The 130,626-nt window shown below is 38.0% G+C and overlaps 7 protein-coding genes across 13 annotated transcripts in view; 6 read left to right on the top strand and 1 right to left on the bottom strand.

Annotated features, from left to right (window-relative positions):
• LOC109099905 (myosin light chain 4-like) overlaps window positions 1–5,786 on the top strand; it is a 117,903-nt gene extending 112,117 nt beyond the window's left edge. The window contains exons 2-7 of the mRNA XM_042767174.1: window positions 2,818–2,845; window positions 2,927–3,076; window positions 3,822–3,995; window positions 4,203–4,280; window positions 4,372–4,413; window positions 4,797–5,786. Of these exons, the coding sequence (XP_042623108.1) occupies window positions 2,818–2,845; window positions 2,927–3,076; window positions 3,822–3,995; window positions 4,203–4,280; window positions 4,372–4,400 (459 nt within the window). The 3' untranslated portion in view covers window positions 4,401–4,413; window positions 4,797–5,786. The remainder of the gene's footprint in view (window positions 1–2,817; window positions 2,846–2,926; window positions 3,077–3,821; window positions 3,996–4,202; window positions 4,281–4,371; window positions 4,414–4,796) is intronic.
• A 3,352-nt stretch (window positions 5,787–9,138) lies between these two features.
• LOC122146952 (mucin-17-like) lies at window positions 9,139–50,222 on the top strand. Of its 3 annotated transcripts, none has more exons than XM_042767171.1 (7): window positions 9,139–9,660; window positions 9,759–9,884; window positions 12,838–12,950; window positions 45,653–45,860; window positions 46,083–46,165; window positions 46,252–49,069; window positions 49,475–50,222. In XM_042767171.1, the coding sequence occupies exons 1-7, from the start codon at window positions 9,243–9,245 to the stop codon at window positions 50,218–50,220; spliced, it is 4,512 nt and encodes a 1,503-aa protein (XP_042623105.1). In that variant the 5' UTR covers window positions 9,139–9,242; the 3' UTR covers window positions 50,221–50,222. The 3 variants fall into 3 exon arrangements, with proteins under 3 accessions (XP_042623105.1, XP_042623103.1, XP_042623102.1); XM_042767169.1 differs by having other exon boundaries at window positions 46,252–49,414; XM_042767168.1 differs by having other exon boundaries at window positions 46,252–50,222.
• LOC122146951 (mucin-19-like) lies at window positions 50,222–59,432 on the top strand. Its single transcript, XM_042767167.1, has 2 exons — window positions 50,222–52,186; window positions 54,302–59,432. Exons 1-2 carry the CDS (start codon window positions 50,300–50,302, stop codon window positions 57,488–57,490), a joined length of 5,076 nt encoding a protein of 1,691 aa, XP_042623101.1. The 5' UTR covers window positions 50,222–50,299; the 3' UTR covers window positions 57,491–59,432.
• Window positions 59,433–60,245: 813 nt separating this feature from the next.
• Window positions 60,246–68,949, top strand: LOC122146950 (mucin-19-like). Its single transcript, XM_042767166.1, has one exon. It carries the CDS (start codon window positions 60,826–60,828, stop codon window positions 68,557–68,559), a length of 7,734 nt encoding a protein of 2,577 aa, XP_042623100.1. The 5' UTR covers window positions 60,246–60,825; the 3' UTR covers window positions 68,560–68,949.
• On the top strand, window positions 68,578–73,654 carry LOC122146953. 2 transcript variants are annotated; one of them, XM_042767173.1, is made up of 4 exons: window positions 68,578–69,368; window positions 69,597–70,396; window positions 72,508–72,602; window positions 73,348–73,654. In XM_042767173.1, the coding sequence occupies exons 1-2, from the start codon at window positions 68,578–68,580 to the stop codon at window positions 69,772–69,774; spliced, it is 969 nt and encodes a 322-aa protein (XP_042623107.1). In that variant the 3' UTR covers window positions 69,775–70,396; window positions 72,508–72,602; window positions 73,348–73,654. The 2 variants fall into 2 exon arrangements, with proteins under 2 accessions (XP_042623107.1, XP_042623106.1); XM_042767172.1 differs by having other exon boundaries at window positions 68,578–70,396; window positions 73,348–73,653.
• Window positions 73,655–80,976: 7,322 nt separating this feature from the next.
• On the top strand, window positions 80,977–122,516 carry mapta (microtubule-associated protein tau a). Of its 2 annotated transcripts, XM_042767165.1 has the most exons (14): window positions 80,977–81,130; window positions 95,113–95,319; window positions 105,041–105,109; window positions 105,873–105,893; window positions 108,958–108,992; window positions 110,147–110,216; window positions 110,335–110,594; window positions 111,017–111,109; window positions 111,857–111,949; window positions 112,678–112,770; window positions 117,795–117,876; window positions 118,003–118,109; window positions 118,563–118,707; window positions 119,930–120,065. In XM_042767165.1, the coding sequence occupies exons 2-14, from the start codon at window positions 95,133–95,135 to the stop codon at window positions 119,932–119,934; spliced, it is 1,260 nt and encodes a 419-aa protein (XP_042623099.1). In that variant the 5' UTR covers window positions 80,977–81,130; window positions 95,113–95,132; the 3' UTR covers window positions 119,935–120,065. The 2 variants fall into 2 exon arrangements, with proteins under 2 accessions (XP_042623099.1, XP_042623098.1); XM_042767164.1 differs by lacking the exon at window positions 118,563–118,707 and having other exon boundaries at window positions 119,930–122,516.
• A 6,577-nt stretch (window positions 122,517–129,093) lies between these two features.
• Window positions 129,094–130,626, bottom strand: part of kansl1a (KAT8 regulatory NSL complex subunit 1a) — a 21,554-nt gene continuing 20,021 nt past the window's right edge. For all 3 annotated transcript variants that reach the window (XM_042767161.1, XM_042767163.1, XM_042767162.1), the window contains exon 14: window positions 129,094–130,369. In XM_042767161.1, the coding sequence (XP_042623095.1) occupies window positions 130,217–130,369 (153 nt within the window). In that variant the 3' untranslated portion in view covers window positions 129,094–130,216. The remainder of the gene's footprint in view (window positions 130,370–130,626) is intronic.

The raw sequence follows: 130,626 nt of genomic DNA, 5'->3' as shown, positions 1-130,626 counted from the left end.
ACTGGTAGATTTACACATACTGACTGAGATTACATTCAATCTTTTCGTTCACTACTGCTCTGTACATCATAAACAAAGAAAAAATTTTAAATAAATATAAAGAAAAAGTAGTGGGAGTAACAGATTTTCACATTAAGAAATCAAAGCCTCAAATGAAGTATAAAAAAATCTCCTTTGGGACTTTTCATTCCTTTTAACGTCTCCAAATACATTACAAATTCCTCTTTAAACAACACTAATCATGGGGGAGTTTTGAAAAAACTTACATTTATGAATGTAAAATTTAATTCCAGAATATTAATATTAACAAAATAAAAGACATATTAAAGGATTTAGTCTAGATTTAGACTGTTTTAACTGATATAGCAATGCCGGAAGTTAATATTGACAAAATAAAAGACATATTAAAGGATTTAGGCTAATAAAGTAAGTGTGAGTGGCTTATTAAAATAAAAACAAACAACACTTTTTTTTTTTTTTTCGACAAGCACTTTTGTTTAGACAAAAAAAAAATCGTATGGACTAACCTCATTTTAAAGTAAAAAACATTGGTCTAATGTTTAAACAGGTAGAACGTTTTCACCAATTAAGAAATGGTGTATATTTATTAAAAACGTTACTTTGTTTAATGTATTTTAACATACATTTAAATCCATTTCGTGCTGGGTGTCTTCTCTATCGTTAGAGGGGCAGGACTGTAGGCGTGGCTTGATCGAAGCTCGACTAAGTTCATTCTGAGTTTGACAGCTGCGCGTGAGGTTGATTCGACGGATAAGCTCTGCTGTGTGGTGTTATTTCTTTTGTTTAACTTTCCATCAGTAACAAAGTCTCGATTTTTTAAATTGTAGTTAGTGGTAGAGTACAACATAGTTTTGACAAGTATCTTGTGCTGGTGTTTTAACGACTGTGTCTGATGCATTTTTCTTTTAGATCAGCGTAAATACATACCTCTTTTTTCTTTTGTTTTAACTTTTCATCAGGCGTGACAAAACGCTAACTTTCCTGATTTGTAACATTGAAAAAACTACCGTTTGCTTTTACGTTCGCTTCTTTTTTGTTTTAGTTTGAGGTAAGATACAAATGCTATAAAACTCTGTAACCTAGTTTTCTTTTCTTTTCTAACTGCTAACAAACTCTAACACCTTTTTAAATTGTAATGTTACAAGCTTTGACTCTAACATATTGTTTAACGCACGTTTCGGATGCTTTTTTGTTTGTTTTGTTTTAGATAAATAACCAGTAACCTAGTTTTTCTTTTCTAACTGGTAGCAAACTCTAAATAGTTTTTTAAATTGTAATGTTACAAGCTTTGACTCTCACATATTGTTTAAACGCACGTATCTGATGCTTTTTTGTTTGTTTGGTTGGTTGTTTTAGATAAATAACCAGTAATCAAGTTTTCTTTTTTTGTTTGGTTGGTTGTTTTAGATAAATATTAAATTGTAATGTTACAAACTTTGACTCACGTGTTGTTTTATTTTAGATAGATAGATAATCAGTAACTTAGTTTTTCGTTTTTTATTTAATTTGTAACAACTTTAACACCTTTTTTAAATTGTTTTAACAACTCTTAAATACCTTGAACCTTTTTTTACTCCTTTTTCCGGGGACAAAAAAACGATCATTACACTGTTTCTATTTCGTCTATGTTTATAACCTTTTTCTTGAAATGCATTGTGTATGTAAACCTTAATAAAAACTTCCCTTATACCATTTTCACATTTTCACATTTTAAAGTTTAAAGCACATAGTTTTGAACAGTTTTCAATGGCCCCACACACAAAAACACTTTTCCCTCCCCATCAAATTCCTTCTTAGGTTCATAAGTTCATATCTAGGTCACAGGGGTGTACAGGGAGGGGAGGGGTGGGGGGTCCAAACAGGTGTACAAAACAGATGTCTTTTATGACCCTCATCAATCAAATTTTTGACCACAAGCCGCCCTTAATCCTCTCTTTCATGGCCTGATTCCAATAGATGTTCTTTACATGGATCTACACACACCTGCTACTGAGCTATGAGGTCGTTCCACTCAGCACTGCTTTTACACACTTCCTAAGTTAGACTCCCCAGGGAGACAGATATGGATGGTATGATCTCATAAACAGACTGAGGGGAGATTATTCGTGGTGCCAGGAAAAATGATGGCAGAACAACTGCCAGACTGTTATTTAACATATGCCACTAACATCTGTGCACTAAAGAACATGGTAGAAGATCATGAATGATCAAAAAATGCAAGAATATATTTCAAGTGCGAGTCAGCACTATATGACCATGATTGAATTTATATATTTACCTGTTAGATCTCTATATAAACAAACACTAACAATTTTAGACAAGAAACCAAAATGGTTTTTTAATGTGTAAATAATCTTGCTCCAGAAATTATATGCCAATTAATATCAAAACAGAATAGTAAGGGGATTACTACAAGAGGTGCAACTAATCAGAACTGCACAGTAGAGAAAAACTAAATATGCACAATCCACATTTTCAGTTCAAGGTACACTGCTTTGGAAAAGCCTGCCAGCTGAACTTAAAAAAATGCAAACAGAGTTTGTTGTTTTACTGTTGTTAATAAAAAAATAATAATAATAAAAAAGCCTAACCAGGGACTGGGGTTGCAAATTAGCCTTTGGCTAGAAGCCTGTATGTGGCGCATTGGCTTCTTGAAATTGGAGCAATTTTATATTGCATTGTCCCTGTTAAATAAACTAATAAATAAATAAAATAAAATGACTATATATTAGTGCAAATTCCAAATCATAAACATCTACAAAAACCTAAAAAACAATCTCTTGTTCTGGGTTTCAGGGTAATCTCAGTGCTGAACAGCTTGAAGGTAAGGAACAGCCTGAAAAGATAATTTGATCAACTTAATTTTAAATGAACTAACTTTTTATGTAATTTGGCATTTATACAGAGTTCAAAGAAGCTTTCCTGTTGTTCGCCGGAACTCCCTCAGGGGAGATGAAGATTTCACTAGCTCAGTGTGGAGATGTGATGAGAGCTTTGGGTCAGAACCCAACCAATGCTGAAGTTTTAAATGTTCTTGGAAAACCAAAGCCTGAAGGTAGTCTTACAACTGGGGGAAGAAAAAAAAAAACAGCTGCATGACTTTTAGTAGAGACTCCAAAATGTCAAATGGGTGTATCAAACAAAGGAGACGTGCAAAATTTGCAGCGTTGGGTGGCTCCAGTAACATGGTTGAGAATAACTTGTCTATAAAATGACTCAAGCTATTGCTTTCCTGCGTCCCGTGGGATCCTTCAGGAGCAAACCAAGGGAAAGACTTAACACATATGTCACAGAGATCACTGGGGTGTTAATTTTCACAAATGTCAAAGATGTCACTAGCAGTCAAGATCCCTGTGACATCTGAAAGTCATTCTCTGAATACTGAGATCCAGTTAATCCTCATCATGATGGCTCACTAAGTCAAAGTGTTGTTCCAACCACAGGAATGCATTAGGACACATCAACACAACATAGCATAAGCAAAAATGCTCATGGTGACAAAGGACACTAAATATAACATTTACTTTTTGCAATTGTGCTATGAAAGCTTAAAGGGATAGTTCACCCTCATCCTCATGTTGTTCCAAACCTGTTTGATTTTTTTTATTTTTTGTTTTTGAAATTGAGACCCTTTGTGGAAAAAAGTCTCAGCCCCCATTCAAATAAAGTCAGTGGAGGATGTTTGGATTTTTAATTTCCGGGTGAACTGTCCCTCTAAAGAATGTATATCTCAGATTGTGAAAAAAAGAAAAAAAATTCAAGAATTTACTAATTGCTGTATTTAAATTTGTGTCATTCAGAGATGCAATCCAAACTGGTCGACTTTGAGACATTCCTGCCTATGTTTCAACAAGTTTCAAAGTCTACTGCAATGGGCACATTTGAAGATTTTGTGGAAGGCCTAAGGGTCTTTGACAAAGAAGGCAATGGAACAGTCATGGGGGCTGAACTCCGCCATGTGCTTGCTACTTTGGGTATGAAATTATAGAGGGAAAATGTGCCAAAAACAATATATATATATACGTATATATGACTACTGGTTGTGATCAAATTTTAAAAACATTGAGACCTTAAAATGTATAATCTTGTAAATAAAATAAATCAATAATAATAATAATAATAATAATAATAAAACAACAATAATAAAGTGATTTTCATTTTGCTCATTGGCTCAATTCCAGGTGAGAGACTGTGTGAGGGTGAAGTGGATCAGTTGCTGGCAGGGCAGGAGGACACAAATGGTTGTATTAACTATGAAGGTAAGAACAGTTACTCAAGACTTCCCTCTGTTGATCAAATTAATGACATGAAGTTTCTCATTGAAATTAATTTTGGCATTCTTTATCCAAGCTTTTATAAAACATGTCATGGCTGGCTGAGTGATCTCTTCTGGTAAGTTTATCTAAACCAGAGATTACCAACCTTTCTTTTTTTTTGGTTGGCCAAAATCCCTATTATTTGTTTTAAGTAACACTAACCTTTCAATAAACATAATGACTTCACAAAAATGTGGAAATAATTAAGCAACTGATTTTTTGTTCAGTTTTGGTTGTGGAAATAATTAAGCAACTGATTTTTATATATATATATATATTATTATAATATATATATTTCATTATGGCAGTTCATGACCTCACAAATTCTTTCATGACTGCAAACCCCTTGTTGGGAAGTCCTGATCTGAAATATAATATGTTTTGCTAGTACATTTTAAACTTTAATTTACATTGTATGTTATATTCTTGCATTCATTTACATCTTTTCTGTTGGTCTAGGTACAGTAGCAGCCTCACATGCATATCAGCAGTGCTTAACTGAAGGTTGTGTGTGAGAGTTCATCAATGAATCATAAACAATGAAACTTTTTTTTTTTAAATATTATATAACATTAAAATCACTCTTCTTCAGCCTCCACTTTGAAGCTGTTTTATATTAAGCAAATTATAAGTGCAACAAGACGTCAAAATGCAGTAGTCTGCTAAAAAAATTTAGTCTGTCCCAAGAGAGAGTCAACACAGCTGTCACCAGATAAAACTTTGGCTTGGATTGGCACTGAGTGCACTGAGTTTGCTCTAATCCCCCATTGTCAAAAACTTTTCCCAGGCACATATGATAAACCCATTTGTCATTGGACTTCTCTCAAAGGACTTTACTAGGAAAAACCTTTTTCTGTAGCCAAGTGTTACATGATTTGAAAAGGTGCAACACTGAGGTGTTAATTTTCATATCACACTGAACAAATGGGTCAAGTGCCCAGTCAAGTAATAATTGGAGAGATGTGTCAAGTACAATGTTATTTGTGTGCATGTTGTGGGGAAATATGATACAAAATATCAAGTTAATTTATTACACAAGAGCATTAAATCGGCAAAACCATAAAAAGACATTACGATTTAGGCAAGACCAGGACAGCTTTTTGTATATGACTGGGCTGTAACAATAAAACTATTGAAAATCTATATGAAAGCAGTTAACTCCCCAAAATTCTGACATAATATGGGGTATGTTGTCACAATGGGAACCTGACTGTTTTAAATGAACATAAAAACAATCAACAATCACCGCAAATTTGTAAAAGATGAAACGTCAAACTATGGTTTTATTCAACAAAGATTTTAAAAACATAAACATAAAACAAAAAATAACTGTGGTGAAAAGCTGAAAATGAAATTCATGGAAGATGAAGTTTTCCATCAGTACAGCCAGGAGAGCTCTCAGCAGAGTTCAACATACACACACAATATTTATATGTTTACTCATATAAAGAGAACACAAAGAAGTACTTTCTTATTGGCTCACTTATGTTTTTTTCTGTTCATTCTTATCTCTTAATATTTTGTATGGCTATTTGATGACCCTTTCATTTGACTCTTATGGTACACTTAATCAAATACATAATCCTTCACAAGTACATTCAGTTCTTATTTTTCTTCCCCCTTCTTAAACAATGCTGAATCGGCATAAGATTAAATGTTACAACTTTTATGTATAGGCAATATAGGGGTGAGAACCAGAAAGGTGTAAGTGACATTTTGGGTGAAATGGAGATTTATATATATCATATGAAAGCTCTTGATGAGCTCTTTCTACTGCCAAAAGGACACAAGTGAATTCATAATCATTTTGGAGTTATTCATTAGAAACCAAAAGACTTAACATTAGAAACCAAAAAACTAAGTCAGTTGGTACCACAAGGGTGTAACTGCACTTATGCTGTTTTGGCATTGAGAAATGTATGGAGGGTAAAGTCTGTGCATAGCACATGAGTAGAAATGACTGACACAACAAGTAAGCCTCCATCCCTCTGGCTCTGTCTGGCTCCTCCTTCCCTACAGCTCCATCTTGGATCTCTGCTGCTCCGGCTCCACCGCGGTCTTCCGGATCCCTGCCTCAGCCTCAATTATCTGAGACACCAACTTTTTATGTGATATTTTATTTGATCACAATAGATTTTTATTTGTTTTAAACTCATTAATGTAATGCTTTGGTCATATTGTCACCAGATGTGCCCATGTTTTTATACACAAAATGGAATTAAAGATTGGTGCCAAAAAGGCAAAGTGAATTAAAAATAAATAAATAAAATAAAATTAAAAATTGAATCGAAATCAGTACACAAAGTCACTATTTAATTCAAAATTAAGTCAAATTTTACTATTGTAAATTTTTGTTTTGGCTGTCCTGTAAGGTTGGTGAAATGTCACTTATGCCCTTCTGATTCCATGTTGTCGAAAAAAATCACTGGGATTACAATTATGTTGAACATTCATTTCCATAAGTCAAAAATGAAATGTATACACATAAACATTCAGCTATAGACATACATGTAGCCTATACACACGTCCAAACAAACAAACAAACAAACATATAAATGTATTTTAAGGAAATCCTTGTTCATTAAACAATGGTGTGTCATATTCGTCGTTATTTTATTTTTAATTAATTAAAATGAATCAATAAAATGTATCTAGACAACATTGAGCATTTACAGAAAAGTCTAGCTGGATATTTCTGCAAGAACTATGTCCTGTGATGCAAAAGAACTGGAAGTAGCCTGAAATTAAATGACAAATAATTAGCCTATATTATTATCCTATGATAAACGTGCTGCTTTCATGGCTATAAGCAGGTCTACAATAATCTCATGTTATAGGCTAACAGAAAATTTAAGCCATTCATTTTTTTATTAAAGACTGTAGGCTATTATATGAAAACAGATTGCACTAGATTAAAAAAAGAAGAAGAAGAAAAAAGAAGATTTAACACACTTTCTAACACCGGCGTTGCATCACGGCAATCCAGAGTCGGCGTCAGAGCAGATCTACTGGAGGGGCATTGGATCATCGGCGGGGGGGCACTGTCGTTTGATAAATATTTTTTTGACGCATTGGCAACATCATAGTAGCATGGAAATCCAGACCTAAATCTGAAAGATCTATATAGAATCTATATAGGTTTTTATCTAAAAGAGGAACAGAAGACAGCGCTGAAATTTGCTGTTTGCGGACCGGATACGGCTCCAATGATCTAAATAGAATGACATTCTACCCTAGAATGTTAGCTCCAATGATCTATCTATATAGAATGTTACTATATATATAATTTTTTTTTTTTTTTTTTTTTTTTTTTTTACCTGTCTTGATTCCTAATACACAAAAGATGACGATTGTTAGGTTAAACGTTCAGAATACGATTCCATATAAGGTTAGTATAGCCTAGTTCAGCACGTCAGCAAAATGTAACCTATTCTCGCGTTCTACGAGTTCAGTAGCCTACATTTTTGGGAAAATGTACATTTTTGGGAAACGCGCGAGGAATTGCGGCTAACGTTCATAACCTTGCATGTAGAGAGCGCTTTTAAGAGCTAAGACAGGCTAGGCTACATCGATATCGGGAAACCCGGCCCAGAACAGATAGCCTAAACAACAGAACAGGACAGAAAATAATAATATAAATATAATATAGGCTAAATAAAAAAAACATAAAATAGGCCTTCAATGAATAGCTATATATTTTTATACTTAAATAATTAACAAATTACGACGACAAAAAAAAAAAAAACAAAAAAAAAAAAAAACACTGAATCAGTTTGAAGCTTTGAAAAACCGGCAAAAAAAGTCCCCATCAGACAAAGTTTTTTCGTATAGATGTTTCTGAAAACTTAAGGCTTTTTTCTTCATAAAACGAGTTGGACATCATCATACAAATGTCTGCGTATGGACCAATTAAATCAGAAGACTAAAATTCGCCTGCAGAGAATAAGGATGTCAGAACAATAATGAGCCACTCACACAAGGTATAAGGTTTAACTGATTTTTTAGTTTTTGATTTGCGTAGAATGCAAATTTTGTAGAACTTGAGAAATAGATAAAAGATAAAATAAAATACAGGAAATGGAAAAAATAAAATACAGAAAATACAAAGTGTGCTTCAACAAATAAAATAATTTCTTTAAACACCTTTTTTTCTTAGGGTTTCAAGGACTTTAAATACTCTAAAGGACTCATTTTCTAAACAAAATAAATAAAGGACAAAAATAAATGTATATTCTGCTATTACTTTATGCTAATACTTGTTTTTTTAACCTGGGTTACACTCCTCGCAGCAGTTTATGCACGCACCAAGCAGAAATGACATAAGCCCATATATCTTTACAGACAGCCAAGTATAAAACACAAATGCAGTTAGAACCCACAAACATTCATCAACAATTCACCTGCTTTTTTTAAATTAGCTGCTAACAACTGTCTATAATATAGACGGACAAACTGTTCTTCAACTTGAAATGGATTTTGCGCGCGCGCTGCAAATCAAATGTAACAAGTTTACTCGGCGACCAATAAGCATTCACCATGACGAAGCCTAGTAACGTGCCATGAACAACCAAAATTATGCATTTTCCCCATTCTTTTTATTTTATTTAATTTAAGTTACAGTTTGAACATTTAATATTAAAATAATAACTAAAAGGGATTTTTTGTTTTTGGGTCACGCCATGGCCTGTAGGAGGGGCATCAATGACCGCTAGGGGGGGCACGGCCCTCGAATGCCCCACCACAGCGCCGGCACTGCGGCAATCGCTGATTGGTCAGCGCAGTGCATAAATATGACCTCACGTGAGCAGGTAAATGTTTGGCCTGATTTTTCGGGTCGCTTAGGCCAGAGATTTTTGAGGCTCGATTTAGTTTTCCTCCAAAGGTTATCTGGGTTCGTGACATGTCATGTTCGGCCCTGAAATAACGTGGAACATGAGATTTATGATGTTATTGATAGCATTATGGATAAATTGGGAATTTGTAACATTTACATTAGCCCATTTTATCGACGAAGATGCAAAAATTGATGCAAATCGAGCCCACGAGTCGCTCAAAGCACAGCAGTCTCCGGCAGACTTGGAGAGGTTGTATTTGAGAGCCCATGATGCGCATGACGATGTTTGTAAAGCATATCTCAACACTACATCGTCTTCAAGTGATCCAGCAGAGGACTCAATGATCGAAAACCCTTTCAAGTGCCTTGCATGTGTGGACCACGGCTTGAATGATAAATGGCGAAATGCGGGCCGAAATAGACCGAATCCCACGCAAAATGATGAATTTGAGGATTTTCCCAGAGAACCTGTGACTTGGCGATACTTGAGTAAGTTAAGCTGTTTACAATACTTAAATAATTTGGTCATTAAATTTTTTTTTGTTTTTGACTAACTTCTCATAAAACCCATTTATTCGTTCATCAAGGACATCAGCAGAATTTGGATGGAGTCGTGGTGTCTGACGTCTATCAGCCATTGTTTCATTGTGAGAATGATGTCCTTTGGATGAAGTTTGCCATCACCCGGCACTCGAATCCGCGATTGATTATCAGTAAGTAATCGTGAATATTTGCTCTGTGAAAGGAAATCGATTTGAGATTCATTCGACAAGACTACACAGATACACCACAGATACAAAGTAGCTAGACGTTTTGTTTGTTACATTTCAAATGCTTTATAAAACGTTTAAATTTGTCAGGAGTTAAATGGTTTGTTTGGTTTGCACGTTAAGTTAATTAGACTAATTGGGGACCATGCAACGAAAAGAGTTTAGAGGATATAATGCGACACTGTAGAGTTTGTTTTTCATAAATTCGGAATAACAATTAAGGCACTAAAATATTGGGTTTATTATATAATTTATATTTAAAAATATAATAGCCTACCTACTCCAAATTTATGAAATGTTTATTATCAAAAACTCGAATACTGTGTTGTTTGATTGTGGGTCAGCATGGAAGTTTTTATTATTAATAATTTATAAGGGTGACTATTTTTAAGCTGCTGTTTTTTTTTTTCCATCTAAATGACTGCAAGAAATTAACTCGCGTCATAATTAATCCTATAGCAATTTTATTTATTTTTTTTAACCCAGGCTTCCATGGGTATCCTTCAAAAATTTGACACTAATCAAAAACCTGTTATTAGGGACTCCAAAGACCAAATAATAAACATTCAAATTGCATAATTGGGGCACTTTAAGTGTACAAAATATTTAGTGGATGCACGTGGTGTGTTGGTCTTTACGTTTTTCATATGGCTATCATGAGAATCACACAATAAATTGAAGAACATAATTCAAACTTACAACTGTCTATAAAATATATGAAGATGATTTATTACAAAACAAGTACATTTAATCTCTGGAAGCCAGGCTAAATGATTTAACACTGTTATTGCATTCCTGACATTGGTCAGGCCCTCAGTCACCTCTCAAATACCAAATATAGACATTGCATGTAACATAAATACCAGAATAAAAACACTAGTTTTTAGAGAACTATGATTGCATATTCATAAGAATAGGGGATTGGAAACCCACCCCTTCAATACTAAACGTGACTACCAACTGGAAGAAATCAGTCTTTCACTCCGAATAATGTGTTCTGTCATTATTTTTTTTTTGTCATTTTGATTCTTTCCTCATACACAAATATAAAGTTATAGTTATAAAGTTATATGAATATTTAATGAGGAAAGTGCCGTTCAGTTTATGATTGGTGGTTGGTTTGTTGCTAAACAATTGGTCAGTGCTTTCTAATAGACCTTACAGGGCTCTAGACTAACTTTTATTTTAGTTATTTTTTAAACTAGAAGCACTGTAGGTTATTACTGAAAATTTTACGAGCACAAGCTGAAAATTTAGGGGCACAATTTAAATCGGCCTGCAACTCAATTATTCATTTAACCATTTGAACTATTATTGACAGTTTTGTTCGACAAGTTTGTTTTTCTAATAAGTTTGCTTTTAGTTAGTTATTTGATCCATATGACGTCATTGGCACAAGATGACAGTGCCCATAACCTTTTGGCTTCACTTTTTTCCTGGGATGCACAATATTATCAGAATATTATTGGAATCGGCAGATAAATGTTTAAAATGTATGAATCGGATATAAAAAAAAATATGCTGATGCCTTGCTAATAAGATCTGTAACTCGCATGTGCTCAAAGTGTGTTAGCGATAAGATCACATCAGCAGTGTGGTCATTCTTGAAGTGAACTTTTGCCTGAACGGTAATTAGATTCACTGTTTTGGAGCTCTGTATTTTAATTTGAGAATACAAGCACATAATGACTCATCTGATTTGTGAGTCAACAGTCACTAGTGAGGCCTTTTATTTATACAGGGGGTGCTGTTGGCCTGTTTGTGATGACAGTATAATACACAAACAACATTAAGATACTTGTTTATTAAAAGCAGTAATTCATGCCTTAATCACGAATCCATTTTAATTAAAATTTCAGATGCTTACAGTGCCCTCCATAAATATTGGAACAGTATTGACAAAATTGCTTTGTCCGCTGTGAAGTCAAGACATACTCTTCCAATACTTACACAGGGCACTGTATATCTTACATGAAAATAAATCAAAAATGTGATGCTTGTAAATTTAAATAATTTTATATATACAGATATATTCCTTGTGTAATATATATTTCTTAAATGGATTATGAAAACTTTAATACAAGGATTTTTAGAATTTTTACAACTTTTGCTTTAGACCAGGGGTGCCAAAACTCAGTCCTTGAGGGCCAATGTCCAGCAGAGTTTAGCTCCAACCTGCCTCAACACACCTGCCTGGAGGTTTCTAGTATGCCTGGTAAGAGCTTGATTAGCTGGTTCAGGTGTGTCTAACTGGGAATGGATCTAAACTCTGCAGTACACCGGCCCTCCAGGACTGAGTTCGGGCTCCCCTGCTTTAGACCATCTATAAATGTTAAATAAAATGACAAAATTAAAAATAATTTGTTTTATAATCTCTACACAGAAAAGAAATTGAATTTTCTGCAGATGATACCAGGGCTGTAAAGGGTAGACTCTTTAGCCACTTTAAGGCAAGCCTTTAAGGTTAACAAAAAAGCATAGCGCAGTGGTATGCATTAAAGGATGCATTACGTCCATTTTTTTTTATGGATGTCAATGATGTCAATTTTGGTATGTTTATATAAATATAGTGGGGCTAATCTAGGTTCGGGTCATTCCCGAGCTCTGAGCCCTTTCCTGGACAGCACGCCAAATATGCATTACCATACTTCAGCTAATTATATGCAAGCATGAACTCATGAAATAAAGGTTCATAATGTTGTGGTTCACCTCAGAGCTGGTTGGTTCAGTTTATGGCTTATAATGGTTCAAATAAGTCATTTTTAAAAAAATCCCATATAAGAAAAATTAATGGGTGTGATATAGTAGATATCAAATGTGGCATTTGGTTTATCAACACCTTAGTTTTTTTATTTTTTATTTTCTTTAAACGAAATTTTCACATTATTTTTTGCAGAGACCAACTGGACTGATTCACTGTCACAAAAGCAGTGTCAGTGTATCAAAAGGAATAATGGGCCATCAATGCTGCTGAGGACCTATTTCAAAGACTGCTATGCTCTAAAATGGGTAAGATATTCTCTTAGCAGTACCCTAAATCTCATGCTACAAATTTTAATTATTTTTTATTATTTTTTCTGCCTTTGCTATGCTCATTTCTGGACTTTTTAATTGAATTATATAGATCTCTCCTGTTCAGTTTCTGCAAAATCTTCGAAAGGATTTAACCTAGTGTTCTCACAATAACAAAATTAGGGCTTTGATGCAATACTTGACTAAAACATCACAATGCCAATACTGATTTGAGACCACGACAAAGGCCTAAAACAACAGGAAAAGTAACTGAATAGGATGACGCAACATAGAACTTATAATTCTTTGTTTGCAAAAATCAGATGACCAAAAATCAGTCTATTATACAGCCAAGCCTACAGGTATTGTAGATCTTTGCAACAAGTTAGCTAAAAGAATAAAGCCAAATAAGTTATTGCCCTCAATTGCCTCATCAAAAAGGCAGATATTGAAAAAAAGTCACAAAACAAATCACACTTGTTTTACTTAAAGCCTATTTGAACTCATGAACTGGGGTGAGAGATGACCAAAATCTTATTTCACAATAGGAGTAATTTTTATTTATCATTTTATATATATATATATATATATTTTAATATATATATATATATATATATATATATATATATATATATATATATATATATATATATATATATATATATATATATATATATATATATATATATAGTTATTAGGGCTGGCTGATTCTCCAGATTTTATCGATTAATTCAAATGTATTGTTTTGCCATGATTTTATTTTTTTAGAAGTCGAGGAATCGTGATTTTGAATAGAAATATTACCAAATGTTAGAATTAGACACTTTGACAATATGCCGGTGATCAAGTGTGCTTTATCAATTCTTCCACATGTACAGTACATACAGAGAATTGAAATTGCGTTACTCTCTGACCCTTGGTGCATACAGAACACTAACATTCAGTGGTGAATGGGGGAAAATGGGGAAAATGGGGGGGCAAGGTCGGGAGTTCAGCTTCCTGACAGCCTGATGAATGAAGCTGTCCTTCAGTCTGCGGATCCTGACCTGGAGACTCCGCAGTCTCCAGGCCATGAATGTCTGTGAAGACATCAGTGAGTTCCATTGCACAGTCTCTCAGTACATGCCCAGGAATGTTGTCAGGACCCGGAGCTTTGCGTGCGTTGATCCTGCTGAGGGATCTCCTCACGCTGTCCGGGGTCAGCGTCATCACCTGGTCACTGGGAGGAGGTGGAGTCTTCTGTGCAGTGGTGCTGATTTGTTCCTCAAAGCGAGAGAAGGTGTTCAGCTCATTCAGCAGGGAGATGGTGCTGTCACAGGTCCGTGGTGGGGGCTTGTAGTCCGTAATGGTCTGTATCCCTTGCCACAGGCTCAGAGTGTCTCTGCTGTCGCTGAATCGATGGGCTATCCTCCTGGAGTACTGTCTCTTAGCCTCTCTGATGCCACGGGATAAGTTGGCCCTAGCTGTCCTTAGGCCTACCTCATCTCCAGCTCTGAAGGCAGCGTTCCGCGTCTTCAGGAGTCTGTAGACCTCCCCTGTCATCCACGGCATCTGGTTGGCCCGGACAGTGATGGTCTTTGTGACAGTTACATGATCAATACACTTGATGTAGGCAGTGACAGTCTCGGGGTATTCTTGGAGGTCTGTGGTGGTGTTGTATGTGGCAGCCTGCTTAAACATTCCAGTCAGTGGTGTCAAAACAGTCTTGAAGAGCCTCTGATGACCCTGATGACCCGGCATCACTTGTATTTGTTTGTAGACTGGTTTGGTGACTTTAACAAAGTCTGTATGGAGGCATTAGCATGACAGTGATGTGGTCTGAGGCACTGAGGTGGGGGAGGAGGAGGGCCTTGTAAGCTCCTCTCTGGGTGGTGTAAACAAAGTCCAAAGTGTTTTTACCTTTTGTTGGAAAATTAATGTGTTGGTGTGTTTTTGGGAACACACTCTTGAAGTCTGCGTGGTTGAAATCCCCAGCCAAGATGAGAAAAGCATCAGGGTGGGCTGTCTGCTGTGCACTGATGTGCTGGTACAGTTCATTCAGTGCCTCACTCCTGTTGTGGCTGTTGGAGCTGGGAGGAATGTATACAGCAACAAGCAGTATGGCTGTATATTCCCCGGTAGATAGAATGGCCAGCACTTAATCAAACTCCACCAGGGGTGAGCAGTGTTTGCAGACCACAACAGCATTGCGGCGCCATGCATCATTGATGTAAACACAAAGCCTGCCGCCATGTGATTTATTTCCTGCGACGAGCACTCTTGTCTGAGCTGATTGACGCAATCAGTGGATTAGGTGAAACATGCAAGAAGATGGGAGTGATATGTGTATATGTATATATATGATGAATGGATAGATACCTGTAGAACTTACAGAGAAGACTAATTTACACAATGCATTTCTTATTGTAGTTTTTTGTCCTATTGCTTTGTAATTAGTTTCTTGTTCTTATTTCATCACTGAGTGTTTATCTCCAGTGAGCTTGTTTTATTTTATTTTTTTGTATTAGTTTGACATTTCTGACGAAGATTATGAAAATTCTATGGTATCAAAGATTTTAATATCATAACCTTATTAAAAGAAAAAACTATATTATGACATCATTACCATGATATAAAAATACTCATATCATGATATAAGAATAAGAGATTGTTTTTAAAGAAAACTTATAGTTAATAAAAGTCTACTGGTGTTATACATCCAGTCATTTGGAATTTGAATTACCTTGACTTGTGATTTTCTAAAAGAATTTGCATCGTATTTCTGAACACATATGTATAAGACACGTTTGTATAATATGTAGTTATAGTTTATCTTTTCTGCATAGATATTAACAAATGATTTGTTTAACATTTACATGTTGACAACTTCATGTGTGCTGCACTTAAAATATAATTTTTTAACTAAAGGGTTAATAAAGAAAAAGTAACAATATTGTTGTTAATGTTGACTTGTTAAAAGACGCAAAAAAAAAAAAAAGTTGGTCAAACATTCTGGAAAAATCAAGATTAATTTTTTTTTTAAATCACCCAGCCCATATATATATATCACAATATAGTTATTTTTGTTTATTTTTATTAAAAATAAAGGCAAATAAAAAAACAATAGGACAAATACAATAAAATCAAATATACAAATGAAGTACTCAATGCTTCAGTTTTTTTTAGTACAGGTAGAATTGAACTACTGCAGAAATTGAATAAAGTAATAAAAAAAAGCATTGTCTTCAATGCATGGACTAAATGTACACTGATTATTTACTTTAGCTACTAAAGTAATCTAGTGAAGAACAGTGAGTGATTTTCTCATTATACAGATGGTAGACAACCAAAATGGGTAATGCCGCCGCGCGTACCGCCGCCGCAGGGCCGCGGCGTTAACTGCAAATCAGTCGCGTGTTAAAATCATTCGCGAAACTACCGCCAGTTGGCGCAAAGGGACGGATTGCGAACTGAATGTAATTGTAAAATGAAAGGAAGACGTAAAACAACAATAACATTATAATATACATTATAACATCCTTAAAAGCCATTAAAAATAGGATAGTCTTAGGCTACAGTCTACTCATCAAAATAAAAAAAAACCTTTACACAAAGGCTCTTATGCATGCTATTGTTTTTAAACAGTCATTATATATATATATATATATATATATATATATATATATACAGATTAAAATGTTTTCATTTCGGTTCATTCTTGGTTTAAAAATAATAATAATAATCTCCAGGTTCCATTTGCAGAGCGAAATGAGAACGGTCCAGCATTTACAAATAATTCTTATTAACTCCTGTTATTATTCTTGATTTTTCAAACTGCTAATACTTTGCATTTTTGAATTATGCCTTTACTGTGTGACCAATAATTGTGAATTGTGACTTTGATCGCGCTGGTGCCTCACGCGCACAGATTCATTGGAAACAGCAGTCGCTCACCGAGCCATGCGGCGGGGGCAGCGGGCCACTTTGGCATAATTTTGCTAATTATGATTTGTTTTTTTTGTTTTTCGTCGATACTGAAACACGTGTGAAATCCAAAGCCTATTTTACCTAATGAATAAGAGTTTAGCTTCAAATGGGCAACATGTTTGGATTTGTCCCGAATGAGAGAGATAAGCCCAACATAATGTATCGCTTTAAATTATTTTTAATTATTATTTTTTTGTTGTTGTTTATAAGCCTATATTATTATATAGCCTGCTGCAATTATATTTTATCCATTAGAATTATATATTTGTAATTCTTGTTCTGTTCTGATAATTTTTTTAAATTTAAAGGATTTGTTGTAAAGTGAAGGGAACTAAAAATGTCCTGTTGGTACATTAGCCTATAGCATTATTAGGCCTGCCGTTATTATTTCTGAATGTAATAAAATGCAACTCTCACAAATGTTATTTATTTTTTAGCGTGTTTTCGTGTATGTTTTTATCCAGCTTTATTTTTCCATTGCATCTAAAAATGACTTTGTGCATCACATTTACTTCGTGAACAAACAAATATAACTTCAGATCTGCCTCCTGCGATGCTCAGCTGTGGACGATTTTCAAAATGTTTGATATAAAGGTTGCTGTCACATTTTATACAGGAATTGTTCATTTAAAAAAAAAAAAAATCTAATTATATTGTTAGTTTTATGCTAACATGCACTCAAGTCTTCGGATACTATACAAGATAGCCTACAAGTTCATTTAGGCTAGCATGCACTGTGGCATTTTACCGTTTCAACTTATAAACTCCTTGAGATTTTAAAGTCAGTTTAATAGTATTGAAATTCAAGTTGAATCTCGAAAAAAAATTTTTTTATTAAATTATTTCTATGAATTAATAAGTTAGCATGACTTTTTCCATCATAGCATTTTTTTTACGAGCTGTATTAGTTTTCTGAAACCAAGCACCCACTTTTTTCTTTTTTAAATCTATGAATCGCTCTCATATCTCCTACAACCTACAAATAAGGGCTAATAGAGGTTCTTTCTTTAATTATTTATTTATAATGTTTATTCTTGAAGAAAATAAGTATTTATTCTTTAACCAAAATAAGGGATCCAAATATTTGTAATGTACAATAATATAGGCCTATATCTGCCTGCAGTTAAAAAAGTTATATTTGTTTTGATTCGTCCATTTATGTTACAATTAGCCTATTCTAAAAATAAAAATAAATAATGTCATAAAAAATGCCATCGGTCTGAATAAATATTACCATTATAGAATTGGGGTAGTAATTTAGGAGGTTAAAATACAGTGAAATTACAAATGGCATGGGATTTTAAAGCATGACAACTGAAGGTCTATGAAACATTTGATGCATTTTTTTAAACAATGGCACTTAAAGTTTTAAAATATTACTATTTCAACCATATAGCCTATGAATAAATAAATAAAATGCATACTTTTCAGTGAAAGAACACTGAGAGTGTAGGTTGCTTCTGGTGTTTGGATTTGTACTTCAATATAATGAGCTCCAAGTTTAAGGATAGCCTACACTAGTTGTATTTTTGTTTTGTTTTACTCTCTATTTAACAGCATTAACTTACAATGAAATACGTCTTCCTTCAGGCAGACTGAATGTTTTCCTGTCTTGCTAAATGTTGGGTTAGTTTGCGTGAGTCCCGCACGCTGTGAAGCGGGAGCAGCTTACGGAGGATTCCGCTTGGTCTTAAAGCCTTCCGCAAACGCCTACGTTCACAAATAACAATGATTTTGGTAAAAATAATGATTAATTATCAATTGATAATTTGTTATTATTTTGGTCTAGTGAAAATAATAATATGGGCTGCGGGAAAATAATGAATAAAAAGAGAAGGGCTGCTGTGAGTGCAGGCATGTGAGTTTTGTTATTATTTTGGTGTAGTGAAAATGTTCCTCACAGCCAACAAACAGACCGAGTTCAGTTCAGCTGGGGGGGGCTGGGGTAGTTCTGTATAGCTTGTGGGGGTCGAGATAAAGGTGTGTGAATCTTTTGCTCTTTCATATGGACAGTCTTATGAGGGTTTCAAACTTGCAGAACAGGTTTTAGGACAACTTTAAAGAAAGGTTTGAGCACTTTAAATGTTGACTACTGTATAGCGCAATAACGTTTATTAGTTATTATAACTTAATTTCAGAGGAAGTTGCCTTAACTTAATAAAAAAAACTGTTTTATTAGGGCTGGGCGATAGGCCTATGGCCTAAAAAAAATCCCCGATTTTTTTTCACAAAAAAATCCGATTTACAATTTAAATCGATTTTTTTTTTTTGCCTCCCTATACTTGAAATCAATATTCAAATGACAAAGAAATTGTTCAAAACAAGTTTTAATATAAAAATATATTATTTTTTAATACTAGCCCATCATGCCATCCACTCGGCGTTAAGAGCTGTTCAGATTAAAACTGCCAGCTCCACAGTGAGTCAGTGTCATGGACGGAGGACAGACCAAGTGTAGGCCTAAATCAGTTTTCTAGTCTATATTTTCATCTCGTAGCTGGTTTAGGTTATGTATTTATTTTTATTTCTTATATCAATTATTTGTAAATATAGCAGACACTGTCTAACCGTGTCTACACCGGACGGTCTTGTTCATATAGGGCGAAACATCTCTCTCACTTGGCAGTACAGTAGGCCTATGTGAGCGGAGTGGAGCAGCAACAATTTCCCTCCGCGCTCCGAGCATTTAATAATCACTAAGCTCCTCGGTTCATTGATACCAGAAACACTGCTCCGCCTTCACTCCGTGGCTAAAGTTGAAATGTTATGTTCATAATAGCTTATAAAAATAAAATAAAATATAAATAAATAAATAAAATTACAGGAGAGTTTCAAAGGGGATTAGGCTATTGTGTGCAAACTTTTTGTCCTACCAAACGCCAAACTAATAAAATTGTCAGCATTAAAAGGTATAATTGCAGCTTTCTGCTGTGCAAATTTTGTTTGTGATGAAAATAACAGTTTACATTTTCGTCAGTTATTTTATCTACAGATCGATGCATTTGTTACAGATTTCTGCTCATTCAAAATCAGATACAGTTGAAGTAGCCTACTGTAAGATTACATTTGTTTGAATGCATTATTGCGACAGCGATTGCGTGTGAATGTGCTGTATCTGTTTAAATCATGCTTTAACCCGAAAATAATCAGTAAAAGGAAGACAAACTCCTTGAGAACTAGCCTGTAACGCTCAACTATTGCCGTCATTAGTCTTCTGATCGGAGAGATTATGTGTATCAAGATATAGCTAAATGTTTATCATGTGAATTCTTGCTAAATATGCAGTTATATTACGGGCTGTTGGCATGAATTGTATTCGTGATGGAGCGGTGCTGGAGCGAGTGAAAACCACGACGCTCCTGACTTTTTAAAAAATCCGCTCCTCTTCAGTCAGAATTACTCCGCTCCGCTCATACTCTGCTCGGCAGCGTGTCTCAGACGCGCGGGGGAGGGTTGAACCCAATCATTCTCAAAACATAAAATATTTATTTTATTTCAATTTTTGTTTTTGTGTTTGAGGAAAAATCAGTGTTAAGGCATCTCTCCATTACAGACCGTTCTGAAGGAAGAATTTATGCAAACGCGTATAAAATTCTTTAAAAGCTTTAACAGAGATGTCTAGAGGGTATTTAATAGGTCTGCCCCCACGTAAGATTTTTCTAGTTACTAGTCGTTCATTTGTCATTATTCAACTAATCGCAAGTTTATATTAAATTTACAACTATAATCCAGCCTTAATATATTCCACGCTCAAGAACATGCATTAAGTTTGCCACAAAGCACAGGCAGAAGTAGCCTAATAATTATGAAAAAGGAGACATTTTAATTATTTATTAATAAACAAATGTTTTCTTGTCGGCTGCAAAATGAAATTCACAGTGCTGACTCTCTCCACATGGACTCGCCTTTAAACAGAAATACAACCTTCACAGATTACATAATGCTTTCATTTTGAATTGATTAGTTTAAAAGACATTTCAAGCTTTCTGTAGATATATTTATCATGTATGTGAGACGCCACAATTTTCAGTTAATTCATTATTAGGAAAAAAATCACGTGATCGAGAAGGCGCCTCCCTGTCTTGCATGCATTAATAATTTTTGCGCAAACACTTGAATATAAATAATTCACATTTTGCATATGCATTACAAAGTAAATAATTTTTTTACATGCAATTATCCAAAATAAAACTAAACAAGATTTGTAATGAAGATAAAATATGTAGACAAATAAGAATAAATGCTGCGTGCAATCAGCACCATGCAGAGCAAATCTTGCACTGATATTTTACGGAATATTATACAAACCTGCATTTAAATTCAATTCAATTCAAGTTTATTTGTATAGCGCTTTTTACGATACAAATCATTGCAAAGCAACTTTACAGAAAATTAAGTTTCTACAATATTTAGTAGTAGCTTATCAGTGGTGACTGTCAGTTCATGTGCATATGGCAGAAATGTTCAGAAAGATCAATAAAAGAAGTAAACAAACAGACGATTAACACTATTAACAGCAATTATGCAATCAAACTTATAGCAAAAATGTGGTAGTTCTGTTTGTTGTCTCTGGGTTAGCATTATCTGAGGTACTCTGAGGGGTTGGCATCATCTCTTCTCAGGTGTTCTGGATCCAGACTGGAGCTTGTGTAAATCCTAGTTACCACGGGATGTAAATACAAATAGAGACATAATTAGCGTAGCTGCTGTTCCAGCCAAGTAAAATTAATTAGTTTAACCCAAGTTAAAGAATAATAATGCACATTTGATCAGATATAACTGCAGTCCCAAAATTATGAGATGCATTATTTGAATGCTTGGCCAAAGAGGTTGTGTTTTTAATCTAGATTTAAACAGAGAGAGTGTGTCTGAACCCCGAACATTATCAGGAAGGCTATTCCAGAGTTTGGGAGCCAAAGGCGAAAAAAGCTCTACCTCCTTTAGTGGACTTTGCTATCCTAGGTACTATCAAAAGTCCAGCGTTTTGTGACCTTAGGGAGCGTGATGGGTTGTAGCGTGGTATAAGGCTAGTTAGGTACGCAGGAGCTAAGCCATTAAGGGCCTTATAAGTAAGTAATAATATTTTGTAACTGATACGGGACTTAATAGGTAGCCAGTGCAGAGACTGTAGTATTGGGGTAATATGATCATATTTTCTTGACCTGGCAAGGACTCTAGCCGCTGCATTTTGGACTACCTGTAGCTTGTTTATTGAGGATGCAGGACAACCACCTAGCAGTGCATTACAATTGTCCAGTCTAGAGGTCATGAATGCATGAACTAGCTTTTCTGCATCAGGAACAGTTAACATGTTTCGTAGCTTGGCAATGTTTCTAAGATTGAAGAATGATGTTTTTTGTAACATGGGAAATATGATTTTCAGATTTGACAAGAAAAGATGTTTGACAGTAGAAGGTAGTTACGTGTTCAATCTATTTTTGACAGTAGAGGAATAACAGTACATCCGTCTAATTGCATATTGTAATCTACGAGATTCTGTGTAATGTTTTCTGGTCCAATAAGTAATATCTCTGTCTTATCTGAATTTAATAGGAGAAAATTATTGGTCATCCAATCTTTTACATTTTTAACACACTCTGTTAGCTTAGATAATTTTGAAGTTTCACCTGGTCTTGTTGAGATATATAGTTGAGTATCATCAGCGTAACAGTGGAAACTAATCCCGTATTTTCTAATGATATTACCAAGGGGCAACATGTATATTGAAAATAGCAGAGGACCTAGGACAGATCCTTGTGGCACTCCATATTTTACTGGTGATAAATGAGATGACTCCCCATTTAAATAAACAAAGTGGTAGCGATCGGACAGGTAGGATCTAAACCATCTTAAAGCCTGCCCTTGGATACCTGTATAGTTTTGTAATCTATCTATGAGTATGTTGTGATCTATGGTGTCGAACGCAGCACTAAGATCAAGTAAAACTAGCAATGAGATGCAGCCTTGATCTGAAGCAAGAAGCAAGTCATTTGTAATTTTAACAAGTGCAGTTTTCTGTGCTATGATGGGGCCTAAAACCCGACTGAAATTCTTCATAGAGATCATTTTTTTGGGGGTTGTAGCACGATTGAGATGACACAACTTTTTTCTAAAATTTTAGACATAAATGGAAGATTTGAAATGGGTCTGTAATTTGCCAGTTCACTAGGATCTAGTTGTGGTTTCTTAATAAGAGGCTTAATAACCGCCAGCTTGAATGGTTTTGGGACGTGACCTAAAGATAACGACGAGTTGATGTTTAGAAGCGGTTTTTCTGCTACAGGTAACAACTCTTTCAGTAATTTAGTGGGTACAGGATCTAATAAACATGTTGTTAGTTTAGATGCAGTGATAAGTTTATTTAGCTCTTCCTGTCCTATAGTTGTAAAGCACTGCAATTTATCTTTGGGTGCGATGGATAAAACTAAAGTATTAGACGCTGTAGAATCTACATTTGTTATTGTATTTCTGATGTTATCTATTTTATCAGTGAAGAAATTCATAAAGTCATTACTATTTAACTGTGAGGGAATATTTAGATCGGGTGGCGTCTGAATATTTGTTAATCTAGCCACTGTGCTAAATAAAAACCGTGGTATATTTTGGTTATTTTTTCTATGAGTTTGTGGATATGCTCGTCCCTGGCAGTTTTTTAGAGCCTGTCTATAGCTGGACATACTGTTTTTCCACGCAATTCTAAAAACTTCCAAGTTCGTTTTTCTCCATTTGCGCTCAAGACTACGAGTTTCTTTCTTGAGAGAGTGGGTATTACTGTTGTACCATGGCACAGTACGTTTTTCTCTAACCTTTTTCAATTTGATGGGGGCAACAGTTTCTAATGTATTAGAGAAGATAGTGCCCATGTTGAACTAGTCATTTTGTCTAGTTCATGTGTATTTATGGGTACACAGAGCAGTTGAGATAAATCAGGCAGGTTATTTGTGAATCTTTCTTTGGTGGCTGGAACAATAGTTCTGCCCGGACAATAACGCGAAGCTATATAGTTTTTATCATCAATACGCAAAATGAACGATACAAGGAAATGGTCAGTAACATCATCACTTTGAGGTACGATATCTATGTCAGTAAGATCGATTCCATGCGATATAATTAAATCTAGCGTATGATTAAAACGATGAGTGGGCCCGCTGACATTTTGCTTTACTCCAAAACAGTTTAATAAGTTAGTAAACGCAAGTCCTAATGCATCATTTGTATTATCAATATGAATGTTAAAATCTCCGAAAATTAGCGCTTTATCAGCAGTAACCACACAGGTCTGAAAGGAAATCTCCAAATTCTTTTAGGAATTCTGTATATGGCCCTGGTGGTCTATACACAGTAGCCAGAGAAAGAGATACAATAGATTTCTTTTGCATATCTGACAGTGTAACATTAAGCATAAGTATTTCAAATGATTTAAACCTGTATCCTGTTTTCTGGGTAACACCTGAGAATATCACTATATATTGTTGCAACACCTCCCCCACGACCAGTCTGACGGGGCTCATGTTTATAACAGTAGTTTGATGGAGTAATGCGGCTGCAATTTATTTATTTATTTTATTTATTTTTAATTTACTTAAATTATATGAAAGCAAGAAAAGAAGACTCCATTTAAAATCACTGAAGTTGTCAATTAATGAAGCTCTTTTTTTTTTATTTTTTTTTTTACATCGTATGCACTTTGTTGATAAGTGAGGACGTTTTATTAATCCATCCATTCTTTAGAGTTGCAATGATTTAGTTAAATCGTGCAGGTTTAATTTATTCGTTTCTTGTTTTAATTAGGCCTAAATAATGGGAGCGAAATTATAGAGTGCCTTACGTTTTACTAAAATAAAGAAAATAATTTATAAAACACGCAAGCCTAGCTCACAATAGGCTATCACTTTTAATGCTCCGATGCAAAGTAAACCACATTTTCTTTTTAATAATATAACACATAATTCATATTATATAAATAATACTGCTTACTATTTAAATGTGTCTAATCTAAAATATGGTGTAGAGAAAATATAAGCACAGGCTCATAGGCTTGACATTTATCCTGCTTGAATTCGTTCTAAGAAACGCACATATCTTCATAAGTACTAAACTTTCATCTGTGAATATTAAATATTTTTTCTTTCATTTTCCCTGACTGCAATCAAATATAACACTTCGGTGAGGCAAAGCTGATGTCTATTTGCGAAAATGTGCTTTGATGTGCTTGTTTGAAAACCTGTGATTAAAGCGCCACTCAGCGGTCAAAAGCTGCAAATGCACTTTGCAGATGCCGCGGCGGTGGTACGAGCGGCGGTAGAAACAACGTTTTGGATGTCCACCTACTGTACTTTGTTGTAGGCCTGATTGCTAAAATGTTAAAAGATTTATTGCGGGAACACCATTGATAACAATAGAAAAAGTCTGATATATACGATAGTTTCATGCTTGTTTCATTTAATGGTGCATGCTATTTTGTGACAAGCAGACAGCTCACACAAACTAATTGCTGAAATGAGTGCCATGCCAGCCTGCGATGAGTAAATATAAAATGAATATTAGTCAAATTTAGGGGTGTGCAATATATTTTTATTCGTGGACAATTAAAATGTCTCCACAATCTGCTTTTGAAGAAATATTGTATCATATCACAGAGCACATTGTATCAGTTGCAGTTTTCTCAATATACTGTACAACGTGACATACATTTACATCAAATGTGACCCTGGACCGTCTTATGTCGCTGGGGTATATTTTTAGCAATGGCCAAAAAAAAAATTATCGATTTTTATTTTATGCCAAAAATCATTAGGATATTAAGTAAAGATCATGTTCCATGAAGAGATTTTGTAAATATCCTAACGTAAATATATCAAATATTTTATGTATAAATCTCAATTTTGAAAAATTGACTCTTAAGACTGGTTTTGTGGTCCAGGGTCACAAATATTAACTCTTTGGTAGTTACACTCACGCAGAGGTGGAAAGTAACGAATTACATTTACTCGCGTTACTGTAATTGAGTAGCTTTTTTGTGTACTTCTCCTTTTTAAAGTAATTTTTAAAATCTGTAATTTTACTTTTACTTAAGTATATTTTGTTTGAAGTATTGTACTTCACTACATTTTAAAGCATTAATTACAGAGTAAAAAAATAAAAATAAAAAATCGCTCCCCGGAAACTACTGCAGTAAATAATGGGCAAGAGGGCAAACTGGGGCTAAAATCACAAAAGATGCAGACAGACAAAACATGCGATGGTGGTGCAGACACCGCTGAAAATGAAACCCCGTCATACTCTGAAGTTGAACTCAAAGGAAATGAAGTGAACCCCTGGCCGTATTTCTGCTCTTATGCAGTGTTAGCTGTGCTTACCTAGGGAGACCAAACTAGCAGCTTATAAAATCTCGACAAGACATCAACCCTTCGCAAGCATGTAGAGGTTAGCTAAATAATTGCATCGTTCCATTGGAACGAAGCTTTGACATGTTAGCAAGAGGTGTTGCACAAATTAGCCAAAAAGTCAGTGGTGCAGAGTGTGCGATTATATATTGTCTGTGATATTGTTGTTTTAACGATGTGCGCGCATTTAGAGTGCGTTCTTTCACTGTGATTCAGTCTGCTAACATGCATTTAGAATGATTACAAAATTGAAGATTTGGTACAGAAAGTTTTTATATATATATATATATATATATATATATATATATATATATATATATATATATATATATATATATATATATATATATATATATGAATGAACTATATATATATATTTTTTTTATTATATAGTAAATCAATATCACACAAAGAATGCCGTTTTTCCTCCAAAAATCTGCATGATTACATATAGAATTATTTTTTTTAACAGTTCAATAAACAAGTTGAGACTTGCGTTTTAGACCCCATATTGCCTGTTTTTGCTCTATTTCTACAACAAAAAATAATTCCAATTTCACATTTAAAGTATCCTTTTTTTTATTAATTTCAAATGAGTATTCAACATTTTGCATCTTCATGTCTTCGTATATCAAAACATTATTCATGCATTTGTAACTGCAGGTTAAATGCATTCATGTCCTGCATTAAACAGCGTGTAAATACATCTAAATGCCACTTCCGATGAAGCTTCTGCGTTTCCTCTGCATTGAAACGATGAATTTTGTTGATACTGATTTGCCGGGTAACAGCCCAAATGTCTTATTATTCTAAATAACTGATTCCTTGAATTAAAAACAACTTGTTTGAGATGAATAGGCCTATCCCAAGAGTGTCAAACTCAGTTCGAGGAGGGCCGTAGCCCTGCAGAGTTTTTGCCCAGCTCCAGGTTTTTTGATAAGCCTAAATGATTAGATTAGCTGGATCAGATGTGTTTAATTGGGGTTATATCTAAACTGTGCAGGACTGTGGCCCTCCAGGAACTGAGTTTGAAACCCTTGGCCTATCCCATTTTTGCCTCCCTCAATGTAAAAATGTAACCAAGTAATTTTTACTCCGAGTAAATTTCAAATGAGCTACTTTTTACTTTTACTTAAGTAGATTTTTAGACTGGTACTTTTACTTGTACTTAAGTAAAATTTCATAAATGTAATGGTACTTTTACTTGAGTAGAATATTTTTGTACTCTTTCCACCTCTGCTTTCATGGATGTATTGGTTTTTTTACTTTAGTAGAATTTTTTTATTTGCATGTGCTTTAAAGCCTTGCCAGTTAATCATTTCACTCACATGCTGTTCTGACATGTACTTTTTCTGAGTGCGTACACTTGAAGCACGTGCTCGCGAAGGCTATGTTCACACTGCGGGCAAATGTTGCCCAAATCAAATTTTTTTTTTTTTTTTTTTGCTCAAATGTGACTGAGATCAGTTTTTCTTATGACAGCGTGAACAGCACAAACCACATGGAATCTGATCATTCCCATTTGTGCCACTTCCATATGTTGTACTAAATCCGATACAGGTCAGATGTTTTGCTGTGTGAATGTTCATATCGGAATTCATGCGACTTCTACGTCACTCTAGATCAGCATTCATCACAATTCTTCAAAAGCTCATGGGAGTCACTTCAAAGATTTTACATACCCAAAGTTCTCAAGACAGTTGCGAAAGGTAGTCAAGGGAGATATAGAGACATGTGAGAACTTAGAGAACTTACAGATTACAGTGACTCGATATACAAGCAAAACATGAGGGCTTGTATCATAAGTTTCAAAACTCTGCTCTCTTCTGGCACATCCTTATCTTTTTCAGCGCATAATTTAGCTGGTTTCTGCTGCAGATCACACTATAAATAAATGCATAATCACTTTGTCCTCTGTGTTTACATTCGTATGGTGTCGCGCTGCACAAGTGTTGCCAAGTCAACAGTTTTCCCTTGGAATTGGGCTACTTTGTCATTGTAGCTGTGGGTTGTTTTTCATCTCCGTGGGTTAAAGCGTCCCCCCCTTACGCTACCCCCGGAACACGACTGGACTAATTCTTGACTAGTTTTGAGAAGAAATTGGGCAGATTGTGAAAACCTGGCAACCCTGTTCGTATTGTACCTTTGTGCAGGTGTGTCAGTTCAGAACCATGATCTGTTCACACTGCAAATCATATATTGGCCACATTTAAAACAATGTGAATAGCTATACTAAAAAAAAAAAAAAAACAGATCTGAGTAGATCTCAGTGGAATTGAGCACTAAGGCTCGCAGTGTGAAAGAAGCAAAACCTGTAAAAATGGCTGATTACTTGATTAAGTTCTTTTGTGTCTGATTGCGCTAATACTGTTAAAAGCACACAATGTTTACATATAAACACAGCTGCAAAATGGTAAAACCAACATGACAGAGAATCATGATCGTGAATTGTGATTTTCCTGAAGAAAAATCGTGATATATTTTTACCATATAGCTCACCCCTGTCAAATTTAAAATAAGTTTGCATTTAAATTTTGCATGTGGATCAGGTAGCCTCATCAATGCCATATGAGAAGCGGTAATGATGTAACGTTGTTTTAATGTTATTGTTAGTCTGTCCAGTTGAACCCACAAGACGAGCTGCTGCTGCGTTTTTCATTCAAAATATTAGAGAAATATAGAATCAATGTGGAGAAGATCTTGGCTAGGTTAGAACTGAAACCAAGCCATTCAAACAATGCATATTCTGTGCATTTTTTGAGATGCACAGCCATGATTGTTGCACTCACGGAGATGGACAGAAAGCCATGTAAAGTTGAGAGGTTGAGATTATTTGATTTATAAATGTTAGTATAGACATTACACTTTTTTTGTTTGCATTGAATAAACAATTTAATGTGCATTATTTTGCTCATTGCACCCTCCTGTGACTCCAGGAGACATTTGAAAGTTTCTTAAACACTTATTTAATCTGCATATAAAATATAAGAAAGATGTTTATTTTTTGTTTGACTGCTAAAACTAAAATTATTTGTTTGTCTTAATGTATGAATGAACCTGACATTTCACTGCTGGTTATATATTCTCTATATAATTGTGTATGTGACGAATAAAACTTGAATCTTGAATCTTAAAATGGGTAAATTAAATGTACAGTGGTTAAAATCTTGTTTCTAAGTCAACAATTATTGATACATAATGATATGAAACACATTGTGGTCATTTTTTTTTTAGCTAGATTGCCCAGCCCTACTTTGACTACTTCTAAATCATTACAGACGGCAGCAATGGATAATAGGCTAGTAGGCTGCTCTCACTTTAAGAACTGCCCAGACCCATAAACGATACGCATCTGAATTATTGATGTCATGATTTCATTCACTTAAGACATAACCGACTTTTTCATAATTTTTCATGTATTCGGTTCAAGCGCAATAAGACGTAGAACAGAACAGCATTGGAGATGTAAAGCTGACAGTCACTTATTGTTCATAAGCTTCATATGTCAGTCAGCTTGAGAGCAATATTGTTCTTTTTCAATGCTGTTGTACTTAACTTTTTTTTTTAATATCATACACATACTGCTTGTTTTCTCGATGCTTGTTTCTTTATTGTGCCTCTTTAACGTGTCAGTATCTTTAGGCAGTCCTGCACTGTGCAGATAGAATGCACACGCAACAGATGTGCACACTCGGTCAATGCAACTCTGCAAATGACTCATTAAAATGCTGTAATTTTTTTGGTACTAATAAAATGAGGAATTGTCAACACTTTTCTAGTACTGGTATATTTTGTGACACTAGTTCAACCTCTCTGTACCTTACCCTAAATGGGATATATTATGCAAAATTTACTTTTTAGAACAATTCGGTTCAATTCAAGTTTATTTGTATAGCGCTTTTCACGATACAAATCTTTGGAAAGCAACTTTACAGAAAATTAAGTTTCTACAATATTTAATAGTAGCCTATCAGTGGTGACTGTCAGTTTATGTACATATGGCAGAAATGTACGGAAAAATAAATTAAAGACTTAATCAAACAGGCGATGAACACCATTAACAGCAATTATTATTTGTTGAATTCTAACTTATAGCAAAATTTGGTAGTTCTGTATGTTGTTTCAGGGTTGGCATCATCTGAGGTCTTTTTGTGTGTTTGTTGTTATTTGTTCTCGGGTGTTCTGGATCTTGGCTGAATGTTGTGTAAATCCTCTTTTTGTCCATCCTTTTTTTGGAAGGTAGACAGTCATTTTTTGCATAATTAGCATAGCTGCTGTTCCAACCAACAAAATTGATTTGTGTAACCCAAGCTAAAGAATAATAATGTGCATACGCAATTGCATAAAACACACAACACAACTGTCCGCAGTGTACGCAACCACGCTATTGTGGTAAAAACCCATTCAATCAGTTTATTTTTAATATGAGCCATTCATGGAATGTACTCCAATGTGATATATATATATATATATATATATATATATCTCTAGAGCTCTTAGATGTAATTTGTGTGACGTGGCTCTGTGTAATGCAGGCTGCATAAGTTATTGAAGTTATACGTAGACATATTGACATTGCTATTTTATATTTTTACATAAAAATATAAAATATAAAATAGCAATGTCAATATGTCTACGTATAACTTCAATAACTTATGCAGCCTGCATTACACAGAGCCACGTCACACAAATTACATCTAAGAGCTCATAGTATTTGACACTAATGTGGAATTAACATTCAATAAGAACTGAGTTAAATACTCAGTGAAATTCATAGTGGTTCCTTTTTTACACTTCTGACTAAATGGTGCCTGGTAAACTCAGACCTAGCAATGGAAGATTACACTGAGGGGAACAAAAGTTATAGCAGAAATGTTTTCCTTGTCGCATATATTTAATATAACCATAAAGTGAAATAAAAACAATTTAGTTTAATAAATAGTAACTTTAGGTAACCGAGAGATAGGGGTGTGCGATAGACAAATTATATCTCAATATTTTGAGATTTTATCGCTAACAATAAGATGGATGATATTTTGCAGAGTGTTATTGTGCTGACATTTTAAGGACTACTGTGGACTCTTAAAGATTTGATATTTGATTTTGATATTTTAAACATTAAAATGTTTAATACTGATACTTGGAATTATTTAAAAATTGAAAAAATACTTTGAATGTGAAATTAAAGCCGCCAGTAGGTGGCAGCAAGTCACCTGTTAATAAGTGAGTCATTGCGACTGAACCAAATCATTTAAATGGTTGATTCATTCAGGAAGGAAACACCATCATGTACTGTAGCTTAGAGACGCAAATTGGAATTTTTGTTGGCAAAAAAAAACGTAAGGCCCTTAATATTACCTTCATGTTTTTTAACTATTGTATAAAACCAATATCACATTTGTTATAATGTTGCTTTGTGGAAGAAAAAGTCACTCTTCATGTGACATTGATTAACCATTTGAAATTATGTAAATATATACATTTTCTGCCCCCATATCTTGAATTTTGTGATCAATCTAAATGCATTTTACTAGATTGAATCATGCAGTGAAAGAGCACACTCTAATGCACAAACTCACTAGTCTAACCTTCATTACGTAATGTATGCCTACACTCTGTATGTGTGTTCGGTTTTTGCGATATAATGTTAACGGTACTCAATGTCAAACCCCTCATCGTTAAAACATTTACGATATTACCAAAGATGACATATAGCCTATCACACACCTCTACGTTACCAAGAGATCAGTATGAGCTAAACTAGGTTATTATAATGCTAACATGACACGAGTAAAGACGTGAATTCACCGTAATTCTGCAAAATACAATGTAATTGATTAAATTCATAGTGTCAAAGTAAAATTTGGAAACTCGGTTTAACTTAATTTGTTCAGTGAATACTTAACTTATCAGAGGCGGTAATGTAATTTAAGGTAATGTACATACCCACGTTTTTCGTAATTGTCAATTACTGAGACCCACACTCTGTTTAACTTAAACATGACTTAAATACAAAGATCAGTACTTACCATAACTTTAATGATGGAAAATCCAGCTGGAAATGTTTATCACTCCTCAGCATCGGCTCCGCTCTCTCGCGCACAGGAATTTGAATCCGCCAAGGGTTTCTCTCAGGTGCATGCGTACACGCCTTTTTTTTTGCTGCAAGGATTGTTGGGCCAACATAGATTTTTCACTTCTGCTTGATAGATGAGGCTGAGCACAATTCAATGTTCGGTGAATATAATTTTTTAATTTTAACTTTAGACCTTCAGCTAAAATTAGTACAATGTATTTTTTTTTTTGTTGTTTGGGGGTAATTTTTGGGAAGCAATTTGTTGAGTCAATGTTTATTTGTCAGTTTCCATAATTTTTCAAAATGTTTTTTTTTTTTTACAGTGTACCAAACATGACCTAATGATTGATTAATGTAAATTGAAAGGCGTACAAATGTCAGTAAACTTTGTGTAGACCTCTATTTACACATCTTACCAAATAATCTATATATTATTTGTTCACATTTTTGCTGTACCAAATATAAAGTGGAAACTATTCATAATTTGCAAATGTGTATAATTGTTTACTAATCATTACTACCTTTATAAGCAGTCATCTCAATGGCAAAAAGTTTCCTGAAAGACCTGAGTTTACCCTATTCACATTTACTAATTTATTAATCATTAATTCATGTTTTTGCACTAGCCAATCTAAAGTTGAAACTATTCATCATTTGTAAATGTTTATAAAGGATTACTAATCATTTAGTATCTTTATGGACATTGGATTTTAGCTAATGTAACAAGGTTTGTGTTAAGGGTGGCTGGTTGAGTTTAGCTAAATGCTTGCTAAAGACATAGCAGATGTTGTAATTTTGGTGCAAACAGGAAAATACAGTGGGTACGGAAAGTATTCAGACCCCCTTAAATTTTTCACTGTTATATTGCAGCCATTTGCTAAAATCATTTAAGTTATTTTTTTTTCCTCAATGTACACACAGCACCCCATATTGACAGAAAAACACAATTGTTGACATTTTTGCAGATTAAAAAAGAAAAACTAATATCACATGGTCACTTAGGACTCAGATCCTTTGCTTTGACACTCATATATTTAACTCAGGTGCTGTCCATTTCTTCTGATCATCCTTGAGATGGTTCTACACCTTCATTTGAGTCCAGCTGTGTTTGATTGTACTGACAGAAATCAGTTTGGAGAAGATCAACAGCAGTTCAGACTATGAAAAGACAGTGCAGAAAAGCCGAGCGTATGTGGCGGAAGACGAAACTTGAAATTCACTATAGCATCTATAAATACAGCCTTCATGCTTTTAATGTGAAACTAGCCACAGCTAGATAGAATTTCTTCTCAAACCTTATAAACAGTAATTTAAACAACACTCATACTCTTTTTGCCACTGTTGAGAGACTGACAAACCCCCCAAATTAGATTCCCAGTGAAATGCTGTCAAACAGCAAATGCATTGAGTTTGCTTCCTTCTTTTCTGAGAAGATCATCAATATCAGGAAGGAGATTAGCACATCAAGTAATGCAGAGGTCAGACAGATTTGGCAACAATATCAAAAATATACTATGTCTATTTTTGAAGCAATTGATAGCAAAATTTTGGAAGAAATAGTGCAGCACCTAAAATCGTCAACCTGCTATCTTGACACTTCCCACATCTTTTTTTCAAAAGTGTGCTTAACTGTTTAGGAGCAGACCTCTTAGAAGTGGTGAACGCCTCACTACTTTCTGGGACATTTCCAAACTCCCTGAAAACTGCAGTTGTTAAGCCCCTCCTGAAAAAGAGCAATCTTGATAAGACCATTTTGAGCAATTATAGACCTATATCTAATCTTCCTTTTATAGGCAAAATTATAGAAATGGTAGTCCTTGATCAGCTGAACAAATACTTAAACTCAAATGGATACCTGGACAATTTTCAATCTGGTTTCCGACCGCATCACAGCACAGAAAAAGCACTCATCAAGATAATAAATGATATTCGCTTAAATTCTGACTCTGGCAAAATATCACTGCTGGTATTGCTAGATCTCAGTGCTGCGTTTGACACTGTCGATCATAACATACTACTAGAGAGACTGGAAAACTGGGTCGGGCTTTCTGGGATGGTACTCAAATGGTTCAGGTCATACTTAGAAGGGAGAGGCTATTATGTGAGTCTAGAGCCCTTTTCACACTGCACGTCGGACCCGGCAAATTGCCGGAACATTGCCAGGTCGACTTCTGCGTGAAAGCAAACACGTCCCAGGATTGATTCCGGGATTGAACCCGGGTCGGGGACCTAGTAACATTGCCGGGTTCAGTCCCGGAACAAGCACATTCTTTTAGCGTTTTTTTGAAGGCAGACCAACGTTCATGACGAAAAAACATGTGCAAACTGTAACGAAGCATAAATCAGTTAGTTCCTTACTTTCCGCGCTTAAGCTGAGATCGCTCACCAGCTTCAGTGAAAGTTAACGTGCCTAATGTTTTTGTCTAGTAATTTATTAGTTGTAACATGATGTTGTGTGTTTTTTTGGGGTATTTTTGTGTTTTGTGTGTGAGAGTGTGCATATTCCGGGTAATTACTGGCAGTGTGAAAGTGCAAAATCTAGCGACCCGGGTACAAATGCCGGGACACATTACCCGTGTATTTGCCGGATTTGCAGTGTGAAAGGGGCTTAGGAGAGCATAAGTCTGTGGACATCCATGACATGCGGAGTCCCTCAAGGCTCAATTCTTACACCGCTCTTGTTTAGCATGTATATGCTCCCACTAAGTCAAATAATGAGAAAGAACCAAATTGCCTATCACAGCTATGCTGATGATACACAGATTTACCTAGCCTTATCGCCAAATGACTACAGCCCCATTGACTCCCTCTGCCAATGTATTGATGAAATTAATAGTTGGATGTGCCAGAACTTTCTTCAGTTAAACAAGGAAAAAACTGAAGTCATTGCATTTGGAAACAAAGATGAAGTTTTCAAGGTGAATGCATACATTGACTCTAGGGGTCAAACAACTCCAAATCAAGTCAGGAATCTTGGTGTGTTTCTGGAGACAGACCTTAGTTTCAGTAGTCATGTCAAAGCAGTAACTAAATCAGCATACTATCATCTTAAAAACATTGCAAGAATTAGATGTTTTGTTTCAAGTCAAAACTTGGAGAAACCTGTTCTTCCCTTTATCACCAGCAGGGTGGACTATTGTATTGGTCTCCTCACCAGCCTTCACAAGAAGACCATTAGACAGCTGCAGCTCATACAGAACGCTGCTGACAGAATTCTTACTAGAACCAGAAAATCTGAGCATATCACACCAGTTCTCAGGTCCTTACACTGGCTTCCAGTTACATTTAGGATAGATTTTAAAGTACTTTTACTCGTTTATAAATCACTCAATGATCTAGGACCAAAATATATTGCAGATATGTTCACTGAATATAAACCTATCAGACCACTCAGATCATTACGATCGAGTCAGTTAGAAATACCAAGGGTTCACACAAAACAAGGGGAGTCCGCCTTTAGTTACTATGCCGCCCGCAGTTGGAATCAGCTTCTAGACTCAAAACTCATCTGTTCCGCTGTGCATTTATTGAATGAGCACTATTCGATGTCCAAACTGATTGCACTGTATCTTACGTATTCACTGTATTTTATGTAAAATCATTTTCTATTTTAACGGTTTTAAATTAATTTTAAAGTCAATTTTTCAATAATTTTCAAAGTTTTAAAATTGCTTTTTTTAATTATTTTTCTTTGATTATTTTACTTTTATGTAAAGCACTTTGAATTACCATTGTGTACGAAATGTGCTATATAAATAAACTTGCCTTGCCTTGATTGGACTTGATTAGGAAAGCCACACACCTGTCTATATAAGACCTTAGAGCTCACAGTGCATGTCAGAGCAAATGAGAATCATGAGGTCAAAGGAACTGCCTGAAGAGCTCAGAGACAGAATTGTGGCAAGGCACAGATCTGGCCAAGGTTACAAATAAAATTCTGCTGCACTTAAGGTTCCTAAGAGCACAGTGGTCTCCATAATCCTCAAATGGAAGACGTTTGGGATGACCAGAACCCTTCCTAGAGCTGGCCGTCCAGCCAAACTGAGCTATCGGGGGAGAAGAGCCTTGGTGAGAGAGGTAAAGAAGAACCCAAAGATCACTGTGGCTGAGCTCCAGAGATGCAGTCGGGAGATGGGAGAAAGTTGTAGAAAGTCAACAATCACTGCAGCCCTCCACCAGTCAGGGCTTTATGGCAGAGTGGCCCGACGGAAGCCTCTCCTCAGTGCAAGTCACATGAAAGCCCGCATGGAGTTTGCTACGAAATAAGATTTTCTGGTGTGATGAGACCAAGATAGAACTTTTTGGCCTTAATTCTAAGTGGTATGTGTGGAGAAAACCAGGCACTGCTCATCACCTGTCCAATACAGTCCCAACAGTGAAGCATGGTGGTGGCAGCATCATGCTGTGGGTGTGTTTTTCAGCTGCAGGGACAGGAGGGCTGGTTGCAATCCAGGGAAAGATGAATGCAGCCAAGTACAGGGATATCCTGGACGCAAACCTTCTCCAGAGTGCTCAGGACCTCAGACTGGGCCGAAGGTTCACCTTCCAAAAAGACAATGACCCTAAGCACACAGCTAAAATGTAGTGGCTTCACAACAACTCCGTGACTGTTCTTGAATGGCCCAGCCAGAGCCCTGACTTAAACCCAATTGAGCATCTCTGGAGAGACCTGAAAATGGCTGTCCACCAATGTTTGCCATCCAACCTGACAGAACTGGAGAGGATCTACAAGGAGGAATGGCAGAGGATCCCCAAATCCAGGTGTGAAAAACTTGTTGCATCTTTCCCAAAAAGACTCATGGCTGTATTAGATCAAAAGGGTGCTTCTACTAAATACTGAGCAGAGGGTCTGAATACTTAGGACCATGTGATATTTCAGTTTTTCTTTTTTAATAAATGTGCAAAAATATAAACAATTCTGTGTTTTTCTGTCAATATGGGGTGCTGTGTACATTGAGGAAAAAAATGAACTTAAATGATTTTAGCAAATGGCTGCAATATAACAGAGTGAAAAATTAAAGGGGGTCTGAATACTTTCTGTACCCACTGTCAATATACTTTACTTGTTCATTTATCAAAACAATATAATATAAACAGATTGAACTGTTACCTTATGATAATCAAATTGACCAATGTACACGGTTGACCCTTCAACCAACCCTTAAACCAACCCACACCACCAAACCTGTCCCTAACCTTACCCGTATCATACCTCAATAGCAGCAAAAGTGTTTTGCATTAAAAACTTTTAATAATTTTATAGAATCTGTTAAAATCATTTGTAGATTTTCAATAAGTGCTTGATCATATGGAATTGAAAGTTTTAATGACATTTGTAAGCATTTTAACTTGTATGAAATTCTTTCATCTAATGTTTAATAAGTTTAACAAACATTAGCAAGCACGATCAAGTTTCTTTCATCTAATGTTTAATAAGTTTAACAAACAACTGATGTAAAAAAAAACTATAGTTAAAAAATATTAATAAGTTTAACAAACATTAGCAAGCACGATCAAGTTTCTAACTATTTGAAACGAGTCCATTTTTTTATGTAGCCTGCTGATTTTTTTTTTTTTTTTTCAGCGGCAACTAAATTTTTTTCTAAACTGGGAATCGATTAGAATCGGATTTGAGAAGCAGTTATCAATTGGAACTGATTATTCAATATTGATTTGATTAGGATTTTATGAATCGAAACTGGGAATCGATAAGAATCGGATTTGCTGAGTCCTCTGACACCAATGAAAACGCTCAGCATTGTATTCTTATTTGTTTGATAATCTCACTACAAATCTTGTTTTGGATGTTTATTTTGGATACTTGCATTTGTAAAACAAGCTATTTACTGTTGTAATGCAAAAAAAGCAATAAATGTGATAACTATTAATAATATATTAAGTGCCTGTGCCGAAAATTATTAATGCGCATGTCGCAGGAACGGGAGGCGCCCTTCTAGATCACCTTTATTTTTTCCTGATAATGAATTAACTTAAAAATTGTCATAGTGTGCTCACATACAACTGTTAAAAAAACTGACATCATAACTACATGGAAAGTCGTTTGAAATTTATTTATTTATTTGAAACGAATCAATTCGAACGAAAGCATTGTGTAATCTGTGAAGGCGCGTTCACGTGGCACGAGGAGGCAGCACTGTGAAGTGCATCTTGGCAGGCCGACTTCAAGAAAACCAATTTGACACAGTACTAAATACTAAAAATGTCTCCTTTTTGTTAACAATTATTGAGGCTGTACTTCTAGTGCTTTGGGGCAAACTTAAACTTGACAGCGCGAAATATACCCAAGGCAGTAAGAATATTAACCGTATATACAGCAGTATTAATTTTGGCAGCAATTTTTAACTTAGTCTTACTCTTACTCAAATTTCAAATTTCAGGTATTGCACTTTCTCCTGTAAGCACAAATCAATAATAATAATGTACCAGGAAAGTTTTTTTGTACACACAAATCAATGTGGACACATACATGGTGTATTTTACCTCATCTAGTGTACTGAATTATTATAGGCTTTTTATTATATAAATTATTACCAAAGACTTATGCAATCTGTCTACATTATGAAAACAGCTAAAACAAACGAAAAATACTATAAGTGAAATTCCTAGTAATTCCACTAATTCCAAATTGCAATAGCCTATTTCTCTATCAAAACAACAGCGGTTGAGTAAGTGCATTTATTTAGCAACCACAATCGCAAACAACAGTCAAGATCTCATGACAGATCATTGCAATAGCCTATTTCAGGATGGCTGAGTGATACGACCGGCTGTTTGATTTTTTTATTTAGATTGCTGAGTTTTTGTGTGTTTGTCTGTGTTTTCATATCGTCGGTGGCACTTCCGCAATGAGGAGTGAGTGCATGCACCTCATTGCCAGATTGCTTAAAATAAGCAAACCACTGGGCAGAAAATGTATCCATGTAACAGCGAAGGTCTGATAAGGGGATGTGAACTCTTGATATCTGGCAACCGCACACATGAAAGCTATCATAGTAGAGGCATGTAGAACGGTCCAATAAAATTCTCTTTTTGACATTTTTTTTAATACATTTTAGTCATCTTATTTAATCAACAAAATTGCATGTTGATAGTCATAGTTATCATTTATTGACCTTATTATTGTCTAGTCTTTGTCTTGTTTTCGTCATGGGAAAAGCTCGTCAACTATCATTTTTCGTCATGGTCTTCATTAACAAAATTAACACTAATACTGACTACACATACTTATTAATTGTGACACTAATACATGTGCAAACTGTAAAGGCACAACCCACTTTTGGAAAATGGGTGGGGAGCAGCAGCTCATTTGCATTTAAAGAGACATGCACGGAAGCATCATGTTTTTGCTTTTCTTAAGTTTAAATTTTTTGGGTTATTCTAATCTGGAACTTCTGAATCCACTGATGTGAACCAACTAAAAAAATGTAATATGTCAGTGGTTCCCAAACTTTGAGATGACAAGGGGGGCGTGGCAAGGCTGAGGGATAGTCTACAGTCAGCAGATTTTTGCAAAAGAATTCTCTGCAGCGTGATAAAGTCTACACTGGGTAATTTTCCCACTTATGCGGCCACTTGCCTTATAAGTAAATAGAGCGCAAAATTGACGTTTTAATTCTCAACATGACTCTCAGTACCCAATTGAGCACTCAGTTATCAGTTGTAGCAGTTGTGGTTGTATCAATAACAGACCACTAGATGACGAAATATGTAGAAATATAAATGAACGATGCATGGTTCTGCTCTAAGCATGCAAGTTACAAAATTGTGTGGGGTGATCAGATGCATTTTAAATAATTGCTAAAAGCTTCATTGGCCAAAAAAATTAACTTTTCACAAAATAAATAAATAAAAAAAAACACTAATAATAATTCACTGTTGTTTAATCTTGACCCAATGACCAGCTAACATTTTTAAAACAATAATAATGTAACAGCGCAGGTCTGATAAGGGCTGTTCTTTAATCTTGACCCAATGACCAGCTAACAGTGAATGAGTACTAGTCAGGTGAAATCACTATCATACTAATTAGATTGTAAGAGCAGACTGGTTGCTATAGGAGGAGGGAAAGAAGTGCTTCCAATCATTGTGCTGTTGTTAGTAATGGTTACCTCCAAAGAAACACATGCAGCCATCATTGCTTTGCATCACAATGGCCTCACATGCAAGGAAATTGCTACAAATAATATTGTACCTAAAAAGAACCATTTACCAGATCATCAAGAACTTCGAGAGAGGTTCGACTGCAGTGAAGTCTTCAGAACATCCCAGAGTGTCCTGCAAGCGCCAGGAGCGTCTCCTCCTGAGGGTTCAGCTACGTAATCGTGTCACCACCAGTGCAGAGCTTGCTCAGGAATGGCAGCAGGTTGGTGTGAGAGCATCTGCATGCACAGTGAGGCCAAGACTTTTGGACAACGGCCTGGTGTCAAAAAGGGCAGCAAGGAAGCCACTTCTCTCCAAGAAAAATGTCAAGTACAGACTGAAATTCTACATGAAGTACATGGATTGGACAGCAGAAGACTGGTGCAAAATTATTTTCTCTGATGAAGCTCCCTTCCGACTGTTTGGGGCATCTGGAAAATCGATTGTTCTGTGAAGAAAAGGTGAATGCTACCATGAGTCCTGTGTTGGAATAATAGCTTGCCAATAATTCTGGGCAGAGAGACCCCCTCACTACAGTATGTCAGTAGTTCAAGAGAGATCACTGAAGGGATTCTCCACCAAAATACTCATCCTGATCATGCCATTTGTTTGCAAAAAGTATTAATAAATGTGGCTGCAAGCAGGAATTGAGGCAGAGCAAGTCAGCAACAAAGTGACAAGCTAAGCAAGCATGGCAGGGGGGCATCAGGAAAATGCTTATTTCAACATCTGTTTCTGCATTCATTTACTCAGGATTATTAAAACTAATTTAATGACATGGAATAATACTAAAAACGTTTCAGTTATGGGAACAATGCCAATATTATCTTTTTGGCAAATCGTCATTCAGAGTAACAAACCATGGTCATTCAGTGTAACACATTTATGTAAAAAGAAACCATATGCTTATTCTGACCTGTACTTAATAAAATACAAATAAGAATATATGATCATACTAAATTAATATATTTTAAATGATTTTCACTTCCTTAGAAAAATGTCTTGCTGGCAAATTGGAAAACATAGTGGTTTGAAGGACATTAGCAAATTATGAAGATTTTTAGGGGTCATCTTTTGCACTCTTCTACCTGCTTCATTAAATATGTAAATATCAGTTATTGTTGAAATAAAAATCTGAAGAGAAAGATGTAGTGAAAGATCACTGTAAAAAAGAATGTCAACTAAAAATACTTTGTTACCCCGCTGCCTAAAAATTTTCTTAACATATTTCTTGTTGAATCAACTTCCGATTAGAGTGGAATTAGTCCAGGTAACAAATTGGTTTAAGTTGACTATTTTCTAGTCCAGTCAACCTAAATCATGTTGTCAAGTGTATTTTTTTTTTTTTTTTTTTTTGGGATCAATAATCGTAAACAAATGTTACCCCACTGCCTTGAATTTAAAAATAAAGACGACAAAACACTTTTTTTCATTTATTTAATGATAGAGACAACACTTTCATTCACATTTAAATTGAACAAGCAATTTGCTGTCAACACATCAACTGACAGTGGAAAAAAAATTGCAAAATACAAACACATACACATCTAAAGATCTGAACCTACACTTGAAAGTGTGATGTATAATAAATAACCTTGGCATGGGATTGAGAAACAAATAGTTGCATTTCAATTCCTCAGATCAAAACCACAGGGATTATTTTTAATTTCATACATCAATATGAAAATCAGAAGGTTAAACACTGCATATTAACCCTGCACAAGTTTACATGCACTCCCCCGCCATAATGCAAGTTATTGGTCAAAATTAGAAGCCAAGATATTATGTATCTATAAGGCAAAACTAATCACATTTATTTACAAAAAAAGTGTACTGTACTTCTGTATAATAAAATATGAATGGAGTGCACATGGAAGCACAAAGGTCTGAACCGTCAGATTCTAAATTTCAAAGCGCAACATGACCAGACAGGAGTGCTAACATCAGAAGGATCTTGAAAGTTTCCAAACTCTCCCCATCATAATGCTATTTAGTGGTCATAAAACAAGAAACAGAAAAAGGAAAGTAAAAGCACTTGTCAATTTGAAGGAATGTGTGTACATTACTGTATAGGAAAATGAGACGTGAAACAACATTTTTCATGAAAACATGCATATTCCAAGTCATGATAAACTTTAATGTGCATTTTAAATGTAGTGAAAGTCTCAAAAGAACCTAAAGTTCTTTAAAAAAAAAAAAAAAAAAAAAAAAAAAAAAAAAAAAAATTTTATGAAAGAGCTTGCTGTGGAGCCGATGAAAAACATCATGAACATTGAAAAGTGACGTGACATACAGCCAAGTATGGTGACCCATACTCGGAATTTGTGCTCTGCATTTAACCCATCCAAAGTGCATACACACAGCAGTGAATACACACACTGTGAACACACACCTGGAGCAGTGGGCAGCCGTTTATGCTGCGGCCCCCGGGGAGCAGTTGGGGTTCAGTGCCTTGCTCAAGGGCACCTCAGTCGTGGTATTGATGGTGGAGAGAATGCTGTACATTCACTCCCCCCACCTACAATTCCTGCCACTGTGGCGAGCACATGGTGGGAGCAGCTGTTCTACGCAAGTTTTTGCGAGCCTCAATGGTGTATTTCATGCACTTGAAGTAGTGGAATAGTGGATGTTCACTGCATACAGAACCATTAGGAGTCCAAATGCCTTGGGGTTATGGAAGATGTCAGTGATGACAAGATGTCCAAATGAGAGCAATGTTGGTTATTCCTTGTGAAGCACTTTACATTGCTGCTCCTCAGTTACAATCAGAATGCCCTCTTCAGTTTCTTTCACAACATTCTTAATTTCACCGAATGGCAGGGACAGCTACCAATAAATGAAAATTGTCATTCACCCTCAAGTGGAAGATATTTAGAAAATTTTTTGTAACCAAGCATAAAAGTCAAAAGTAAATGGTGCCCCTCAACTGTTTCGGTTACATTCAAAATAACTTCCTGTACTAATCTGTTAAAAGCCTGTACAAATTTATTTGTTCTGCTGAACACAGACTTTAAAATCCAATGGGAAAATAAGTGGAAAATACACCTCCGGAACCAACTAGGCTAAAAAAGGGGGAAATTTTAGCATGTTATCATCTTTACTGGTATTCTACATGATTTCTGAATGTCATAAAATGTGACAAACCAATGCAACATGGTTTTTTTTTTTTAATCCAATTCTATATTGGTGTAAAGAGGTATTCCTTTTAAATAAGTGTTGCACTGCATGTTCCAGAGTAAAGCATGACTCTTAAAGGGTTCGTTTACCCAAAAATGCATGTATTACTCACCCCCATGGCATCGTAGGTGTGTATGACTTTCTTCTTTCAGATGAATCCAATGGGGTTATATGAAAAATTATCCTTGGTCTTCCAAGCTTTATAATGGCAATAGGTGGGTGTTTTTTTTTTTCAACAGTCCGAAAGAAGTCCAATAAAGCGCATCCATCCATCATAAAAAGGCTCTGGAGGGTGAATAAAGGCCTTCTGTAGCAAATCAATGTGTTTTTGTAAGAAAAAAAATCCATATTTAAAACTTTATAAACACTTTTCTCTCACTTCCGTGAGAGCCGTCCCAGGTGGATGACGTAGGACATATAGGGGTCATGCATGCACCGGTGATTAGTGACGAACACTGAAGCATGGAGGAGAGACAACAATACGCCAGTCACAAATTATAGCACAAAATTAGGCTTGCACATATGATAGTCAGTGGAAGTGTTTACCATTTTAAATATGGATATTCCCCCCCCCCCCCCCCCCCCCCCCCCCCCCCCCCCCCCCCCGGAGTCATGAGAGGCACGTTTTATGGATGGATGGGTGCATTTTATTTGACTACTTTTGGACTGTTGAAAAAAAAAAAAACACCTGCCTATTGCGAATTTTTTAATTTAACTCAGATTGGATTCGTCTGAAAGAAGAAAGTCATATACACCTAGGATGCCTTGAGGGTGAGTAAAACATGGCCTAATTTTTATTTTTGGGTGAACTAACCCTTTAAGCAAAGTTGCCAATGGCCAATATGCCAGCACTGAGCATTTTTCAGGATTCACAACAGTATTCGGCAAAATAATAAAAAATGGCGGTGTCCATAAACAGAGTTTCTGCTGGTTTTATGAAGAGAAATTCAATACTTTATAAAGACCTTTTAAATACCAATTATAGAAAATTCAAGGAATAAAACTGAAGGGAAAATGATGTCATTATGTTCTCTAAATTTTGAAGCGGTTTTCCAATGCAAATATCTAAATTTTCTCAAAGGGTTCACCCAAATAAGGAAAAAAGAAAGAAAATTGTCATTTACTAAACCTCAAGTTGTTCTCAACCTGAATGAGTTTCTTTCTATGACAAGTCCCAGATAGTCTAACACAGTACACAACCCCACAATGTGTTACAGCCTCAGATCACCAAGATGATTTCTTCTATTACCTAGACCACATCACTGCAGATTGATGGTGCTCAGTTTGTTTTAATATTTATATGGAAAATACTGTGGAACCACCTGTATTTTGAGGCTTCAGAGTGCTGCGAAATGAACATTTGCATACATCTAGAATATACGACTCTTAAACCATAGAAGTGACTCTTTAACCACGACTCTTTAAACCATTGCAGTAAATATGCCAGAAGTTTTCTGTGTGTAGGGTGCGGACTAATCAGATGTTTTTTTTTCTTTTATGATAGTTTAGTATGATATTGTATTGATTTTGTTGCAGCTCTTTAACTAGTAAATTGGTTCAGAATTGGACCCTATCGCGCACACAGCCTATGTAATATGAATTATGAATTTGACCTGTTGCCATCAGGAGTTAAACACTTTCACATACAATTGATGAGCATAATTTCCTATGTAAAGATGTTAGTCAACATTATAGGGTTTGTGTATTGTCATTTCAAATACAGTTTAAGACTATTAAATAAGTGCATAGGTAATACTCTTCACACATATATATGATGCTGTTAATGACACTGTGGTCTCTCTGTGTGCATCTATGTGAATTTGTCAACACACAAAGCACACAGTGGATATTCAGTTTCTCAATGCACCTGCTATTGACAATTGTGTATTCCTTGCCACCAGAACAAAAGTGAAACTGTCCGTTTAATCTTTCAGACTGGAGGCAGAAGGATGTACTACTCTGTAAGGGTACTTTACTTTGATCGCCTTCTAATGAGGAATTTATCTGGCACTGCGACCTGTCATGCTGCCTTCCTGCCACATGATGTACCTTCTACAAGAGAATCACCCGAAGTTATCTGTGGAAAGCCATATGTGATTATAAAATTACCAGCCAAGAAGATTATAAATGTTACAGTTTTGGGTCAGTACTTGTTGTTGGTGTTAATTACAATAATGTTGGACTATAGCAGCTTGATTCTATATTTATGAATATAGAATATTGAATTGAATCAATGTTTATGCATAACATTTGTTAATGAATGGAAATAACTTGCGTAATGCAAATAACAAAAGTAAACTGGTAACTGTTTTGAAAAATATTTACCAGTAAAAAGGTGCTTCCTATCTACTTCTGTTTTCTCAGATATGTCCATGCAGTTGCCTCGTCCAGTCCTTTGGAAAAGTCACCATACTGTGTTTGTCAAATTGAAACACTCAGCAATCAAGGTATGGCCCTGTAAAATCAAGTTTTGCAACTCTCCAAGCTTTTGTTGTCTCTACTTAGATTGTGTAATCTAATGATCTCTCTAAAGGATGGAATGCTCCAGGTGGATTATCTTGATGTGATTGGTAAAACACGGACAATCACAGGGTCCTGTGTTCAACAGACATTTAAAAATGCCATTAGAAAACGAAGACAAGACCCATTCGATTTTATCTGGGAATATGATCCAATGCCGACAGTTCCCTTTGAACCAGAATGGGCAACAATCACTGCCCCCTTACACACTATCATCCGCACTGGAATCTCTCCTCCTTCAGAGTCCGGTGTTCCTAGTATTGTCACTAATGGACCATTTGACATTCCACCTGATGCAACAGTAGATGACGGTTTAGAAATGTCACCAAGCACAGACAGACAGCCAATCAGAATCACCAAAACTGCAACTAATACTGTTGATGTTAATGTAGAGCTTGGGATGGATTTTGGTCTTTCAGATTTTGACGTCAAACCCACTGTTCCTTGTGGGGAGTTTGAAGAAACCCCTAAAATGACCCAAAGGATACTTCTATCCAGCACACCTAAATATCCAGACCCCACTACATGGACAAACATGCAACCCTTTAGGCCAGCTGAGATGACTCTTGATAGAACCCAGAAAGTAGAAACCTCAAGTGCTGCTACACAGCCAAGCAGAATCACCAAAACTGCTCCTGCTGGTGTTCATGGTGATGGAGAGTTTTGGGTAGATTTTGGTCTTTCAGATTTTGACGTCATTCCCACTGTTCCTTGTGGGGAGTTTGAAGAAAATCCTAAAACGACCCAAAGGATGCTTCCATCCAGCACACCTACACATCCAGGCCCCACTACATGGGCAAACACTGTTACATTCAGGCCACCTGATATAACACTTGATACAAACCAAACAGCAGAATACTCAACTGCGGCTACACAACCAGGCAGGATCACCAAAACTGCAACTCCTACAGTTCAAGCTGATGTAGAGTTTGGGACCGATTTTGGTCTTTTGTACTTTGATGTCACGCCCACTGTTCCTTGTGGGGAATTTGAAGAAACCCCTAAAAAAACCACAAGGATACTTACATCCAGCACACCTTTATATCCAGACCCTACGACAAGGAGAAACACCACTCCTTTCAGGCCACCTGATATAACTCTTGGTACAACTGAAAAATCAGAAGCCTCCATTGTGTCTACACAACCAGGAATAATCACCAAAACTACAAGTCCTGCTGCTGCAGATATAGAGTTTGGGACAGGTTTTGACCTTTCAGAATTTAATGTCATACCCACTCTTCCTCGTGGAGAATTTGAAGAAACCCCTAAAACGACCCCAAGGATACTTCCATCTAGCACACCTTTATATCCAGACCCTACAAGAAGGATAAACACTGTTTCCTTCAGGCCACCTGATATAACTATTGGTACAACCATAAAAGTACAAGCCTCCAGTGTGTCTACACAACCAGGCAGAATCACCAAAACTACAGCTGCTGCTGATGTAGAGTTTGGGACAGATTTTGACCTTTCAGACTTTGATGCCATACCCACTCTTCCTTGTGAGGAATTTGAAAAAACTCCCGAAACAACCCAAAGAACACTTTCATCAAGCACTCCCACACATACAGAACATACTACATTGAAAAGCACAAGAATTGACTTTGATATACCATTGACTTTGAGTTCTGCAGAAACAACACCCTCTGTTAGTTCAACAGGAATAGTATTGGAAACATCCAGACCAGGAATGACAACTGCTGGAACAACTACCACTTCATCACAAATTACTAGTCTTGGCACCACTTCTGCAGAAATTACTACCTTGGATACCACTTCTGCAGAAACTACTACTCTTGGCACCACTTCAGTGGAAAGTTCTTCCATGGATACAACTTTTGCAGAACCTACTACCCTGGGCTCCACTACAACAGGTCTAATATTGGAAACAGCCACATTTGAAATTACAACTGATGAAGCAACCTCAGCTGTGACAGCGCCTGGCTTAACATCTGCTGTTGAAACCACAATGCCTCAGACTACCACTTCTGTAGAAACTTCTACCCTTGGTACCACGTCGATTCAAATTACTACTCTGGGCCCCACTTCTCAAGAAACTACTACCCTTGGCATGACTTCTGTTACACCTACAACTTCAGTTAGTTCAACAGGTCTAGTATTGGAAACATCCACATTTGAAGTGACAACTGCTGAAACAACCTCAGCTATGACAACACCTGGCTTAACATCTGCTTTTGAAACTAATATGGCTCAAACTAACACTTCATCCCAAATTATTACTCTTGGCACCACTTCTATAGAAGCTACTACCCTGGGAACCACTTCTGTGGGAACCACAAAACTTGGCACAACTTCTGTAAAAACTACTACCCTGGGAACCACTTCTGCAGAAATTACTACCCTAGGCACCACTTCAGTAGAAACCACTACCCTTGACACAACTTCAGCAAAAACTGCTACACTTGGCACCACTTCTATAGAAACTACTGCCCTACGAACCACTTCTACAGGGCCTACTTCTGCAGAAATTACTACCATCAGCACCACTTCTGAAGAAACCACTACCCTGGGCACAACTTCAGTAGAAACTTCTACCATTGGTACTACTTCTGTAGAGTCTAACACTCTGGGCACTACTGCTGCAGAAAGTACAGCTTCGGTCACTTTAAGAGATCTGGTATTGGAAACAACCACATTTGAAACGACAACTGCTGAAACACACCCAGCAATAACTTTGCCTGGCTTAACATCTGCAGTAGTAACCACAATGGCTCAAACGTCAACTTCTGTAGGAACTTCTACCCTTGGTACCACGTCTATTCAAATTACTACCCTGGAAACCACTTCTGCAGGACCCACTTCTGCAGAAACTGCTACCCTTGGCACCACTTTGGCAGAAACTAGTACCCATGGCACCACTTCTGTAGAAACTACTTCATTGGAAACCACATCTGCAGGACCCACTTCTGCAGAAATGACTACCCTGGGCACAACTTCTGCAGAAACTAGTACCCATGGCGGCACTTCTGTAGAAACTACTACATTGGAAACCACATCTGCAGGACCCACTTCTGCAGAAACGACTAACCTGGGGACAACTTCGGCAAAAACTACTACCCTTGGAAACTCTTCTGTAGAATCTAGTACCCTTGGTACCACTTCTGTTGAATCTACCACTCTGAGCACCACTTCTACAGGACCCACTTCTGCAGAAACTACTACCCTGGGCACCACTTCTGTAGAAATTACTACCCTGAGCACAACTTTGATAGAGGCTACTACCCTTGGCACCACTTCTGTAGAAACTACTTCCCTTGGCACCACTTATGTTCAAACTACCTCACTGGGCACCACTTTTGCAGAAACTACTACTTTTGGCACCACTTTTACTGAAACTACTACCCTAGGCATAACCTCTGCAAAAGCTACTACCCTTGGCACCTCTTCTGTAGAAAGTGCTACACAGGGAACCACTTCTGAAGAAACTACTACCCTTGGCACCATTACTGTAGGAACTACTACCCTGGAAACCACTTCTGCAGGACCATCTTTTACAGGAACTACTACCGTTGGCGCCACTTCTGTTGAAACTACTACCCTGGGTACAACCTCTGCAAAAGCTGCTACCCTTGGCACCTCTTCTGTAGAAACTACTACACTGGGAACCATTTCTACAGAATCTAGTACCCTTGGTTCCACTTCTGTTAAATCTACCACTCTGGAAACAACTTCTGAAGAAACTACTACCCTAAGCAACACTTCTGTAGGAACTACTACCCTGGAAACGACTTCTGCAACACCCACTTTTGCAGTAACTAGTACCGTTGACGCCACTTCTGTTGAAACTACTACCCTGGGCCAAACCTCTGCAAAGGGTACTAGCCTTGGCACCTCCTCTGTAGAAAGCACTACACTGGGAACCACTTCTGCAGAATCTAGTACCCTTGATTCCACTTCTGTTGAATCTACCACTCTGGGCACCGCTCTTGCAAAAACTAGTACCTGGAACCACTTCTGTTGAAACAAGTACCCTTGGTATCACTACTGTAGAAACTACTACTACGGAAACCACTTCTGCAGGACCTACTTCTACAGAAACTATGACCCCGGGCACCACTTCTGAAGAAACTACTATCCTTAGCACCACTTCTGTAGGAACTACTACCCTGGAAACCACTTCTGCAGAATCTAGTACTCTTGGTTCCACTTCTGTTGAATCTACCGCTCTGGGCACCACTTCTGCAGAAACTAGTACCTTTGGCACCACTTCTGTAGAAACTACTACCATGGGCACAACTTCTGCAGAAATTAGTACCCTTGGAACCACTTCTTTAGAAACTAGTACCCTTGGAACCACTTCTGTAGAAATTAGTACCCTTGGCATCACTTCTGTAGAAACTACTATACTGGAAACATCATCTACAGCACCCACATCTGCAGAAACTACTTCTCTTGGCACCACTTCTGTAGAAACTAGTACACTTGGAACCACTTCTGTAGAAACTAGTACCCTTGGAACCACTTCTGTAGAAACTACTATACTGGAAACCACATCTACAGGACCCACTTCAGTTGAAACTACTTCTCCTGGCACCACTTCTGTAGAACCTACTACCCTTGGCACCACTTCTGCAGAAACTACTATCCTGGAAACCACATCTACAGGACCCACTTCAGTTGAAACTACTGCCTCAGGCACAACTTATGCAGAAACTAGTACCTCTGGCACCACCTCTGTAGAAACTACTATACTGGAAACCTCTTCTACAGCACCCAGTTCTGCAGAAACTACTTCTCTTGGCAATACTTCTGTAGAAACTAGAACACTTGGAACCACTTCTGTAGAAATTAGTACCCTTGGCATCGCTTCTGTAGAAACTACTATACTGGAAACCTCTTCTACAGCACCCACATCTGCAGAAACTACTTCTCTTGGCATCACTTCTGTAGAAACTACTATTCTGGAAACCACACCTGCAGGACCCACTTCTGCAGAAACTGCTACCCTGGGCACAACTTCTGCAGAAACTAGTACCCTTGGAACCATTTCTGAAGAAACTACTACCCTGGAAACCACATCTGCAGGACCCACTTTGGCAGAAGATACTATACTTGGCACTACTTCTGTAGAAATTACTACCCTGGGCATCACTTCTGCAGAAACTGCCACCCTTGTCACCAATTCTGAAGAAACTACTACCATTGGCACCACTTCTGTGCAAACTACTACCCTGGAAACCACTTCTGCAGCACCCACTTCTGGAGAAACTACTACACTAGGCAAAACTTCTGCAGGAGCTACTACCCTTGGCACTACTTCTGTTCAAACTACTACCATGGGCACAACTTCTGCAGAAACTAGTACCCTCGGAACCACTTCTGTTGAATCTATCACTCAGGGCACCACTTCTGCAAAGATTACTACCCTTGGGACCACTTCTATAGAAACTACAATCCTGGAAACTACTTCTGCAGCACCCACTTCTGGAGAAACTACTACTCTGGGCAGAACTTCTGAAGGAGCTACTACCCTTGGCACTATATCTGTTGACTCTACAACTCTGGGCACCTCTTTTGCAGAAACTACTTCTCTTGGCACCACTTCTGTAGAAACTACTATCCTTGAAACCACTTTTGCAGTACCCACTTCTGTGGAAACCACGACCTTGGGCACAACCTCTGCAGAAACTACTACCCTGGGCACAACTTCTGCAGAAATTTCTTACCTTGGCACTACTTCAGTAGAATCTAGTACCCTTGGAACCACTTCTGCAGGACCCACTTCTGCAGAAACTACTTCCCTTGACACCCCTTCTGTAGAAACTACTACTCTGGAAACCACTTCTGCAGAAACTACTACCCTAAGTACAACTACTGCAGAGAATACTACCCTTCACACCACTTATGTAGAAACTACTACCCTGGAAACCACTTCTGCAGGACCCACTTCTGTAGAAACGACTACCCTGGGAATAACTTCTGCAGAAATCAGTACCCTTGGAACCACTTCTGTAGAAACTACTACTCTGGAAACCACATCTGCAGGACCCACTTCTGTGGAAACTACTACCTTGGGCACAACATATGCAGAAACTAGTACCCTTGGAACCACTTCTGTAGAAACAACTACCCTGGGAATAACTTCTGCAGAAATTAGTACCCTTGACACCCCTTCTGTAGAAACTACTACCCTGGAAAACACTTCTGCAGAAATTAGTACCCTTGACACCCCTTCTGTAGAAACTACTACCCTGGAAAACACTTCTGCAGGACCCACTTCTGTAGAAACAACTACCCTGAAAATCACTTCTGCAGAAACTAGTACCCTTGGCACACCTTTTGTAAAAACTACTACCCTGGAATCAACATCTGCAGGATCTACTTCTGTAGAAACTCGTACATTTGGAACCACTTTTGTACAATCTATGGCCCCTGAAACCACTTCTGCCGAAATTACTACCCTGGGGACAAATTCTGCAGGATCTACTTCTGCAGAAACTACTGCTCAGGGTAAAACATCTGCCGAAACTACTACCCTTGAACCCACTTCTGCAGAAACTACTACCCTTGGAGCCACTTCTGTAGAAATTACTACCCTTGAAACCACTTCTGCAAGACCCACTTCTGTAGAAACTACTACCCTTGGCACTACTTCTGCAGAAGCTAGTACCCTTGGCTCCACTACTGAGGAAATTACTATCCTGGAAACCACTTTTACAGCATCCACTTCTGCAGAAACCACTATCCTTGAAACCACTTTTGCAGGACCCACTTCTGTGGAAACTACTACCTTGGGCACAACATATGCAGAAACTAGTACCCTTGGAACCACTTCTGTAGAAACGACTATCCTGGACACAACTTCTGTAGAAATTAGTACCCTTGGCACCACTTCTGTAGAAACTAGTACCATTGGAACCACTTCTATAGAAACTACTATCCTTGAAACCACTTTTGCAGTACCCACTTCTGCAGAAACTACTCCTCTTGGCACCACTTCTGTAGAACCTACTAACCTTGGCACCACTTCTGTAGAAACTACTATCCTTGAAACCACATTTGCAGGACCCACTTCTGTGGAAACTACTACCTTGGGCACAACATATGCAGAAACTAGTACCCTTGGAACCACTTCTGTAGAAACGACTACCCTGGGAATATCTTCTGGAGAAATTAGTACCCTTGACACCCCTTCTGTAGAAACTAGTACCATTGGAACCACTTCTATAGAAACTACTATCCTTGAAACCACTTTTGCAGTACCCACTTCTGCAGAAACTACTCCTCTTGGCACCACTTCTGTAGAACCTACTAACCTTGGCACCACTTCTGTAGAAACTACTATCCTTGAAACCACATCTGCAGGACCCACTTCTGTGGAAACTACTACCTTGGGCACAACATATGCAGAAACTAGTACCCTTGGAACCGCTTCTGTAGAAACGACTACCCTGGGAATATCTTCTGCAGAAATTAGTACCCTTGACACCCCTTCTGTAGAAACTACTACTCTGGAAACCACATCTGCAAGACCCACTTCTGTGGGAACTACTACCTTGGGCACAACAAATGCAGAAACTAATACCCTTGGAACCACTTCTGTAGAAACGACTACCCTGGGAATAACTTCTGCAGAAATTAGTACCCTTGACGCCCCTTCTGTAGAAACTACTACTCTGGAAACCACATTTGCAGGACCTACTTCTGTGGAAACTACTACCTTGGGTACAACATATGCAGAAATTAGTACCCTTGGAACCACTTCTGTAGAAGCTAGTACCATTGGAACCACGTCTATAGAAACGACTACCCTAGGAATAACTTCTGCAGAAATTAGTACCCTTGACACCACTTCTGTAGAAACTAGTACCCTTGGCACCACTTCTGTAGAAACTACTATCCTTGAAACCACATCTGCAGGACCCACTTCTGTGGAAACTACTACCTTGGGCACAACAAATGCAGAAACTAGTACCCTTGGCACCACTTCTGTAGAAACTAGTACCATTGGAACCACTTCTATAGAAACTACTTTCCTGGAAACCACTTCTACAGCACCCACTTCTGCAGAAACTACTTCTCTTGGCTCCACTTCTGTAGAAATTAGTACCCTTGACACCACTTCTGTAGAAACTAGTACCCTTGGCACCACTTCTGTAGAAACTACTATCCTTGAAACCACATCTGCAGGACCCACTTCTGTGGAAACTACTACCTTGGGCACAACAAATGCAGAAACTAGTACCCTTGGCACCACTTCTGTAGAAACTAGTACCATTGGAACCACTTCTATAGAAACTACTTTCCTGGAAACCACTTCTACAGCACCCACTTCTGCAGAAACTACTTCTCTTGGCTCCACTTCTGTAGAAACTAGTACCCTTGGCACCACTTCTGTAGAAACTAGTACCCTTGGCACCACTTCTGTAGAAACTAGTACCCTTGGAACCACTTCTGTAGAAACTAGTACCCTTGGAACCACTTCTGTAGAAACTAGTACCCTTGGAACCACTTCTGTAGAAACTAGTACCCTTGGAACCACTTCTGTAGAAACGACTACCCTGGGAATAATTTCTGCAGAAATTAGTACCCTTGACACCACTTCTGTAGAAACTAGTACCCTTGGCACCACTTCTGTAGAAACTAGTACCCTTGGCACCACTTCTGTAGAAACTACTATCCTTGAAACCACATCTGCAGGACCCACTTCTGTGGAAACTACTACCTTGGGCACAACATATGCAGAAACTAGTACCCTTGGAACCACTTCTGTAGAAACTAGTACCCTTGGAACCACTTCTGTAGAAACTAGTACCATTGGAACCACTTCTATAGAAACGACTACCCTGGGAATAATTTCTGCAGAAATTAGTACCCTTGACACCACTTCTGTAGAAACTAGTACCCTTGGCACCACTTCTGTAAAAACTACTATCCTTGAAACCACATCTGCAGGACCCACTTCTGTGGAAACTACTACCTTGGGCACAACATATGCAGAAACTAGTACCCTTGGAACCACTTCTGTAGAAACGACTACTCTAGGAATAACTTCTGCAGAAATTAGTACCCGTGACACCACTTCTGTGGAAACTACTGCCTTGGGCACAACATATGCAGAAACTAGTACCCTTGGAACCACTTCTGTAGAAACGACTATCCTGGGCACAACTTCTGCAGAAATTAGTACCCGTGACACCACTTCTGTAGAAACTAGTACCCTTGACACCACTTCTGTAGAAACTAGTACCATTGGAACCACTTCTATAGAAACGACTACCCTGGGAATAACTTCTGCAGAAATTAGTACCCTTGACACCACTTCTGTAGAAACTAGTACCCTTGGCACCACTTCTGTAGAAACTAGTACCATTGGAACCACTTCTATAGAAACTACTTTCCTGGAAACCACTTCTACAGCACCCACTTCTGCAGAAACTACTTCTCTTGGCTCCACGTCTGTAGAAACTAGTACCCTTGGAACCACTTCTGTAGAAATTACTATCCTTGAAACCACATCTGCAGGACCCACTTCTGTGGAAACTACTACCTTGGGCACAACAAATGCAGAAACTAGTACCCTTGGCACCACTTCTGTAGAAACTAGTACGATTGGAACCACTTCTATAGAAACTACTTTCCTGGAAACCACTTCTACAGCACCCACTTCTGCAGAAACTACTTCTCTTGGCTCCACGTCTGTAGAAACTAGTACCCTTGGAACCACTTCTGTAGAAACTACTACCCTGGAAACCACATCTGCAGAACCCACTTCTGTGGAAACTACTACCTTGGGCACAACTTATGCAGAAACTAGTACCCTTGGTACCACTTCTGTAGAAACTAGTACCATTGGAACCACTTCTATAGAAACAACTACCCTGGAGACAACTACTACAGGACCCACTTCTACAGAATCTACTAACCTTGGCACCACTTATATAGAATCTACAACTCTGGGCTCCACTTCTGCAGAAACTACTAACTTTGGCACCACTTCTGTAGAAACCACTATCCTGGAAACCACTTCTGTAGAAACTTCTATCCTTGAAAGCACTTCTGCAGGACCCACTTCCGTAGAAACTACTACTCTGGAAACCACATCTGCAGAACCCACTTCTGTGGAAACTACTATCTTGGGCACAACTTATGCAGAAACTAGTACCATTGGCACCACTTCTGTAGAAACTAGTACCCTTGGAATCACTTCTGTAGAAACTACTATCCTGGAAACCAATTCTACAGCACCCACTTCTGGAGAAACTACTACTCTTGCCACCACTTCTGTAGCCACTACTATTCTTGAAGCCACTTCTGCAGGACCCACTTCTGTAGAAACTAGTACCCTTGGAACCACTTCTGTAGAAACTACTACTCTGGAGACTACTACAGGACCCACTTCTATAGAATCTACTAACCTTGTCACTACTTATATAGAATCTACGACTCTGGGCACCATTTCTGCAGAAACCACTAACCTTGGCACCACTTCTGTAGAAACTGCTATCTTTGAAACCACTTCTGTAGGACCCACTTCTGTGAAAACTGCTGCCTTGGGCACAACTTATGCAAAAACTAGTACCCTTGGCACCACTTCTGTAGAAACTGCTATCCTTGAAACCACTTCTGCAGGACCCACTTCTGTAGAAACTAGTACCCTTGGAACCATTTCTGTAGAAACTACTACTCTGGAGACAACTACTACAGGATCCACTTCTACAGAATCTACTAACCTTGGCACCACTTATATAGAATCTACAACTCTGGGCACCCCTTCTGTAGAAACTACTACCCTGGAAACCACTTCTGCAATACCCACTTTGGCAGAAGCTCCTATACCTGGCATTACTTTTGTAGAAATTACTACCCTGGGCACCACTTCTGCAGAAACTTCTACCCTTGTCACCACTTCTATAGAAACTACCCTGGGCAAAACCTCTGCAGAAACAACCCATGGCACCACTTCTGAAGAGACTAGTACCCTTGGCACCACTTCTGTACAAACTACTACCCTGGGCACATCTTCTGCAGGACCCACTTCTGCAGAAACTACTATCCTGGAAACCACTTATGCAGAAACTACTACCCTGGAAACCACTTATGCAGGAACTGCTACCCTTGGCACCACTTCTGTTGAATCTACCACTCAGGGCGCCACTTCTGCAAAGATTACTACCCTTGGCACCATTTCTATAGAAACTACTACCCTAAACCACATCTGCAGGACCCACTTCTGTAGAAACTACTACCGTGGAAATCACCTCTGCAGGACCCACTTCTGTAGAAACTAGTACCCTTGTAACTAGTTCTGTACAATCTACATCCCCTGAAACCACTTTTGCAGAAATTACTACCCTGGGGACAAATTCTGCAGGATCTACTTCTGCAGAAACTACTACTCAGGGTAAAACATCTGCAGAAACCACTTCTGCAAGACCTACTTCAGCAGAAACTACAATCCTTGGAACCGCTACTGAAGAAACTACAACCCTGAAAACCACTTCTGCAAGACCCACTTCTGTAGAAACTACTATCCTTAGCACTACTTCTGTTGAATCAACAACTCTGGGCACCACTTCTGCAGAAGCTAGTACCCTTGGCACCAATACTGAAGAAACTACTACCCTGGAAACCACTTCTGCAGAACCCACTTCTGTAGATACTCCAACCCCTGACAGATCTTCTGTAGAAAGTACTACCCTGGGCATTACTTCTGCAGAAACTAGTACTCTTGGCACAACTTCTGCAGAAATTACTACCCTGGGGACAGCTTACGCAGAAATTAGAACCCTTGGAGACATTTCTGTAGAAATTTACACCATTGAATCCACATCTGCAGGACCTACTTCTGCAGAAACTAGTACCCTTGGCACAACTTCTGCAGAAACTACTACCCTTGGAACCACTACTGAAGAAACTAATACTCTGGAAATTACTTTTGCAAGACCCACTCCTGTAAGAGCTACTACCCTTGGCACCACTTCTTTAGAATCTACAACTCTGTTCACCACTTCTGCAGAAACTAGTACCCTTGAAACCACTTTTGCAGAAATTACTACCCTGGGGACAACTTCTGCAGAAATGACTACCCTTGGAATAACTACTGAAGAAACTACTTGCCTGGAGACCACTTTTGCAGGATTCACTTCTGCAGAAACTACTACACTGGGTACATCTACAGAAACTATTACCCTTGGCACCACTTCTGAAGAAACTACAACTCTGGTCACCACTTATGCAGAAACTAGTACCCTTGAAACCACTTCTGTAGAAACTACTATCCTGGAAACCACTTCTGCAGGAACCACTTCTGTAGAAACTACTACCCTGGGTACAACTTCCGCAGGATCTTCTGCAGAAACTACTGTCCTGGAAACCACTTCTGCAGCAACCACTTCTGTAGAAACTACTACCCTGGGTACAACTTCCGCAGGATCTTCTGCAGAAACTACTACCCTGGAAACCACTTCTGCAGAAACCACTACCCTAGGTACAACTTCCGCAGGATCTTCTGCAGAAACCACTCCCCTGGAAACCACTTCTGCAGGAACTGCTACCTTGGGTGAAACTTCTGTAGAATCTATTGCCCTTGGAACCACTTCTGCAGGACCCACTTTTGCAGAAACTACTACCCTTCGTACCATTTCTGTAGAAACTACTACCCTGGAACCACTTCTGCTGAATCAACCACTCAGGGCACCACTTCTGCAAAGATTACTACCCTTGGCACCACTTCTGCAAAAACTAGTACTCTTGGCACTACTTCTATAGAAACTACAACCCTGGAAGCCACTTCTGCAGGACCCACTTCTGTAGAAACTACTACCCTTGGTACAACTTCTGAAGGACCTTCTGGAGAAACTACTACCCTGGAAACCACTTCTGCAGAAACTACTACCTTGGGGAAAACTTCTGCGGAAACTTCTGCCCTTGTCACCACTTCTGTAAAACCTAAAACTCTGGTCACCACTTCTGCAGAAACTAGTACTCTTGGAACCACTTCTGTAGAATCTACTGCCCTTGAAACCACTTCTGCAGAAACTACTACCCTTCACACCACTTCTGTTGAATCTTCCACTCAGGGCACCACTTCTGCTGAATCAACCACTCAGGACACCACTTCTGCAAAGATTACTACCCTTGGCACCACTTCTGCAAAAACTAGTACTCTTGGCACTACTTCTATAGAAACTACAACCCTGGAAGCCACTTCTGCAGGACCCACTTCTGTAGAAACTACTACCCTTGGTACAACTTCTGAAGGACCTTCTGGAGAAACTACTACCCTGGAAACCACTTCTGCAGAAACTACTACCTTGGGTAAAACTTCTGCAGAAACTTCTGCCCTTGTCACCACTTCTGTAAAACCTAAAACTCTGGTCACCACTTCTGCAGAAACTAGTTCTCTTGGAACCACTTCTGTAGAACCTACTGCCCTTGAAACCACTTCTGCAGAAACTGCTACCCTTGGTACCACTTCTGTTGAATCTTCCACTCAGGGCACCACTTCTGCTGAATCAACCACTCAGGGCACCACTTCTGCAAAGATTACTACCCTTGGCACCACTTCTGCAAAAACTAGTACTCTTGGCACTACTTCTATAGAAACTAAAACCGTGGAAGCCACTTCTGCAGGACCCACTTCTGTAGAAACTACTACCCTTGGTACAACTTCTGAAGGACCTTCTGGAGAAACTACTACCCTGGAAACCACTTCTGCAGAAACTACTACCTTGGGTAAAACTTCTGCAGAAACTTCTGCCCTTGTCACCACTTCTGTAAAACCTAAAACTTTGGTCACCACTTCTGCAGAAACTAGTACTCTTGGAACCACTTCTGTAGAATCTACTACCCTTCACACCACTTCTGTAGAAACTACTACACTGAAACCACTTATGCAGAAACTGCTACCCTTGGTACCACTTCTGTTGAATCTTCCACTCAGGGCACCACTTCTGCTGAATCAACCACTCAGGGCACCACTTCTGCAAAGATTACTACCCTTGGCACCACTTCTGCAAAAACTAGTACTCTTGGCACTACTTCTATAGTAACTACAACCCTGGAAGCCACTTCTGCAGGACCCACTTCTGTAGAAACTACAACCCTGGAAGCCACTTCTGAAGGACCCACTTCTGTAGAAACTACTACCCTTGATATAACTTCTGAAGGACCTTCTGGAGAAACTACTACCCTGGAAACTACTTCTGCAGAAACTAGTACCCTTCACACCTCTTCTGTAGGAACTACTGCACTGGAAACCACTTATGCAGAAACTGCTACCCTTGGTACCATTTCTGTTGAATCTACCACTCAGGGCACCATTTCTGCAAAGACTACCACTCAGGGCACCACTTCTGCAAAAACTACTACCCTTGGCACTACTTCTATAAAAACTACAACCCTGGAGACCACTTCTGCAGCACCCACTTCTGGAGAAACTATTTCTCTGGGAAAAACTTATGCAGGAGCTACTACCCTTGGCACGACATCTGTTGAATCTACTACTCTGGGCACCACTTTTGCAGAAACTACTACTCTTAGCACCACTTCTGCAAAAACTAGTGCCCTTGGCACCCATTCTGCAGAAATTACTACCCTGGGCACAACTTATGCAGAAATTACTATGCTTGACACCAGTTCTGTCGAAACTACAGCTCTGGTCACCATTTCTGCAGAAACTAGTACTCTTGGAACCACTTCTGTAGAATCTACTGCCCTTGAAACCACTTCTGTAGGACCTACTTCTGCAGAAACTATTACTCTGGGTAAAACATCTGTGGAAACTACTACCCTTGTCACCACTTCTGCAGAAACTACTACCCTGGGCACATCATCGACAGGACCCACTTCTGTAGAAACTACTACCATTGGCACTTCTATAGAGACTGCAACCCTGGAAACCACCTCTACAACACCCACTTCTGCAGAAATTACTATGCTTGACACCAGTTCTGTCAAAACTACTGCTCTGGTCACCATTTCTGCAGAAACTAGTACTCTTGGAACCACTTCTGTAGAATCTACTGCCCTTGAAACCACTTCTGTAGGACCTACTTCTGCAGAAACTATTACTCTGGGTAAAACATCTGTGGAAACTACTACCCTTGTCACCACTTCTGCAGAAACTACTACCCTGGGCACATCTTCGGCAGGACCCACTTCTGTAGAAACTACTACCATTGGCACTTCTATAGAGACTGCAACCCTGGAAACCACCTCTGCAACACCCACTTCTGCAGAAATTACTATGCTTGACACCAGTTCTGTCAAAACTACTGCTCTGGTCACCATTTCTGCAGAAACTAGTACTCTTGGAACCACTTCTGTAGAATCTACTGCCCTCCAAACCACATCTGCAGGACCCACTTATGCAGAAACTACTACACTGGGCAAAATACCTGCAGAAACTACCCTGGGCACAACTTCTGGAGAAACTAGTACCCTTGGCACCACTTCTTTACAAACTATTACCCTGGGCACATCTTCTGCAGGACCAACCTCTGCAGGAACTAATATTATTGGACCCACTTCTGAAGAAACTACTACCCTGGCCACAACTTCTGCAGAAACTACTACCCTTGAAACCACTTCTGTTGAATCTACTACACTGGGTACCACTTCTGCAGAGACTACTACCCTTGGCAGCTCTTCAGAAACTAGTACCCTTGGTGCGACCTCATTTGAAACTACTACACTGGGAACCACTTTTGCAGAATCTAGTACCCTTGGTACCACTTCTGTTAAATCTACCACTCTGGGCACCACTTCTACAAAAACTACTACTCCTGGCACCACTTCTGTAGAAAGTACTTCCCTGGAATCCACTTTTGCAGCAGACACTTCTGTAGAAACTACCACTCTGGGCATGACTTCTGCGGAAACTAGTACCTCTGGCACCACTTCTGTACAATCTACCACTCTGGGCACCACATCTACAGAAATTGTTGTCCTGGAGTCCACATCTGCAGGACCCACTTCTGTAGAAACTACTGCCTTGGAAACCACTTCTACAAGACTCACTTCTGCAGAAACTACTACTATGGGCACAACTTCTGCTGAAACTACTACCCTGGGCAAAATCTCTGCAGAAACTACTCTAGGCACAACTTCTGGAGAAATTACTACACTTGGCTCTACTTTTGTTAAATCTACCACTCAGGGCACCACTTCTGCAGAATCTACTATGCTTGGCACCACTTCTGTAGAAACTAGTACCCTTGGCATCACTTCTGTACAAACTACTGCCCTGGGAACATCATCTGCAGAAACTACTACCATGGGCACAACTTCTGCAGAAACTACCCTGGGCACAACTTCTGGAGAAATTACCATCCTTGGCTCTACTTCTGTTAAATCTACCACTCTGGCCAGCACTTCTGCAGAATCTACTATGCTTGGCAACACTTCTGTAGAAACTAGTACCCTTGGCACCACATCTGCAGGACCAACTTCTGCAGAAACTACAACCATGGGCACAACTTCTGCAGAAACTACTACCCTGGGCAAAACCTATGCGGAAACTACCCTGGGCACAACTTCTGGAGAAATGACTAGCCTTGGCTCTATTTCGGTTATATCTACCACTCTGGGCACCACTTCTGCAGAATATAATATGCTTGGCACCACTTCTGTCGAAACTAGTACCCTTGGCATCACTTCTGTACAAACTACTGCCCTGGGAACATCTTCTGCAGGATCCACTTCTGCAGAAACTACTACCATGGGCACAACTTCTGCAGAAACTACTTTGGGCACAACTTCTGGAGAAATTACCATCCTTGGCTCTACTTCTGTTAAATCTACCACACTGGCCACCACTTCTGCAGAATCTACTATGCTTGGCACCACTTCTGTTCAAACTACTGCCCTGGGAACATCATCTGCAGGACCCACTTCTGCAGAAACTACTACCATGGGCACAACTTCTGCAGAAACTACTATCCTGGGCAAAACCTCTGCAGAAACTACCTTGGGCACAACTTCTGGAGAAATTACTACCATTGGCTCTACTTTTGTTAAATCTACCACTCTGGGCACCACTTCTGCAGAATCTACTATGCTTGGCACTACTTCTGTAGAAACTAGTACCCTTGGAACCAGATATGTAGAAACTACTACCTTTAAAACCACTTCTGCAGGTCCCACTTCTGTAGAAACCACTACCCTTGGCACCACTTCTGTAGAAACTGCTGCCCTGGATACCACTTCTCCAGAAACTACTACCCTTGCCACCATGTTTGTTGAATCTACCACTCTGGGCACCACTTCTACAGAAACTACTACCTTTGGTACCACTTCTGTAGAATCTACTATCCTGGAAACCACTTCTACAGGACCTACTTCTGCAGAAACTGCCCTGGGCACAACTTCTGTTAAATCTGCCACTCTGGCCACCACTTCTGCAGAATCCACTACCCTTGGCAGAACTTCTCCAGAAACTAGTACCCTTGGCACCACTTCTGTACAAACTACTACCCTGGGCACATTCTCTACAGAACCCACTTCTGTGGAAACTATTACTCTTGGAACCACCTCTGTGGATGCTACTACCTTTGAAAGCAGTTCTGCAAAAGCCACTACCCTTGGCACAACGTCTGTTGAATCTACTACTCAGGGCACCATTTCTGCAAAGATTACTACCTTTGGCACCATTTCTGAAAAAACTAGTACCCTTAGCATGACTTTTGCAGAAACTACTACCCTTACCACCATTTCTCTTGAATCTACTACCCTTGAAAACACTTCTGCAGGTGCCACCTCAGCAGAAACTACTACCCTTGAAGACACTACTGTAGAAACTGCTACCCTTGGCACCACTTCTGTTGAATATACAACTCTGGGCAGCACTTCTGCAGAGACTACTACCATTGGCACCACTTTTATAGAAACTACTACCCTGGAAACCACTTCTGCAGTTCCCACTTTTGCAGAAACCACTACCCTGGGTACAACTTCTGGAGAAATGACTACCCTTGGCTCTACTTCTGTTGAATTTACCACTATGGGCACCACTTCTGCAGAATCTACTGTACGTGGCACCACATCTGTAGAAACTAGTACCCTTGGTACCACTTCTGTACAAACTACTACCCTGGGAACATTTTCTGCAGGACCGACTTCTGCAGAAACTACTACCCTGGGCAAAACCTCTGCAGAAACTACCCTGGGCACAACTTCTGGAGAAATGACTACCCTTGGCTCTACTTCTGTTAAATCTACCACTCTGGGTACCACTTCTGCAGAGACTACTACCTTTGAAACCACTTCTGCAAGACCCAGTTCTGGAGAAACTACTGCCCTGGGCATTACTTCTATAAAAACAACTAAACTGGAAACCGTTTCTGCAGCACCCACTTCTCCAGGAACTACTATCCTTGGCATTACTACTGTAGAATCTTCAACTCTGGACAGCACTTCTGCAAAAACTATTACCCTTGGAACCTTTTCTGTGCAAACTACTACCCTTGAAACCACGTCTGTAGAAACTACTAGCTTTGAAACCACTTCTGCAGGTCCCAGTTCTACAGAAACTACCCTGCTTACCACTTCTGCAGAAACTTCTACCATTAGCACCACTTCTGCAAAAACTAGTAGCCTTGGCACCACTTCTGCAGACACTACTACCCTTGAAACAACTTTGGTAGAAACTACTGCCCTGGAAAACACTTCTGCAGAAACTACTACACTTGGCACCACTTCTGTTGAATCTTCCACTCTGGGTACCACTTCTGCAGAGACTACTACCTTTGGAACCACTTCTGCAAGACCCTCTTCTAGACAAACTACTCCCCTAAGCAAAATTTCTGCAGAAACTACTACCTTTGGTACCACTTATGTAGAAACTACTACCCTTGAAACCACTTCTGCAGGTCCCAGTTCTGCAGAAACTACCCTGCTCACCACTTCTACCCTTGACACTACATCTGCAAAAACTAGTACTCTTGGAACCACTTCTGTAGAAACTACTACCCTGGGCACAACTTCTGCAGAAACTACTACCTCCGGCACTACTTCTATAGGAATTACTAAACTTGAAACCATTTCTGCAGCACCCACTTCTGCAGAAATTACTACCCTTGGCATTAATACTGTAGAATTGACAACTCTTGGCATCACTTCTGCAGAAACTACTACCCTTGGCACCACTTCTGTAGAAACTACTACCCTGGAATCCACTTCTGCCAGGCCCAGTTTTGTTGAATCTATCACTCTGGGCACCACTTCTGTAGAAACTACTACCCTTGAAACTACTTCTGCAGGACCCACTTCAGAAACCGGTATCATGGGCACCACTTCTGCAGAAACTGCTAACCTTGAAACCACTTTTGCAGGACCCACTTCAGAAACTGGTACCATGGGCACAACTTCTGCAGAAACTGGTACCTTGGGCACACATTCTGCAGTTACTACTATCCTTAGCACTACTTCTATAAAAACTATTACCCTGGGCACAGTTTCTAATGAAACTAATACCCATGAAGCTACTTCTGTAAAGACTACTACCCTGGAAACCACTTCTGCAGAACCCACTTCCGTGGAAATTACTACCCTGGACACAGCTTCTACAGAAACAACTAATCTTAGAACCACTTCTGTAGAAACAGCTATCCTGGGCACCACTTTTACAGAAACTACTACCCTTGAAACCACTTCTGCAGAAATTACAACCCTGGACACAGCTTCTACAGAAATTAGTAATCTTGGCCCCACTTCAGCAGAAACTACTACCCTTGAAACCACTTCTGTAGAAACTACTACCATTGGCACCAGTTCTGTAGAAAGTAGTACCCATGGCACCACCTCTGTAGAAACTACTATCCTGGGCACTACTTCTACAGGAACCACTTCAGAAGAAACTACCATCTTTGGAGACACTTCTGTTGAAACTACTACCCTGGAATTCACTTCTACAGAAACTACTGCCTTTGAAACAACTTCTGTAGAAACTATTAGCCTGGATACAACTTCTGCTGAAATTACTACCACTCTGGGGGCCACTTCTGCAGAAACTACTACTCTGGGGACCACTTTTGCAGGACCGATTTCTCCTGAAAGTACTACCCTTGGCACCACTTCTGCAGAAACTAGTACCCTTGGTACCATTTCTGTAGAAACTACTACCTTGGGCATACCCACTGCAGAAACTAGTACCCTTGGAACCACTTCTGTAGAAACTACTACTTTGGGCACAAGTTCTGGTGAAACTACTTTCCTTGGCACCATTTTTTTAGAAACTACTTCCCTTGAAACCACTTCTGCAGAAACTACCCTGGGCATTACTTCTGTTGAATCTACCACTCTGGGCACCACTTCTGTAGAAACTACTACACTAGGCACAACTTCCGCAGGACTCATGTTTGCAGAAAGTACTTCCCTTGGCACAACTTTTACAGGAACTGCTACGCTTGGCACCACTTCTGTAAAATCTACAACTCTGGGCACCACTCCTGCAGAAACTACTGCCTTTGGCACAATTTCTGCCGAAATTACAACCCTGGCCACAGCTTCCGTAGAAACTACTACCCTAGCAACCACTTCTGCAGGACCCACTTCTACAGAAACTACTGTCCTTGGTACCACTTCTGTTGAGTTTACTCTCTTGGAAACCACTTCTGCAGGACCCACTTATTCAGAATCTAGTATCCTTGGCACCACTTCTGTAGAAACTAGTACCCTTGAAACCACTTTTGCAGAAAGTACTACCCTGGAAACCACTTCTGTAGAAACTACTACCATTGGCAGCACTTCTGAAGAAACTACTACTCTTGACTCAACTTCTGCAAAAACTACAACCCCAGTTAGTTCAACAGGAATAACTACACCTGGCATAACATCTGCTGTTAATAGGACAACATCTCAAACTGCCACTTGGCACCACTATTGCAGAAACCACTATCATTGGCACCACTTGTGTGAAAAGAACAACTATGACCGATACCGATTCCTTAGAATGTACCACCACTTGTACACACACTACCCTGCAGAAACTACTTCTGTAGAAACTACTACCCTTGGCACAACTCCTGCAGAAACTACTACCCTTGGCACAACTCCTGCAGAAACTAATACACCGGGCATCACATCTCAAACTGCCACTTGGCACCACCACTGCAGAAACCACTATCATTGGCACCACTTGTGTGAAAAAAACTATGATAGATACCGATTCCTTAGAATGTACTACCACTTGTACACACACTACCCTCTAGAAACTACTTCTGTAGAAACTACTACCGTTGGCACAACTCCTGCAGAAACTACTACCCTTGGCACAACTCCTGCAGAAACTACTACTCCGGGCACAATGTCTCAAACTGCCACTTGGCACCACCACTGCAGAAACCATTATCATTGGCACCACTTGTGTGAAAAAAACTATGACAGATACCGATTCCTTAGAATGTACCACCACTTGTACACACACTACCCTCTAGAAACTACTTCTGTAGAAACTACTACCCTTGGCACAACTCCTGCAGAAACTACTACCCTTGGCATAACTCCTGCAGAAACTACTACTCCAGGTGCAATGTCTCAAACTGCCACTTGGCACCACTATTGCAGAAACCACTATCATTGGCACCACTTGTGTGAAAAAAACTATGACAGATACCGATTCCTTAGAATGTACCACCACTTGTACACACACTACCCTCTAGAAACTACTTCTGTAGAAACTACTACCCTTGGCACTACTCCTGCAGAAACTACTACCCTTGGCTTAACTCCTGCAGAAACTACTACTCCGGGCGCAATGTCTCAAACTGCCACTTGGCACCACTATTGCAGAAACCACTATCATTGGCACCACTTGTGTGAAAAAAACTATGATAGATACCGATTCCTTAGAATGTACTACCACTTGTACACACACTACCCTCTAGAAACTACTTCTGTAGAAACTACTACCGTTGGCACAACTCCTGCAGAAACTACTACCCTTGGCTTAACTCCTGCAGAAACTACTACTCCGGGCGCAATGTCTCAAACTGCCACTTGGCACCACTATTGCAGAAACCACTATCATTGGCACCACTTGTGTGATAAAAACAACTATGACAGATACAGATTCCTTAGAATGTACCACCACTTGTACACAAACTACTCTACAGAAACTACTTCAGTAGAAACTACTACCTTTGGCACAACTCCTGCAGAAACTACTACTCCAGGCACAATGACTCAAACTGCTACTTGGCACCACCACTGCAGAAACCACTATCATTGGCACCACTTGTGTGATAAAAACAACTATGACAGATACAGATTCCTTAGAATGTACCACCACTTGTACACAAACTACTCTACAGAAACTACTTCAGTAGAAACTACTACCTTTGGCACAACTCCTGCATAAACTACTACTCCAGGCACAATGACTCAAACTGCTACTTGGCACCACCACTGCAGAAACCACTATCATTGGCACCACTTGTGTGATAAAAACAACTATGACAGATACAGATTCCTTAGAATGTACCACCACTTGTACACACACTACCCTGTAGAAACTACTTCTGTAGAAACTACTACCCTTGGCACAACTCCTGAAGAAACTACTACTCCGGGCGCAATGTCTCAAACTGCCACTTGGCACCACTATTGCAGAAACCACTATCATTGGCACCACTTGTGTGATAAAAACAACTATGACAGATACAGATTCCTTAGAATGTACCACCACTTGTACACAAACTACTCTACAGAAACTACTTCAGTAGAAACTACTACCTTTGGCACAACTCCTGCAGAAACTACTACTCCAGGCACAATGACTCAAACTGCTACTTGGCACCACCACTGCAGAAACCACTATCATTGGCACCACTTGTGTGAAAAAAACTATGATAGATACAGATTCCTTAGAATGTACCACCACTTGTACACACACTACCCTGTAGAAACTACTTCTGTAGAAACTACTACCCTTGGCACAACTCCTGCAGAAACTACTACTCCGGGCGCAATGTCTCAAACTGCTACTTGGCACCACTATTGCAGAAACCACTATCATTGGCACCACTTGTGTGATAAAAACAACTATGACAGATACAGATTCCTTAGAATGTACCACCACTTGTACACAAACTACTCTACAGAAACTGCTTCTGTAGAAACTACTACCCTTGGCACAACTCCTGCAGAAACTACTACTCCGGGCACAATGTCTCAAACTGCCACTTGGCAACACTATTGCAGAAACCACCATCATTGGCACCACTTGTGTGATAAAAACAACTATGACAGATACAGATTCCTTAGAATGTACCACCACTTGTACACAAACTACTCTACAGAAACTACTTCAGTAGAAACTACTACCCTTGGCGCAACTCCTGCAGAAACTACTACCCTTGGCACAACTCCTGCAGAAACTACTACTCCGGGCGCAATGTCTCAAACTGCCACTTGGCAACACTATTGCAGAAACCACCATCATTGGCACCACTTGTGTGATAAAAACAACTATGACCGATACAGATTCCTTAGAATGTACCACCACTTGAATACACACTACCCTGTAGAAACAACTTCCATAGAAACTACTACCCTTGGCATAGCTCCTGCATAAACTACTACTCCGGGCACCACGTCTCAAACTGCTACTTGGCACCACCACTGCAGAAACCGCTATCATTGGCACCACTTGTGTGATAAAAACAACTATGACAGATACCGATTCCTTAGAATGTACCACCACTTATACACACACTACTCTGTAGAAACTACTACCTTGGGAACCACTTCAATAGAAACAACTACTCTGGGCACCACTTCTATGTAAACTACTTGCTCTACTACCCGATTCTTTAGAATGTACTACCACTTGTACATACACTAGTACTCTTGCAACCCCGTAGCAGATAGTCCTACAGTTTCATCACTGTAGAAATATCAGCATTGGTTAATTCAACAGTAATAGTATTGTAAACATCCACACATGTAATGACAACTGCTGGAACAACAATCTTTGCTATATCTATGTCTGGCATATTGTCTGCCTTTGAATCCTTAGTTGCTGAAATATAACACTTCTACAGAAAATATTACCCTTGGCGCACTTTTTGTGGAAAGTACTATTCTGGCCACCACTTCTGGAGAAAGTACCATCTTTGACTCCACTTCTCCAGAAACAACTACCCTTGGCGCCACCTTGACTGAAACACTGTTCTGAAACTCTGCAAAATTCTGCAGTAAGTTCTGTACCACTTCTATAAAAACTTCCGTTAATTCAATTTAGTAAACACCTGCGTTTGTATTGACGTTAAAACAATAAGGCAAAAAGTAAATCCTTCCATATGTGGTACTAAATCCAATAGAGGTCGGATGTTTTATATTCATATTGGAATTCATACAACTTTTACATCACCCTAGATCAACATTCGTTGTGATTCTGCGCTCATGTGAGTCACTTCAAAGATTTTAGTTACCAAAAGTTATCCAAACAGTTGTGAAAGGTAGTCAGTGGAATTACAGCGTGTCAGAACTCAGAGTGTGAACATAGCCTAAGATTCAACAGCACCTGCAGAGTACAAGTGGAACTGCAAGCAGTTTCATTTTTACAACCATTCCCACATTTAATATTTAATCAATCGCTTTCTCACTATTTATTTATTTTATTTATTAGTGCTGGGCAACGATTAAAATTTTTAAATCACATGATTTTCTGTGATTAATCGCATTATGCACAACATTCAATAATGAATTCCAAAGTATTGTATTGTGCACTTTTTACATTTAAAATTACTGCTATATGAACAAAAATGCAATATTTGGTTTGCAAAAACTTTAAACAAATAAGGTGCTTTTTTTTTACAGCAGTATTCCTTTTACATAGTAGCAGTTAAAATATTTATTGTAAATCTCAATTTATAACATTAATGATAGATAAAACCAAAGCTATTTTCCACTGCGAGTGCATTTAATGTTTTTATAGAAACTATTTTAGTTTGTTACAGAAAAACAAGTTATGCTCAGAGTCCAGAGCCTTGATCAAAACAGTATAACAAGCACCTTCTGAGTTGAGACTTGCACGATCGCAGGACCCAACGCAACAGTGCGGTGTGGGACAACACTTGATGGGCAGGTAGAGACTCGTGTGTGTTTGCGGGATGCGTGAGTATGAGGGTGTACTCACACTAGGCAATCTTAACAGTGTCAGAGTGTTTGATCCCCAAAGCCCAGTTCATTTGACTAGTGTGATCACTCCGTGCTGCGCCCAAGCGTGGTTCATTTAGCCATCCCTGGCTCGGTTGGAAGAGGTGGGTCAGAGTGCGGATCAGTTGGGCTCAGGCACGGTACGCATGTAGTGTGATTGCTAACCACGCCAGAGTGCCGAACGTCTGATCAGGCTACGTGCAGCATGATTGCGTGACCATTTCTGAGTGTCTAAAGTGATAGATCTGTATATATTATGAAAGGGCCATGTGTTACCATGTCCCAAGCGACTAAAAATAATAAACCTCAAAGTTAACAAAATGATGCACTCCACTGTGCTGTGTGAGAGAACTTCTCTGCTGTCTTCATGTGCGGAAACTTCCTATTTCCCACTTATGAAGTCGTGAGCGCTTCATTTGAGCGCTCCTGCAGTCTTAGGCCCATCCCAAATGCTCTCATTGGTTAAGACTCGTGATGACACCCATCCCAAGCCAGTACTGATCAATCCCACCCCTCCTGTGACCTATGGTTTGTTTGTGTATATTCAGAGCCAGTGAGCAATAGACTTTTATAATGAAAAGAAAAAAAAAACTGAGATACATTACCTCTGTTGATCAATTAACGCGTTATCTTGCCCAGCCCGTGTATGTGTGTATATATATATATATATATATATATATATATATATATATATATATATATATATATATATATGTGTGTGTATGTGTATATATATGTATACGTGTATGTGTATATATATTGTTTTGTCAGATTACAAACAAGCTTTACCTGTGTGTTGTCAGCAGATTAGCTGCAACTAATTAGCATTGGCTCTGCTTGTTTGTAACCTTACGCAAGTACTCACTGCTCTTGTTGGACTGTGTTGGTCATTATGGAAATGATATGTTGTGTCTTTGTTTTTTAATTTGCGTTTTGTCAGTATATCACCCACAGAACTTTCCACTCCCATCAGCGCTTTTTCTGAATTGGGCTCACTAATTTGCCTTTAGTAAATCTGGCCCTTAAAATTCTTAAGGCAACATAAGTGATGAAAAATGTCCTTAAGAAAAATAGAGAAAAATTATAAATTTTATTGCATCTGTCCATTTTCAGTGAAAATATTATTTATTTTGTCTTGTTCCTTCAGGTGAATAATCTTTGCTGCTGTTTACCTTGTGGCAACAGTGGAGGTTGCAGATTTAAAGATGTATGGTGTATGAATGACCTGTATGACTCTTTTAGGTAAGTCTTTCAGAAGCAAATTTTTAGTGTATTTTAAAAGCTTAATAGTTCACATTGCTTAGTGACTAGCGTTGCACCGTTTACATTTGGTTAAGACTGTTTTTTTTATTTTTGGTTGTATGGGACTTGTTTTCCTTTTTTGCAGGCTACATGTACAAAATTTTTCTGTTCTTAAAGGGATAGTTCCCTTTGTACAAAATGACAAGAAATCCATCTGAACCAAGAGGCTTACTCAAAGTCTTTTCTTCATAGCATTTTTTACAGAATAATTTATTTACATATAGATATAGATTGACATACAGCATTACATAATACATAGAGCACATCAAATTTGGTAAACGGAAATGTGCTTGTGATGCACAAGGAACAGGATGTTCATTCATCTGTTTCATTACATAGACTTTCAGATGAAGGGCAAAAAATATGAATTTTCATTTGTGTTCTGAAGAGTTTTTATGGATTTGAAGAGACATGAGAGTGAGCAAAAGACAGTTTTCATTTTTGGGTGAACTAATCCAGATGAGTTGTATTCCTTTTATATTATGAATTATGCTCATCAACATAACCTTTAGTAAACTATAATGTTCATATTTTATGGATTTGGAAAGACATGAAAGTGAGCAAATGGCAGTTTTCATTTTTGGGTGTACTAACCCAAATGAGTTGCATTTCTTTCATGTTATGAAGTATGTTCATCAACGTAACTTTTAGTAAATTAATTATAATGTTTTTTTTTTTTTTGCAGTTGTATCTGTGGAACAAGCATACCATTGATCATGCCACTTCTAACAAGATATACAAGATGAGCAGATTGTGGGCAATGAGATGAGGACAAGGTCTTGTGGTATTCCCTAAAGACTGCTACTCTACTACAGATACTGATCTCTGCGCTCCTGCTTAGTAAAATAGGAATATAAATTAATCAATTTAAAGATTTTCTTTTGACAAATTGTATATTAAAAATTAATATTTGCTGCAATTGATTTTTGAAAATATTTTATGGTTTGTGTAATGTAAATGTCACTGTTAAATGAATAAAAGAATTTCACTGAGGTGATCATGAAACATTGTTTATTAGGTACTATATACTCAAAGCAATTAAAAACTAAACTTCTACCACTGAAATCAGGCAAACTGCCTGCACTGTAAGCAGTGAGATTTTGGTGTTTGCAGTTTTGACAGTTTTAAGGTTGGGCTTGATCACGTGCACTGCAACACTTATTTGTAGTGTAAATTGGGTATAATAGATGAACTGTAGCATAAGTTTTGGTGTAAATGTTCAAATTATTTTGCTAGCAAGAAAGGTTCTTTCTTTCATTAATTTAAACACTTTGGCTCATTGATGTGTAATTGTGTTTGTCATATGGTGTGGTTTCAACAAACTTAATAATTTACTGATTTATGAGGATATCTCGAGCTGTTGACAGCATTATTATAATTGTTCATGAAACAAATGGAAAAGACACAATTCTTGCATATGAGTTGGGACACTAAGTCAAATGTTGGAGCTGTGAGACAGAGAGGTGTGTTGCCCATTAAATAGTAGTTATGTGCTTGTGGGGACACGATTCTGACCTGGTTTTATGTCTCAGTCCAGTTTATCCCTATACTTGTGGGATGCTGGTTCTCCATTAGGGCTGCACGATATATCGAAATGATCAAAATATCACCGATATATCACAGAAAAAGCAACACGTGTCGAGCATCTTTCAAACATGAGAAGCATTTATGAACCTCTTGTCCAACTAAAGTCAACATTTAATGTTTTTAATCCAAATTCACTTCATAATAGTCGAGTGTTTAAAAGAAAACCTTTCTGCGAGATGATGTGGTTTCTTAAAATAAGGCATGCAACATATTTCATAGTATTCTATACAGCGATAAAGGCTATGTTGATTAGCATTGCATTATAAATATACTTTATCATAATGAAAATTATAGGAACTCTAATAAACACATGACAATATATGGTTTATCAATCATGTTAAATCAATGAAAGCAGTTCAGTCTTTTTTTTTTATTCAGTTGCAGCAATTGGGTATATGTCGAACGTCACCCAGACTAAACCCAGAAAACGGGTCTCATTGCTTCTGCTTGTCAGAGAAGAGAGTGCAAAACATACAACATACAGTGACCACAAAACACAAAAACAGCAGTAGAACAGCCATATTAAATAGTGATATCTATGGACTTAAGATAATCAGTTAATCTAGCTAGCTATTTTTATTGTTGAGGTTTTATTCATATCTAAATTTTACTGAAAAGAATAAGAATAAAAAACTTTTAGATATCAGTCCGCATATGTGATGGACATTGGTTATGATCATCATTGGTCTCCTTTGGACATTGGTTATGGTCATCATTGCTTCCTATTTAAGTATATGCAAAACACTTGAACCGGAAGTGACGAGACCCAGATAACAGAATACGGAAGTCTGTTATGTACCCCTGTTACAGGGGTAGGCAACATCCTGGAGTCCTGATGTCCTGCAGAGTTCAGCTCTAACCCTAATCGAACACACCTGAACAAGCTAATCAAGGTCTTCAGGATTACTAAGGCTACAGAAAAGTGAGATTTTTTTTCAGGGTTGGAGCTAAACTCTGCAGGACATCGGCACTCCAGGACCGACGTTGCCTACCCCTGCCCTATACCCTTATAGGGAATTCCTGGAACGACGTGCATTTCCTTTCTTCTGCGGGACAGATTTGGATTTTCAGCATGAGAGCGCCCTCTGTCCTTCAGATGGAGCAGTATTTACTACTGATCACATTACCGTGCTTCACTGACAAACTGCACATGTATGAAATCGCAGCCTTCCCAAATCATGTTTGCGGTTTAATTTCAATTAATCATGCTGCCCTAGTCTTAAAGTCAGCATGAAACAGAAGTAGCGATTGGTCTTTTTTCCTCTACTGTGATGTCTATCTGAGTGAAATGGCATTTGAAAAGAAAGGGCGGAACTTGATTTCGTACTTCGGGAATTGATTGGATTGTTGGAAGTTGGGGCGTTGCTAACAAAATGGAAGCAGATCTGAATGCCAGTTTGCAGTTAGTTGTGAGGGGATTTCTCTCCACTGGATTCACCGGCGACACCCTAGCATGAAGAAATTATTTATTGAGGAAGATGATGACGAGGACAATCAACAGCACAAACACGAGAGAGAGAGACTGCCTGAATGACTGTGAGTGCGTGCTCCATCAGGTTAAGTCATATTCATAAAACAACAACAACAAAAAAAGTTTGAGTAAAGAGTAACGTTGTGGTAATATTATAATATCCTTTCAACTTTTAAGGGTAGTGTACACACCCATGGCTTGCATCAGCACTGGTCAAGGCATTGATTTCTATAAAGTGAAGCACCAGCATATAATTATATATGTATAATTATTTATGATAAACACTGCAGTATTCCATTAAAAATAAGAATTTTAAATTTGGATTTCATGGTGACTAAGAGAACATGAACCGTTTGGAAAGAAATAGGATTTGGAGCAATAGGATCCCAGCAGCCTAATACAGTAAACCTGCAGCTGTTTTTCAAATAAAAGAAAAAGAGAAAATCACTCACTGCTCTTGACTGAACCTTTGTAGCTGTATTATGAATCCTTGTATATTAATTCATGTGAAGACTATGCAGTGTTTTAGTTTTACTTTTGATTATTCCATTTCCTTATTGTTACTTGAATGCTAATGTTAAATATATCTAATGAAAGCCTGACTAAAAAAGTTAAAGCATGGTTTATTTCATTTTTTTCTTTGTTTTTTAGATTTGTGACTGCTTTTTATGTAATGCTAAAAACTGCTGATCACTTTCAGAAGTTGTAGTGATGCTTTCTTTTCCAAGAAAGAATGTGAACCATGCATTGGTTATATCATTTTTAGGAGATTCCACACTGAAATTAACACATCATATTCATAATTTTAGTTTGGTACTAAACAGACAAATTGATCTTAAAGGGATACTCCACCCCAAAATGAAAATTGTCATTAATCACTTACCCCTGTGTCGTTCCAAATCTGTAAAAGCTTAGTTCGTCTTCGGAACACAATTTAAGATACAGTATTTTGGATGAAAACCGGGGGGCTTGTGACTGTCTCATAGACTGCCAAGTAAATTGCACAGTCAAGGTCCAGAAAAGTATGAAAAGCATCGTCAGAATAGTCTATCTGCCATCAGTGGTTCAACCATAATGTTATGAAGTGATAAATAAAGACTTTATTCAACAATTTGTCTCCTCTGTGTCTCTCCACATCGCCATAAATACACACAGATTTTCTAGATTTTCCACTGATGGCAGATGGACTATTCTGACAATGCTATTCATACTTTTCTGGACATTGACAGTGTAATTTACTTGGCAGTCTATGGGACAGTCACAAGCCTCCCGGTTTTCATCCAAAATATCTTAAATTGTGTTCTGAAGATGAACAAAGCTTTTACGGGTTTGGAACGACATGGGGGTAAGTGATTTTTGACAATTTTCCTTTTGGGTTGGAGTATTCCTTTAAGGTATTCAGTGGTGTACCACATATCTGTGAGGCCCCCTGCAAAGAATGAGATGGGGCCCCTCCCACCAGCAGTGATGTCATGTATAAAAATTTATTGTGCAGCTACTGCAACATACTATTGAGTCTATCTTCCCCATTTACATAACTGATTTAATAGTAATTACAGTTTTTCTGAATTGCTAAAACACGTCTTGAAACCATCACTCATTTTCTCAAAACCTCAAACACAAATACAAACTAAATTCACAGAACCCCTGACTCTTCTAAAATCAAATAATCACTTTAAAACCATTTCACCTGTACTCAAAATGAAACAAAGCTTTCAAATCATACACAGCAGTGCTTCCCACACATAAACTTTACCTGGGTTGGCCGCCGAAGTATATTTGGTAACACGTTTTTGCTTTTTGTAATTTTTATCCAGTTATAATTTTTTATCTCCCTGAGATGATGAAACCATCCTGCAATCGATTAGAGGCCTTTCACTTAATGTCTAAAAATGCATAAAAAACGCTGGCTTCATTCTCCCTAAAGACCAAGAAATTTCAGTTAAAGGTCTCATATTGTCAAAACCTGGCTTTTTTATGGTAACTGAGATCAAGGAGCTATGTAACTACCATATAAGTTTCAAAACAGTCAATTCACACAGCCTGCATAAAGTAGCTGTGCCTTTTTATGAGCCGTTGTGACTTCAATAAAAATGTGACGTCACAACTACTCAGTCACCATCTTCAGTCATTACCCCGAGCACTGCCCACCATCCCGCCAGACAACATCGCGTCCATGCCATTACTGAGCAACAACAACACGGAAACATGTCGAGAAAACGCTGTTCAGTCGATGGATGTCAGGAACCTACATCATTGCACAGGCTTCCGAACAACATTAATATAAGAGACCAGTGGCTACTGTTCATTTATTCGGAAATACCACAGCAATTTAGTTCGAACTTAACCGTCTGTTCTGCACATTTCACAAGTGACTGCTGCTTAAATCAGGCACAGTTCAATGCCGGTTTTTCAAAGAAGCTACTCATAAAAGATGCTGCAGTCCCTAAATTTTTTGGTCCGATCTCAAATCCACAACCTGTAAATAAACTTCTCACACATTTTATGCTACATTATGGAACCAGCATAATCTAAAATTATAGTTTGTAAATGGTTATGCAACGCTAAGGTGCATAACGTCAACTTACTGTATCAATAGTAGCTTATTGCATTCGGTGTTTTAAAAAAAAAAACAGTTACGATTCTGAAACATCCTGTTGTAAGCGCGTTTGAGGAGGTGGTTGGTTGTGTCCTGTCATCGCCGATTCGGGGTCTGAGTTTGGCTCAAACAAGGCCGGAAAACATTTCCCTCAGCAGTGACCATCATTACCAGTATTTTGATTTACCTTACTTGTATCACCAAGCCACAGCAGGCTACAGCACACATAACCATAGTTACCTGGGGTTGGCCTGGCCCTGCATCACTCAGAAAAAAACAGGCCAATCAGAAGAGAGACTATTAATTAGAATATTAATTAGACGGAGTCAAAAGCGACCTGTTCTTAGCAGAGCTCCTGAGAGAGGAGCTGTAAAAATATATTGAGATGGTTTTTGGTACTTATACTGCAAATATATATTCTTAAGGGCATCAAAACCTAAAATAAAACTCCAGAAAGGTATAAAATATGTAACCTTTAAGGATAAATGGATTTCCAGCCCTTACTTTAACTCTACTACTAGATATATTTAGGGAGATGAGAAATAATAATAAAATAAAAACCTGTACAGCTATGACCAGCTGGTCGTCAATCTTGGCTGAGCTTTTGATCTCTATTTGAGTGTCTACATTTAAAGTAACATGCTTGAGCCTGCAAAAGATGCGCAGCGTGAAGCTCCTACGTGTTCGGTGACCCGCCTACTTGGCATGTTATGAGCAGGTGCTCAGGGTAGTGACCTCCGTTTCACCAAAACTGTATGTTGTTTCTTGTGTTTAGGGTTTTGCATCACAAGTTTATCATGGTGCAAACTGCGTTTTAGTGAGTGAGAATGTGTTTAGAGTTTTGCAAAAAGAATGAATGAGATGTGCAAACAGTGTCTAAACTGCCTGAACTTGTTTAAGGTTTTGCAGAAAGAGTGATTTATATGATAAATTGGTTTAGGCTATTAAGAATTTGATTCAGAGAATCTGATTTAGTGTCTTGGCAAACGTGAAAAGCTGTAATGTGGAGAATTATGATTGCACTGATGCTACCGTGTGTTATTGATTAACATTATATATGCCATATTACTAATTTTAGAAAAAGGTATACAAACAAAATGAATATCTTGCAGTAAGAAAATGAACAGTAAAAGAACCGGGAGAAAAACATACAATAAAGGAATAATTCTGTACATTAGGATATATGCTACTTTTTGAGAAAAACTAACTTTCTATATATCTTAATTTTTGATGATTAACATTCTTTTTTATCAACTGACTTACCACAAAAAAAAAAAAACAAGCAAAAAGTCTACTGAGTCCTTTGTGCTCTCTGAGTGTTTTGGCGCACAAAGTATTGCATCTTGAACATGAAGAAATAGTACTTAAACAAGTGCACATTACCACTTTTTACAGTGGGAGGTAAACGCTTAGTTTAAAAAGTCGATTTTAATGCCGTAGTCTTAGAAGTATAGTGTTTATGACAAGTGAAATGTGAGAGAAAATTGATTTTTCCTGGTTGTTGTTTTAGAACGTTGAGTTTTTCACACAATTTTCCCCTCCACTGCACAATTTACACTCCTGTCTCACATCTTTTACAGTGGCTCGAGCATGACATGGCGCTCTAAAAATGCAGAGTTTAAAGGTTTAAGAAAGAAGTTTAAAAGTTTATATAATAGACTTTGTGGGTATTTTTTTTCTTTTTCTTTTTTTTCTTCAAATTCCACTTGTTCTGTGTGATTTGTGAATGCCTTTTTTTTGTCCTGCACTGGGGCCCACCACATGGGTGGGGGTCCCGTATGCCACTGAAGTATTGACTATGACTGGAGCCATATTATTTACCATTTACACACAGTATCGCTGTAAATCTTATCTGCATTTATACAGGCCTGAACCACCTTCCTCTTGCATGTTACCTAACTTAAGTGTCATCCGATTCTAGAAAACTCTTAGAATGTGTCATCACAGCATACACTGCATTATCACGACATCTACTGGTTAATCACGGTTCTTCAACCGCGTCCAGTTGCACAAAATCCCGAGGTATGATATGTTGCATCGAGCATTTCACTTGCTACATTCTGAAATGATACTGAAGAGCACAAGTATGTAAATTGATTCTAATTATACTGAGAATCTGAGATCTAATTTTATTTTTTCTCAATAATATACCAATTACACCACTTAAAAAGCAGGCATCCACACTCAAAACCTACTTGGCATGTTATGAGCAGGTGCTCAGAGAAGTGACCTCCGGATGTAAAGAAACGCCTGATGGACAGGAAAGTCCAGCTCAAGATAAACCCTTTTCCCATCTCTGCGAAAATCAATTGACAGATGTTTCTCTGGGCTCATGTCCAGAGGAGATGTTCTCAGAGTTCATTGGAGAGTACAATAGTCTCTTGAGATTTCTCAGTACAAGTCTCATCACTGCTATGAGAAAAGAAGCAAATAATTTTTGAGACCACTATCCCTTTTCACTTTGGCCAGCCAATAAGTATTTAGACACTTTCCAAGCCACTTAAAAATCTATGAATCTGCAAAGAAATTGCACGACCCTCTGAAGCTTTGTGTCCAGTTACTGGTACCATCCACAGTAAACAGTACGCTTTCGATTTTCCCCTCGAATAGTCCAGTTATTATATTTGATTGAGCGCGGCAACTAATGAAAGATTATCAAGGAAACCTGTTTGTTCTCCCAGGCAGAGGACTCTCTGTCACGTCTCTCTAGCGCCTCCTCTCAGGATCAGGCCGCTATAGGAACGGCAGGTCTCTTCGTGCGCTCAGTGAGCGACTGCAGCTGGAGAGACAATAACAGCGACGCGCGCACAGGTACGTAAAACCTGTCAAAGCTGCCATTTGTGATCTTTAAATGCGATTTATTAATGTGTCCGCTGGTTTCTGTGCACTATATTCGAAGGAGATTTGTATCAAACATGAAACATGCGTCCCCTTGCTGTAAATTTAAATCGGCGCTGCATGTCATGTTGTTAAATCGGGCCTGCGCTGCTTACGTATTAATAAACTAATGCCCTGTATATAGAATATGATCGAATACTGACTCGCTTATTATGAAAAATAGCCAGGTCTCCTATAAAAAATATGTGAAGTGACTAAAAAATTATTCAAACTGAACCATGTAACGGTATTTATGGGAGTTTTCACCAAATAGCAACGTTTTAACGTGGTTGTTTTCAAGATTAAGCCCACAGACGCGCATACCTTATTCCTGTATGTCTCCTTTATTTCTTATCAGCTGAACGCAAATTGCGTTCAATGTGTCATTTTAATACCGGCTAAAAATTCCTGCGATGCCACAGGGAATTGGAATAATGCGACTAATTCCATATAAAAGGAATGATGTATCTTAAAAATCTGAATATGTCTGTGAGTTCAAGCTCACTGTAAATCGATTTGTCTTGAAGGATGCTTTGTTGGAGCGCACCTCCTCCCTCCACCTCTAAAGAACAGAGATGCGGCCATGATTCCAGCTCTTCGTGTCGTCTGACTGTGTTCACGGCTGTCTGAATTCAGCCATCACAGTGTATCTGTGTCTGATATCACGCTTGTGGCTGTATCCTGTAGAAATGATTGTAGACTAATTTTTATTACAAGTCGTGGTTACGCTTCATCGCTGACCTAATGCTGACTCGGTGTTCTAATAATGTCATGCAACGCCTTTCTTCAACGACAGTGCAGTTGTCTAATCATGGGGATGCATAATACCATTTAGTAGCCATGCATTATTCTTCATATGTTCACCGCGCTTCGCACATGCGGTCGTTTTGGTAGCGGAGCGTTCAGTATATTATCACTGTGTTACATTGCATCCCTGTGGACTGTAATCCGATTTAAAATGGGGGTTGAGTTGAGGATTTTTTGAATTGCCTGCAAACGCTTCTGTGGTTGTGTTACTGGGTTGCCTCACCTTTTTTCCCATTAATTACATTTGACGTTTTCTGTCGATTAGGCTACGTGAATTTATGCTATGAGACTGTATTGGGGTGACTGATTCTGGATTTCAGACTAGGTCCAAGTAGGCTAATTATTGAGAACCAGTAATGCCCTCTGAAAAGATCCTGCAAAGAGCCCTGTATGGTGTCTCCAGAGGCATATGCACATATTTTGTCTATTCTATTTTATTAAATTTTATTATTATTATTATTATTATTATTTTAATAAACCAAGGAAATCTCCAACTGACATTCTGAAATGGTCAGTCAATGCACTTTTGTTGTATGGAAAACAACAACTGTGACATTCATTATTTAAAAAATCCACACTAAAATTGTCAAATCTAATTTAAAAAGTGGTAAATTAACTAAACCAACCAATTGGGGGTATTTATAACAGAATATGTAGAATCATAAGCATGGCAAACCAGTGAATTAATTTTTTTTTTTTTTATACATGTAGGCCTACTTGTATAATTAGATGTTAAAAAACTATATATATATATATATATATATATATATATATATATATATATATATATATATATATATATATATATATATATATACACACACACACACACACACATACATATATGCAAACATGTCTATTGCAAACAACAACAAAAAGATAAACTGTTTAGCTTTATAAATATTATATGCAGCATTATAAATATTAGCCAGGCTTTATGCCAATTCAAACCCCCCTCAAATTTTTGAGCTAAGTGGATTTTTAATTCAGCTTCCAAAATACAAATAAATAGCCTAATAGTATTTTTTTTATATTTGATACGATCATAAGGGTGTGATTAGAACATTCAGTGCAGCACTTCATATGCTGCAAAAAAATTAAAATCTGCTTTATTTTTAAAATAAGCCTATGTGTCACAGCCCTCCCACCCAACCTCCCCCCACCCCTCACTTGTGCACCCTCAAAAATAATAAGTGCATGATGCCCCTGATATTAGCCGTGTGAGCTTATTATTTTCAATGGTCACTAAGCTGCAGGAAAACATCTGTGCACATTGTTGTAGTTTAGGGATATGGGCAGGCTTATAAAGACCATAAAGTCTTTGACATAATGCCATATGATGTCTCTCATGTGTTGCATGAGTGTTTAATTGGCATGGTACTGACAGAGGGGTTTAGTTTGCTGCAGCACCAGTCTCCTCGGACTAACTGGCATGAGAGGGTGTGATTGGGATTTCTGCCACAGACCTAGTGGTTTGTGTAATTTGCAGCTGTAGAGACTTAGGGCATTACCTCTCTGACAGAAGCGTTATGAGCAGAATTCCAGAATTCCATGTCTACATGCATCCACATGGTCCTTTGCCCTGAGAACTTAAACATGACTGTTCTGGAATGCTGTTAGCCATGAACCGGAGCATATGTAAAGTGGGATACAAAAGTTTGAGACTACCAAAATAGAAGAACATTTTTATTAGTAATTTAACGATCATAAATAATTACAAATTATATAGTCATAAGTATATAGATGAAATGAAAAATTAATTAGTGATTTCGGAATTCAATATTTTGGGTTGTCCTCTTTTTACTTTAATGAAAGCAGCACTCAAGCTGCATGAATTCCACAAGTTTGTGCAAAACCATCTTATACTGCCTGACAAGATCATTTTGTAAGCTTACATCTGAATATTTCTTGTTTTACATAATTATTTGTATAGTGCTGTTCACAATACACATTATTATTTTAAAGCAGCAAGACGTTAATGTTTATAATATCATAATATCTTCATGCCTTATAGTTGCATTTTGCAAAGTAGAGCTGGCCAATAGTATAATTTACACATTGTGATGATACAAGCTATTGCGATTTGCTATCACTTAATATATAATATATATCACTTTATGTGAGTATGCTATATGTATGCAGATGAAAATAATAATAATCCTTTGTTATATAAAAGTTTCAGACTTTTGTCTTTCAATTCAATATTAATTCACTATTAATATTTGAATCTTACATATTTTTGCATAATAAAATAATAGTACATAATATTCTAAAATGAATATTTGTCTTTCCACCACAGTACAGTGGAATCACTCTACACCCAGTTCATAAGTTCATACTCATCATAAGAATAATTTCACATGCTAGTGGGATAAAAAAAAAAAAAAAGTTGCTTATGTCATCACAGCACTCAGAATACATTTTGTGGCATCAGATTTACAGTCTATATTCTTGACATCTAATCCAGCATCATGGTTTACTACATACTGCAATTATGTTCTGGTGGAGTTTATATTTAAAGGGTTAGTTCACCCAAAAATGAAAATGAAAATTAGCCCATAAATTACTCACCCTCAAGGCATCCTAGGTGTATATAACTTTCTTCTTTCAGATGAATCCAGTCGGAATTATATAAAAAAATGTCTTTGATCTTTCAAGCTGTTTAATGGCACTCAGCAGGTGTTGCAGTGCATCAGTTCAAAAGAAGTGACATAAAAAGCGCTCATCCATAATAAAAAGTGTCTCACAAGGCTCTGGGGGGGGGGGGGTGAACAAATGCCTCCTGTATCGAATCGATGCGTTTTGTTTGTAAGAAAAATATCCATATTCAAAACGTAATCATAATTACTTTAATGTAGCTTGTGCCAACAGTTGTACATGGAAGCAGCGGGTGTTGCAATGCATCGGTCCAAAAGAAGTGAAATAAAAAGCGCCCATCCATAATAAAAAAATGTCTCACATGGCTCCGGGGGGTGAACAAAGGCTTTCTGTAGTGAATCGATGCGTTTTTGTTAGAAAAATATACATATTCAAAACGTAACAATTACTTTAATGTAGCTTGCGCCAACAGTTGTACATGGAAGCAGTTCTGGGATCATGATGTATGAGGTCAGTGTTGCGCATGCGCCGGTGAGTCTCGTGAAAACCAACGTTTGTTTACAGGAGCAAAGGAAGCAAAGTTTCCTTACTTGAGCAAAGGGAAACCAGTCTTCTCTTGGCTTATATCGAATTCCTATGACATTTTTCTTTACAAATCCTCGTTTTGTACTTCTAATTAGTGACCGTTGTTTTGTTTTGATCTCTCCGCTGCAATTCTGCGTTTGTCACTTCTGAGCAGCGCATGTGCAGAGCCAACCTCCATACCTCATCTGCCTGGAGCTGCTTCAATTTAAAACAGTGAGCGCAAGCTACATTAAAGTGATTATTACGATTTAAATATGGTTATTTTTCTTACAAAAACACACCAATTCACTACTGGAGGCCTTTGTTAGATTTGTGAGACACTTTTTATTAAGGATGGATGCTTTTTATTTAATTTATTTTGGACTGAAATACTGCAACACCCGCTGAGTGGTATTAAACAGCTTGGAAGATCAAAGACATTTTAATGAAACTGGATTCATCTGAAAGGAGAAAGTCATATACACCCCGGATGACTTGAGGGTAAGTAATTTATGGGCTAATTTTCATTTTTGGGTGAACTAACCCTTTAAGCTGTTGTGACGGAGCCTGTTATAGGACTGTTTAAATTGGAGCATAACTTGCCCTTGACCGAAAGGAGGTGGGGATCGAGAGCAGAGAGAAAACATGAGAGAGGAGTAACTTCATAGTGATGCGGAGCAAATTCAGCTCAGGGATATGAGTGCAGTCAACCGTAATGAGAGCATCACAGACATTCAGCTATTCTAAAGCACAAGCCCAGTGCGTGCCAGTGGAGAGCTGTGTTTTTCAGTTTGGTGCCAGATAAACGAGCAAATAACCCCTAAGAAGATATATTCAGACTTTTCCTGGTGCCATCCATGGATTTATCTCTAATTCCAACCAAGCCGTTTTTTGACAAAGTCAGATCTGCTTATTACAGATTTGCCTGTTTTCATAAAAGATAATACCTGTTGAGTTGGTATACAAACAATTATTTATTTATTTTTTATTAGAAGTTGTGTAGGTTGTCTGACTACTGGGCCTCAGTGCAGGACTGTAACCACTATTGACAATAATTAGAAACGACCACCCTTTCCTCCGCAATATACTGTATGATGCTTCTCTGTTTATTGTTAGGATTTTTAGACAAAACCTCTGTGACATTTTTAGGCTGGTCTGCCTCAGCAGTTTAACAGCGCTTCTCAATGTCAAAATAATCAAGTTGACCAGTCAACTCAAAGAAGGCTGTTCACGTTCTGAACATGAATTCAATGCTCCAATTTGCTTTAGTTTTTAAAAGTGTGAGGTAAGATGTAAGTAGCCAGGCATTTAATATTTGACTACTGTTTTATGACAGAAGTGTGAAAGAACTGACAGTAATATCCAGTGATGCAAACCACTTAAATTTTTGTCGAGTGTCACCATTTTGAATAGAATATATAGGCATGTACTTTATAACTGTATGTGATGAGATAATAAATATTTTTGAACATATTAGGCATGCCAATAAGAGTGAGTTTGTGTGAATTTTAAAATAAAAATATTATTTTCTAATAGTTAAAATTGATTAATTAAAAAAAAAACATTCCTGTTTTTTAATGGTTTAAACACTTTTTATTCCCTTATTTCTTTTTATTCCTTTAATTCCATTTAAATCATTTAGTTATTTCATTCCTTTAGATGAAAGAACCCAAAATGGTTATAACCTTGCCTCAGTGTATCATTTTATATGTATATCAAATTGCTATATACGTACAAGACTGAATGACTGAATCACTATATTCGAATTTGACTAGATTTATTGGTGTTAGAAGCACAATTTAAATGTCCTGCAAAACGACAAGTACCACAAACGCTGACAAGAACAGCTTAAAATTCCAGAAGTTTGTTGACATCCTGACAGAGTAACAGTGGGAGCTTTGTTTCGTGAGATGTCTTGACACTTTATGAGAAGAATCAAATGCTCCCATGTCTATTTGAACTACTAGTATCACAGCATTTAATGAAAGGGGAAGTGTGTTTACAAGGAAGCATTCATCTGCATCTATTAGTAGAAGCTGAAGTTCAAACCAGACTATTGAGATGACTCGAGTGCAGTGCTAATTATTCATGTATAGGACAAAGAAGCAAAGCATTATTTAAATATATATATAAATATATATATATATATATATATATATATATATATATATATATATATATATATATATATATATATATATATATATATTTTATATATATTTAAATAATGCTTTGCTTCTTTGTCCTATACATAAATAATTAGCACTGCACTCGAGTCATCTCAATGGCTACACTGTATACTCTGCACAGCATGCAAAATTTCTGAATACATGTAATACACAGATGGCCTGCCACCATGAGCAGCATATAACAGAGCATATTGCAGGGTAAACTGTATCCCACAATGTAATGCACCTGACACTATTATCAGCCGACATATAATTTTTAACTCAACATTTATTAGTCTGATAAAATATTCACAAAACTAAATTAAATCAAATTTAATAACAAGGTGTTAACAAAATAACACCTTTTATTTCTATAATGATAACTGGTCACCATTCACACGCAATTTGATAATGTCATGTGACATCAATACAGCCTAATACTCTTTGAAATGTTTAATGTGGATTAACGAATTCTGTTTCATTTACTATTTTTTAAAAATAGTACAGAGTATACAGTGTAAACTGCAAAATTCAGAAATAATAAGTTATACCATTACCCATTGCTTAATTTTAAAATGAAGAAGACCTTAACTATTGCCACATGTTGTCCATTAGAAACTCAAAGGCAATAAAGAAGGAAAGACAACCGCGATCTGATCTTGTGTCCAGGCAGCTATCCATGTTAACCCTCACCTCGCCTTAAAAAAAGAGTTTAGTTTGAATTCCTGTGTTCAGTTAACGACACATCTGATGGCTTTATGTGTGTACTGTGGTGAATATGTCTTTGCATAGTATCCCTGGTGCTGTGCAAACATCTGTGTTGATCTTGTGCTTTCTCTAGCCGCACACACCCTTGCAATAGCCCTGTTTATGTGGGTTTGCGGAAGGGCCATGAACCACGCCAAGCTCATCATTCTTGTTCCCTGAGCACACACACAGACATACACATACTTTAGAGCACCAACTGTGCAAGTTTTTATGCTTTAACACTCAAAATGAGGCACCACCACTCAGAATACAACAGATGTTAGTGCCTGGTTAGATGGTGCTCTTCAAATGCCCTTGGAGGCATGAGTTGTTATGGTACATATATGGAGTCAGGACATGTTTAAAGGGGTCATATGATGTTTGTGTGTATTTGGTGTAATGCAATGTGTTTATGCGGTTTAAGGTTAAAAAAACACATTATTTTCTACATTATGTACATTATTGTTGCTCCTCTATGCCCCGCCTTTTTGAAACACGTTGATTTTTACAAAGCTCATCGTTCTGAAAAGCGAGGTGTACGCTGATTGGCCAGCTATCCAGTGCGTTGTGATAGGCTGAATACCTCAAGCGTGTGACGGAAATGTTACCTCCCTTACCATACTGTGATGCCATCTCCCAGCACGATGAGGCAAAACCAACAAAACCCATTACAAACGAGGCATTTGTTGCATCCAGTGAGGACATAATTATTGATTATAATGACTATACTGTCTTTTTAGGCGTTGCCTAAATAGATTCACACATCTGAATATTTGGGTTGAACTGTTCTGGAACAGTGTTGTAAATACAACTTAACCACTGATTTCTAGTTGTGTCCTCTTTTGGAAGGCCAAACAAAGTAGTTTCCCTTTTACAACAAAACACACAGCGTCTCCACAACATGACAGCAGCATCAACAGCGAGAATAAAAGTTACAACTTCTTTGCGTGAACATTTGGGCGGCGTTATGCAAATCTTCTTACATGATGACATAGACATGGGGGCTTGTTAGAATGAGCTGGTTTAGGAGGGCGTCGTTGACTCTCAACTTTTATAAAGAATATCTCTTTGGATTTGAGACTTTAGTCTTTGCAACTTTACAGATCTTCTTTATGCACCAAGAGCTTGTAACACTCCAAAGAGAAAGAAAAAATTGAAATCGCATCATATGACCCCTTTAAAGTGTCTTTTAACTCAAAACTCATTGGATATACAGTGGGGTCTAAAAGACATGTTGAACATCAGGGATTCAAAATTTACATTTGAAAAGTTATTGCATAAATAATAAAGAGATCTTGCACTATTTAGGTCACTAATCAAATGAGCAAATTTGTACAAAGGAGTTCACATGATCGATGTGACTGATGGTCAGATGTTCTTGCTTCCATTGTAGAACAAGATGTTCTTTGGACCATTCTCAAATTATATGGGATAACATGATCAAATGATTAAATAAAGCAAAAAGGTGACATACCAAATACTAAGATGTTCTGAAATGTAAATCATGTAAATTCAACCTTTCGATACAATTGTGATGATCACAATGTAAATTGTAAAAAAAAAAAAAAAACAATAAACAATCCATTCTAGAATAAATTAGAAAAATGCAGAAGTCTTTTGGATCCTACTATATAATAGTCATTTTCTGTTATACTCTAGAATTTATTTGCTCTATTTGAAGATATACTGTATATTTTAGGTTAACAGTAACACATGATGAACAGTCATCACATCCCAGAGTACAAAAAGCTTTAAGGAAAGGTAAGAGAGCAAAGATCCTGAATCCTTGTGCAAACACTGTGTTCCAGACAGCTTGTGTGCCAGATGAGATTTTTCCCACTGTTCAATACAATGACCTGGCAAATCCAGACAGGATTTTTTTTTCCCTTGGCTGTAGATTTTAGTAGAGTAAGCAGAGCAGGGAAACCCATAAGAAGATGAAAGAGAAGAGCAATTTGTTGATATAACTGGGAATGTATTCAATAAATGCTAACGGAATACATCAACAGCTGTGTTTTGTATAGTCACACTGCTGTGGCAGTGACGATGCTGTTAAAGCTCTACAGCATTCTTAAGGCCTGTTCACACCAAGGATGATAACTATAAAGATAACAATAAAGATATAGTTTTAAAAATCATTCTCAATATCAAAGAATAGCAAAGTCCATACCACATCTATAACGATAAAGTCACAGAAAAACTGTATCATTGGAATCACTTTCAGGGCAATTTTTTCCAGCTGATGAACGATAAAAAATTGACAGCCAATCAGAATCCATCCTGCTGTAACGAGCTCGAGAATTTAAAGTGCCAGACGAGCGTGCGCTTAGAATAAACTGAAGATATCGTTCGCTGGTGTGGACGTTAATATAGTTATCTTTAAAGTTATCTTTATAGTTATCGTTCTTGGTGTGAACGGGCCTTAAGCACTGAGGCTGATGACGATTGGTTCTCTGTTGCTAAGCAATCTGCTGTAACATGCTAGCACCACACATCTGTTTTACACTTAGGATAAAACATGGCATAACCTGGCTTTTACCTGTGGGTTAGTAGTGTGAAAAGCTCATTAGTTGGCTTTACCTTGATTTATCACCCTAACAATTCTGAATGGGTGTAAAACAGACCGAGAGAGAGAGAAAAAAAGCTATAAAAAACAGTTTATAGTTGACTTGATGTCTGGAGGGCTGGGCTGTGAAATACAAAAATTTTAAATGTTTCATTTAATGTTAATTTCATGTAACTTGTACAAATTATTGTACCATATATATATATATATATATATTTATACACAGTCATGGCCAAAAATATCGGCACCCTTGTTAAATATGATCAAAGAAGGCTGTGAAAATTAATCTGCATTGTTAATCCTTTTGATCTTTTATTTTAAAACAATCACAAAAATCTAACCTTTTGTTGGACACAATTATTGGCACCCCTAGAAATTCTTATGAGTAAAATATCTCTGAAGTATATATTCCCATTCATATTCACAATTTTGAGCACTCCAGGGTGATTATGAACATGAAATTATCCATCTAAGGCTTCCTGTTTCACAGAAATATAAATATGAGGGAAAACAAAGCCCAAATGCCCTTAATCATCCATCACAATGAGAAAATCCAAAGAATATATTTCTGATGTGCAGCAAAAGATAATTGAGCTTTACAAATTAGTGAAGTGGCTTTAATAAAAACGCTAGAGCAGTAAAAATTCCCATTTCCACCATCAGGGCAATAATTAAGAATTTCCAATCAACAGAAAATGTTGTAAATCTGCGTGGAAGAGGACGTGTCTCTATATCGTCCTAATGCACAGTGAGAAGGAGAGTTTGAGTAGCTGACTCTCCAAGGGTCACAGCTGGAGAATTGCAGAAAAAAGTCTTGGGGTCAGAAAACCTTAAAAAAAATTGTCAAACAGCACAATTTGGGAGGGTTTCAAGAAAGATTCTCCTAGCTCATCCAAAAACAAACTCCAGCATATTCAGTTATCAGACACGACTGGAACTTCAAATGGGAATGGCTTCTATGGTCAGATGAAACTAAAAAATGAGCTTTTTAGCAGCAAACACTCAAGATGGGTTTGGTGAACACAGGGATAAAAAGTACCCCATGTGTACAATGAAATATACTGCTGTATTTTTGATGTTGTGGGCCTATATTTCTGCTGGATGTCCTGGACATCTTGTTTAGATACATGACATCATGGATTCTATTAAATACCAACACATAAAAAAAATCACCAAGTGACTGACTCTGTTAGAAATCTTATAATGGGTCGTGTTTGGATCTTCCAACCGTACAATAATCCAAACACAAACCTCAAAAACAACACAGAAATTGGTCACTGAGCACAAAACCAAGCTTCTGCTATAGCCATTCCAGTCCTCTGACCTGAACCCTTTAGAAAATGAGTGTGGTGAACTGAAGAGGAGCACCACCAACCTGGAGCTGGGAATCTAAAGGGTCTGGAGTGATTCTGGATGAAGGAATGGTCTCTGATCTCTTGTCAGGTGTTCTCTAACCTCATCAGGCATTATAGGAGAACATTTAGAGCTGTTATTATGGTGGATGGTGTTTTTTTAAAGTATTGAATAAAAGGGTGTCGTTAGTTGTGGCCAATGTTTATTAGAGAAAAAACATTTATTTCATAATGATATATATATATATATATATATATATATATGTATATGGATGGATAGGTAGGTAGATACACACACAATGAATAAAAAGCTTTTGTAACAATACCGTTCTAGGTTGGGGTCAATGCATTGTTTTTAATTTTTCTTTTTCTTTTTTTGGGGGGGAAAGAAATTAATACTTTTCTTCATTAAGGATATGTTAAATTAATGAAAAACAAATGATAGTAAAGACTTACATTGTTACAAAAGATTTCTGTTTTAAATAAATGCTGTTCTTTTAACTTTTTATCCATCAAAGAATCTTGAATAAAGTATCACAGGTTCCAAAAAAAAAAAAAAAAAAACAATATTTATTATAAATAAGTATGTTTGTTTGATTTATTTATGATGGTTAGACTCTGAAGGTTAGAGTAATTGCTGATGAAAATTCAGCTTTGCATCACAGGAATAAATTATATTTTAAAGTATATTATTAATTTAAATATATGCAGATTTGATAAGCATAAGAGACTTCTTTTAAAAAACATGAAACATTTTACTGATGTGTGTGTTGAAAATCATTACACTCGCATTGCACTAGGAATAGGGTGGCCATGTGCACCGTTCATACAGGACACGTACTGGCCAGGATTTTAATATTGCTTAAAACATCCAAATCAGTTTGACCAATAACATGCAGGTATTGTTCAAAATAGACCAATCATGTGGCTACGCGTGAGAAGGTGAGATCTACTGGGAATGATCAAAGCGATGCAAATATGTGCACGTGTTTGTTTGTTCGTTTGACTTGAAGCGTCGCTGCCCACCGATCAAAGAAACCAAAGTAGGTGCGAGAGCAATTCGAAAGCATAAGGAGCCATCTGCTCAGCTCCCTATAGCTCTCATGAATGTTACAACGATGGACCTACACAATGCAAACAACCAAAACCTGGATATATTGGGCAATATTAAAGGGATACTCCACCCCAAAATGAAAATTTTGTCATTAATCAAACCCCATGTCGTTCCAAACCTGTAAAAGCTTTGTTCGTCTTCGGAACTCAATTTAAGATATTTTGGATGAAAACCGGGAGGCCTGTGACTGTCCCATTGACTGCCAAGTAAATTACACTGTCAAGGTCCAGAAAAGTATGAAAGACATCATCAGAATAGCCCATCTGCCATCAATGGTTCAACTGTAACGTTATGAAGCGAAGAGAATACTTTTTGTAAGCAAAGAAAACATAAATAAAGTCAAATAATGACTTTATTCAACCATTCCTTTGTCAACAGAGGAGACTGTTGTGGACAGTCTCCTCTGTTAATACTGTTAATGACAGTTTGTCATTCTAAAATGGTAATTGTGTATTAACAGCTGTCAACCATGTATGTATGCAATAGGCTGTCAGAACTTATTTATATAGTGCATTTTGTTATTTTGGTCGTGCATGCAGACCCGCGGACCACTTATGTGCACCCCTGTTAATACTGTTTTACTTCATTGTTGTATGTCTGTATTTATTGTAGCACAGTGGTCCTGTGAGGCACGACATTTCGTTCCACTGTATGTCCACACATGTAGCGGAATGACAATAAAGCTCAAAAATATCATAATATATATATCATAATATAATATAAATAATATATATAATAATATAAATATCATATGGCCACCCTAACTAGAAAGAAAATGAAAAAGCACACTGTTTCTAAGTGCTACAAGCACACACGTCAGAACGAGCTGTCAGGATGTCTGCAGGGCTGGGTGCTGTGTAATGAGTGTGTGTTTGTATATGTAGGTTAAATAGTGCATCGGGATGGCTGTGAAATATCCAACATGTATAATCTACTTTGGAATGGGTAGCTGACTAAATATTCTAATAACTAAGTGTTACTAATGGGTCGGATTTTTAACACAAAAAAATCATTATTATTATAGTATTACTAACTATGTAGTCATTAGCGAATATTTGGATTTAACACCTCATAGCTCTGGAGCGGGAATGTATCATGTAGAAACAACAATTGCAGTCAGTGGAAAAATGGGGTGTTTTCTGTGATTTGACAATTAGATTGTCAATTACATAATGTCGTCATAATAAGGTATTTTATCTTTCAAATAAGAACATACCAAAGCAGTTTTGCAAGTGCACTGTTACGTTGTTCAATACAATGGTTTAAATAAAGTGGCTACAGAAAGGCTTGCAGGAGGTGCATAGGGACACATTGGCTTGACTGCACTATTTTAGGCCACAGGGCAGTAACCTTAAGCTAGACTGGCATGTTTGGCAGTATAAATATCCAGGTTCACACCGGTACTCTGGCTCTGTTTACATTGAGCTTGTGACAGCCCTGTGTGAAGTCTTCGGAAGAGACGGACCCTGACAATTGTATATTGATTCAACCCATGTCTTTCGAAAAGTTGGTGGACGCCTCTACTGTTGACTCACTCAAGTCATATGGTTGGTCTGACAGTTGTTTGAGGTTTCTGCTAATGCAGGGATCTCCAACCCTGCTCCTGGAGAGCTACCATCCTGCGGACTTCAGTTCCAACCCTGCTCCAACACACAAGTAGCTCTGAACACCTTGATTAGCTGGTTCAGGTGTGTTTGATTGGGGTCTGAGCTGAAATCTGTAGGACGGTAGCTCTCCAGGAGCAGGGTTGGAGACCACTGTGCTAATGGATTGTGTATTTTCAACTAGAATTTTAGAAACTAGAAATAACCTTTTTTTTTCCTTCTGTCAGCACTGAAAAGCCATTTTTTGCCACAAGGAATTAGAGCAAAGCAATCAGTGCCAGGCAAAAGCATTATGAACTGCTTTTCTCTTGTGCATCCACCAACTTATTCCTTTTATTTTCCCTTCTTTCTTTTTATATCCTTCTTACTCTTTTCTCTCTTATCTTTACCATCCAGTATCTTCATTTGGACTTGCTATGGACCAGCAGCACGATTTACTAAGCTCCTCGCCCAATAGCCACACGGCTCACTACAACTCTAGTGATACCATGGCAACCTCCCTTTCTGGAATGACCATCAATGATCATCACCATGGCAACCAGTTCCATAAGGAGAATGGAATTGCAGTGGGGCTTGTGAGACCAGGGGAATGTCCAATGAAAGGTGAGCTTGCTTCTGTTGGAAAACAGGTTCATTGTGTCATAGCCAGTCAAAATAAAAAGCCTACATACTGATTAGCCTAACTGATTAGTCAGAACTATTAAACAAGCTCTGCAGTGCGACACAGGGTGTGTGTGTATCATGACAGCATGGACATGTAGTTGAAGGATAAGTTTAATTTTCCTTGAATGATATACTTGTATTGAATATGATCTACACATTCAGCGGAACTTCTACAACAACTTGGTAAATTTGAATTTTAACTTTCAACCATGCATTTATTTATTTAATTAAACCTTTTAAGTAAATAAAAGTTGTAGTAACTTAAGGAAATTGCCTTGATGGCTTTGAGAACTGGGCAGTAGATTTCTAGTTTTCATCATGCTTTCATTAAATTAGATAAGGGGAGAATAAATGTTTTTTTTCTAAAATGTTATTTTATGTGGTTTTTAGTGAATGGAAAGTGTTTAATGCTGATATGTTTGAATTTTTGACATTTAAAAGAGTTTCTGTTATGTTGAAGTTTTTGTGGTTACCATTATGAGCAACAATATTTAGCATATAAATTTAATGAACAAATATGATAAGTTAGCTTGTGATGCGTTAGCTGTTAATTTAAATTGAAATAGATACGATTAGTTGGTTCAAGGGCCACCATTCAATTATACTTAAATTTGTTAGAACAACTTACAAATTGTTTAAAGTTGGTTACTCAAAAAAAAAAAAAGATTTATGCTTTATTTTATGCATCAGAATATGTTATAAATCATTGCATCAGAATCTGTCATAACTCAAAAAGATTGGTGCAAACTATTTTAGTATTTTTCAGTGTTGTTGAGCCAAAATATTTGTTTTTAGAGTGTATAAAAGATCCACTGCCAATAAGGATGAAATATAATTACAATTATTACTGGTAAAGTCAGATATATCTTGGCTACCCGGGGATGATATTATCAGACCAAGTAGTTCTGCATAATTTGCATGCATGCCTACTAAATAATGAGATTATATTAATGACTTCATTAGCAGATGAATTCACTGTGATACTCGCATACACACACATGTGTAATCCCTCCAAGCATCAATTAGCATGACCGCTAACATTTGTTTCCTCCCGTCATGAGCAAATAAATGTATCAAATGATCAAAGACATTACAGGGTGTATGATCTTTATACATATTTTAGTGATGAATGTGGCCGCAGTGGCAGCAACGCTTTGATACAGCCTTGTGTTTTAATTCCTTTACATAAACCACAAGGCTGTGCTTGACTAGGCCCTCAGTCCAGGCTTTGCAGCTGTGTCATGCTGTAATCCAGGCATGTGGGTCACCCTCCACTCAGGACACTCTCTGGTACTAATTCAACACCATCACACACCCTGCTTTCTTCTTCACGTGTATGAGGTTTTGTGTCTTCTGCTTGCAGACATTAGGCTTTTGAAAAGCACACAGTATTGAAATTGGATCTCAGTTGATTTACAGAAAATATAAGTCGACAATGTACAAAGGAAGGCATGAGAAAGGCACAATCAATGGACCTTGAGTGAGTTTGAAACCCCTTCATTCACTGTTCGACCAAAAGTATAAACAGTTGTCTTATTCAGTAGCTGAATCACACCAATTAAACTTTGCTCATTTGGCATTCTTTACTGTGATGGCTTCAGACATTCTAGCATAGATTTGAGTTTCTCAAAGTAATAGCTCACCCAAAAATAAAAAAATTGGTTAAAATGTACTCACCATCCGGTCTTCCAAGATGAGTTTGTTTTTTTATCTGAACAGATTTGGAGAAATGTAGCATTACATCACTTGCTTACCAATGGATCCTCTGCAGTGAATGGGTGCCGTCAGAATGAGAGTCCAAACAGCTGATAAAAACATCACAATAATCCACAAGTAATCCACATGACTCCAGTTCATCAGCTAACATCTTGTGAAGCCAAAAGCATCATTAGGAGCGTTTTTAACTTCAAACTGTTGTTTCTGGCTAAAATACGAGTCCTCAATCCATAATATTGCTTTCTCCAGTGAAAAAGTTGTCTTGTCTGAATCAGAAGAGAAAAATTCACAGATCAAGAACACTTTACAAGCCAAAACAGTTCTACACAAATACGCCAATTTTGGTGTGAGAGGACAACAGGGTATGGACTTTTTCACTGGAGGTGTTATTATGGATTATGGTTATTTTCTCAGAAGCGAAAGTAAAAACATATTGATGGATTTGTTTCTTACAAACAGTTAGCTTTTGACTTCACAAGATGTAAACTGATGGACTGGAGTCGTGTGGTTTACTTGTGTATTATTGTTATGTTTTTATCAGCTATTTTGACGTTCATTCTCAGTATTAAACTGAGACTATTCCTTTAAATTAATGATGTTGCATGATAGTCCTATGGAAAATCCTGCTTTTTTTTTTGGAGAACACAAGAGTTTTCTAAGTGTGATTGTTTAAAACCACAACCAATCGTTGAACTCCAAGGATGTATATGGAAAGGAACAAACACAGTGGTGGTATTGACTGACAGTCATTTGTAAAGGTGCCAGCTTGCCACAGAGTCTTCCGTTGTGTTGTATGTATTTACATGCCTTAAATGGGACCATAACACTCTCTTTTTTCTTCTGTGACTCCCTGCATTCTTTAGTGCGTGGCTTATATTTCCCTAGTTTACAGCCTTCACTAGTGCACACTTTCTCCCCTTTTGCTCTTCCTGTAATGCCACACACAAGGAGGAAACACTACTCAGAGCATCTACCAATAAATGGCAGATACCGCAATGGCACAGCAGAGAGTGAGTATGTTATAGGTAGTAAAGCAAGTATGTTAGTGGCTCTAGAAACACAGTAATAAACATTAGCTGCTTTCACACAAGCAAAAGCTTAACATAAGATATTTACATTCACACATCTGCTCCAAAATACAGATAAACTAATGTAAATAATCAGAAATCGTTTTTAATTGCTGAGCCATTTTCTTCATCTGCCCGAATAAGGAGAAATACTTCAGTTTCACTATTTGACAGTATTTTTTGACAGATGTTAGGGGATAATCAACACATTACGACACAATGCTCATGTGCAAGATGCTGAAAAACCAGTGAAAATGTGGTGCAGTGGTCAAAAATGTGAAAAAAAAATGTGTGAACCGGCTTTTACTGTACAGTGCAGAGTAATTTCATAGTTTCTGAGAGAACGGTAATTTTACTAGTAAAATTACAACTTTTCATTCAGGAATTTCTAGAACTAATTTCCCAGTATTTTTCAAAAGGTCCTTTTCATACATGTGTCAGGGAAACACACACTGGACAGTCCGGTAAGTTTTCAAACAATCCAGAAACACTATTAAATGACTTGAATCAAACATATGGGCGCAGATCAGGTGACATTTGTGAGAGGAATGGTGAGTAGCCACACACACCTTTAGACAGTCATTGAGAGATACTGAACACTTTCCTGTTGTCTTGTAGGAGGATCACCAGGAGACTTAAAGGAGAAGAGGAGTTGGAGACTTGGATACCAGGACGAGGATAGAATAATGGAGGTAAGTAATCTTGAAGTAAGTAAAAATCCGAACGGATGCAGTCTTAGCCATAGACAATACCAGTCAAAGTGTGTGTGTGTTTATGTGGAAAGTCCTTTTGTATGGTGCTGGAGTGATCAGTGAAAGCTGGTAAAAATTAGTAATCAGGAGATTGTGAGCGCTGATACTGGGTGAGGGTGGAGCCTGGTGATTCTGTGACAGTACCCCCCCTCTCCACAGACTGCTCCTGAGGGCAGATTACCCCGGCGTCGAGGTGAGCAACCTCTGTTGCAAGTTGCAGGTTTCTCTGGATGAGTATTGTGGAAAGAGGGGAGTAGATCAGGGTCCAGTATGTCCCTTCTTGGGACACATGAGCATTCTTCTGTACCATAGCCCTCAGTCTACCAGATATTCCGGTACACCACCTCGGTGCCTGGAGTCCAAGATTTCTCGTACCGTGAAGACTGCTCCATCCTCTTTGACTGGCGGTAAGGGAGGTACATCACCATCACCAGGCTCTGTGGAGGAAAGGGATACTGGTGAGTAATAGGGTTTGAGTTGTGAAACACATAATACTGGGTGAATGCGGTAGTGATCAGGGAATTTTAACTGGAAGGACACTAAGATGATCTCCTTGATGATCTCAAAGGGGCCAATGTACCTGGGACACAGCTTCTTGCATGGTAGGTGAAACCTGATGGTCCTGGTTGAAATCCATACCTTTTTTCTGGGTTGATAGTTGGGAGCTGTGGATCTACGGATGTCGACAAGGTCATTTTGCCTCCAGATGGCTCCTTGTAGGTGATGAGTCCCAGATCCTCTCACTCTCCCGGAACCAGTGATTCACTGATTTTACACTGAGTTTGGCGACTTCCATAGCTGTGGGTAGCCCTTTGAGAGGAATGAGTCTGCATGACTTGGAGAGTTTGTCCACAGTCACAAAGATGCATGTATTACCTTGAGAAAGAGGTAAATCCGTGATGAAATCCACCCCTAGATGCGACCAAGGGCGATTTGGAACATGCAGAGGAAGGATTTTGGCTGATGGAAGGTGATGAGGACTTTTGGAAATGGCGAAGTATGTACATCCTCTCACAGACCTTCTCATCTTATTCCATGCTGGGCCACCAGAAACAATCTTGAAGTAGTGAGAGGGTTTGATTGGCCCCTGTGTGACCAGTACTAACAGAGGAATGAGCTGTATGGAGGAATTTGGTCCTTTGAGTTCTTGGTACATATTGCCAGTCAGGAGGACAGCCTGGTGGTGGACTCTCTGAGGCACTGGCTTGGTCTTCCTCAGAGGTGTCCACTGGATGGGGTTTATGAATGTTTTCGGGTCTAGGATCTGCTCAGATTGTTCGGAAGAATAATCAGTGGAGTGAATGCAAGAGAGTGCATCAGCCTTGCTATTCTTGGAACCAGGAGGGTATGCAATCTTGAAATCAAGTCTGGTGAAGAATAAGGCCCAACGAGCTTGATGAGGATTAAGTCATTTGGAATCACTGAGGTATTGGAGGTTCTTATGGTGAGTCCACACTGTGAATTGATGGTGCGCTCCCTCAAGCCAGTGCCTCCATTCTTCTAAGGCCAACTTAATGGCTAGCAGTTCTTGTTTACCAATGTTGTAGTTCCTTTCTGCTGAGTTGAATTTTTGGGAAAAGAAAGCGAATGGATGGAGTCTGGGAGGATTCCCTTGCTGCTGAAAAAGCACTGCTTCTACTCCAGTAGTTGAAGCATAAACTTCCATGATAAAGGGTTTGTTTGGATCAGGATGTGTGAGGAGCTGTACATTACAAAAGACTTGATTCAGGGTCTTGAATGCAGTCTCTGCTTCTTGGGGCCAGGATAGAGAATTGGGCTTACCACGGAGTAGGAGCGTGAGAGGATGAGTAATGGAACTGTAGTTGTGGATGAAGCGACAATAGATATTGGCGAATCTGAGGAATCTTTAGAGCTCTTTGACAATCTTGGGAGTGGGCCAGTTATGAATAGCTTGCACTTTCCTTTCGTCCATTGAGATATCATTTTGGTTGACAATGTACCCTAGGAACTGGATCTCTGATTGTTGGAACTGGCACTTTTCAGCCTTGAGGAACAGGTTGAATTCCCAGAGTTTCTGAAGGACCTTTGCAATGTGCTGGCGATGTTTGGCCAGGCTCCAGGAGTATATCAGGATGTCATCGATGTAGACCAGAAGATACTCCCGGAGCACCTTGTACATAAAATCCTGAAACAAGGAGGGGGCGTTTACCAGCACATACAGCATAATGCAACATTCAGAGTGGCCAGTAGTGGTCATGAAGGCCATCTTCCATTCATCTTCCTCGTGTATCCGGATGAGGTACAATTTGGTGAAGATCTTGGCTCCCCTTAGGCATTCCAATGCAGCTGGGATGAAATGAAGGGGATACCTGAATTTGACTGTGATCTTGTTGAGGGCACGATAATCTATATAGGGCCGCAAGCCTCCATCCTTTTTTGCCACAAAAAAGAAGCTAGAAGTAGCAGGGGAAGAAGATGGTCTCATGTATCCTTGTTGTAAAGCCTTCCAAATGTATTCCATGGCTTCTTGTTCAGGAAGTGTTAAAGTATAGATTTTGCCGCAGGGTACTGGTTCACATGAAAGTAGATCTACAGCACAGTCCCATGGTCCGTGTGGTGGTAACTGGGAAGCTCACTTGGGACAGAAGATGTCTTTGAACTGGGAGTATCAGACAGGGATGTCAACAGATTGTTGATTCATGGGTGTCTTGATGGAGGCAGAGTAGACAACTACTGATCGTGGTTCCTTCTTGAGTGGAATGGGTAATGTAGGAAAACATTGCTTGCTTCATTTCTTAATCTCACCAGTTTCCCAAGGGAGCTCTCAATGATGTTGTATTAACTACGGTTGCCCTAGGATGACACCAGCGGTAGAATTCTCCAGAACCAGTTAATGAATTTCCTCTTGGTGGAGCATTCCAACATGTAAGTGAAGTGGATCCACTCTATATCGGATGTCTGCACAGTTCAGGGGATTTCCAATGATGGACTGGGCTTTGTAATGTCTCTCACACTGTGTTTTCTGGAGGTGGAACTGGCACCAGAGATCACAGAAGATAAAGTTCCCGGCTGACCCAGAGTTGATGAGTGCAGTGACTGGAAAGGAGATATTCGAGACAGTAAGGAACACTTTGGTAGTAAGACGCGATGAACTAACATAGATAGCTTGGACAACACTCACCAAAGGTCAAGGAGGTCAGTTGGGGCATTCGACAATAACATGCCCAGCAGCACTACAATAGAGGCATAATCTCTGGGTCAGCTGCTGCTTTCTTGAGGCAGATGGAATCAACGTATGCAGCGAGATCCAGCCGCTTTCTGCTGCTAGGGTACGAAACTTCAGGGCATAATTATTAATGGACATTTTTCCTTGCTTCAAGTGATAAAGTTGACCACCAATGAAAGTAGCTCCAACAGGCTTACAAAAACTTTGCGGAAGTGTCACAAAGCTGTTTAATGTCTGCGTTACAGGGTCATTTTGCTACCATATTGTATCTGCCCTCTGCAGCACTCTCCATGTTAATAGGGAGATTATGAACGAGATTTTTGCTCTCGCAGTAGGGAATCAATGCGGCTGCATCTCGAGGGCCATCGAACATTGTAGCAGAAATCCGTTGCACTCCTCCGCCAAACCAGAGTGTCACAACCTGGCTCAAGGGTCATGACAAAAGAGGGAACGAGGCAGCATAAATAATCAAAAGGTGGTTTATTTAACAAAAGAGTCACTAAACATAACTATTTAAATGCAGATGGTAAGTCTCTATAACACAAATAAACCCAAAACAAAATATAGTAGTCGGAATGATCAGGCCATGGATGACGTCTGGATTGCAGAGAAGAGACTGCCCCAGTAGTTTGACCAAGTGGAGCTTTATCTCCACTGGTTCATAGGTTCCAGGTGCACCACTCACAGGTTCCAGGTGCACCCAATCAGCAATCACCTCAACAGAACAAAGATAATTAACAATCACACAAGGGCCGTCACAAGAGTAGGGCACCAGGTTGGCCATGGGACTGGCGACAATGGTAGGTGGTGAAGAAGTGCTTGGTGCAGTGACTGGTGTGGCAGTGGTTGGGTGAGAAAAAGACTGGCAAAGAAAAATCCACCAATTCCTGAAATTAATAGGGTTTTAAAGCACTCTTGCTGCCGATTCCTGTCTTCGGTCTGGTCTTCTGTCAGGGAAAAACACACTTGACAGATTGGTAAGTTTTCAAACAATCCAGTAAACACTATTAAATGACTTGAATCAAACATATGGCAGCAGAGAAGGTAAAAATACGGAGTCGTGAGAGGAATGGTGAGTTGCCACACACCCACTGTTAGATAGTCACTGAGAGATACTGAACACTTTCCTGTTGTCTTGTAGGAGGATCAAAGGAGACTGAAAGGAGAAGAGGATTGGAGGCTAGATACAAGGATGAGGATAGGATCATGGAGGTAAGTAATCTTCAGGTAAGTAACAATCCGAATTGATGCAGTCTTAGCCATAGATGAGACCAGACAAAATGCGTGTATGTGGCAAGTCCTTTTGTATGGTGCTGGAGTAATCGGTGACAGCTGGTGATAATTAGTAATCGGGAGACTGTGAGCGCTGATACTGGGTAAGGATGGAGCCTGGTGATTCTGTGACAACATGATCTCTAAGTTGTAATTTACTGGTAACTATCCAGAAAGGGCTGTATGTGTGAAAGCCCCCATTTTGTACAGCTGCAAATGAACTATAATGTAAAACATTTTGAATGATAGTATATTCATAGTATTGCACATTTATTTATTTATATTAAATTATTTGAATAATAGGAAATTGTCATCAAGATGTCATGGATGCTCAAAACAATGTCTTCACCAGTATCGTTCAATTTTGCACAAATCAGTTCATGGTTTGGTCCAATGTTGGCCTGTGATGACCTTTATTTTGGCCCGCCATGCCACTGAATCATATCTTTGTTTTATAATTCATAATTTTGTTTTATTTTTTCATTTAAAAGTAGCATTTTATTATGATATAGTTGGATATAATGCATAATTTACTTTCAGTGCACAACCCTCAATCCAACGTTTTTGAAAACCTAAATGGACTAAATTTCTTTTAGAAATATTGGACAATGTTTCTTGTTACTTCAATAAAAAGTTACTTTCCAGTACTGCAGGTCGTTGCTTATATTGGTTGCCAGCACATTCAGCTAGCATCAGTTTCTCTCCATATATTTTATTTGACGGTAAAATTAGCAGTGTATTTTTAAATTTAAATATGTTCTTACAACAAGTGAATTAATTTGTTTTTTTTTCCCTACCAAGTTCAGGGATCCAGTTGCAGGGAAATATTGATGGGGTTGCATAGAGGTCACAGTACAGTGTGACAGATTGCTCCAGCTGTTTGACATCAATTTCTTGCCATTGGAAAACACCATACTTAAGTTATCTGTATAAAGTGATCATTTTTGTCAATTTAGATAAATACAATGTCAAATAGAACAACCTTAACAGACTTTAAACATGTCTCTATTAATACTGATTGTCCCAAACAACAGTTGATTGTACATAAGTACTTATGTGTTTTTTAACCAACATTCTCTCTCACAGAAGAGTTTTCAGAAGAACGGGTAGATGTTGAGCTCAGTAATGCTGGAGGCACCTCCTCTGCTGAGGAGAAGCAGTGTGGTATGCAGTGCTGCACTTATAATAAAGATGCTTTGAAATGCAGTTTGTCTTTGCTTTCCCTTACAAATTGCCCTTTTTAAAGTAAAAAGTTAACAATTTTTTTCATTATTATTCTTATTATTATTATTTATTTATTTTATATTAAGTATTTCTTTTTATTCATGCAGTGCGATGCCTTTTACTAACTATGCCTTGTTAAATATACAGAGATTCAAGACTGTGTTCGCTTTGTTTCTGGTTGGATATGCAAACCCCAACCCCCCACCCCCCGTTTTAATTCCTTTTTTTTTTGTTATAGTGTTCATGCAAGTTAATCATCCATTTATTTGCTTTCAGCAGAGCACTTTTGAAGTCAGCTAAAGTCTCACTGCAGCTGAGCTGTGAAGCTAAACCTTCCATTTCTGGCTTGCTTTTAGACTTTAACAGCAGCTTCAATTTCACAAGTAAACCAGGACTTCCTTTAGGAGCTTGGTGTGTGAACTGTTCAAATGATTGTTTTATAGAAAGCCCCCAAGATTCAAGACAGGAAGAGAAAGAAGATCAGTCCCAGCCTGCTGTGGAAGTGGCAAGCGGTATGGACCTACTGCTCCATCAACTGCTGCCTCTTTTGACTGACATGCTTTGCTTGACTGCCCTTTTGTGCCTTTATTGATGTGGATGCTTTTGTGCCTTACATCCTAATGCTTCTAATTTTCTATAGCATTTTTTTTTACTAATTTGTTGCATATTTTAAGCTTGCAGGATGCTTCTGTTTGAAGTGGGACCACTGGTAACAAAAATGCCATCTTGGATGCAGTTGTTTCAAATTACCATTTCTTGCTTTGAAATCCTTTTTATGTTGCGCTTGCATTGGGGTGATTTTTAAAGTGCAAGGTAATATATATGTCTGCAAGCACACAGTTTAATTTTGACATCACTGCTGAGGAATGCTGACAGGTTTCAGGCTTTTAAATCAAAATAAACTCAAGGGAGACTCCAGAGCCATTCTCAGATTAGTTCCCATGTGATTAGTCACTAAGACAGCTCAGCTGCCTTTGCCAGGGTAGGTGTGATGTTATGCCAAGTCTGGAATTAATGCTTTGTGCCAAATAGGATCTTAGTCAAAGCTTTTCTCTCATAGGTCACAGTGCTTTAATTGCAAGTATTTGTTTCTTTTGGAATTTCAAAATGAAGTGTAGTATATTGATGATCTGATTTCACTCTAGGTTATAGTGTTTATAGTGCATCTCTGTAGCTAAAATTTCCAAAAAAGAAAAAAAAATGCTATGTAGTTCTCTAATGTTGTCTTTTATGTCTCTCTCTCTTTGTTTGCTACATATCACGATCATTAATAAGCTGGAGGAATGGCACCTGCAGGTAAAACCCTTTTTTACTTTTACACAACTACCACATTAGTGTCATGCTTTGTAGAATAGCCATCATGCTACATGAATTATGATTATTTATAAAAATATATTTTAAATTATAAATTATATTTTCTCTGTTTTGTCCTGGTAGTACTCCACCTCACTTATCTGTATTTGTACTGGTTATTTGGTTTTGTGAATTCACAGAGATATGTCCATTTTATTTTAATAATCAGTAGAAACTAGGTGCTTTTAAAAAGCAGACACCAATATTTACTTTTGTAATAACGTCAAATCATCATCAAAACATCAAAAAAGTTACTTTTTTTAGGGCCATACAAATTTTACATTTAATTTTTTTTGACCTGCTTTAAAGAAGTGCATTTATTTTGATTTCTTGACTCGCATGTAAAATATTTTATTAAAATTTTAACTCTTTTGTAATCTGATATTACAGATAATAAAGTTAATATATTTTAAATATACGTTTATAATAAAATGTTGCAATTTTTTTTTAAAAGTTGCAATTTAATACAATCACAAATACATGACATAAACATATATTTTAGTTACCATAAATGCTTGTTAGTGCATTCGGCGGTGTGCTTTAATCCTATTTTAAAGACAATTGAGTAATTAATTAAATAATAACATATGTTTAACTAAGTGGGTCAAAAAGCACTCTTGCACTTAATAATCCATTTTTATTTATTTGTAAATAACATAAAATAAACATTACATTAAGTTAATGGAATAAATAGTATACTGAAGTGTACTTCTTTTTCATAAGGTTAGTGGCACAAAAAAAAAAAAAAAAACAATTTATAAGTTGTATAAAAAAAAAAAAAAAAAAAAAATTATTGCAAACAATCTTGCTCTTTAATTGCACCTATCAGCTCATATTTCTGTGTTCAGTGTGAAGTCCGGTTTCATCACAGCTGTTTGTTTTGGATGTTAGCAAAGGCCAGCAAGCCAGTTATGTTTGCTCGTTGTCTTTCCTCTACGGTTGTCACCACAAGTATTTTTGTTCCCTCCTTATCATGTGACAGTTTCCTTGGGAAAAGTGATATAGATGTTGTCATTGCTTTCTATAAATCTTCTGACCACTGTCTGTCCATGGTGAATGGGTCGTGCATTAGTGAAAGGCAAGAGCGGCTTTGTTTCCAGCTTTAGCAGCAGGGTTTTCACCAGATGGTTATGATCAACACTCGGACTGGAGCTGTGTAGACCACCAGAGAATACTAGAGCAGGACGAAGACCTCCTCAGAAGCAGCTGGTCTGGACGACCGGTCCATTCCCATCATCGACGGACATCCGTCAGTCCAGACCGCACCAGGAGCCTGTCTTTGGAGAATGAGCCACCTGTGACTTTCCTGGTCCGCAGCGCCGCCCTGGAAGACCTGACATCTGTCGGGGAGAGGATTGTAGAAGCCAGGGCTCCTTACAGCGAGACCCTTCATGAAGAGGAAGAAATGTCTGTTTACAGCAATGAGAGCCATGCTGAAGAAGAAAAGCTTCCAGCGTGGGCCAGCAGGGCTCAGACAACTCTCGCCGAATGTGCACCTTCTGAAACCAAAGAACATAGTTTTACAAAAACTCTACCTTATGAGTCCATGGAAGCAATGGGCAAAGTGCAGGAGAAAGCTGATGCTACGTTATCAGGGGGTAATCACAACGTTATTGTTACCACCAAAGATGCAGAGACCAAAAAGACAGAAGCCACTCCTTCCTCTACAAGCACAATTGACTCTTCAAAAGGTGTCCACGTCTCCCCGGCAAGAAAATCCCTGGTGCCGGTGGCTCAGTTCAAAGGTCTGTGCAGTTAAGCTCACAGAATCCCAGTGCAGTGTCTCTTCCTTGGTTTGCCTCCACCTATGTTTTACAGAGCGGCTTAGCCATGCACAAATTTCTGTCTATAATGAACATCCTACAAAATGAACAGCGTGCTGAGGAGAACGATCTGTTGTCCTGCAGTTGTTTGCTACATGTCGTCCTTGTTTGGGCACTCAGTCTCACTCTGTCATTCTTTTGTTCCCTCTGGTGGTCTTGCAGCCTGTTTTGCGCCGATTGATGAAATCCATGTTTGCTGGCCGTGTTTCAATGAGTTCAGTTTGGCATGTCTGTGTGCATGAACGTGCTACTTGCATGCGTTCACAACGCCATCTGGTGCAGCACTGCTTTAAGATCCCCTCACTTTCATTTACAGCTTACGTTTCTCAAATGTTGCTTAAAAATTATAGAATTATCATCCGGTAAATATTCACAAGTTAAGAAAAAGAGATGAAGCATTAGGAATAAATGTAGCAAACTGTAGTCAATTTAGAAAAGGTATTTCCACACTGTTAACATAGCTGGAACCTAGTCAGGGGCCTACATTCTTAAAAATATAAAGAATATATAAAGTTTCCAATGGGGGGTTTTCACAGCGATGTAATCGAAGAACCATTTTTGGTATTTGTACAAAAGTTTCTTTTGGTAGTCTGTTATGGAAAGAAATTTTCTTATTGTAAAGAACATTTTAAAATCTAAAGACTACATTATAAAGAACCTTTTGTGGAATGGAAAGGTTCCATATATGTTAAAGGTTCTTCATGGAACCATCATGGTCAATAAAGAACCTTTATTTTTAATAGCGTACAGAAGAAGAACTTTAAAGAAGCTTATGTGCATTACTGTAGACCTCTTATTTAGACTTCCTTCATAGAAAACGCAGTATCAGAATGCATTATGATGAACTTTTAAATCCAATATGGCAGGCCAGGTGAGAGAAATGTTGATTAAAAATGAAAACCATTTGATTCAATACTTAAAATAAGTTATAAAAACGTTTTTATATCATTAAACACTAACAATTTTATCCATTAATTGTATGTGCTATGTATTTGTGTCGCCTTGTTAGCAACATGTTAACATCAAACCGCATTGAAATTGATTGTGAGATGAGACTCTAGTGTTAGTTGTTTAGTAATGATTTAGGTTACGCAGCTCACTAAGCTTAGCAACACATTTATTCACATCTTATTTCTGATTTACTGATTGTAATCATATTGGTTGCATTTTTTGGTTCTTCACAGCTCAGTCCAAGACCAATGGTGATGCAGAGAAGAGGGTGAGTGCTAATAGCTATTTTGCATCATCTTTCAGTTCTCTTCCACTTTCACTGTACATTTTTTTTGCCTTTTATTTTGCTTTCTGACGCTATTTGCACTCCATGGAGTTTTCATCCACTACGGTTTTGCTCTTTATGTAAAGATCCCTAAAAACAGTAAAGTCAGACCCTCCTCCCATAAAACACCTTCCTCCATCCCGAAAAAGGACTTGGCCTACTCTAGTAGATCTCCATCAGTACCTGCCACCAGTTCTGGACCCAAAGACTCCAAGCCAAGAGTGAGTCCAGCTGCTGGTGTCGGACCCCGTGTCCTGCTGCTGCTGTGGAGAATGGTTTAACTTTGTGCTTGTTTGTCTGGTGTGATTAACAGCATCTTTTTCTCTCCTCCTGCTAACTGGCCAACATCTCATTCACACAAAATTCTGTCTTTGATGTTAGTTAAATCTAAAGTTTTTTAGATTTAGGATATATTATCAACACTGACAAATGAAAATAATCTGTGTGATTTTAGAATAATTGTATTGGATAACTTGATTGTGCTTCCAATGGATGGGTAAATAATTACTGAATGTGCTTTTAACAAACTGTATGTTTGAACAGGCAAACATGTCAGTGGGCCTATAATTCATTTTTCTCATTTGTTTATAAATGCTTCTTCAAATATGAGTGCTTTTGTCCAGCAATGTCCAACAGTTGGCGTACATGTATTGCTAGAGAATTGTCATTTTGATATGCATCTTTATAGTGGAAATGACATACTGTGCTGGAAATTACATTTTTGTAATAAAATGGCAAACTTCTGTGTCTTGTTAAGGCTCATTTTACATAGCATTTGTGTCCTTAAAATGTTTACAGCTTTTGCATAATTTGACAAAATTACAGCTTGGTTGGAAATATGCAAGTGATTATTTATCTCTTTTCTACTTTAAGTTATTTCAAGCTCTTGTCAGTTTTGTTCTTGTTAAACTGAATTTACACTAACTGAAAATTGTGGGTTATGGTGGAAATTATGGTAAAACTGAGGGGAGAATGTGCTTAGTAGATATAAGTTGATATATATAGACATTAACAGTTTTGTTATCTATAATTTCATAGAATAAAATTCTTAATGTATTTCTATTTCTTTCTGTCTGTGCGTTCCTGTATATCTCTAGGCTAGCAGTAGACCTCATGCTGCCGGTTCAAAGATTCCTGCCATGACTGCAGTTGCCAAAAATGGAAAAGGTAAGTGAGTTTCTTTCACAAAGTGGTTTTTAGGAATGAATCTTGTATATCTTTTTGAAGAATGGAACATTTGATTATGAGATTATTGCCATCTTCATAGCTCTATACTGTTTCCCAGACTCTCCTAAGACCCCGGAGACCAGTGGGCACAGCAGCCCCAGCACTCCCAAATCCCCTGCCAGCAAGGCTGCGGGTGGCAAGTCTCCAAGCACAGGAAATGAAATCAAGAAGGTCGCAGTGATCCGATCAACCCCTAAATCTCCGAAGAACCGTTCACCCACATCACTGTCGGCCGCTGCCCCCCTCCCTGATCTGAAGAACATACGCTCCAAAATCGGCTCCACTGACAACTTAAAGCACCAGCCTGGAGGCGGCCGGGTAATTCATCTTGAGTTGATTCACTTTAATGTTCTGTTTGCAGTTAGGTTTGAGATCCAACTAAAATCAAGTTTTTATGTTGAAGTAAGTGGAACATTTTCATATATAACATTTATTTAAAAACTAAACACCTAAAAGGCAGAAACTGAACTTAAAAGTTTTTAAGTATAATCAAATTGGCTGTACAAGTCATTTCACCTAAAATTGTATTAAACTGACTCTTGTAAAACGATGAAATTTGACATTTAAAATTCAATTTTTGTTTAGTTAAAAACATTTTGTTTTGTTTTATTATTGATCTTGTAATGTGGTCATTGTGGTCAAAGGCTAATGAAAACCTGTTTATTACTCAAATAACTCTCTCAGTAATAGTTTATAAGTCGCAATAGTTTACAACTCGTCCTATGTTCTTCCTTTCACAGGTACAAATTCTTGATCAGAAGGTGGATTTCAGTAATGTTCAGTCTAAGTGTGGCTCCAAAGCTAACCTCAGGCATGTACCAGGAGGTGGAAATGTGAGTAACTGTATGTTTTTAATTTGACAGGTGCATGAAGTGTGTGCATTTTATTACTTATTTTTTTACATTTTATATTGTATTTGTCATTGCCTATCGCAACATTATTAGTAAACTCTCACTGTTTGCCATATGTAAGCTAATAATTATACTGTACAGTGAGAATTGACTAATATATTATCTCTAGGTATTGTAATGGTTACATTTCCCAAGAATGGTAACTAGTTATGCAAAAAAACGTAAATGTTTGCCGTTCCAAAGTCTTTTTTTGTAAAGCACTTAACAATATGTCTTTATGCTTCATGAGTATCGGGGAACTTTTACCAATTTGCCATTTTTGTTCATGAAAACTTCCAAACGTTTACTTTAAACAGGAGCAAATTTTTGGTAAAAAGTTGGAGTTTAGTAATGTCCAACTCATGTCCAATGTGAAGTGTGGCTTCAAGACAATATCAAACACACCCGGAGGTGGCAATGTAAGTTACTATGGGATAAAACAGTATGGAGACACAGTTCACGTCTATATTTCCCATTATTCTTTCATTCCTTGCTTCTGACTAGTCAAGACTAGTCAAGACTAGTCAAACTCCCAGCCATACTGTACTGAATTGAGATGTTCCTTATATGTTCCTCATGAAGTTGTAAATACTGTATACTTCAGATGTTATTAGTAAAAATCTAAAGGTTTCTGATTTGGCTTTACCCAAAAGGTAATTCTTCTTTTCCTTGACCTCTGCACTCTTTCAGGTAAAAATTCTTGATCAGAAGGTGGACTTCAGTAATGTCCAGTCAAAGTGTGGCTCCAAAGACAATTTGAAACATGTACCGGGAGGTGGCAATGTGAGTAACTATAGGATGAACTCAACACCCTCTGTCTTGGTTCTTCCTGAAGTTATGACCATTTGTGGAAACCTTGTAAAAAAAGTCAAGGCTCTCGTTCAATGTAGTAGTTGTGTCTGTTACACAATCACCAACTACTCACACTTTGGGATTGACACTGAACTGTAAAAGAGGGTTTTTACAATTGTTGAGTCAACTGTTGAACATTGAAACCTAAGTCAAGAGTGAGTGGGAGACAAAAAAAGCTCAATTTAATGAAAATAAATTCATGTTTGTGCTGTACCATTCACATACTCATAGCTCTTTCTCATTGGCAGTTCTTTATGTCTCTAAGATAATTGGAAAGATAACTCTTGCTCTTCCCAACTTGATTTTCCAAGTAAAAATACTGGATCAAAAGTTGAACTTATGTCCAGTCAAAATGTTGCTCCAAAGACAATGTCAAACATGTACCTGGAGGTGGCAATGTGAGTAACTGTGGGTTGAACTCAACACCTTCAGTCTTGGTTCTTCCTAAAGTTATGACCATTTGTGGAAACCTTGGGATTAGCAATTTGGACACCCCATTCCATCTACCCTCTCAATGTCAAAAACATCTACACTTTCATGGTCTAAAAGGCCTTTCCCAGTGATGAACTATGTTAGTTTCATCTGGTGGCTCTCTAGGTTCCTCTCTGGTCCCAAGCTAAAAAAATACAGATAACTCCTTCTCTTCCCCAATCTTTCAGATTCAAATTCTCGATCAGAAGTTGGACTTAAGTAATGTGCAGTCTAGGTGTGGTTCCACAGATAATATGAAACATGTACCCGGAGGTGGAAAAGTGAGTAAACAGGGGCCCGTTTGTTGGTGTTTTAACAAAAATCATACTATAGAGACTTGCCCCTATTATGCCATTTCGAATATTGCCTTTCATGCACTGTGTAATGTAATATGTTAATGTAAACTGAAAATGCACAATAAATAAAGTTATTAAAAGAAAGAATCGACTCTGGACAGCCTAAACGAGTCATCAGCATTCGGATCCCACTTCTGTGATGGCCACACGTCACGGGGTAACACATTTGCATAATGCCCGCCCATGTTCTACACTGGCCAGCCGTGAACAACTTCCAGTGCGCATGGTTAACGTCATGTTGAGAAGATGCTGTGTCTTATGCTGTGAAAGTAAACTCATTTCATTTTCACTTCCGAAATATTAGGCTGCAAAGAATCTGGTTAATATTCATTTTTTTCCACTGTACCTCAACAGTACAACCCCAAATTTTTGTGTTCCCATCATTTTACTGACGACTGCTTCTATAATTTCAGGGCGTTCAATGCGGGATTCACAAAACGCTTGCTCTTAAAAGATGAGCTCAGTGCCATGTTTATTTGGATCAGCTGGTTTCACTAAATCACAACCTGTAAATAAGATAAATAATAGACGTTTATATTTTCTATAGAGTGTTCAAAATACGGAACTATGGCAACGAGTGAATCATTTACGACATGCTGTACATGGTACTGAATGGGGCATCTGACCAATCAGAGCAGAGTAGGCTCACGGAAAGGAGGGGTTTAGAGAGACTGAATCTTAGAACTGCTTCAAACAAATTGTTTGAGAATCATTGGAAAATGAGGCGATATTAAATTCATATTTTGAGAAAACGAAAGTGTTTTTTTTTTGGCCTTGCATGCATGTAAACCTATTACAAAACTATAGTAGGAACCTTAAAAATGGCATAATAAGGACAATAGTAGTATAATATTATAATAATATAATAATAGTAGGGGTGCACAGATATTACAATTCCGCCTGATACTAATAAGCCAATAATTATCACCAATAACAGATAAATCACTTTTGTCTAAATGCATAAAAAATTTAATCAGTCATTTTAAATGCTAAAAGTGAATTTTGGCATCATAACATCATGGATATTCTTTTTGAGATTTGTTAAAGATTACATTTAACAGTGTTATTTATTAATAGCTTCGTTCGTCTTCAGAACACAATTTAAGATATTTTGGATGAAAACCGGGAGGCTTGTAACTGTCCCATTGGCTGCCAAGTAAATTATACTGTCAAGGCATCGTCAGAATAGATGGCAGATGGACTATTCTGACAATATCTTTCATACTTTTCTGGACCTTGACAGTGTAATTTACTTGCCAGTCAATGGGACTTTGGGTTTTCATCCAAAATATCTTAAATTGTGTTCCAAAGATGAACTAAGCTTTTACGGGTTCGGAACCACATGGGGGTAAGTGATTAATGACAAAATTTTCATTCTGGTGTGGAGTATCCCTTTAAGCATAATCAGTACACTCATTAAAGTACCAGCAAGTGATCCATAGAGATCCTAATACACTCAAGATGAGTTGCTCTTCTCTGCTCTTGAAGGACATCAGCTCTTTAGCACAGAGGGGTCTTGTTGAAGTGCTCTGGTCAGCCGAGTGCTCCTTTGTGGTGAGCAGTTGGCTAGAGCTGAAAGCTGACCTCACCCTGAAGACACTGAGGGCTTTTTATACAGAAAAAAAACAAAAACAAAAACAAAACAACAACAGCTGTGGCTATGAGGTCATTGCTTCTATTTTTGGGAGCAGGGATGGTACACAATTGTACTGTTCTCATGTTGTATCCTCAATCTATGATCTAAAGTGAAGAACAAACTTGTTTAGTAGACAGATGACCACCTAAAATAATTAAAGGGTTGTGGTTCATGATCATTTAAGGTATATTACAACTCTATAAATACAATAAAAAATAAATGTTAAAAAATTATATTCTCATATGTTGTTTTTAGGTATGTTGCAATTTTTTATATATTCTGTATTTTCTTTGATATATTGATCTCTGCTACCAATGAATCTAGATCTGTCTCTGTCAGAAGGAGATGCATTAACGATAACACTAGTGTGCGGTTTATGGAGGCTATATCTCTAACACCAAGCATTTCTGCAGACTCTCTGTTGATATTCTCCTTGATTCCTTTAACTCAAAAGTTAAAAATGTTATTAATGATATTGCTCCAATAATAGTCAGTAAGAAAACAAACAGACAGAAATCAGTTTGGAGAAGATCAACAGCAGTTCAGACTATGAAAAGACAATGCAGAAAAGCCGAGCGAGGATGTGGCGGAAGACGAAACTTGAAATTCACTATAGCATTTATAAAGACAGCCTTCATGCTTTTAATGTGAAACTAGCCACAGCTAGACAGAAGTTTCTTCTCAAACCTTATAAACAGTAACTTAAACAACACTCGTACTCTTTTTGCCACTGTTGAGAGACTGACAAACCCCCCAAGTCAGATTCCCAGTGAAATGCTCTCAGTTACCAAATGCAATGAGTTTGCTTCCTTCTTTTCTGAGAAGATCATTAATATCAGGAAGGCAATTAGCACATCCTCAAGTAATGCAGAGGTCAGACAGATCTGGGACGCAATATCAAAAAGATACTATGTCTATTTTTGAAGCAATTGATAGCAAAATTTTGGAAGAAATAGTGCCAGCACCTAAAAAATCGTCAACCTGCGATCTTGACACACTTCCCACATATTTTTTCAAAAGGGTGCTTAACTGTTTTAGAATCAGATCTCTTAGAAGTGGTGTGAACGCCTCACTTCTTTCTGGGACATTTCCAAAACTCCCTGAAAACTGCAGTTGTAAAGCCCCTCCTGAAAAGAGCAATCTTGATAACACCATTCTGAGCAATTATAAGACCAAATATCTAATCTTCCTTTTATAGGCAAAATTATAGAAAAAGGTTTTTTTTAATCATCTGCTGAACAAAATACTTAAACTCAAATGGATACCTGGACAATTTGCAATCTGGTTTACAACTGCATCACAGGACAGAGACAGCGCTCATTAAGATAATAAATGATATTCGCTTATAATTCTGACTCTGGCAAAATATCAGTGCTGGTATTGCTAGATCTCAGTGCTGCGTTTGACACTGTCGATCATAACATACTACTAGAGAGACTGGAAAACTGGGTCGGGCTTTCTGGGATGGTACTCAAATGGTTCAGGTCATACTTAGAAAGGAGAGGTTATTATGTGAGTCTAGGAGAGCATAAGTCTAAGTGGCCGTCCATGACATGGCGGAGTCCCACAGGGCTCAATTCTTCTGGCACCGCTCTTGTTTAGCCTGTAGTATATGCTCCCACTAAGTCAGATAATGAAGAAAGAACCAAATTGCCTATCACAGCTAGGCTGATGAACCCAGATTTTACCTAGTCCCTTATCGCCAAATGATTAACTACAGCCCCATTGACTCCCTCTGCCAATGTATTGATGAAATTAATAGTTGGATGTGCCAGGAACTTTCTTCAGTTAAACCAGGAAAAAACTGAAGTTATTGCATTTGGAAACAAAGATGAAGTTTTCAAGGTGAATGCATACCTTGACTCAAGGGACAAACAACTAAAAATCAAGTCAGGAATCTTGGTGTGATTTCTGGAGACAGACCTTAGTTTCAGTAGTCATGGTCAAAGCAGTAACTAAATCAGCATACTCATCATCTAAAAAACATTGCAAGAATTAGACTGTTTTGTTTCCAGTCGTCAAGACTTTAGAGAAACGTGTTCATCCCTTTGATCACCAGCAGGGTGGGACTATTGTAATGGTCTCCTCACCGCCTTCCCAAACGACCATTCAGGACAGCTGCAGCTCATCCAGAACGCTGCTTCCAGGATTCTGACTAGAACCGAAAATCTGAGGCATATCACACCAGTCCCTCAGGAGTCCTTACACTGGCTCTCCATTTACATTTAGGATTGTTTTTTAAAGGTAGTACACTTTAACTCGTTTTTTAACTCAATCATGACCTCAATGACATAGGAACCCAAAATAGATCTTGCAGATATGTTCACTGAATATTAAACCTAAACAGACCACTCAGATCATTAGGATCGACGGTCAGTTAGAAATACCAAGGGTTCACACAAAACAAGGGGGAGTTTCCGCCTGTTAGTTACTATGCCGCCCACCCGCCACGTTGGAAGCAGCTTCCAGAAGAGAATCAGATGTGCTATAAACATTAGTCACATTAAATCTAGACTCAAACTCATCGTTGTGTAGCTGTGGCATTTGTTGAATGAGCAATGTGCGATGTCCGACATTGATTGCGCACTGTATTTTAATATTCACTATATTCTATGTTAAAATCATTTTCTATTTTTAACTGTTTAAATTCATTTTAAATACGTCAATTTTTAAATCATTTCCAATGTGTTTTAAATTGCCTGTTTTAGTGGTGTTTTTAAAATTGCTTGTTTTATTTTTTGTTATTATTTTTTCTTCATGATTATTTTACCTTTTTTTATGTAAAGCACTTTGAATTTACCATTGTGGTACGAAATGTTCTATAGATGGATAAACTTGCCTTGCCTTGCCTTGCCTCAGAGATGACTAAACCACCAAGAGGGGGTTTTACTTTCAAGGGACTGAAAAGTTTACTGACCATTACACTTTCATTCTTTAATTTGGGGACCAATTCTCAATGCTAATTAACTTATTAACGACAACTTTTGCCTACTAAACTCCTACTTTTCTGCTTATTAATAGTTAGTAAGGTAGTTGTTCAGTTTAGGTGTGGGGTAGGATTAAGGGATGTAAAATACGGTCATGCACAACACAGCATTAATATGTGCTTTATTAGTACTAATATACAGGAATATGCTAGTAATTTGCATGCTAATAAACAACTAATTAATACTGAGAATTGGTCCCTAAACTAAAGTGTTACAGTTTTGTTCTCTTTCTTGTGTAAATCTGTGGAAGTGTGTTTGGATAGTTTTAAACAGAATTTATTTTAATTATCTGGAAGAATAATAAAACCCTTGTGTTTTGTTCTGAAGTGCAAATCCTCCACAAAAAGATTGACCTGACCAATGTCCAGTCAAAGTGTGGATCGAAAGACAACATTCGCCACAAACCAGGTAACCCTGCATGTCCACCTTGGATTTTACAAACCTTGGACTTGATTCACTAAGCGTTTTGAACGCATGTAAATAATGATGTGTTTAATTTGGTGAAATCATTAGGAATTTCACTTGCTTTTTCAGGTGGGGGAAACATTGAGATCAGGTCTGAGAAGCTTGAATTCAGGGCTCAGTCAAAGGTCGGATCTATGGACAACATTAAACACACACCTGGAGGAGGCAGCAGGAGGGTAAGACACATGTCCTCCGCTCGTCATGGGATATGATACTCCAATTATTCACTCTCCACCCTGAAGTCAAATAAGAACATTCGTAAATCCTTATCATTTTACAACCAGGTGTCTGTGTAAATCTGTCTTAGGTGCTCTCTGGGTTTGAATCATTTGGTTCTTAAGAAGATTGGGTTTAAATAAATCCCTGAACTAATTTAACTTCTTTAAAATCTCATCTCATTGTCCTTTCTTTGGATTCTGTAAACTTCAGAATGTGTTGCTTAGAAATGTAACTACATATTAAACTGTATGCATTACATACATCATCTTTAATTTTAATAATTATTTATTTAATTTTATGTTACCATCATTTTCCTTTTTGTTAACCTCATATCATTTTGTTTCTTTCTGTTTTGGTTGACCATTGTGTTCATTTCACCACCCACTGGCCACCCTGGGGTACGTTTCTAGAGAGAGAAGGGGAAAGGGGCAGAAACGCCCCGAGATGAGGGCTTCCTCACCCCAGACCCCTCTGATACCCCCACCCTCTCATCTGCCAGTATGTCCCCAGAGCCCATCCTCCTCAGCAACCCCCAAATAAAGATTGAGGACTCCAGTAAGTATTCAATGTGGAGGAGATATTCACATCAAATTAACTAGCACTTGTACTGTTATGTATTTTGAGACACTATGGGTGAATAGGGTAATTTTAATTAATAGATATCGCCATACTTTTCCCAGCTGATTAATCACGGTAGATTAAAACAATTGTTTTATATTACAAGTTTTCTGAAATGTAAAGTTTAAATTGTATGTTTGTTTTGAAGACAAAAAAAAAAGTTTAGTTTATATTATGTCAGGTTATTTATTAAATAAACAAATATTTATTTAAAATACTAATGTATATAGGAATGAATATGTATGTTATGGTGAAGTGGAGATTTCTGGCTCAGTGCAGGAAGAAAAGAATTATTTTGAGAAAACAGCCTTTAAAGATTATGTATTATAATTGATATCTACAGACGCAAATATATTATATTAATATTATCTTATATTAATAAATATATATTTTATATTATCTCTACACTATTCTAAAAGAAGGCAAGCAAAATAGGCCAAATTTTCTAAATTAACCAGTGCATGAAAAAAAACAATGGTTTTGCCTTTAGTGTCTTGCCTTAAATAAATAAAATAAAATAAAATGATGATGATGATGATGATTTAATAAATACATATGCAAATAAGAAATTATTGAATTAATTGATCTGCAAATTGGTAGATGATTAAGTGACCAACCAAAATCAAATATTTCATATAAATGAATTAAAAATAATTTGCATATTGCTTATAATTGAAAGAGTGTACAAATATCTTGTGAAATGCATCTACAGTGCCATCTTCTGGCACAGAGTGATAGGAAATTGACAATACAAAAAAAGCAACTGACAAAAAAATACTTTTAAATAGTTTTCATATTTATATGGAAATGTATATCAAAAATCTTTTATTATTTTCTGATTTTTTTTTTCTTTGTCTGCTATTTTGTCCCTTTTAACACATCTTACCCATTTTTTTTTTTTATTATTATTGTTTGTTTTTTTGATTACTTTTTTATCCTTAAACCAAATATAGTCATTCAGGATCATTCATTATTAGAAACTCAATTTCTCCTAGGAATTTATGGAAATAGCACCGTTAGAATCCAGAATTCTGTTTTAATCTCCATCCAAGAATCTCAGGTCTGCTCTGAGCCAACGTAAACCAACGCTGGATGCTGTCCATTTCATCTCAGAGGTTTCACTTGCAGTCATTAGTTCATATATATTTCCTTTTCCCAGATTGAGTCGCACAAACTGATGTTCCGTGAGCAGGCCAAAGCGCGAACCGACCATGGCGCAGAAATCGTGTCTCTAGAGGAGTCACCACATGGCCTGAGCACAGTCTCCTCTTCTGGCAGCATCAACATGGCAGACCCCCCGCAGCTTTCCACCCTCGCTGACCAGGTGTCTGCATCGCTGGCCAAGCAGGGCTTGTGATTGGACCATACTGCCACCAAACCACGCCCCCTCCCATCCACATACCTGATGGTATTCTAACCTCTCTCTGAAAGTCATTTTATGGCCCAGAAAACAATGCCAAGTACCTTTTAGCAGTCACTGTTCAACTTTGTAATACTTAAGATTTGTTATAGGCCACTGAAGCTGTTTGAACTGTGAATTATGTATGAATTTGCCTGTTCACTCACCCTTCGCTTTAAGGCAGTGCCCACAGCGGGAATTTAACAATTGGAAATTTCCTCCAACCACCCTCCCTTGACTATATTTAGTAGCACAAAATTTATTTCATGTATTTGTATGGCTTTTATTGACCATTATATATTTCTTTAGACATGGGATTTTTTGGTTACTACAGGATTTAAGACAGTTCATACAGAACCCATTTTCACTTTCAGATAGGATTGTTCTCATTTTTAAATCAGGTTAAATTTAGATTGAGATTATGAATAAGTTGCTTAGCAGTGCTTAAAATAAAATTAGAGCATGGTACCTTGAATTTGAGAAAGAAAGAAACTTAAAGCCCCACAGTTCAAGTTTGAAATGATTTGCAAGGCTTATGTGAAGAAAGACAGGTGCATAACAGCTTTGTGTAGAAAGGTGAAAGCTGTTTAGTTCTTTTCAATCTCTTGTATGTACTGTTGATTACACTTCACATCTAAAATGACCATGAGATTCAGAGTGCTTCATAAGGAAACGTTCCTTACAGTATTATTCTGTGGATGAATATGGGATGTTTGTTATGAAAACACTTTTTTGTGTGTGCCTACTGGCAGTCTTAAAATATTGATTTGAATTATGTCAGTGCTTCATTGAAAATGCCTCTCCTTTTTTGTTTGCTTGTTCTTTAGCCTGACAACAGAACACTGAACTTGCATTTTTATTTTTTTACGTAAACATAAAACAAAATTATTTTAAAATTGCAGCTACATATTTTAATCAAGATGGATTAACTGTTTTGGACAGTTTGACTGGTGACACTACAATGAGGTTCAATTTGTTAGCTTTATGTATCATGAAATAAAAACAAATAATACTTTTACAGCATTTATTAATCTCAATAAATGTTAATTTCTACATATACAAATGCATTTTAACATTTATTTACTAACAGTGAGCAACAGGAAATAAATTAATTAGGATTAAAAATTGCTGTAAAAATACACATTTTGATTTAAAATACATTGACTAACATTATTGTAAAGTGTTATTGTTTTATTAATGACAGGTTACATGTGAGAAATCTGGACATTATTTGAAATATCTTGTGGAAAAACGCAACCTATGCACCTGTAAACTTTCTCCATAATACTGCCAACAGTTCCTCTCATTCTCAGTATCCAGCTCTAGTTGAGAAGTATTTATGAGATGAATTGCCAAACTGTTCTTTTTCAGGCACACACTGTATTATAAATGTGCCTACTACATTTACAATATTGTTTATTGTATTCTTCACGAAAAGCGTCACTCGAGCACAAGCATGCTGTTAAACTTTGATCTGACCACATCATCAGTTTCCACTTTATAGCTGCAAAATGTTAAATCAAGGTATTCTATTTTACTGAATGATGATGTTATGACCTCAGCCAATCATATGGCTTAAATTCTCTCCCCTGCACTGCATTATCGCAGAATGTTTAATAAGCTTTGAACCACTTCACACTATCTTTGCTCCTTGCATGCATTTCATGTAAGCAGCCCGAGATACTGCGTTGCCTCTTACACGCCTACTTGCGTATATCCCGTAATCACTGATGTGCTTGTTAGGAATCTTTGTAGATAGTAGTGAAAAAGAGCACTACTCAGATGGCAACCCCTGTTTCTATGTGTTGGAGTGGAGCTGTGTATCTACCATTAGATATTTAATGTATGTTTATTGTATGTTTATGACTGTATGTTTATATGAGGACTTGAAGAGATTTAAAAAAAAAATAAGCAGAGAAGTTCAGAAACCATGCCTGCAACATTTTAATCTGCATGCTGAGTTTATACATGGATTGCAACATGTTTCTGAACGCTTTCTGACTAGGGTGTTTTTGGGAAGGTTGGGAGAGCTTGGATATGGGATAAGCTGTTTGTTATGGTTGTAATGTTGTGTTGAGGGGGGAAGTGAGTGTTTAGCGGACAGGAAGAGGGAAAGTCAGTCAGTCCTTTGGTTTAAATGTCTCACTCTGTAGCACACCTGCAACATAGTTCTGGGTGCAGTTTTGCCATCCTGTTGTCATTGACTCCATACACCATTTTTGCAGATGTAAATTTAAGCTTGGGAACTGTGGTTGTCAATATTGTTTGTGTGTTTTTATTAATAATTGGTTTACAATGATTCTTGTTGATGTACACGTGAATTTGGAAATAAAGGATATTAACCAATTGTCCTGACACTTTTGTTTTTATACTTCAGAAGAAAGAACTGACTTAAAAGGATATTTCACCCAAAAATGTTCATTTACTCACCCTCAAGTTCCAAACATGTAGGAGTTTCTTTCTTCTGCTGAATATAATAGAAGATATTTTGAAGAATATTGGTATGCTGGCAACCAAACAGTTGCCGGTAGCCATCTATAGACTTCTATAGAATGGAAAAAAATACTATGGAAGTCAATTGCTACCAGCAATTGTTTGGTTACCAACATTTATCAAAAAGTCTTTTATGTGTGTGTGTTCAGCTAAAGAAAGACACTTGTACAGGTTTGAAGCAGCTTGAGGGTAAGTAAATGATGTTGCCCCCATCAAAATGAAAAAGGTTAGAGAAAAACATACTGTGGTACAACAGTAATAGCCATTCTCTCAAGAAAGAAAATCATAATCTTGAGCGCAAATGGAGAAAAACTAACTTGGAAGTTTTTAGAATTTTGTGGAAAAACAGTATGTCCTGCTATAGACAGGCTCTAAAAGTTGCCAAGGGTGAGCATATCCACAAACTCATAGAAAACAACCAAAACAATCCAAGGTTTTTATTTAGCACAGTGGCTAGATTAACAAATAACCAGATGCCACCCGATCCAAATATTCCCTCACAGTTTAATAGTAATGACTTTATTAATTTCTTAATAAAATAGATAACATAAAAAAAAAAAAAAAAAATTTAGATTCTACAGCATCTAGTACTTCAGCTTTATTCATCGCACCCAAAGCTAAACTGCAGTGCTTTAAAAATATAGGACAGGAAGAGCTAAATATACTTATCACTGCATCTAAACCAACAACATGCCTAAGATCCTGTACCCACTAAATTACTGAAAGAGTTGTTACCTGTAACAGAAGAACAGCTTCTCAATATTATTAACTCGTCATTATCTTTAGGTCACATCCCAAAACCACTCAAGTTGTCGGTTATTAAGCCTCTTATTAAGAAACCATAACTAGATCCTAATGAACTGGCAAATTACAGATCCATTTCATATCTTCTGTTTATGACTAAAATTTTAGAAAAAAAATTGTGTCTGCTCAATTATGCTCCTTCTTGCAAAAAAATATCTCTGTGAAGAATTTTAGTTTCAGGCCCCCCCCACCATAGCACAGAAACTGCGTTTGTTAAAATTACAAACGACTTGCTTCTTGCTTCAGACCAAGACTGCATCTTATTGCTAGTTTTAATTGATCTTAGTGCTGCGTTCGACACCATAGATCATGATATACTCATAGATAGATTACAAAACTATACAGGTATTCAAGGGCAGGCTTTAAGGTGGTTTAGATCCTACCTGTCCAATCGCTACCACTTTGTTTATGTAAACGGGGAGTCATCTCAATTATCACCAGTAAAGTATGGAGTGCCACAAGGATCTGTCCTAGGTCCTTTGCTATTTTCAGTATACATGTTACCCCTTGGTAATATTATTAGGACATACGGAATTAGTTTCTATTGTTATGCTGATGATACTCAACTAAATATTTCAACAAGACCAGATGAAACTTCTAAATTATCTAGGCTAACAGAGTGTGTTAAAAATGTAAAAGATTGGATGACCAATAATTTTCTCCTATTGAATTTGGATAATAAGAGATATTACTTATTGGACCAAAAAGCAGTACATAGAATCTCTTGGATTAAAATTTGCAGCTAGACGGATGTACTGTTACTTTCTCTACAGTCAAAAGTCTGGGTGTTATATTAGACAGTAACTTGTCTTTTGAAAATCATATTTCCCATGTTACAAAAACAGCATTCATCTTAGAAACACTGCCAAGCTACGAAACATGTTACCTGTTCCTGATGCAGAAAAGCTAGTTCATGCGTTCATGACCTCTAGACTGGACTATTGTAATGCACTGCTAGGTGGTTGTCCTGCATCTTCAATAAAAAAGCTGCAGGTAGTCCAAAATGCATTGGCTAGAGTCCTTACCAGGTCAAGAAAATATGATCATATTACCCCAATTTTACAGTCTCTGCACTGGCTACCTATTAAGTTCCGTATCAGTTACAAAATATTATTACTTACCTACAAGGCCCTTGGTTTAGCCCCTGCATACCAAACTTTTTATGGCTTTGTTTCTTTGTTTCTGTGGCTCAGTGGTAGAGCATTGCGTTAGCAGCACAAAAAGTCATGGGTTCAATTCCCAGGGAACACATATACTGGTAAAAAAATAAATAAAATGTATACCCTGAATGCACTGTAAGTTGCTTTGGATAAAAGTATCTGCTAAATGCATAAATGTAAATGTAAACATAAGGCCCTAAGGTCGCAAAACTCTGGACTTTTGGTAGTACCTAGAAAAGCAAAGTCCACTAAAGGAGGTAGAGCTTTTTCACATTTGGCTCCCAAACTCTGGAATAGCCTTCTTTATAACATTCGGGGTTCAGACACACTTTCTCTGTTTAAATCTAGATTAAAGACATCTCTTTGGCCAAGCATTCGAATAATGCATCTCATAATCTTGTACTGAAGTTATATCTGATCAAATGCACATTATTTTTTCTTTGCTTGGGTTGAACAAATAATTTTTGTTTGGTTGGAACAGCAGCTGTGCACACATGCGACTGTTACTTAAAACTGTGCTTTATGCTGGACAGTTTTTATTTATCCTGAGTTGATCAAATTGCGGTAATCTGATACGGTTTTAATGCTAATTAAAATATGAAGCGGTAATACTAATGGTGGGGAATTTTATCACGATTTATCATCAAACTGGTAATCAATCCACCCCTATTTGTAAGCATGCATCAGCTAAGCTTAACATCTCTTGGTCAGTAACTCTGGGGGACCCGGGAGTTAAATTAGATATTTACTGACGGTAAAAGGATCCCTTCTCACCTTCCCGCAGAAAGTCCCATGATCGGATGAGCTGCTTCGATACTGGTCTCAGATGCCTCACTCCCTTCATAAACTGGCATATAAGAGGATATTGACCCAGCTCCTTCAAAGCTGAATACTGTGTTGCAACAAATGCTATAAACCCGTTGAAGGTGGTTTTACCGCAAACTGAAGCCTGTAACCCCTGGTTACAGTCACAAGGATCCAAGGATGCACAGAACACTCTCTCCAAGCCTCCTGATAAAGAGCCAGCAGGTTCTGCTGAACCGATTCCACAGATGATCCTTTGGTGCCATCTAGCAGACAGAGAGAAAACCAGCCAGGATGTGTCTGGCCCAGAGAACATTTTATCTCTTGGTTCATCGTTTTTTTGTTTTTGTGTCACTGCGCTCTGAAGCGTTCCATTTTCCCAGGGAGGGAGGGACTGGCAGATGAGAGAGTGGCCCACCTGTTTGGGTGCAGCCACTGACTGTTCAACCGTGGGAGGGTTATAAAGCCCAAGCTCCTCCATCTTGTTCACATCCAGTGAAGATTAGCCCTTGACGGGCACTCTATAAGAGAAGGGCTTGTCCCACGATCACTTCATCTCTGCCATGCACGCAGGTAAAGCGGGAAGCAGTTGTTTCACTGGGGGAAAGGGGAGAAGGGATCCTATTTACCATCGTAAATATCCCATTTAACTCCCGGGTCCCCCAGAGTTACTGACCAAGAGATGTTAAGCTTAGCTGATGCATGCTTACAAACAGGGGTGGAACAATTACCGGTTTGACGATAAATTGTGATAAAATTCCCCACTGTTAGTATTACCGCTTCATATTTTAATTAGCATTAAAACCGTATTCGATTACCGCGATTTGACCAACTCAGGATAAATAAAAACTGTCCAGCATAAAGCACAGTTTTAAGTAACAGTGAGATTCACAGAATAATTTCATTTCGTGTGAAAACATGGTGGAAAGCTGGGAGGTTTTAAAAGAGTGGTAAGAGAATTATGGGATTTTGTTTTCATCTTCACTACATGTAATACCTAATAAAGTAGTGTTCTCAATCGCATTGCTCTGTCCACGAAGGTTACAGGAAACAGCTCTAATTCAGCCGTTCCATTACCTACACCAAGTGTCAGAGAGTGGATTTACAGAGAGTTACATTTACATTCAGCCTGTGTGCAGTTTTTGTCTAGCCAAAAAAGTATCTAGAATTATTTATGGAGCAGATAAAATACTTATGATCATTTATTAATCATTCATCATTTTGATTTAACCCTTTTCTTTATTTAAAGGCTGAAATGTGAGGTTTACCATTTTATGAAACTTTTTCAAAGCTGTATTTGAACATTGCGTTCATGCTATCAGATAAACTGTTGTCATGTTGTCATTTAAAATCCGGACATCATTGGTAATGTTTTTGTTTTAGTTTTTCAGTCATTTTTTTATATTGTTTGTTGACTTTAAATACAAAACACAATTTATGTGTCAGTACTTTTTGAGCATTTCCAGCACATTTTAACAAACCCGTGATAATACTGATAACTGTGTTAATTTAGGTCACTATAAACGTGATAAGAAATTTTCATAGTGTTACATCCAGTCCAGATGGTGGATCAGCACCTAGAGACAACCTCTACAGCCCTGAATGTCAGCGGAGATCATGTCAACTGGATGCGCCCCAGAGACAGATCCCTTGTGAAGACCTCATCACCTTGACGACCATCAGACCCCAGGAACCAGACAAGACCTCTGCACCTGTGTTGCAGCCTGGAATTAAACCATGCCATGCTGGTTTCGTCTGGCCAGAGGAGAACTGGCCCCTTGACTGAGCCTGGTTTCTCCCAAGGTTTTCTGTCCATTTCTGTCACCGATGAAGTTTTGGTTCCTTGCCACTGTCACCTTTTGCTTGCTTAGTTGGGGACGCTTGACTGATTGCACAGACACTATTGGAAGAGAACTGAACTAGATGATGACATCACTGAATCATCAATGAACTGACTTTAACTGAAAAATGACTGTTGTCTTCTTGCATCGACAAACTATTTTACTGTTTGACTCTGTAAAGCTGCTTTGACAACCAGTATTGCATAAAGTGCTATACAAATAAAGGTGACTTGACTCTACTTACAAACCTCCACCAAGTCACAATCTACCACAGTGACGGCAGATCACCACTCTCCGCGCTCATGGGCCTGGACGCTTTGGCCGCAGCCAGGATAGCGTCATCCTCCTCATCATCCGGCTAATCTCTGAGGAGGAGAGCTGCTTCCTCTAGCAGCTGTTGGTTGAAAAGCAGCGTAAGTTTGGGGGATTCTGAATCCATAATATCCCCCCATGAAGCAAGATCCCATGGGGAGATCCTCTTTAGCCAGAGGGATCACAGAGAGACACGGATCATCTTTAGAGAATTCGGCCACCCGAAACCTTTCCAAGATCCTGGCCAGCATAACCAGACAGTGAGAACTTTCGGTGAAGTAAACTTTCCGCATCCACCAGTGCAGCCTGAGCTTGCTTAACACCCATGCAAGTGATACACATCGGATGTGGATCTCTACCGGACAAGAGTGGGATGGGGCATCTTTCCCTCTCTCTGGCATGGTCTCAGACACCAACATGGTGGACAAGTAAGAGACTTATAGCTCGCCTTGACGTGTTAGCTATTGGAGACTGCAATATTGAAAGCGAAGTAGAAAAACTCTGTAATGAGCAATCCATGACCGATCGTAACTGCACTGCGTTCTGCAAAGTCAACCATAACAGTACATCTGTGAACTGGAGCAGTGCAGCTACACAGGGAAGAGATCAAGAATGGCGTTTCAGGATAACAGTGATATATATATATATATATATATATATATATATATATATATATAGGAAGGGGGTGGGTTCCTGGTCATGTGCTGTGATTGGTGCTTCCATAGTCTGTCACGCCTGAGGTGTACCCCATAGTGAGATACCAAGCTACTGTTTGAAAGAGAACTCGTTTTTCAGGTAAAACAGCCTTGACAACTTAAAATCTTTTCAGCGAGTAATTGTCAGCAAATAGAGGAATTTAAATGGCAATCAGTCAGAAAGTCTTCTCAACAGTGTGTTGGCAGTGTTTCAGGTGATAAGTACTAAAGCTTTATACCAATAATGATAACTATGATGATAATTATATTAGTGTCCACACCAACTCAATATATCATTGTTTATTTTATTGGCGCACTGCCGTTTTGTCATCTGCCACTTTAAATGCTTGAGCTGTTTAATGTCTGGTGTATTCTGATTAGCTGTCAGTGTTTTATCATTCCTTCTATGAGAATAGTGGTACTGGCTATTCTCATAGAATTAGAATAATCAAGTCTTTATAGTTATTGTACTTGGTGTGAATATGCCTGTGGTCCTTCATAATAATTTGCGAGCATTCAGGTATGGCTCCATACTCCTATGTAACCTGTTCATGATCTAAATACGGTAAGTCCTGCCATGTTCTTCATAGCTGAATATGCAGTTTCTCTCAAATGTCTGCACCAGGTGCATCAGTGACCACTGAAAATCCATTTACCCTGTTGTCAGGAGTAGCACAAGCCAAGATGAGGCATCCGATTTTACACTTGCTTCCAATGTAGAAGAGGTCTCAGAAACATTACATTACAGAAGCAATATGGTTTGTTGTTTTATGGAAAATGTTTCATCTGATGAGTGATGAGACGTACAATATGAATGGAGTTTGATTTGTTTTAATGGTACTATTTACAAAAGGTTTTTTTTTTTTTTTTTCTGCAAATGATTTAACATCTGAAACAGTCTGAATTACAATGAAACCTGTCTCAAACAGCTATGAAGAGAAAGTCAGATCAAAGAAATAATAAAAGACATTGTGATTGTATGAAAAAGAAAAGGACAGGACAGGGCCACAAAAATAATGTTGAGTTGCATAGCTAGTAGATTCTCGAAGGGGCGACAGTGCGGAATAAGAACACTAATATGGGGTCACACTGACAAAGTGAAGGGAAAACAGATGCCTTGTTAACACAAGTTTCCATACAACTGCATAACCTGAGAAGGGCAGGTCTGTGTGAAACATCTGTCTCCTTTAAGAAGGAATACAAAGTACAATCTCAACAGATGATGTAGAAAAAGCCTGGAACATGTAAGGGCCGAAGTGTGAGAGCTAAACTACTGTGCACTAAAGGCTTCATTTTGCAGAGCTTGCAATTTCTCCAGTAACGTGATACATGATGCCATGAACATCAGCATAGCAATAATCCATATGCTGGTGGTAATTAAAAAGAAACAGAAAAAGATAGGGTCAAAGAAGAGAGCAAGATACTGACGCCCTGTGAAGTGCTTTTTAACTGAGGAGAAGATCTCTGCTTGGTACGTGACCATCAACCAAGAATAATGCGGACAAGTACTTCTGTCAGGTTTTGGTTTGTCACAACACAAGCATACATATATAAGTCAGCAGAGAGGCACCCTTTGGTCAAGCCCTCTTAAGTCTGCTACACAGTGCACTACATAGTGCTCACCTGACAGGTTAGAATACCACACTAAGTCCCAATGATACATTTAGCTGACTATGAAAAAATCTGGAAACAACTTTCATACATCTCGTTTACATTTTTCTTCTGAGAAGAGTTTTAGAAGACAGGTTTAGCTTTCTATGTTCGGTAATATTCACTAAAAACTGTGAAAATAATTGGCTGATGTTTGAATATCAAACAACAGAAGTCCTGACAGAATCTTTTTTTTTTTTTTTTTTTGATTAGTATGAGTTTTTTTCTCAATTAATGCCATAGGAGGTGTGGTTTTAAGGTCGTTCCTGTTAGTTAATCAGTTCATCATCACGGCGAGGAAGCGTCACTCTCTGACTCCGCCCTGCAGTGGGCGTTGACTCTGAGGCCTGTAGGAAAGCTCAGTTGATTCGCGTCCGTCTCGGGCTCCACTATTGGGTCCTCAGACAAAGGAAAACTCCTGGGTTCCCAGGGCTGGACCATCTGTCAGGAAAACATACAGTGTATTAAAAATAGCATCTGAAGTCAAGAAATCAAATGCTGTACGTATCTTCCCCATTCATTTTCTCCATAGCATTTAAAAAACAAAACACAAGATTTAAGTTTTGAACTCAAACAAACAACAACAAAAAAGCAATTCATTTTAAATAGAAATATCCTAACAAAATATACTACTGTTCAACGGTTTTAGGGTACGTAAGAATTATTATTCTTTTTTTTTATTGAATTGATCAAAAGTG

The sequence above is a fragment of the Cyprinus carpio genome, chromosome A12, assembly GCF_018340385.1.
Source record: "Cyprinus carpio isolate SPL01 chromosome A12, ASM1834038v1, whole genome shotgun sequence".
NCBI classification, from domain to species: Eukaryota; Metazoa; Chordata; class Actinopteri; order Cypriniformes; family Cyprinidae; genus Cyprinus; species Cyprinus carpio.
The sequence above is the reverse complement of the archived record's forward strand: the minus strand, read 5'-3'. Positions and strand labels throughout refer to the sequence as shown.

Excerpts from the sequence above, each read along its gene's own strand:
- mapta (XM_042767164.1), top strand. The coding sequence starts at position 95,133 with ATGGACCAGCAGCACGATTTACTAAGCTCCTCGCCCAATAGCCACACG. Across the intron at positions 95,320-105,040 it reads AGGGGAATGTCCAATGAAAG|AAAGCCCCCAAGATTCAAGA; the intron begins GTGAGCTTGCTT and ends ATTGTTTTATAG. Across the intron at positions 112,771-117,794 it reads ATGTACCCGGAGGTGGAAAA|GTGCAAATCCTCCACAAAAA; the intron begins GTGAGTAAACAG and ends TTTTGTTCTGAA.
- LOC122146952 (XM_042767168.1), top strand. The coding sequence starts at position 9,243 with ATGTTCGGCCCTGAAATAACGTGGAACATGAGATTTATGATGTTATTG. Across the intron at positions 9,885-12,837 it reads GAATCCGCGATTGATTATCA|AGACCAACTGGACTGATTCA; the intron begins GTAAGTAATCGT and ends TATTTTTTGCAG. Across the intron at positions 46,166-46,251 it reads TGAAACACTCAGCAATCAAG|GATGGAATGCTCCAGGTGGA; the intron begins GTATGGCCCTGT and ends ATCTCTCTAAAG.
- LOC122146950 (XM_042767166.1), top strand. The coding sequence starts at position 60,826 with ATGCTTGACACCAGTTCTGTCGAAACTACAGCTCTGGTCACCATTTCT.
- LOC122146951 (XM_042767167.1), top strand. The coding sequence starts at position 50,300 with ATGACCCCGGGCACCACTTCTGAAGAAACTACTATCCTTAGCACCACT. Across the intron at positions 52,187-54,301 it reads TGGGAATAACTTCTGCAGAA|ATTAGTACCCTTGACACCAC; the intron begins ATCAGTACCCTT and ends ACTTCTGTAGAA.
- LOC122146953 (XM_042767172.1), top strand. The coding sequence starts at position 68,578 with ATGACTCAAACTGCTACTTGGCACCACCACTGCAGAAACCACTATCAT.